This window comes from Amblyomma americanum, chromosome 6 (genome assembly GCF_052857255.1).
Source record: "Amblyomma americanum isolate KBUSLIRL-KWMA chromosome 6, ASM5285725v1, whole genome shotgun sequence".
In the NCBI taxonomy this organism is placed as follows: Eukaryota; Metazoa; Arthropoda; class Arachnida; order Ixodida; family Ixodidae; genus Amblyomma; species Amblyomma americanum.
The window spans coordinates 95,098,777-95,242,955 of NC_135502.1; the positions used below are offsets into that span (position 1 = coordinate 95,098,777).

General features: G+C 47.5%; 2 protein-coding genes, 1 long non-coding RNA gene and 1 pseudogene across 4 annotated transcripts; 1 reads left to right on the forward strand and 3 right to left on the reverse strand.

Moving 5' to 3' along the window:
* The first annotated feature begins 18,462 nt into the window (after positions 1–18,462).
* Positions 18,463–35,135, forward strand: LOC144095388 (uncharacterized; annotated as a pseudogene). Its single transcript, XR_013306725.1, has 4 exons — positions 18,463–18,618; positions 18,931–20,479; positions 27,447–27,553; positions 34,760–35,135. The product of XR_013306725.1 is annotated as an uncharacterized LOC144095388 (transcript).
* An 11,825-nt stretch (positions 35,136–46,960) lies between these two features.
* LOC144094842 (nose resistant to fluoxetine protein 6-like) lies at positions 46,961–94,198 on the reverse strand. The gene is made up of 13 exons (XM_077628729.1): positions 94,099–94,198; positions 91,090–91,186; positions 87,784–87,950; positions 83,471–83,650; positions 81,136–81,232; positions 79,304–79,396; positions 74,288–74,453; positions 66,502–66,581; positions 64,669–64,785; positions 61,380–61,506; positions 59,107–59,296; positions 49,180–49,322; positions 46,961–47,268 (listed from the first exon to the last, which is right to left on the reverse strand). Exons 3-13 carry the CDS (start codon positions 87,926–87,928, stop codon positions 47,152–47,154), a joined length of 1,455 nt encoding a protein of 484 aa, XP_077484855.1. The 5' UTR covers positions 87,929–87,950; positions 91,090–91,186; positions 94,099–94,198; the 3' UTR covers positions 46,961–47,151.
* A 10,935-nt stretch (positions 94,199–105,133) lies between these two features.
* On the reverse strand, positions 105,134–108,815 carry LOC144094843 (uncharacterized). The gene is made up of 3 exons (XR_013306597.1): positions 108,578–108,815; positions 107,801–107,941; positions 105,134–105,241 (listed from the first exon to the last, which is right to left on the reverse strand). It is a non-coding gene; the product is annotated as an uncharacterized LOC144094843 (long non-coding RNA).
* Positions 108,816–116,221: 7,406 nt separating this feature from the next.
* Positions 116,222–121,189, reverse strand: LOC144094844 (uncharacterized). Its single transcript, XM_077628730.1, has 2 exons — positions 120,865–121,189; positions 116,222–116,448 (listed from the first exon to the last, which is right to left on the reverse strand). Exons 1-2 carry the CDS (start codon positions 121,067–121,069, stop codon positions 116,270–116,272), a joined length of 384 nt encoding a protein of 127 aa, XP_077484856.1. The 5' UTR covers positions 121,070–121,189; the 3' UTR covers positions 116,222–116,269.
* Between the last annotated feature and the right edge of the window lie 22,990 nt (positions 121,190–144,179).

Below are 144,179 nucleotides of genomic sequence, written 5' to 3' on the forward strand. Positions count from 1 at the left end.
TGAGCCACCGCGGCGACGCTTTGCAGCAAGTCTGAAGATCTAAAGCTACTGACTGTATCTAAACTCGGCGCTGTACTGCCCCCTGCACGAGCGATTTTCGTTTCAAATGAAAAAAAAAACCCCAGACAATAGGATTTTCGTACACGTGTGCTTATAGTACGCAGAACAAGAAAAGAATGAAAAAAGAAAAGCAAGCCTATACCTCGTTCGTGGCTATAGTCTTATTCCTAAATAAGACCGAGTACATAATTTTTGAGACAGGCGAAGCATGCGATCTATGCTTTTTTTTCGCTTTCATGCTACAGGATAGGATTGCGCAGCTGTGTCTGGCTCCCGAGTGACAAAGTGCTTTGGCAACTGTTTCGCTAGTCATGGAAAGGAGGTACGAGCATATGTGGGACATGCCACACGAGTCAAGGTGATACCAGTGGCGCAAAGCTGAACTCCCGCTCCTTCGTGACTGTCAGCACAGGTTGGTCAGAGTATATAACTAGGTACAGCGCAGCGTGCGATTCAGTTTGGTCGCCGACGAAACAGGCTATTGATCCGCCAGCACGATGACGCCTGTCAGGCAAAAAAGTGCTCGCCGCTTCCTTCCCTTCGCTGCCGTCATAGCGCTGCTGATGCTCGTCGCTACAGGGGGAGTGCTAGCAGGGTGTCCCCCAGGGCAGTCCGGTCTGTTCAGCGACTGCTCCTTCACCGTGTGCACCCCTCAGCAGTGCGCAGCCCAGGGCCTCGAGTGCTGCCCCAAGCCATGCGGAGGAAGCTGGTGCGTCAAAGGTACGGAGCCGCGTTGGCATATACTTCAATTTAAACTGCAAATACCGTCACGCAAGGCATCTGGTAACAAACGCGAAGCGGTGACTTTAGGCGTGAAGATAAGCGGACGAAGTGCGCTTCGGCAGTGTAGAACTGTAGACCGCTGGTGCATAGGAGTGTCAGGTGGATGGTAGGGAAAACCCCCTTCAACCTAAATCCGCCCCTGTGCAAAGGCAGTTCTTATCCGTGCACGAGCAAGAAGCCTCGACTATGTAGGTCGTGAAAGAGTTTCATTAGAGCGACAAGCATTCGTAATGTCTACCGTGTCCGTATAGCGGCGCGTAGCGTAAGATAAGCTGAGACATACCGAAGGAAGCTTGGAAACGAATATTTCATGCGCTTTCAGACAAGAGGCGCTCGCAGCTATACGCGCTGCGAAATAAAACCAGAAAATTTTAGACATCGTGAATAAAGTAGCTAAGAACTGCAACTTATTTTACGCCACAGATAATTGACTGCGCTCGAAACACTGAATCAAGCATGTTATCGTCTTTGCCTTGTGATGCCGAATTTTACGAGAACTGATTCCTGAAAAGTGTCTTGATGCTACTACTGCTTGTTCCAAAACAACAAATAAATTTTGTATACTATGATTGGTGCTGTAACCAGTGAACGTTTAGTACTTATCTTTTTCTTATCAAACATCAGTGCTGATTCTATGAATGTCTACAAATTGTTGCCATTACCGCCTGTCGGCAGGCGACAGTGTAATCTTGCCACTTTTGGATTTGTCAAATGCCGTCGGAAAATAATGCAATAGCCGCTTTTCGCTACTTTGCATATTCTTCGAATCTTCATTATCACGCATGATACTCTGGGGAAAGAATGCGCCAACTAATTGGTCATCGAGACATTTGCAAATGTTTTCCCGCTTCCTAAGCATTTTTCTTCAACTTGCAGGAGCCGGTCCTCCATCTGAATACCCAGAGATCTGTCCGACGCCATTTTTTCTAGACCACAGTTGCGCCGTCTCAAGGACCAACGCGACGTGTGAAGAACTCAACTGCACCAAGCTGGGTTTGATTTGTTGCCGCAACCGCTGCAAGGACAACTACTGCTACCAGGTTCCCGGAAGTGATGGCTCTCTCTAATTGTGTTCAGCGCACCCGCGTCGAACCGCGTAATAAAATCATTTTGCAATTCTTTCATGTTTTCAAGTTTATGGGGTGTAACCTCCCAAAGTGACCCAGGCTATGAGGGACGCCGTAGTGGAGGACTCCGGATAATTTCGACCACCTGGGATTTCTTTAATTTGCATTGACATCGCACAGTACACATGCCTCTAGAATTTCGCCTCCATCGAAATTCAACCACCACGGCCGGAATCGAACCCGCGTCTTCGGTGCGAGCAGTCGAGTACCAGAACCACTGAGCCACTGCGGCGGTCATTCATGCTTTCGTTGAGAGAAAAATACGAGTGTCGAAGACTAAATGAAAGCTGGCAATTTGCCGACCGGCAACACAACTAGAATGATTTCATTTGGATCGTTTTAAAAAACAATAATTTCCATTTTCTTTGCTGGACTGTGTACGAGCAAGATATGAACTCGTGAAACAAGTGTAGCTTTTGCAAATGGCCCAGAAGACTGAAAGAGAAAAAGAAAAGGCCTTATTTTCTCGGTTTGTTTTATCGACACGCCGTTCACGCTGCTCGCCACGAAAAAGATTTGATCTAGCTAATATAATACACTGCAGCTACTTGTCATTTCGGCAAAATCAGTTAGGCTGGTTCGGTTCCCGTGCAAATTGGTATCTACAATGCAGATTTCATGCAAGAAAATCTAGCTTATTCGTGACCAAGTCAGGCGAGGCTCATTACCGCGGTATAGTGGTACGGCAGTAACTTCTTTCGTGCGTCGGTATAGTCTTCTGTCCTCGTTATTGGTGCCGAACGGAAATCGTCTGCCACTAATCCGGGCCGTGGCGTTCACGAGAGAAAAAGTAGATGCGTACTAACAGAAAACGTAAACACCGCTGTCTTTTTTCGTTCAAATAAACGGTGTCAACAGCCATCGTACTCAGTACGTTAGGATCAGAGGCAATAGAAATCGTTGACATAATTAAAACATTGGGAGCATACTTACACAAAAACATGTCATGGGACAACCATGCTATTTATAACAAAAGTATCGAAATCTGTATGAATTTTCGCGAAATTCCGCTTGTTCCTACCACAAGCAGTCAAACTGCACATATGCAATGCTTTAATTTTTTTCTCTTATCAGAAACTGCTTTACTGTATAATAATAATATTCTTTATTTCCAAGGAGATGATGCAGGAAGCTGTGGGTAAAAGCTGCTCGGAAACGGTCGCTTGGCAAGCTGAGAAGTATATAGGAGAACACCCATCAATAACCTAAATCGCATACATATACTACAAAAAAATTCCATTCGTCATATCGTAGGGGTTGACTCACAAGCTCCCACTGGCGAATATTTTGTTCGGCTTAAAATAACAAGGACGCATATTTTATATTTATACACATTGGCAAAAAGATACAAACAACAACTTCTCAACAGCCATCACGAGCATAACGCAAATGGCATAATTACAGAAGTTAGGAAGCCTTCGTGACTCGCGTTTTTCAAAACATTGGAAAATTATTTTTAAGGACAAAGCTAGGCCAACAAATGCTACGTCGTTGTTTTTTAACATTATAAAACAATGTTCTCTGCTATCGAATTTGCATTAACCGCACTAACATCTCCAAGCTTAAGGCTTTCTTTGGAGAGCAAGGATGAGGCCATTGAATCTACGAACACTTTGAAAACACTATTTGCTTTTTCAGTGACATTATTAACCTCAGGAACTTGTGCATGTGCTCTGCTGTAAAAAAATAAAAAATGCTTTATCCATACTATTTTTTTCTGTCATATTGCACTACAAGTGTGTAGCTGGAAAAATGGCACTATAAACTATAAACTTATTTTACTAGACTCTCTCTGTACAAAATATACCTTTTGCTTCGTTCTCTAGAATGTAAATTACATATCGTTAGTATAGAACTCTGTCGTCACTGTGTTCCATGAAACGAGGGGCTCGAACGCAATCAAGATAACTTGCTTCACTTTTTGTTTGAGCCCCTCCGTTTATTTTGTTAGAGATAAACTGAATTTGAATTAGACAGAGGACATATTTGCTGGCATTTATTATTCCGCCCACCTGTCTTGCGGGGGCTTTTAACTCACGCACCGACTGAATATATCAGCAGCGCACGTTTTATATTTTTTTTGAGGGGAGAGGGAAGCGCGCCTTGAAAAATGGTCTTGGAGGGAAAATATCGTAGACTACACCCCTATCAGAAATATTTATCTTCGTTATCTCGACGCTCTAGCCGATAACGGGCCGCTGTGAAAGACGGTGTGTAGCGGCGATTCCGTTGCGAGTGCCCGTTTTAGTTCTCTTCCCAGCGTGACCAATGAGTACACTGCCTAGCACACTGCGCCATACTGTCTAGTGGTAAATACATACTCGGGAACGAAGGCGACCGAAGAGCCGTTTGCTGATTTCATAAACGTTCCCTCAATTGCTTCGATGGCAAATGGTTTATTGTTTATGGAGGTTTAACGTACCAAAGCGACTCAGGCCATGCGGACGCCGTATAGTGAAGGGCTCCGGGGATTTGGACCATCTGGGGTTTTTTAACACGCACCGATATCGCATAGTACACGGGCCTCGAGAATTTCGCCTCCATCGAAATCCGACCACAGCGGGCGGGATCGAACTCGCATCTTTCGGTTCAGCAGCCGAGCGCCATAAACGCTGAGCCACCGCGGCGGCTGGATGGCAAATGGTTTCAGCTTATTTCTTGAATTTTCATGCAGCCGGTGACGTAGTTAGTGACTGCTTATTTGTTGCGTATTATTATAAACAGTGCCTCGGGCTGCTTCCAATCTCTTCTCTACACGACACTTCTTCGTACCCGATGTAACCGCTTCGGTCAACTACTGATTAGCGGAAGTCGGCTTGCACTTTTCTTTGCCTCAGCTGCCTGTAACACTGACCTTGCGAGACAAGCAGCGCTTCCATGCCGCCATGCACGCCAGATACACTGCCCCACGCCAGTGCGCCGAGAAAACGGAAACTAAACTGCAGACGCCCCTTGTACCCCTCTGGAATGATGTTTTAAAGGTCTAGAGAGCTGCCCAAAGCCGTGCGGTTGACCCTGGTGCATCCAGGGCAGGCTTATATGGCAGATGATGAGATTGCACTCGCCTGACAACTTGCCAGGCCCCGACTGGAAGGCATACGAGTGCCAGGCAATGGCTTAACAATGGCGCTATTCTCACTTGCGAACCTATAGCATAGCCCGGAAGTCGGCGCCTGCTCTCCACTGCAAGTATAGTCGTAGGACGGATGGTGGTGGAAAACATTTCTTGTCAAAGCCGCTAGTCCGGGGCAGCAGAACAGAGGGTGTTGATCGAACAAGGTCGCGTCGGTCAGACCCAGCGGGTTAGCCATGCGCACCAGCGCTCGCACGGCATTTGGGGAGGCCGAGGAGTCCGTCAGCCACTGCTCTAGCGTGGTGTACTGTGCGTGGTGTACTGTAGACTCTCGAAGTGAGACGCTATGAGGACAATGCCACAAGATATGGGGAGTATCTGAGTACGGTTGTACCAGGACCGCTCTCAATGTAATTGAAAATGTGCAGACCTAAACGGAAGTGGATCTGGACTGCCCGCCATATGCAGCTTACGTGCAAAGCATCACTCGCCCCCAATGGGACTCTTCGAAATGGGATATATAAAGTTCGAGAAACTATGCACGTTATGGGTAAGTTTTGCGCGCACCAATGTTGTCTTCTGTGTCGAACTGTCACCTCAGTACATTTGCACAACTCATTACAGGGAAGCTTATGTCTGTTGATGTTCTCTGACAAAATACGTAGCACATGCTAGCGTTGCGTTATTGTGAGAGAGGGTTTGCTGAAGGTTGACCTCCTCTAGCAAAGTTTTTTTTTCTTTCTTCAAAATTTTAGAAAAAATCACGCCATGAACAGCACGGTCTATGCATACATCATTAGTGCGATTGCGCAGAAAATAGGTTCAGACACGCTGTGCAAAAGACATATTGGTATCATAATTATGGTTGGGAATGCCGTAAATCGAGTGAGAATTTGGAGAGGCCGTCGGCAGCTTTTCGTAGAGAATTGTAGGAGCGAGTTAGTAGGTTCCAGTTATAGACATGGAAGTACACCCTTAAGGATGCATTTGTTTTTAGTGCCTGTATTCTCGTGCTTACCTTTTTGCTCTTTGACCATTTTTCTTCAGAGCTAGAGCAGGTGCAAACCTAGTTTTTTTTTCTATGATGTAAAAGAAAACAGTCGAAGTTCCTCATCATTTTCTTGTTTCTGCAGTGCTAAAAGTCTTAGGCCGTTTGCGATTCACGCACGTCACAGATATTGGCTAATATGGGTTCGTGGTCTTTATGCATAATGGACACGTGCCTAAATACGCGAGTGGAAGAAGGCGAAAAGGGCTCGTAAGTGCGGTATGTTACCTGCAAGCGCGTGCCATAGCCAGAGGAAGAAGACGAGAAGGCATGGAAGTTCCTCGGGTTCTGCTCGCCGTACTGTGTTTTTCTTCCCTCGCTGTTCCGGCTCTCCAGGAGTGCAAGGAAGAATATCGTAAGCGACGGCCGACGCACACGGCCTGCAAGCCTCCAAACAAGAAATGTATCATCAAGAAAAGAAGGATCAGCCCGGAGGAGCGCCTTCTCATACTGAAGACCCACAACGACTACCGGAGCATGGTGGCCCTAGGAAAACTGCAGGGCTTCCCTCCGGCCGCTAATATGGCTCGGCTTGTCTGGGACGAAGAGCTGGCTTCCGTGGCGCAAGCGAAAGCCGAGCAGTGTACATCCGCCAAGGGAGAGTACAACCACGACAACCGGCGCGACCGCTTCACGACCAAGTTCAAAGCGACGGGACAGAACCTTGCCTTCCGTGGGAGAAACTTCCCTTTCACGAGCACCGACTGGCCTGGTCGCATCAAGGAGTGGTTTATAGAGTACCAAGACTACCCGTCGCAGCAGCGCCTCGAGTTCCGACCTCTGCCCGCCTCGGAGCCTATGATAGGGCACTTCACCCAACTTGTGTGGGCCAAGACCAGCTACGTCGGCTGCGGCTTCGTGGAGTACAGCATCATCGGAGCCGTCAAACTGACGCACATGCAGTTCTACGCGTGCAACTACGCGGTCACCGGAAACGTCTTCAGGAAGCCGCTGTACCAGGAAGGCCCCGCCTGTTCTGCCTGCCCGAAGGGAACCGTGTGTGACAAGGCTTTCGGCCTGTGTGGTATTACTGCCGCGGATAAAGAATCGGGAACGACCAAAAAGACTTCGGATTCCACTGAAGAGGCACCAAACACCACCTATACGATATCTAGCACAATCAAAACGGCATCGATTGCCGCTGAAAGCAATTCGAGCAGTAGTAAGATTGAAACGATTTCCGAAGGAGAAGGATCGGGCACCACCAGCAAGGAACACAGCATCAATAGTATGGAATCGAGCACCACCAAAATGAGATCCACTGCTGGTAAAACCGATTCGAGCAGTGCTATAAAGGAAACGTCTTCTGAAGAGAAAGGATCCAGCACCACCAACAAGGAAGACAGCATCAATAGAATGGAATCGATCACCACCAAAATGAGAACCACTGCTGGTAAAACCGATTCGAGCAGTGCTATAAAGGAAACGTCTTCCGGAGAGAACGTATCCAGCACCACCAACAAGGAACACAGGATCAATAGAATTGAATCGAGCACCACCGGAATGAGATCCACAACTGATAAAACCGATTCGAGCAGTGCTATAAAGGAAACGTCTTCTGAAGAGAAAGGATCCAGCACCACCAACAAGGAAGACAGCATCAATAGAATGGAATCGAGCACCACCGAAATGAGATCCACTGCTGGTAAAACCGACTCGAGAAGTGCTAAAACGGAAACGTCGTCCGAAGAGAAAGGATCAAGCACCAATGAACCTAGCATCAATAGAATGGAACCGAGAATCACCAAAATGAGATCGACGGCTGGTAAGACCGATTCGAGCAGTGCTAACAAGGAAACGTTTTCCAAAGAAAAGGTATCCAGCACAATAAAAGGGGAATCGAGCATCAGTAGAATGGAATCGAGCACCACCAAAACGACATCGACTGCTGGTAAGACCGATTCGAGCCGTGTTATAAAGGAAAAGTCTTCCGAAGGAAAAGGATCCCGCACCAGCAACAAGGAACCATCGAGCACCACCAAAATGGCACCGACTGCCAGTAAAAGCGATTCCGAAGAAAAAGGATCCAGCACCACCAAAGAGGAATCGAGCACCAATAGAATGGAATCGAGCACGATCGAAATGAGGTCGACTACAGGTAAAAACCATTTGAGAACCACAACAGAGGAAGAGCTTTCCGAAGAAAAGGGATTGAGCACTGCCCAGAAGGAATCGATTGTTGGCAAACATGAATCGAGTGCCACGAATAAGGTATCAGCGCCCGGTGAAACCAGGTCAGACACCAACACAACGAAATCCCTTTCTGAAAAAATGACATCAAGCAAAATTAACGAAGACTCGAACACCAAGAAAACTGAATCTAGCACTGAGAAAACGGGACCGACCGTCGGCAAAAACGACCTAAGGACCACCAGACAGAAATCGGATTCTAGCAAAAAGAATGCAATCGCCACTAAAAGGGAATTGAGCCCCACTAAAATGGAATCCACTACCAGTATTAACAATTCAGGGACCACAAAAAGGGAACCACACTTCGGGAAAAGCGAACCAGGTCCCACTACAGGGCAGCATACTACTGAACCAAAGGAAGAGCAGCAAGGCGCTCATCCTAAAGACAGCAGTTCGTGGACTGCTTCCAACGCTTCCTGGCGCGTTGCCGTTGGAGCGGCTACTGTGGCTCTTGTGGCTATTTTGAATAGATACGCGGTTGTAGTTTAAATAATGTTTTGGCGGCTCGTTTTAGAATGAGTTGCAGTTACGTCAGTGTTTACCCTATTTACAATTTTTGTCATTAATCGTTGACATTTCGCTTACTATAGGTAGTCACTTGATTTCACAGATGCGCCGAACTTGTTCTTTTATAGATTATTGCTATCGTGTACTATTTTTCGTTTCAGACCGTACAGATACGGTTACAGTAATTATGTTGGTGATAATATAGAGGTAGAGCGTATCATAACCATGCCTGCCAAACATTTTCCCGGAATTTTTAGTGGCGTTCCCATAATGTTCTAGGAATCGCTACTATCTACTAAATGCCTGAATTACGTGCTCTATAATTGAAATTGGTTGCTCAGGGATAAGCATGTTTGTCGCTGTCTATCGCTTGAATCTGGGGCATGTGTTGTATTATGTTGGATGCCTTATTTGTTCACAGTAGCTGGCCTGTGATAGATAAACTCTGAACTCTGTGGGTGGCAATCTGTATCCGCGCACAGGCGAGAAGCCTGGATTACGGTTGTCGTGAGGCATGCAGTGTTTCATTAGAGCTACAAGCATTCGCTACGTCGTAACATTGAACAAGCCGCTGCGCACCACGTGATACTTGTCATGGACTTCAGTGCATACAGTGTGTCTCAGGCATGTTATTTAAGTTAAAGTAACGGACCTGATGTAAGAACCCGTATTCTTTCTGATATCTTATACATGTATCTCACAGCCATTTCGAATGCACCGCGAACAGCCTATTCAACAGCCAGTTCAGCTCTGCTATAGATGAGCGACTGCAATGACAATTGAGTCAGTAGTCTATCGAGTTAACACAGGAGTGCGGAACTCTAAACTAGATTTCGAGGAGCTTCGATGGGAGCAGAAGCAGCATGCACTCTCCGACAGAGGTCACTCACAGTCACGTTGTGAGAATGAATACCAGATAGGTATAATCACCGGGAAATAAATTAACTTTGGCAGTGTGTAAGTTTTTTTCAAAAGCAGAAGATTGACCTTCCATATTATACTGATTCAAGCATAATATCATTGTTTCCTCTAATGCTAAAGCATCCGACAGTGCTTGCTAAAAAATTATCGGGCAGCTTAAGTTCGCTGAAGAGGACAATACGATATCCGCCATGTGCTGTCTTTAAACGGTACATAGCAGAACATGTGCTGTTTTTAAACACAGATATGAAATAATCATTAAAGACATTGATAAGCTGAGTTTTCGTTACTGGACTATTATTTCTAAGCGCATTTGTCGGCAGAATATTATGCTTCTTTCTGCTTAGCAAACTTAACGATTTTTCAAGTGCGATCCATCTCACCATTAGAAGAAAAAAAGAAGTTTTCGTAGTATGCCTCCTTTGTCGTCCTCAATTCCCGCTGAAGCTTGTTTCGGAATTTGTTAAATTGTGACACAGTAGCCAAGTCTTCAGCTTCAATAAAACACTTAAAAACGCCGTTTTTGCCAGCAATTCATTTTAAAGGTTCAGCTGTTATGCAAGGCTTTGGGTTGCTGCGTTTTTTCATCTTTCTTTTAACGATAAAGAGCCTATCATGAGCTGTCTGAAATAGCTTCATAAAACAGTCGTAATCGCTTTCTACATCACTAAGTTCGCAGACATTGCTCCAGTCTATATCAGAAATTATATCAGCAAAGCAAGATAAGGTAGATGGACTTCTGTTCTGTACGAAACATTCCTCTCACCTGTTAACTTTGGCTGATGAGATACGTATATCTAGAAACACAAGCTTGGCGAAGTGGGCACTTATTGCAGTTAGTATAGTACCCGATAGTTTCGGGGTCCGTCAAGTGCTGACAACGAAGAGGTCTAGAAAAGTTTATGTGTGCAGAGTTACGTGTTTTTGTTCATGTATGACGTCACTGTACCCATAGCACGTGATAACTGTTTGGAGTTCTCGTGAGCATGCCGTGTCCTTACAGACGTCAATGTTAAAAATCAGCTCCTGTAATTTTTACTAGCCGGTTGGTGGTCGCATATTCAAAAGTTTTCTAGTAATGAAAAGAAAGCTAATAAATTCCCTTCTGGTGGCCGATATATGGCGGAGAAAATGAATTTAATTACCTGAACTGAATTCTACGTGAATTTGCCTATGATCTATTCGACATCGTGTCGCCTTCACTCAGAGACGCTCATTCCTCCTGTGCCTTTGCCTGTTGTACAAATGATGAGGAACTGCCTCTGTTCTCTCCTCTAAGGTATTCAAGACATATTTTGCAGTACACTGGTTTCCGTTTAGAAACAGGCCTTGTAGGAGCTGCCGTCCTTTATATTGGTAATGACATGGGGTTGAAAGCCAAATAAAAGAGGTATGGGCATCACTTTCATACGCGACGCGCGGACGTTTGTGAATTTGTCGCTCAGAGCAAAGGCGTAGCAGGACGTCCGCCCCGCCGTGTACTGTAGCCATGGAGTGGCACCACATACAGACGCGAACGAGGAACAGCGGCCGGGTGAGGTGTGTCGCCGTCGGGACACTGATCCCGCCGTCTTGAACTACGCGAGGAAAAGGCGAAGACGCTGAAACACGCCGGTGCTGGAGTATGTTCTTTAGGAACACGCACCATGCATTCTTTGGAATTACGGAGCTTAAGCGCTAGCGGCTTGGTTAAAATGGTTTGGGCGAGTTAATGATTCAGTGTTTAGATAAAAATGTGTAGGGGTACAGGTGGAGTAGCAATACACGAACCCTTGTTTCTGTTCTGTGTGCATCTCTTACTAATGTGTGCAGCAGGGGTCTGAAACACGGTGACCGCAGGCCGCACATGGCCCGCAAACCCTTGCTGTGGCGCGCGCCAGTTCTAATGATTTCAGACTTTGCTCTAAGAACAGTTTGCTACTTCATGCTTTTTTCGGTCTCTACAATCTACAACACTGTAGCGCAAACTGTTTTAGACGCGCGAAGAATAAAAGACTCGAACGCGAGTCATCTGTTTCAGCGCCTTGCGACACTGCCTTCGTCCAAGGCCGGGCATCCGCAGCAGTGAATGAAATGGGGCGTCGCCTTCATCCCTGGCCGCTGCAGGCCAGAATGGCAAGTAACAAAATCTCAACGTACGGCGAGTTCAAGGAAAGGGCCTGAAATCTTGATACGAGTGGAAACACAAATCAAAAGAAAAAAGACTTTTTTTCTCGGAAGTGATCATTTTCGTTGAAGTTTTTTTCGTTTGCTCTGCGTTTTGTACTTCAGGTCACTTTCGCGTACTTTTGCTTCGCATTGTTGTTCCAAATATAAGGAATTCTTTTTACTTTGCAGCCTCTCGGCGTCGACGGTGTTTGTGATGGGATACCGAGTGCTGCTACTTCCTGCTGTTGATCGTTACTCGTCGTGGTAGAAGGTGGGGCCTCTGACGTCGTTGGCGTCATTGGCGGCCACTTTCAAGGACGTCATCACTGCTAGCGACACAGAGCCGGTGGTATTTGTGCGGCCGCTAAAATGCCGCTGCTATCCCAACCTTGTACTGTCGTTCGCAGGGGTCAGCCGAGTACCTCCTATACGAAGGTTAATTTGAAAAGATTGTTTATATGTGGCTTAAACTCTTGGTCAGCCCTTCTCGAAAAAACATTCGTTCGTAGAAACGCTACGCGTGGTCACTGATGGTACTTTTGGGTTTACGCAATTGCTGTGGTGTTCAATACGAAAGCGTCGAAAAGCGAGCGAGAAGTTTCTGAAGAAAAACAAGAGGGGAAGTGCACAATGCAGCATGTGCGCTTTCCCACTTACCTACGTTGCCCAAGACAAGATGGCTGACTTCTCTATATATAAAAAAAACTGTGAGTGGAACAGGACACGGGCTAAGGGTGTTGATAGAATGTAAGAAACGTATTTTGGAAGAATCAAACAAAAATCTATTCCATCTTGCATAGTTTCAGCTGGAAACGTATCGTCAGCCATCTTGACACGGGGCAGTAATGTTATGCGGAAAAGCCCACTTGCAAAATTTCGAATATCACCTGTTGTTTAGCCGATCATTGGTAAAGCAAATCGAAAGTCCGGCTTTCCAATCCTTTCCAGTTGGATAGAGGACCCTATCCAGGCTGCTCCGACAAAACAACGGCATGCTGCAGACTTGGGATGCAAGGGTTTGCTTCTTGAAGGTGCAGCTATCAACTCTGCGCCTGACGGCCGCAACTCTTCCACGCATCGATTAACATTTATCTATTAACATTTATTAACACGCACGAAGTGCCGACGTGCCTCTCCACCGACGGAAGCAAGCGGGGCATTTCCTGCCCCTCGCAAATGGGCGTCGACACGTGCGTTTGGTCGTCTAGCTTTGAGACGAGACAAGAGAGGGAAAGGGCTACGAGAACTAATCAGAATCGCCTCAAGGAAGAAAACGGGCGATGCCTACAGAACAGTACATGCAGGCGCATGAATGTTGAAAGAATACAGCAACAGCTATGGGACGTACAAAAAAGTGCAAGGCCGGACGGAATGCAGGAAAAAATAACCCGTGGAAAGATGTAGCGAGGTGACGGCGAGCGCGTTTGCAACCGGAGAGTACGCGTGATAAGAAATTGGATGAACTCGGTACATCCTCCTTTTCTTTTTCCTTACCCTTCGCACCTTCAAAGTAAGGGTAGTACTTAGCTGCGTTATATACAAGTGCGCTGCTTCTCAAGTCAGCGTGCGTGTTTGCGCTCTACGCCGCGCCTTCCAGTGTCGCGCGCCTGAATCAAAGCTAGGAGGACTTGGACTTCGGCTCGCAGCGCCTCTTTGTTAGGATAGACACGCTGTGTGCAGACATGAAGTGGTCCTTCTCCGCACCATGTCCCGCTCTCGCTGTCCTCACACTGATCCTGTGCGCGGTGTTCTTGTCTGAGGCGGCGTGCCCGAGGAACCGAGGAGTGTACAGCGACTGCGCATACACCACCTGCACTCCGGAAAGCTGCGCGGCCCGTGGTCTCGAGTGCTGCCCCAAGCCCTGCGGAGGGTCTTGGTGCGTCAAAGGTACGGATACTGAATGCCTCTTAGAAGCTGTGTGCCGTACGAAAGAGCAATTTTTCACACCAATGATCAACTTTGATCACACCGCATCTGGATTTAATCTATAATTTAGCAACGAATACGGTAAATTTTGATCAGAGAAACTTGAAAGCAGAAAAAAAATTGTACGATTTCTTTTCTTTTCCTTTTGAATATCTTATCTATGCCTTTTCAAACTGCTTTACTTGCTACAATGGGCATTCTTGAAGCGAGCTTTTCGCCTTCTAGCCAAGGTCTTGGCGAATCTCCGACAGTATTTTCCCGCGTCGCCAACTATGCTTTCTGCATTTTTTTCTCCACTGATAGCTCTACACTTTAGACTACTTTGTAAACAAGATCTGTATACTTGCGGCCAACAAACCAGAGCTCTAAAGTCAGGACAAGGAAGCCAACTATATGCACATAGCGCGCGCCAGCAGTGTCGCTGCAGGCTCGCTCTGCGCGGATGAAAACAAGTACTGCGTGCAGTGACCTACCGCTGATAGTTTAAGAAATACCCGCTTTTCTCTAGTTCTGAGTGATGCCAAAGCGCGAAATTTTATGCAGTTGGTCTTATTCGCTCCTATCTTGCTGTTTTCATGAGAGCCGTGTGTGTACCATTTTCCAAGTAACAAACATAGCAACGCAATGCGGATTGGCGGTATATAAGTATTCCATGAAACAGTATTTATTACAGCAAAGAGTAAACGATTTTTCGCTGATTCTTAAAGTGAAGACCTCATATACGTGCGAAGTTTGCTGGCCTGCCCAAGGGCCTGCAAGTTGGGTATCTTGCTGGGTTCATTTGCATGAGGTTTCAGTCGAGCTATTTCGTTCAGCTCGTACTCTAGCCCCGCACGCTTTTGTGGCATGTACACTACTTTATGTTGTGCCCAGTTACTTCGGTTACATTAATGCGATAACTTTAAAAGCCTAATCGAAAGAAAAATGTGGCACTAGTCTCATAAAGTTCGCCCATTGGATGAAGGAAAATGGAGTCATCAGACCGGAAGCCACAAAAGCAGGCCAGCAGTGACGTCACCATGCAGGAAATGACGTCTCTTGTCGTAAACACATCAACAACCTTTAATGCTATCGTATTGCCGACGCATAAGGTAATAAGGTGTCCCTGTCAATGTCTGCTTCTTCCTCCTTTGTTCCGTCTTTTGCGTTGTAGTTTTTTCAATCATATTATTTGGCATTGAAGCGTGACTTCTCCACGGTTGCAATTTCAGAAGATGAGAGCTTTAATTTTCTTCAGATGCGACCCTGCGAGTGTGAAATGTTGAAAGAGTAATGTTTACTGCACAACTGGCGACTTCACCAGTGACTGCACCACTTTCTTCGTACATGAAATTCAGCCAAGAACGTATGGATGGTCATATTACGCGCTCGTGAACAGCTAGACACGTCTACGGCCTTCTATGCTATGCAAAGAGCTGAGCGCGTTGTCTGCTTCCATTTACAGTTTATACAATTATAACTGTGCCTCTTATTATGGTGCCAGTCCCCGACTCATATTCATAAGCCCCTCGTTCCAAGAGTCAGCGTTCACACTGTTGCAGACAAATGATGTCCCCGTGCCGCAGTCACTGTGATGATTAATGGCAATGGTTAACCCACGTTTTTATTTCATTTTTCAACATAAAAGTAAAAATTATTTAATGTAATCGGGTGGTTAAAATCTCAGCTTTTATTGCTAGCTAAAATAGAGTTGAGAATAACGCGACACAAATTTGCAAATCATCGCATGCTTTCATTATTCTGTTATCAACCAGCAAATATCTCGGGATGATGATGTTGGCAACTTTTATTCAGCATAGATTTTAGTGGTGGTAGGTCTTACTTCGTTAGTTGCTGCCACTGCTTTTGCCCTTTCCACTAGCCTGGGCTGGATTCCAGGGTCTTTGATCGACAGCGTCTCCCCCCACCGCTGAACCGTAGGATCAGCTATAACCTCTAGATCTGTGTTGTGCTGTGAAGCCCATACCATTATTTATAAGTCAACCGCTTGTTCATGCTTCTTATTATTCTCGGGTATGAACAAACAAATATTGCTGAATTATTCGCTACCGTCCTGTCATCACGCTCGTTAGGTATGACAAGTCGTGCTGGAGGCGAGCCCAGTAAAGTGCTATGATATCCAATAATTCAAAATGTCGGTTTTTGATCGAGCCGGCGGAGCAGAATGAGACAGTGCACTGGCAAAAGGAAACGCTGTTCATAAAATCAAAATATTTCTCGTTCTTGCAATGACTGCGCATGAAATTGGCTGCATGACCACCAACACAAACATTGCGGGCCTCTCCGCATGACAAACACTGCATCCGGAGAAAATCCGGCACTTTTTTATAACCTGCTAAACAATTTTCTTTGTATAACCAAGCTTTGCGTGCCCTGTTTACGCAATTCTTTTTAGTTTCCTCGCTTGGTTGCAACTTTTTCTGTCATATACAACAATTCTGGACAAAAGCATTTTTGAGCCGGAAACTTTATGTGAACGCAACTTTTGCATATAATGGAAGACTTCACTATAACAATTAATATATCAGCAGATCACCCGACGGCAGTCCCGTATTTTTTTTCTATTAACGTTTTTGCTATGGTGAAAAGCATTCCCTATCGGTCTTCTATGGCAGCGATGAAATTGACGGAAACATTTCAAAAGAAAGATTTGTCTACATATCAGAAAGATGGACCAATACCTTCAATACTACCATAAGAGTATCCTACAATTTTCGAATTTTCAAAATTTTTGGCCGAGAATGTTGGACATGTGTTCCTTCTTCGCTTTTAGCCTGTTAACTGGGTCCGATTCAATGCACGAGAACGCGGGGTTTGCGAATGCGCTTATAGAAGCGACGGGACAAAGCTTGCTCTCTATCCTCAGATTGTGTTGTGAAGGTTCTTGCCTTCAACACTCGGAAGGCTTTTTAAGCAGCTCCTGACTGCCGTATTCTCTGATTAAATAAGCTGTTTTCTGGTCTGCGTCTTAGGAAGCATCGACACGCTTGACCGGTGGTGCTTTCTTCCTTCTAGGCTCTAGAGCTCTCTTCGCGTCTTCTACGCGCTAGTCGGCAATCATTCTTCTCCTTTTTGTGCGTTCAGAATATCCCAGAGAACTGCGATAAAACAAGGGTAGAGCTTTGGAACGACAGAGATAAATGGATATAATTACTTTCTGGACTGCAAAAAACTACAGTGTCTTGTTTTGCCCCACGTGTATAGCCCCCCCCCCCCCCCCCCCACTGCTAAAATATATCTCTCTCAAGAACGCGAGCCACAAAAGGTATGTAACTTTGCATTTGAGTAGGATAAGAAGAGTAGCCAACTGTAATAACTAAACGCTTGCGTTAATCAAGGACGTTTTTAGGTTGAGCTTTACACTACCGAATATTGCGGCCTAAAGAAATTCGTTCTTTATTGACCATTTTTCCGTTCACATGGCCTCCGTTCGCTCCCGCCGCTGTCGCTCAGTACTCATGGCGCTCGGCCGGAGATCCCAGGTTCCGAACCCGGCCGCGGCAGCCGCGTTTCGATGGAGGCGAAACGCTGAGAGTGCCCGTGTGCTGTGCGATGTCAGTGCACGTTAAAGGTCCCCAGGTAGTCGAAAATATTCCGGAGCCCTCCATTACGGCACCTCTTTCTTCTTTTCTTATTGCACTCCCTCCTTTATCCAGACCTCTACGGCGCTTGGTTCAGGTGTTCGCCAAGATGTGAGACAGATACTGCGCTACTTCCTTTCATCAAAAACCTTTTTAGTTTTGCAATCTCTCCGTTCGCATTTTTTATTCTGCATGTTAAAACTAATCTCGTAAGCGGTATCACTACGGCAGCGCGTCTAATGCATATTAGGCTGCGTTTGCGCGAGCAATCTGCGCGTCATTATTGTTCGAACAGAGGATTGTAGGAATACATAGTTGGAACGCTTAATGCGCATGCTTTGCCGAAAGTAACTAAACAACGGGGAGTGCTTTTCAGCCGTTTAGAGAAGCCTTCTCGGCCCCACTCAAAACCAAAAGGTCTCGAAATGGGAGGTCAAGGGTTCTGTTTCATTTTTCAGAGAGGAGATGGAAAAAGGAAGGAGTGATGAAATTCACCATAGAATAGGAGTTATGGGGTGGGGGTGTCCGGGCTGAGGTCTTACTGAGGAGTCGACACTACTGTTGTTTTCTACTGCTAAACTTTAAAAGAAGGTGCGTTCGAGTGATGGAGCGAAATAATGATCTTTTCCACTCTAATCCAGGTGCAGGAGGTCTCCCGCGATTCCGGCGCGCCACCTTTCGGTGTCCGACGTTCGCTTCCCTGATCGACGGCTGCGAGGGTCACCGCAACAACCTCACCTGCCTGCAGCTCAACTGCAAGTCCAAGGCGTCCACGTGCTGCCACGGGCCCTGCGGCAACCCTTTCTGCCTGAAGATGTGACGACGATGTGCTGGACGTGGACGTGCTGTACCAGAACCACCTAGACTTGGAGAAGGCCTCCGCACTCGCCCGCACCTATCCTCTGACGTCACCACACTCTGCCCTAGCCGTTCCACTGCGCGTGGTGTCGCTCTTGAGCACCAGATGGCGTTAGGTGCTACGCGACGCACGAGACTCACATAGCGTGCGCTGTCGAGACGCCGCAGGAGAACGTCGCTGCACGTGGTTCGGTTTTTTGCATTTATTCCTCTGTGTACACTTGCGGTCTGTTCGATGTGATGGGGCGATGCTGTGTGCCAAACTGTAGAGGAAATTACGACAAAGGGCCAAAGGTCAGGCTGTTTGGTTTCCCAAGTGATCCCGTGCGAAGAAAAAAATGGCAGCGGGCAGTGCGACGGGACGATGTCGACGTTGGAAAATTGAAAGATCCGCTGGTAAGTGTTGTCTCGCTTTTCAATTCGTGCAGTGATGATTTATATGAACAATGTACAATAAAAGTGTATTAGTGCAAACTGCGATATTCCATTGTTATATAAATACGTTTCCAAGTGACCATTTATTTACACGTGTAATCAACGTGGGCTCGCACGCGTTTGCGATGGCGTGCGTACACTCATTCGTTGAACGGCTCATGGGTCAGTAAAATGCGCTTTTCACAGATCTCGCGCTTAGATTTGTAAGCGTATGACACAATTTTGCAGGCGTCAAAGTGTGTTCATAATATGATGACGCTGGTTGTTTCGCAGGTTTGTGAACGGCATTTCAAGCCCGAGCACCTACGTATAACATCGAAATACACGGATTGCGACGGACGGACCATCGAGGTTCAAATGAAGCTCACCCGGCTTACGCATGATGCCATTCCAACGATCTTTCCCGACTGCCCGCAATGTATTTCGGATTCTCGCCAGCCGAGAGAAGACCCTGATGTCAAGCGAACACGTGTGGAGAGCGAACAGCTTCAAAGGGCCTTAAAGCAGTCAGCTTTAACGCACGAGAACGAGGAACGAGAGAACCAAGTTAACAGCCTCCAAGACATCAATTCACGCCTGCACAAGCTGGGAGAGAGAATGTTTTGGACAGCGGTACCTTGTGACAGCTGCATGATCTTTGCTCACGTCAAAGTGACAACAGATGCTCCCGAGATTTTTGTGTCAGTGACTGTGTCGTCTGATATGTCTGTGCGTGTGTTTTGTAGAGGTGCTCGTCTTACATCTGAGAAGTGTTTTGAGATCCCGGATTATATCCACGATTTCCGCGTGCTTGTTCAGCTCTTGGATAATGTCGAGGACCACTGCACTAAAGGAGGACCACAACAAGTGGACAAAGAAAAGGCTGCACTAAAATTGGTCATCTCACTTCTTGACGATATTTCAAGTGGGGACCTTCTGGAGGACGAAAAGGTGGGCGCTGTGACGTTTTCAAAGAGCAGTGTCACCTCCTCATGAAGAGGAATAATGCTGTTCGCTACTTTGCGGAACTTTTCGTCTTGTGTAGCATTTTTTACACTATTTCACCGCATGGCTACAAGTTTTTGAGGAGCAGTGGAAAGTTGGTGTGGCCTCATACTGCTACAATCAAGCGTGTCTGTGGTGCACTTGATGTTAGTCATTTAAAGGAGCAATATGAAAAGGGCTTCCTAGGATATATGAAAAGGAGGGTAAGTCTGCTGAAAGCTCATGAAAGAAACGCAACATTAATGGTAGATGAAATACACTTACAGCAGTTCTTTGAATTCAAGGGTGGCAGCATAACAGGTGCTGCTGCGAACTGTTCTGAACCTGCTAAGACAGCGCATGTACTTATGGTGCAGTCTCTCCTGTCACCGTTCAAAGATGTTGCACACATCCTTCCAGTGTCAAAAATTACTGCGGAGGAACTGCATGAAACTGTAAAAAAAGTAGTCTTGAGACTTGAAGAAGCGAACCTTCATATTGTTGCAGTCATCACAGACAATAATTACATTAACCGGAAAGTAATGGCTATGTTCAGTGAAGCCCAGAAGCTCGAAATTGTTTACCCCCATCCAGCTAATCCGCAGCAGCCACTCTTTCATATTGTTGACTCTGTGCATTGCTGAAATGTATCAGAAACAATTGGCTAAACCAAAAAAATCCTGACAAATGTCTATATTACCTACCTTTTCGCTGTGAAACCACAGAAAGTAAGAAAATGGAGGGTGCTTCATTCACAACACTCAGAAAGCTCCATGAGGCTGAACAAACTAATATTGCGAAAGTGGCTTTTGGGCCAACGTATAAAGCACTAAATCCTACAAATATTGAGAGGCAGAACGTGAAACTTGCTCTCCGAATTTTTAACTCTTTTGTTTCATCTGCTTTGAGGATAAGAGGCGAAACACTGCATCTGACGCTTGCAGATGGTACTGCAGATTTCATTGGCCTAATTGTGCGATGGTGGAGCATCGTCAATGTCAAGACTCCCCATAAGGGACACCGAGTGAGAGATGTGTGGCAAGAGCCAGTACGAGAAATCAATGGCGAGCAGCTGCAGTTCCTCGACACATTTGTTACCTGGCTCAACGACTGGAAAAGTAGGTGCGTGCATACAGGGGCGTTGACAAAGGAGACCCACTCAGCTCTCCGGCTTTCCGCATACGCCTTGATCGAAGTGTCAAGATATTGTTTGGAGGAGCTCGGTTGTACATACGTTCTCCTTGGAAAATTTCAAACCGACCCCCTCGAAGCTCGGTTGGGAAAGTACCGTAGGCTCTGTTGGTCCTATTACAATGTGTCGATCACACAGGTATTTGAAGCTGAGGCAAAGATCCGCCTCCAGAACACACTGATCTTGTCAGATATGCCAGCATCCACTGACACTTGCAAAGAGCCGTGTGCTAAAATCCTGATTGAGAAATATAACATTAAGCTAAGAGGCTGTGAACTAAAGAAGCCCCGGGAAGACATGCCGGCATTGGTGTACATCGCTGGCTACTGTGCCTATGCTGCTTTGAAGCACCAGCCTTGCAATAACTGCTGTGATTTATTCACAATTACTGAGAGAGAGCTTGAACGCAGTGAGCATGTGCTTATTGATAATATGAGCAGAGGTGGCTTGAAATTTCCGCAGCCATGTGTCGTTCATGTGGTGCTGTGCACCAAGATTGTGCTAGAACATATTACAGGCAAGGAATATGAGAATATGTTTCATGCAGAGAGTAATCAGAGAGCTGCACTTCTAAGTGTGATGAAGTATTTGCTCTGTGACAGTGAAGACTTTGACACTTGTGCAATTGGTCACAGTCAAGAGTCAATGTTAAAGAACATCCTTAATCCAGCAGTAAACACCCTGCTGAAGAATTACGCAGCCTTCAAGAACGACAAGATGAACACAGAAAAGAATAATGTGAAAAGGAGAAAGTTGATTACCCTGAAGTGGAAATGATGTGTGTTGTTTTCACGAATGTTTATGCTACAATACATACAATATATGAACTGTGTGTTATTTTTATGTCGTCTTGATTTCTATGAAATTTTTAAAAATTATCCAGCATTGTGAAGTTCAGCAGATTTTTCATATTAAACTAGTAAGATTGATGTATGTCATGATTTTTTTATGTGACTGTTGTGTGTTCGAATGTCATTCTGTGATAGTGGAAACCAATGCCAAATAAAATTTGCGATATGAATTGTACAGCTGTCTGTGACAGACTGAAAAAAGAAAGACGTTTCTCCGGCGCATCGTCTTTCTAGTCTCAAATCAGCCCTGCTCCAAATGCCGAAGTTGACGTGGAAAGAACTTGTCTTTGTTCCTTTAATCACGCCAGTGCACAATTTATACTGGATGCAAATATATTCCGGACGTATACCCTAGAACATGCTGCAGTATTGTGTTTTTTTATTTTTTTCGATGGCGCCTCAAGCGGAGGCGGACGGGCTTAGTGTGGTGACGTCACGGGGGAGTGCCGAGGCCTTCTCCTAGTCTAGGTGGTTCTGGCTGTACGTGCTGTCTACCAAGCATTGAATGAATGAATGAATGAATGAATGAATGAATGAATGAATGAATGAACAAAGAAATTTATTCTGATGTTTTTTGAAACTTCTAGCACGTACAACACAACTTCTCAGCCTATACACAACATACTTTTTTTTTATTTCGCACACTTGCCTTGAAGACATAATTTTGGGTTCGCTGTTTACTGTAGGAAATCATGTAAGGTATTTTCGTGCAGGAACCAGAGAAGGTACGAAGTACTTCCATTTCCCAGATAAGTGATGAAACTAATCAGCCGAGGTGGTGGTCGTTACTGCCCTAACTGATCTATAACTTGGACTTCTTGTTTTTCCTTCCCTGCTTTTCGGAATGACCTGCCCACGAAAGCTCTACTTCTCCCATGCCGAACCTGAAGGTCAACTGATTCCGAGAGTTCATCTTTAAACTGCGGTTCGCCGGGGGTGTGGCTCTGATGTCATTCCACGTGACGACTCCCCATAGCTGCACCACTCACTTCGCCTCGCTGCGCCGACCGTACGTCCGCCTCGCAAACTGTACCACACCACTAACCACGTGACTCGCTCTCTCCTAAACAGACAGTAGTCGCCTACCGGCAGGTATCTGATTTATTATCTGATACGGGTCCCATTTGGCCCCAGCATATCAAACTAATTTTGGAAATCTGGCGAGGTGCTTCAAGCTTGCTTCAACTCCGCCACAGATTCACCCGGTATTGCACTGCCTCCGGGGCTCGGCCTGGGACATTATAGCGCGCGTCTTTTCTTTCACTCTTTGCTCTCCTCTCTTTCAACTCTCCTACATTCTGCACGTGGCAGCGCTTGTGACTCGGCTTGAGCCAGTAGGCAGGCATGTGCTCTTTCCTTTTCATCATTCCTGTCAGCAACAGCAGCAGCAGCAGTGGCCGTCGCAGCCATGGAGACGGAGCCGGTCGCCGGGCCAGGTTCGCCGACAAACAACGAAGACGCAAAGATGCTTTCGGCGATCCATGCGCCAGTCTCACGAAGCCGCGTTTGCCAGGAATAGGGAGATCAAGAGGGCTCGGAAATGGAATGAAACGGATGAAGAACGCGACGCTCGCCTTGAGAAACATCTGCTCTGAGAGCAAGAGTATCGCAAGCGGAAAATGGCCGCGATGTTTTCGCTCAGCATATCTATAGGCTCTGCCGGGATGAAACCCAGCGAATTTTATTTCACAAGTTAGAAAACGGCATTTTTTGTAATTCAGGACAAGTAATTCAGGGCATAGGGGATGGCTGGGCGCTTCTTTTGTGTTCTTCTAGCTTCGCCTGGATGGGCTTAAGCGCGTCGTTCTTGTGCGTATGCCCATGGTTTCAATAATAATAATAATATTAATAATAATAATTAGTTTTGGGGGAAAGGAAATGGCGCAGTATCTGTCTCATATATCGTTGGACACCTGAAGCACGCCGTAAGAGAAGGGATAAAGGAGGGAGTGAAAGAAGAAAGGAAGATAGAGGTGCCGTAGTGGATGGGCTCCGGAATAATTTCGACCACCCATGGTTTCAATAAAACATTATCCAGAATATTAGCTGACTCCTACGTTCAGGTATCCCACGTTCCTTCTAGCAAGCTCAAAAACCACTTGGCACGTGTGAAAGACTGGCTAGAGAAGACAACCTACCCTGGCGTCATCTGCAGAACTCCTTGAAAGCAATGCAAGAAAACCTATACAGGCGAGACAGGGGATTTCAGAAAGCGGCTCAGAGAACCTCAGCGTCATGTCAAGAACGGAAAGGTCGCCTCCAACGCCCTAGCAAAACACCACCGAATGACGGGCCACTTGATTGGCTGGGATTCCGCGCGCACACTTGAAGAAGAAAAAATCTTATCTGTACGCGACTGCTCAACGAATGCCTTCACATTCAAATGACAAACGAAGCGATAAACATGATGCCGGCAATCTACCGGAGATATACAGGCGCTCTATTCGCCCCGTTTTGCCTTCATAAGCAACGGTCCATTTGATTCTGGCTCATTGTGAACAAGGCCCCCGTAGCAGTACCGAAACGTCAATGTTTTAGGTTTTTACTCCTTTCACCTTGGCGAGTGTTTGTTTCTTGAGATGCGCAATAATTCCTCACCACGCAGGCTTCTCTCGAACCCTGAACTATATCTGGCCACTATTTGAGAAATCGGATTTGAATTTGTCTGGGTTGATGTGGTGCGTTCTGAACGGGTTTCGGAGAGTATCGGCTTTGAGTTTCCTCTGTCTAACCTCTTGAGATTTGATGAGACATTTATGACATGGTGGTAACCTTTGTCTAGCTAGTTTAAAATATTGGGAGATTTCCTGGTAGGTGATGACATTGTCCTCTGTGCGTTCCGCGCTCGAGGCGTTGTTCGCGGCTCAGCCGACAGACCCTCGAGACATATTATGAGCTGCCTCGCTCCCAGTGTTGCCACAGTGAGCAGGCACTCAGGTCGGTTCCCCGTCCACCTTTGTTCCAGGGCAGTTTCGGAGAATTTTGAGATAGGCTTATGAGATTATTCCCCTCGAGTAGTTATTAATGGCAGTTTTGGAGTCGCTTTCAATTTTGGGGTTAGTTAAAGCAACGTCTAAACGTTTCACTCTGACTGTAGCTACCGATATTGGTTCTCCCTGTATGTGGAGACCGCTACTGCGTACACTTTCATATTGCCGGGGTATGCCACCGCATCAGCACAAGCCATATCCTCGTTTCCCTCGTATTTGTTCGCTAGTGTCTTGGCTCTATAAATTCTCCCACCTATTTCCTATTTGCCTCGAAATTTCGACCTGGGCTTCGTCGGAGACATCCAGCTGGATTTTCATCCTGACGCTCTCATGAACTGACGGATGAGTCAGGCAAACGGCGTTCGCGTGCCTCCGAGTTCCGGCATAGTCACAACGGGGACGCCGATATGGATATCTTCCCACTGCAGCAAGAAGGAAGAGAACCAACCCCAATCTTGCCTGCAAGCCATTTCAGTGGGATTCCCACGCATGCCTCGGGGTTGCGCAAGCCGGACAACGCGTGGGAAAAACAAAGGCCCCATATTGCCTGTACTGGCAGTGGCGACGGAGGCGGCGACCTTCATAAAAATGCTGCTCCCAGTTGACCAGGGTCAACGGCCGGTTCCAGTGGAGCCTGCTTGACTTGGTTGAGAATGTCCGCCATAGCGAGAAGTTCTGCGTGATGGTGGTCGCATCCACCATCCCTACCAGACACCGGTCAGGCCTTCCGCCGCGGGCGGCTCGGAAAGACTTCACAGTGACCACCTGAGTGGCCACCAATCATATAGCAGCATTCTCCAGATTTGGAGCTGGGTATAACATACCTTATAAAACCAGCGGCATCGGAGGTTGTCATATGCTTTTTGGAACAGCTGTATATATATGTGAAAAAAAAAATCGAGATACGCCCAGCACCCGGCCCACCACAGAATGTGACAGCACAGAATGCACGCCACTGATAACTTAACTGGTTGGTGAAAATCTCCCACCCTTACGTTTGATTTCCTGCATGATTTTCCCGCTGGAAGATTTTTGGCCCTGCCTGAAAATTTCCCTTCGGCCGGGCTAATCATGATGATGATGAGATTTCTCAGCCTCAAACTTCGACTCAGCAGCCCCTTTACGCATCACGCCGCGAAGCGCAAAATGTGCAAGTGTGCTGTCGGATGTAAGTGCACGTCAGATATCCCCATGTGGTCGAAATTATTCCGCAGCCCTCTACAATGACACTGCATTCTCCCTTTACTCCCTCCTATATTCCTTCTCAGGAGGCATGCTTGATGTGTGCACTGAGATGAGGCAATTACTGCCCCTTTTCCTTTTTCCAAAAACCAATCACTGCTTTTTTGGCCGATGAGCTCTTTACGCTTCACAAAATAAACTGTACGTCTCCTTCAGCCCCCTCCGATACTCGTCACTCCGTCTCCGGCAGCCTCGTTCCTGATTCGAGCCCGTCCACGTGACACAACAGCCTGCTTTTCAGAACGTCCCATGCGTGTGCGCACTCGCCACATGTTGTTGTTGTTGTTAGCCAATCAAAAGATGGCACATATCCACACTGAGGGATCGGCCAAGAATCGGGTGGCTATTCACCTGTGCGCAGTTAATGAAAAAGAAAAGCACGCGGGAAGGCAACACCGTTGGAGTCTTCCTCATGAACAGAAAAGGAATAAGAGATTTGATTTCGAAGTAATAATAATAAAGAGAGGGATTAAAAAAGAATGATTAAGTCAAAATGTAATAATTGATAGAAAAGAAAATTTTGTGACCCTTATCAGGGCAGTCGGTGAGATTCTATCAGCAAATTTAGAACAGCGGTACAAACAGATCTGTGACTGAACCCAAATGTGGTGGCGCCCATTGATAGCAGGAGCAAGCAGGCTGCTCAAACTAAGGCCGAGATGCTGCAAGGGCTCCTCCAGCAACCTTCTTCTCAAAGATTTGAATCGGCGACAATAGAGCCAAAAATGTCCAATAAATTTAGGCTCACGGCAAAATGCACAAAGGGGAGAGAACGCCTAACCCGACTTGTGTAAACAGATATTTAGAGCGGGATACGTCAGAGTTACTTCAAGCTGCCGAGATCGACAAACTTTTCTGTTCCAAGAATATCTGAGGTGCGCATAGCCCGCCGATGTTAAAAGTGTTGTGTCTTGCATGCTTAAAAACGCACGTCACCGAAACCTAGATGCTGTAATATAGGCTGTAGCCGGGATGATAGGCAACACGGTACCGCTTAGGGAATCCTTTCCGAGATTGTGAGCAATCTCATTACTGTCACACTGCTGTGACCGGGAACCCATACTATATGAACAAGGCTCAAATTGGGAGGAAGCGGGGATAAGAAAGGTTTTAAAATTGGACCATCAACATGCGCGGAGACGGACGAACACAAAGATAAAGAATCAGTAATTACTGCTGCTGCGGTAATAGAGGGGTCTAGCTTGCGTACGATTGCCAGAAACTCTGCTTAAAAAATAGGGGTGAAATCTGGAAGGCGCAGTGAAAAGGACCAGTCTAAATGCCAACAGCATATTCCCACACCTGCTTTTTCGTTTGTGGGGACCTGCCCTGTAGACCCCTGCGTTTGCTTTCACGCGAGGCACCGTGTAGCGGCAGTCTCGCCTCGAGGAGGACCACATTCCCTTGTCAGTTACATCAACTAGCAAGAGAGGGTGCCAGCGTCGCAGCGCGAGACACTGCTTGCAGCCCACGCGCGGGAGAGGGCATAGACTGTTGGGCTCTGATCGTTGGCGCGAGCGGACGTGTCGCTCGCGGCTCCGTTCTTCGCAGGCGGGGCGAGGAAGCGACGGGGTGACTCGCTCCCGTATCTCGTCCCGTCCGGCCTTCGGAGTATCACTTGCCCTAGCGTGGGCGAACATTCGCTCGGAACCTTGCTGGTGAGTCGGACGACCTCGAATCATTAGCATATCTTGTTGCTAGCCGGCGTTATTTTTGCTGTACCAACAAATGCCTGTTTGTGTCAGCCGATGTGTCGTTCCTTTGTTCCCTCAGACAAAGGCCCGCTGTGGTCGGCTAGCGCTTGGTAGCGTACACAATCACGGGGTGGGGTCTGGCGGTTTTGAACTGTGTCACCCGCGATTAAGCGGGGAGAAACTATTTGTCTCCCCAATTAAACCCCACACGTTGCATTGCGATGCGTCACTGGCTGTTGATATATTTGTAGGCAGGGTTGTTAGATGATCTTCTAGTAGACAAATTAGAATACTCGGTTGCAAAAGTTTTGCATTATGGGGGAAAATGTCGTCGAAAATAATGTGGACAGCGGGCCCACTGCATAGCGCAGGAAGATTGTCATAAATTTATACATTTAAGGCTCAAGTAATCTTTGCGCAAACACTTCCTGTGGGCTATTGAAACGAGACCATCGGACACCAAAAAAGGAGGTCAGCTGGCAACAGAAAATGCTTTGCGACTGTTGAGCATGAGATTCCTAGATTCGGAGGCAAGTCTCCCCAGTTAAAAATTGAAGTAGTGATAAGAGAGGGAAAATGCGGGCTTCAAGATACAGCACATTGGTAGCCACAAATATTGGAAGGCGGAGGCACATCCGGAGTGCTTCCCTCTCCAAAAGGGGAGAGGACAAAGCTTGTATGTAGCCGAGCCTGAAAACAACACAGATCCGAATTCTAAAATTGGCCTGACATACATAATGTAGTTCATTATTAGCGAATCTCTGCGCGTGCCGTACCGGTGACTACATAATCTATGTAACATGTCCACGGCACGAGTCCCTTTCACCACGACGAGGTCAATGTGGGGTCGCCAGGTGACTGTTGTCATAAATGACCTCTAGGTATTTTAAGGATTGAACCTGCGGTATCGGTTGTAACTGGCAAGTGAGAGAGACCACTACAAGGTTGTGTAGAGGGAAAACAAGGACGGCGCACTTGCTAACGTTTAACATCAGGAGTAATCTGCTCAACCAGAACTCAAGTGTACTCAAATATGACTGCAACTGACCATACAGGGAATGTATCTCTGGCGCAGCCGCAAAAAAAAAAAACGCAATGTCGTCCGCATAGACGTAAGTGCATACATGGCGGTGGAGAGAAACTGAGCTCAACAGAATATTAAAGATCACAGGAGAAAGAACAGCTCCTTGCAGTACACCTCTCGTTTGTTTGTACCTCTCTAAATGAACACCGTTATGGACACAAAAAAATTCCCTGTTATAAAGAAATGCAGATATGCAAGCATCTATATAATGTGGAAACTGAAGCGACTGTAGCATATGTATTAGGATGGCGTGTTCTACACTATCGTTAGCTTTGGCGACGTCTACCGCAACCAAAGCCGCGACCAGGCGTTGACGACGAGCAAGGAGAATCCTGCTCTCAAGATCAGCATGTGCATTCCATATCGAACACTGTGGCCGGAAACCGAGTTGACACGGGCTGAGTATAGTTTTGCGGTCCACGAAGGCTGGCACCTGAATTAGTAACACCTTTTATATTAATTTTGCCACGTTTGATGTTAAAGAAATTGGCCTAACATTATCTCATTCATAGCCTCCACCTTGAATTTTAAGTAAAGGGATCACCTTGGCCAGCTTCCACTGAGGAGGTATCAAAGCGTGTTTGAGAGAGTAGTTTATTAGGTGCAATGAGGAGTCGGGAGACTCCTCAAAGAGAATCTTGAGCATCTTTGTAGTGGCACCATCAGGACCAGGAGCAGCAACTGGCAATCTCTGGACAACTTGCGAAAACTCTGGTACATTAACTTGTGAGGTGTTGTCATTTCGCTGCACTGGCGCAAACAACACTGGGCACAAAGCTAGTAAAGACGAGAACCGCTTTCGCAGGCTCGAGGCCATAAATTCAACCGCCTGGATAGCTCCTTTAGGTGACATAACTAATGTCTTGAAATTATGAGAGGAAATGAGCTGTTTTCTAGACCGTAGAAAGCCGAATAGTGCACGTCGTTTTTCCGACTTTGAAAGATAATCGAAATGTTCTAAGTCATATTTTTCCTTCGCAAGAGAAACTGTGCGTTTAAAGGTGCCTGCAATAACTTTATAATCACTCCATTTATGCGGGCATTGGTTATGAAGAAGCTTTTTTCATTCTGTCTACCTCCGCCTGTAATCTCTTGTACAGTCCGCATTCCACCAGTTAGAAGAATTGCCTTTTGTTTTCCGCACCAGGGACTCCGACTTTTTACGGCATTCATCTATTGCCAGACATATGCTTCTTGACTGGTGGGCCTCGGCGATGTTAGACACTGACGCAAATGCAGAGGGGAACGCCGTCTGAAATCTGTCATAATGTAAATGTGACCGCAGCTGAAAACACGCTGAAGTTACACGACATATGATATCAAAATGAATAGTTATATGGTCACATGAGGGGACGCAATCAACAGTCGACCAATTCGTTACGCTAATGCCAGGACTAATGAAAGTGATATCTAGAACAGATTAAGTCTGTGCGCAAAGATTAGTGGCGGATCCTGAATTTAAGCACATAAAGCGGTGATCAGAATCCCAGTCCCAAAGGCACTTGCCGCATGGATTGGTGCAAAAACCCTACGGCACATGGTGAGAATTGAAGTCGCCAGCCACGAGACCTGGATTTTTACAGTTAGCGAGTAACAAGTCCAAAGGTCTAATATCCTGTACTCCATAGGGGCAATAACAATTTACTATGGAAAATGGAGAGCACCCAGGAAGTATCAAGTCTAATGCCAAAATCTCACAGTCCGGAGACATTTGTTGAAAAGATACCATAGCCCTGTGCAAAATTTTGAAGGGACTAAAGTTAGTAAACCCCCTCCTCTTGACTGGCGATCTAGGCGAAATGAAGGGTAATTTTTAAAAATGAAAATGTTTGTCGGTTGAAAGCCAAGTTTCTTGCAGAATTATGGCATCCGGATTAAGCTGGGTAGAAATACAGTGTAAATCTGTGGAAGCTGAAAGAATAGAGCGCCAGTTCCACTGTAGAACTCGTAACGACGCTATGGTTGCGAAGGCCTAGCAGCAGCAACTGCCTGCTCCGAAATGGTATCCTTGGGCTTGGTGGCAAGCTGCTGCCTCTTTGATTTGGGCTGGGTACGCTGAGAAGAAGACGAATGAGACATGGGGGACCCGCTGGGCTTGAGAACCAGCGCATCAGGCTTCATCGTCTCGGAATCATAGATGATACCAACATCACTCGAAGTACCCGAGGTAAGTACAGCGGAAGGGGCAGATGTTTGTTTCTGGGGCTGTGATGCTTCAGGAACTGTAGACCAGATAAGAGGAGAGTGAATTGCTGTCGAGAGAGGTGCCAAACCGGCCTTCACGGCATGTGTAAGCTGAGTCGCTAGAACGTTTGTAAGGCACTCCGATGCACTTGCGACAATTCTTTCCACCATTTTAGACATGGAAGCCTCCACAGCAGCCGCAATTGCTTGGGACAGCGTCGAGTCTCACATGACACCTTGACGAGCGGTAACACCGGCATAACCGTGGGCACGTTCTTTTAGCTCTTCAGTAGCGCCACGGCGCGAGCAGCGTTTTCTGTCAATTTTCTCAAGAATTTGGATTTCCTGCGCTCGAGAGGGACAATTTGAGTAGTTTGCAGAGTGGGCCTCACCGCAAGGGCAACAATTCTCATTCTCCTCAGTGCAGGTGCTTGTTGCATGACCAGATTCACACAGTTGCAACACCGCAATTCCGATTTGCAACCGCCGGCGCTATGGCCATAGGCCAGCAGTTGGTGCACTGCAGAGGCCTAGATGATAATGGGTCTACCCGAAAATTTACAGGCCGTGCCTTGATTTCAGAGGGGCAGGAAGTGCCGGCAAAGGTGACAATCACAGATTCAGTAGGCACCCGCAAGTTGTTTACGTTCTGGCTACAGCGGTGCACAGCAACAACACCTGCATCAGACAGAAGATCAAGAGTGTCTGCTGGAGACAGGGAAGAGTACGCCTCGTACAATACATTTCGTGCAAGCCAGGTGTGAAGGGATAAAGGAACTTACCCGAAGTGAGGCAAAGGAGAAGGAGTTTAGTAACTCTCTTACACAAGCGGGGTCTGGACATCTGCATAGAATCCCACCGCATACAGACTGGCGTGCCTCTGAGATTGACTTATAATGAGAAGTGGCTGACTAAAGAGCAGCCCGAACAGCTCTAGGGCTGGTCATCTTGACTGCGCCACCATCCTTAGGCACCAAGGCAACAGGGATACTGCCGACGCTGCTGCGCAAAAAACCTTCCAAAGGCAGGAGATCAGGGGATCGATAAGCCCACAAGGGGGAGCTTCCCTGGCCGGGAGACTGGGTAGACATAGCCCGGGCTTACTGCCTTAACGCGCAAAGACGCAGAGAGAAAAGGCCACAACCAGCCACCCGAAACTTAGCCGATCGTTCCAAGTAGAGCAGAGCAGACACAAGCCGAGCTACCAAGAAGAACAGAAGTTTCATCAAGAAGAAGAAGCGGACCAGAGCAGGTTAGAGGTCTCTTTCATGCGCTTGCGTTGCCGGGTTCCCCTTCTAAATTTCTACCTTCACAGATCTGACCTGGCGGCTTCCCCATTGTGCCCTTTCTGTGCCGAACCTGAGACAATAGATTATTTCCTGCTGTTCTGCCGCCACTTCTCTCATTTGAGGAAGCGTCTTGTGCAAATTCCATTTCATCAACTGGGTTTGCCTGTGTCCTCGCGGTTGTTCTTTCCACTGGCGCTTCTTTGCTTGGACGAAGCGACAGGAATGTGGCTCTGCTGTGCAAAATTTTCTTCATGAAACGCAGCGACTTCCATTCTAATTTTTTTTCCCGCTCTCAGTCAGTACGACATTGAAACATTACAGGCATTGGTTGCTATTATGCACATTAAGCCATGGTCCCGTCTTCGATCTCCAAGTTAACACCACTGCCCTTCCGTCTTCCAATCTATCAGCCTACATACTAGTATTACCACTTCTTTTCCCGTCAAAACTTTCCTGTATCCAGCAGCTAACCGCCTGTGTCTTGGCCACTCCCCTGTAGTGGGTATGTGCCAGCAACGTCTGAGGCCTTCCTTCCTTCCTTGCTTGCTTGCTTGCTTTCTTGCTTGCTTGCTTTCTTGCTTGCTTCCTTCCTTCCTTCCTTCCTTCCTTCCTTCCTTCCTTCCTTCCTTCCTTCCTTCCTTCCTTCCTTCCTTCCTTCCTTCCTTCCTTCCTTCCTTCCTGCTACGATGAGCCCCGTAATGAAAGGGACATCCTCTTTAATCACGGGGACCTCAAAGAACTTGTCGTCGCCCGAACCAAAGAATCTGTCTGTGGGTCGAGAGCCGCCGTCGGGGCTCGCGGGCACCACCGATCCCGCCGAGCAGTTCATCTACGTGGGCGAGGGCCGCTTCCAGCTGATCTTGCTGGCCAGCGTGGTCGTGTCTGCCACCACCTACCTATGCCAGATCCTCAGCCTCCGTCTCACCACACGCGTCATGGACCACTGGTACCGGCAGCCCAAGAGCTTTGGCAACCTCGGCGCCGCAGAGTGGAAGGAGCTGGCCATTCCGGGCGACGGCACCTTCAGCCGCTGCACCATGCGCGATCCGCCCGACGGTGGCTCCGACGCACGCATAGTCTGCTGCTCTGCCTGGAACTTCGACCTGGGGGCGTACGGCAACACCATCGTGCGCGAGTTCACCCTTGTCTGCGACCGTCAGTGGTTGATACAACTCATGCTGGTGGCCTCCTCGGCCGCCTCGATTGTCTCGCTGCCGATTGTCATAGGATTGTCGATTGTCATAGGAGCTGCGGCGGACCGCGTGGGCCGCAAGACGGTCGCGCACACATCGCTCCTGGCGCTCCTGCTGGCCGGAGTGACGTGCAGCGCGAGCAATTCGTTCTAGTTCTTCGTCACCTTGCGTCTCGTCGTCTCGGTCACAGCGGGCAGCATGCTGATCGTTCTCTTCGTGCTCCTTTTCGAGGTGGCGACGCGAAGCCGCCGCGACCTGCATTGTACGGTGGCCATGGCAATAACCTCTACCGTCGTGCCGGCGCTCTTCTACGCGACGGATTCACTGTGGCTGAGCTGGAAGGGCGTCCAACTGCTGCTGATGATGCCCGCCATGCTCATGCTTGCCAATCTCTGCATGAACGAGGAGACGCACAAATGGCTCCTGGTCGTGTGGAACACGTGTGAGGCCGAGCGCGTGGCCATGCGAGCGGCGGCCGCCAACGGGGTGTCGCCGGACGAGTTCCTGGACGGCTTCAACCGCGTCATGGCTGAGCATGAGCAACGGGTGGGTGCAGTGGACGTCTGCTCGCCGCGCGCCGTCATATCGCCACGGTTTCGCGCCACATCGGCCACGCTGGCGTTTGTTAGGACGGCCGAGAACATCTCGTACAACCTGATCAACCTCAACAACATCCTGGCCTCGCACTGGTGAGCTATTTTCGAGTGCCACAAAGGGCCGGTGACATGGGGTAGTTTCAGTGTGTAGCGAAAGAGAGACGGCCATGTGTTGCGCGAAGCATACTTACGGCTGTAGGTTCCTGTGTACCTGCTACCTTTGGCGTTATTGTCAGTAGTGAGTTTCGAGAGTTTTAAAGGCACTCTCTATGTGCAAGTAGAGAAAGCAAAGCAACGAAAATATACACGCAGTGAAAAACAGAGAAGGTCACAAGATAAAGCTGGTCTTGAAGCGGTGAACCTCACATTCCTCCTGACCCTGTGTTGTCGCTGGTTGCTAACGCGTGCCATTTTCAAGCTCACGTTGGCTTCCTGATGTGCACCGATACACAAACGGCAGTGATTGAGACAACGAAGCTTTAAGCTGCGGAACAATCCTCACTGTATTTCTCCTGGAGCGTGGCTGCAATATCGGCGCATATAAACGGAATATAAAAGGTCGAAGCAGGTGTGACAGTTAGGCTAGTTTGCTAACCTTGATGAATTAAAGAATAAAACAATCTGCCTGAAAACAACGAAGGATATATAAAAAGGCCCGCAACTCATTCTTCATCCTTCGGTGCTTATCGAGCAGGCTGTTTTCTCTAGAACATGACATGTCGAACCGGGATATAGCGGTTCGTTGTTGGAAGAAGAGTCGACGGATACAGCGCCTTCTCGCGGCTGCATTTCTCGTAAGTTGTTTGTCCTCAAACGGTGCGCAGGTGGTCCCAGTTGCTGAACGCGGTGATCGCGGGGCCAGCGTCCTTGGCCGTGTATCCGTGCATGCAGCGTGTGGACATGCGCTGGATAGGCGTGCTTTCCTGCGTGGTGTTCAGCCTAACGGCGGCGGTGCTCTCGGCCCTGTACACCGAGGAGAGCACCAGCGTGGCCGTCAGTCTTCTGGTGGGCGCCGCTGGACTGGCCAGCAACGCCACTCTGGTGGCCAGTTTCGTCATCACCGCAGCCCTCTATCCGACTGGGTGTCGCTGCTTCGGCTTCTCGGCGGCGTTCGCTTGGGGCAGTTTGGGTTCCTTGCTGGGCCATGCCAATTGGCACCCTATATCCCGGGCCGGATCGTCAGGCTGTCGCTGGCGCTAACTGCCTCGCTCATCACGCTCACGTGCGCCGCCATCGAGCGGCTGCCAGACATCGCCGCAGGCCCGCAGTTGGGCTCGCGCTCGAGTTCGTCTAGCGTGGCCCAACAGGGAGGTGAGTCGCGGCAATTCATGGGCGACTCGCTGGTGCCGCTGCCCTAGAAACCAACCCTAGAAAAGCCGCCGGAAGAGGACGCGCGTTGTCAGCAGGGCGACGAGCGACCCCGTACAGTACAGTGTGCCGGCTGCGGCTAAGGCCAGGGGCTCTGTCGTCGAGATCGCCAGCAGAGGCCAGTGACGGCGTCAGAGGTGCGCTGACATGTTTCGCAGTGCCCGCTGGTCCCCGAGTTGCTTGCCCGTGCTTATGGGACCAGTGGACCTACACGTACTGTGGGGAAGCCAAGTGTGCGAAAGAGTGTATAGGTCACTGACCTTGTTACCCTTTCCACACGCGTTCCACTTGACGCTTATCATTCAGTGCAGTGCAGACCGACTTATTATTGCCATGTTGCATGGAGGCAAACAGACGGGTCCATGATTTCTTATGAGCGCCTGTACTGTCGCCAGCACGCCTTCTGTTGGACGTGACAAGCGTTGACTGCCCATTTCTCCAAGAGGGTTCGACAAGCATGTTTTGGGAACGGGGAATGGATCGTCAAAGTGACGGACTTAAGAACACTGTTTACCAAACGAGTCATATGTCCTACTGCCGTCTGTTTTTTTTTTTTGTCAGGTTTGAAAGATTCTAACAACATTCTTTTTTATTCCTAGGTCAAACGTATATAGCGCGCTTCATTAGACAATCAGATCAGTGTTTTGCACCTCAATGGGAAATCTACACTCGCCAGGGATTTGGGCTCTTCCTGAACTAGCTGTACCCTGCAGAGTTATGGTTCCAACTGTTGCACCCCAGTGTATGCAAAGCGCGCTTCGCTAATTGGTATTCTGTTCGGACAATGCAGTAGTGAAGATATGTCCATTGTGCTCCGTTTAACTAAGTTTTAAATAATATGAAATTGTTCTTGTGACGTAGCAGTAATTGCTTATTAGTTGTAGGAAACAAAACTACGCAAACAAAAAGAGCTGATCTCTTCACCAAACGAAGAGAAAACACCATCTACATAGTGACGCATGTTTCCCCGTCACCGTTAAGACGAATAAGCCTATATCGGTGTAAAACTGGTTAAGCTGTTTTCTCCAGCTCACTCCATTTTAGGGGCATGCTGCCCGAGGCCCCGGGAGTAGATTTCGATGACTAAATTTGAGGAAGGCTTACCGCTGGTAACGGAGGTATATTCCCACTGCAAACCAACTAATGCTGTTAGCAATGGAAGGGTGATATTATTCTTGGCACTATAGGTCTTGAGTTTAGCAATTAAGGAAGATCGAAGCCTTGGTGCAGACATTTTCCGACGCATTGATTAATGGGGCCATGACCCTCTTAATCATGACCCCCATTTTCGCGCATACCCGTCTTATCGCACTTAATTCTCAACTTGTTAAATTAAAATTCCCCCAAGTTTCTGTTAATTTCGTGCGTTAAAAATTTATAAAACGAATTTTTTCCTTTTCTTCTGCGAACTTCTTGCTAGTCTGGCAACCTCTGATAGCTGACGTCAGAGGGGCATACCCGCCCCGCGTCGTCTGCGGCGCGCTGTTGAGGTGGTTGCATGCACACCGTAGACGCCGGTCGCTCGAAAAGTTTTCTTTTCTTTAGCTTATCGAAAGAAAATGCATTTTCAGTATTTTCTTTTCGGAAGCCGCTAGCTTAGCACGCGACGTGAGTGATCCTTAAGAAAGCGGACTTGCTCGTGGTATCCCTTTTTTTGTTGTTGAGGAAACAGAAATCGGTGAACCCGTGCTTCATTATTTACGCTCATAAACATGTCATTTTTAGGTTATGAGTGTGGTTTCTTTTGAGCAGTCAAGTGCTCCCGTATGTGAAAAGCGGCACGTGCCGTGCATGCCTCCGCCGATATGCGCCGTGAAAGCCGCGGCATTTTGTAGCTGGCTACCAATTTCTTGTTCGCTATTCATCGGCTCGATAATAAAACTCAAATCATCACAAGGTGGCACTACAGTAACCTTGAGGCACGAAAGGAGCAGAGAAATGTGCCGAATGAGGCGACTTCCCCGCTGCATATGTGCATTTGTAAGTAAAACATACATTCCCTTCGGTTCCTAGAACCCTTGTCCAGGAACCAAGACGCTTGCAAAGCCCTACGCGACTCGACTGCTTTCACTGCCCGCGCCGATGAATAGTGGCCGCCGTCTAAATGAGTGCTTGAAAATGATAATACATCAATTAGCGTTTATTGTGTGTGCGCATTGTGGCCTAGGAATGCGACCATCACGACAACTGCAGCCCCGTGCTGGGGTTGTTTACATAGCTGTGCGCAAACAGTACTGCTCGTTTGCTTGGCATAAAACGCAAGGTGGGTTCTCCTTATCTTAAACATTACGTAGTCATCATCATCAGCATCATCATCATCAGCCTTACTACACCCACTGCAGGGCAAAGGCCTTTCCCATGTCTCTCCAATTAACCCTATCCTTTGCCAGCTGCATCCACCCTTTTCTTGCAAACTTCTTAATCTCATCCGCCCACCTAACCTTCTGCCGCCCCCTGCTACGCTTACTTTCTCGTGGAATCCACTCCGTTACCCTTAAGGACCAGCGGTTATCTTGCCTTCGCATTACATGCCCTGCCCAAGCCCATTTCTTTCTCTTGGTTTCGACTAGGATGTCATTAACCCGTGTTTGTTCCCTCACCCACTCTGCCCGCTTCCGATCTCTTAACGTTACACCTATCATTTTTCTTTCCATGGCTCGCTGCGTTGTCCTTAACTTAAGCTGAACTCTTTTCGTTAGCCTCCACGTTTCTGCCCCGTAGGTGAGTACCGGTAAGATTATGCTGTTGTACACTTTCCTCTTGAGGGAAATTGGTAAACTGCCACTCATGATCTGCGAGAATTTGCCATATGCTCTCCACCCCATTCTTATCCTTCTAGTTATCTCCCTCTCATGATCCGGATCAGCTGTCACTACCTGCCCTAAGTAGACGTATTCCGTCACAATTTCTAGGCTCTCGCTGCCAATTGTGAACTGTTGTTCCCTTGCTAGGCTGTTGAATATTACCTTGGTTTTCTGCATGTTAATTTTTAGACCCATCGATCTGCTCTGCCTGTCTAACTCATTGATCTTGATTTGCAGTTCACCTCCTGAGTGACTCAGCAAGGCAATGTCATCAGCAAATCGCAGATTATTTAGGTATTCTCCATTTATTCTTATTCCCAACTGTTCCCAATTCAGGCCTCGATATACCTCCTGTAAACATTCGGTGAACAGCATTGGCGAGATCGTGTCTCCTTGCCTGACGCCCTTCCTTATTGGAATTTTACTGCTGACTTTATGGAGGACTATAGTAGCTGTGCAGCTGCTATATATATCTTCCAGTATTTTGACATAAGGCTCTTCTACCCCCTGATTACGCAACGCCTGTATGACTGCTGAGGTTTCCACTGAGTCGAATGCTTTCTCGTAATCAATGAAAGCTATATATAGAGGTTGGTTATATTCTGCGCATTTCTCTATCACCTGATTGATAGTGTGAATATGATCTATTGTGGAATATCCTTTACGAAAGCCTGCCTGATCATTTGGTTGATTAAAGTCTAACGTTGCCCTGACTCTATTAGTGATTACCTTAGTAAATACTTTGTAGGCAACGGATAGTAAGCTGGTCGGCCTGTAATTTTTCAAGTCCTTGGCGTCTCCCTTCTTATGAATTAAGATAATGTTCGCATTCTTCCAAGCTTCTGGCACAGTCGAGGTCATAAGGCATTGCGTATACAGGGTGGCTAGTTTTTCTAGCACGATGTCCCCTCCATCCTTCAACAGATCTGCTGTCACCTGATCCTCCCCAGCTGCTTTTCCCCTTTTAATTGCTTCTAAGGCTTTCTTTACTTCATCTTTCGTTACTGGCGGGATGACGCATTGCTGTGCACTGCTGTCTTTCTCATTAGCGCTCTGATTACTTTGGCTACTGTACAGGTCTGTGTAGAACTCTTCGGCTACGTTAACTATTTTATCCATATTGCTAATGACATTGCCCTGTTTGTCTCTTAATGCATACACCTGGTTTTTACCTATGCCTAGTTTCCTCTTCACTGTTTTTAGGCTACCTCCGTTCTTTATAGCATGCTCGATTCTCTCCATATTAAACTTCCTTATGTCGGCTACCTTGCGCTTATATATTAACTTTGATAGTTCCGTTAGTTCTATTCTATCGGTAGGGTAAGATGCCCTCATGTTTTAGTGCTTCTTAATCAGATCTTTCGTCACCTGAGATAGCTTCCCGGTATCCTTTCGAACTGTCCTACCGCCTACTTCTACTGCGCACTCCGTAATTATTGATGTCAGATTATCGCGCATTGAATGAACATTAAGATCATCTTCCTCAGTTAAAGCGGAATATCTGTTTTGCAGCGCTATCCTAAACTCCTGTACTTTCCCTCTTACGGCTAACTCATTAATGGTCTTCTTCTTCACTAGCTTCTTCCGTTCCCTCTTCAAGTCTAAACTAATTCTAGACCTTACCATTCTGTGGTCGCTACAACGAACCTTTCCGAGGACGGCCACATTCTGAATGATGCCAGATTTAGCGCATAGTATGAAGTCGATTTCATTTTTAATCTCACCATTGGGGCTCTTCCAGGTCCCCTTCCTGTTTTCTCGTTTGCGGAAGAAGGTATTCATGATCCGTAAATTATTTCTATCCGCGAATTCGACTAATAACTCTCCCCTGCTATTTCTAGAGCCTATCCCATAGTCACCTACCGCGTGGTCGTCAGTCTGCTTCTTGCCCACCTTCGCATTGAAGTCGCCCATCAGTACAGTGTACTGCGATTTTACTTTATTCATTGCCGATTCTACATCCTCATAGAAACTTTAAACGGACTGGTCATCATGGCTGGATGTGGGTGCGTAGGCCTGCACCACTTTCAGCTTGTTCCTCCTATTCAGCCTAATTACTATATCTGCTACCCTCTCGTTAATACTGTAGAACTCCTCTACGTTGCCAGCTATATCCTTATTAATGAGGAATCCCACACCTAGTTCTCGTCTATCCTCTAACCCGCGATAGCACAGTATGTGTCCGTCCTTTAGTACTGTATACGCCTCACCTGTCCTCCTAACTTCGCTAAGCCCTATCACATCCCATTTAATTCCCACTAGTTCCTCAAACAGCACTGCTAGGCTAGCCTCACTAGCTAAAGTTCTAGCGTTAAACGTTGCCAGGTTCAGATTCCAATGGCGGCCTGTCCGGAGCCAGAGATTCTTAGCACCCTCCGCTGCGTCACAGGTCTGACCGCCGCCGTGGTCAGTTGCTCTGCAGCCGCTGGGGACTGAGGGCCGAGGGTTAATTGGTTTGATCATAGAAGGTTGTGGCCAAGTACTACACCAGGGTGGCCAAATCCTGCTCTGGTGAGAGAGTGCGTTGTCGGTTCTGGTCACCGAGATCAGGCCGCACTACAGGCCTGGTTATGCAATTCCATCGACACGCGGATTTTTTTTTTTAAACCCGGTGGAGAATTGCGTGGCACCAGGATTTGAACCCCGGTCCTCTTGCACGCGAGGCGGATGTTCTACCTCTACGCCATCGCCCCCATCGCCCCCATCTGAATTAGGTAGTATGGCTCGAAAATTGTAGTTTTACTCATTTACACACTCTGATAACACTGCAATAAGCGCCACTGATGCTATAACGGCTGCTTGCGAAACGCTTCGCGTAGGACCGGCGCTTGCCGCTAATGGTATCTGCTTCCTCTTATGTGATCAGTATTTAATTTTAAAGCACTCTAGCTAAAAATACGTTTGGACATTACTTGCATTAATGAAAACAACCCGGTTTGTTGCACACAGTCGACGCCGACCGCTGCTGCCGGCTGCCTTAAGCACATGCTGTGCAGACCGGGTCACTTATCGGCATTTCCCCCTTATTGTACTCGCGTCCTGCGATGTAAGCAGTCATCGCTTTGAGGGAAGTGTTGTCAAAACTACACTCGACAGCTATTTGCAGTCGCTAAAACTTGTGAATTCGTTCTCCACAATCACCGAAATCGCACACACGAATTCTGCGTACTCGCTAGGCCTCGTCACGAAAACGGCCGGGCATAGCCTCCTCTAATAGATGAGGCTATGGGCCAGCGGTCGACCGTCGGCCGAAATTCAAGCATCTGGCTAGAGTTCCCCGCTGATTAGTAAGAAAGTGTGAAGATATGAAATGCAGGCGCTCGTTTCGCTTTTTTCGATAAGGATAAGGTACACAAGCGCAGTTTTTCGGCCTGTCTATTCATTGGGCGTGAAGCTTTCACTCGGCTGCACAAGCCCAGGCGACGGCGACGAGCGGCACTGTGGAGCGGCGTTTTCTGCCCGTGTCGCTCAATTGCCTCGCCGATAGGTTCTATGCGCAGGCACCGAATGAAAGCACATCTTCGCTGGTGCACGCACATCGCGAATGTCACCGTGGCTAACATAAGGTACAATGAGTTTTAAAGTTCTTACGTTTATAGAATGTCATACCAACTAGTCCCCCACCGCACTCTGCCAGTTCCCACTAAGTTCACTCTTTACGCTACTGCGATACGGGGTCGTTGATCGTGCTGCGTCGTCGTCGGTCTAGCTTGACAGACCAGTGCGTCAGCGATGGCATTTGCATACCGACCAGCCAACCGGCCACAGATCGCCGTACCATCGGCCTATAGTGTGACCGGACCCTACCTATACCGAAGAAAAACTGCGTTACTATTATTGACGCTTTTGCGGCACCAGTCACTCATATAGGGGGGAGGACTGCTATTTTGATCGCCCGCGGAAGTACAGGGAACAGGAGACCTCGCTGTGCACATTGAAGCAACAAGAGCAGACGACGTTGCTCCGTGTATGCCCTGGTGACGTCACGATACCATTCAATATGGCGGTCGCGGCCGATGGGAGGAGTTTCCCGTTCTCAATTTTGATCGCATTTTTTGGAATATGCAGCGCGTCCAGGGCGGCATAATTTCGGAAACTGGGTCATATACTATTGTATTAGTTACTGAAGCTCAAAAGTGCAATATGAAGAACGACCATGTTATGGCCCCTTTAAGTCTGTGCTCGATAGCGTTCAGGCCGGATTTTATTCTGGCCAGGGACTCTTCTGGCCACCTGAGTGCTCCAATTTACCTTGCTGCAAATGCCATCAGTGACACTCGCGTTAAAAAGGCTTTGGTTTTCTTAGAATTGCGCAGTGGAATCTGCAGTATCCATTATCATGAAGTAACCATGAAACCCGTCGCAATGGCTGCGTGCATTGGCGCTCGGACGCTTATCCCAAGGTCGCGGGTTAATCAATGCCGGCCGCGGCGGCCGTATGTCAATACGATAGAAATACAAGAGCGCCCGTGTGCTGTGCGAAGTCAGCATATCTTAAAGAACCCCTGGTAGTGCAATTTAACCCGGCAACTTCAGCGTCTGCTGTGGACTGCAGTGACGACAGTTCCTGTCCGAACAGCAGCGAAACATACGCTAAACATGGTGCTCGTTCAACAGGTTTTGCCGGTAACGCTGACGAATGACAAAGCGAACCCATTGCGACCGAAGACAGTAGGTTTTTATCAACGTTGTTGATAAGGACAGTCGGATAACTTGCCCCCGGGATGCGGCCCCACTTTCGTTGCCGCTTTCATGTCAGAGACGCGAGCGCCATCTCTCTAGGTTTTGACAGTACCAAGTTAGTTTTCTTGGTTTTCTCTTCGCCACCGCTACGGCCATTGGCTGCGCTTGATGACGAGGGCAGTTTGCTGCATAACTGGTCTACGCAGGCTCGCGCCTCGCATCGTCTGCGCCGGGCGCGGTTGCTTCGAACCGCGCTCGTCTACGAATGGAAAAGTTCGCTCTACGCCTGCGGCTCGAGAGGCCAGGATGCTCGGGGTTGAGTTTTTGTCTGTAGATCTCGGCCGAAGCTTAAAGCCCTTCTTTCCGCGGCCCCACGCGGCTAAAATCATAGAAACACGCGACGGGCCGCTTACCCCCTCGTACTTTGGGTTCATCGCATGTGTAATATAAGGCTGTGCAAAGTATACTGTAAACTTTGTTGATTAGATGACTAAAAGTTGAGTCTCTGTAAATGAAACCAGGCAAGAGTTTACAAAGACACTAAATGCTTTTTCTTTTTGCGGCATATATACGCACTTTCAATTTTTTCTTCAGCCACTTTGTTTTAATGCGTCGAGATGAAAATATAATCGTCAGGTGATGGAGGCATTTTTTATAAGTAAAGTGACCGATACTGGGAGCCCGGTAGCTTTAATTCATGAATGCGTATCTTATACGCATGTGATAAGATGTTTTCCAACCCGTATTCAGCGTTCCCGGCTAAGGTTATGGTTATAAATGCTACTAAGCCGTCTTGTTTCATTAATACAAAAGAGACGAAGGCGTAACTTACGTTTGTATTCATTATCAATACGTTTCTGTACGCACGCGAGTCACCGTCTGCTGACGCTCCTCATGCTGGAAGTAGCAGACGACGCGCTCCTCCCAAAGCGACCGCAGCGCCACCGCCTAGGCGGCAACCGTTTTGGGCGCGCTCTTTTCCAACTGTCCTTACCTAAAAACGTTGAACTTTGTTTGTAGATAACCTTGGACAAAACAAAGAAAACTAACGTGGCACTGTAAAACCCCTAGAGATGGCGCTCGCGTCTCTTTGAGATGAAAGCGGCAACGGAAGTGGGGCCTATTCCTGGGGGCAAGTTATAAGCAAGTTTTCCAGCTGCCCTTATCTAAGAACGTTGGTTTTAATCTTGGCAGCAATTGGAAAGTATGAGAGAAGCGTCAGGCGACCGGATCGGTACCTCAGTGGGTATATTTCTACAGATTGCTTAACTGCATGAAATTTTGTGGCATATAAAAGAGAGCTACGCAAATCTATACAGTAGGCAATGTAATCAGGACGCAAATGAGATAGGCAGTAAAACACAGCAATGTGTCATCCCGGCAGTAACGAAAGAGGAAGTATAGACAGCCTTAGGAGCAATGCCAAGGGGAAAGCAGCTGGTGAGGATCAGGTCTGTTGAAAGACGGAGGGGAGATTGTGCTAGAAAAACTAGCCACCCTGTATACGCCATGCCTTATGACCTCGACCGTAATAGAAGCTTGGAAGAACGCAAATATAATCCTAATTCATAAGAAGGGAGACGACAAGGACTTGAAAAATTACAGACCGATCAGCCTAGTGTCCGTTGCCTACAAGGTATTAACTAAGGAAATCGAAAATAGAATCAACACATCCTTAGACTTCAATCAACTAACTGATTAGTTAGGCTTTCATAAAGCATACCCCCCAAAACAAACAAACAAATAAAACTTATTCACACTATCAATCAGGTGATAGAGATATGCGCAGAATATAACCAACTCCTATACCTATATAGCAATCATAGACTGCGAGAAAGTATTTGACTCAGTCGAAATTTCACCAGTCATGCAAGCATTGAGGAATCAGTGTGTAGAAGAGCTTTGTGTAAAAATACTGTAAGATATTTATAACGGGTGCACAGATACCATAGTCCTCCATAAAGTCAGAAGTAAAATTCCAATAATGAAGGGCGTAAGGCAAAAAGACAGGATCTCGCTAATGGCATTCACCGCCTGTTTGCAGGAGGTATTCAGAGGCCTGGATTGGGAATATAGTTGGGGATAAGAGTTAACGGAGAACACCTTGCTAGGAAAGAGAAATGATAGGTGTAACGTTACGAGACCGGAAGCGGGCAGAGTGGGTGAGGGAACAAACGCGGGTTAATGACATTTAAGTTGAAATCAAGAGGAAGAAATGGGCTTGGACAGGTCATGTAATGCGAAGGCAAGATAACCGCTGGTCCTTGAGGGTAACGGAGTCGCAAGCGCAGCAGGGGCTGACAGTAGGTTAGGTGGGCGGATGAGATTAGGAGTTTTGCGGGGATATGGTGGCCGCAGCTGACAAAAGACAGAGTTAATTGGAGAGACATGGAAGCGGCAGGCCTTTACACTGCAGTGGTCAGGCTGAGGACGATGACGATATAGGACATATAAAACCACATCTTCGTTTTTTCACACTGGCGAAAATCTACCCGCGCAGAAACAAAGCTTTTTTATGCAGTCGTCCTCAATTTGTTTATCTTGGCCCCGTTTTGTTTGGTTGTATTTGTGGATATCACAATGAATCAAAGCTAATTAACTCTTTGCTGTCACCTTTAGAGTGTGCAGTTACATTGTGCTAACTATAAACACAGATAAAAAAAGCCGTACGCCACAGCGGCTTCACACTTGGGAGCAATTTCGTGTCGATCGCTGCCACGTTGCATGCGTAATTAGGTGAACTGAATAAATCATTAGAGCCGAAAAGACCGGCACATGTGCGTGCTAAGGAAATCCTTGCAAATTGAGCAGTCCGAATACTATACCACACCAAATTTCCCAATATAAGTGTGCGCGCTGACAGCAGCGGCAAAAAAGTTATTGTTTTTAATTATTTTGGCGGTTAAAGAAAGCCGTTCCCTGCACTCTTTGTGCCGGCGATGTAACATGATTAACGTGCAAAATTGGCTTTCTTGTACATCTCCTACTGTATTTTGTAAAATAAAGGAAGTCTAGTTTTGAAAACCCTGTACAACAGAGATGTTTTCATAGGAGCAGAATTATTGGTCCACATTGCCAAAAGCAGTTAGGCGAAACTTAATTTCTATGAATATCCTTCGTGATTTGTAGCTGTGAACTGGAAATACCATTGGAGTTTGGAGAAATGCATCATGTTCTTCTCACACATATGCATGTCCACCAGAAAAGCATAATTAACCTTTATTTCAAAGGTATAAAAATAAATTAGTCAACAAATATTTCGTAGCAATATATTCAACAGAAGTTTTGCTGCGATGTTGTTGAGTAAATTCAAGGAGTGTTGACTTTTCATTCAAAGACCATTGAGCTAGTAAATGCTCAACAAGAACTAAGCGAAAACTCAAGGCACATTTTTGTAGGTCAACCCTTATGTGCTGGAGGGGTGAGTGACGATGCACAAGAGCCCTTGTGGCCCACTGCACCCCGTCACCTGAATTCTCCGAACCGCAAGGAGGGGGTTTCTACGCACGGCGCATGCTAGTCCTTTACACCTTGTTTGGCGACCGTCGTTTCAATGAGGAGACCGTCTACCAATGTACACTGTCTACCAATATGACTACCAGCATACAGCGGCATCGCAGGAAATCAGCGTGCGGATGATGCCGCACTAAATACCCACCACGACGCTGATTTTCAGTCCAGTGGATTGCCCAAACGTTGATCGGCTTAACTAAAAACAATTTTCAGCCCAATTTTCCGGCAAGTGAACTCCGATAGTGTGCTGGGGTAAACTGGTACCTCTTGCCTTGCGTGGAGAATCTCGAGAATCATGCAAATACAGGGCTTAGTTTCGCAACCACGTACAAGTGCGCCCCAAAAGGTTGAGCAAGAACTGCTACCAAAATTCTATCAGAAGTACTTTCGACGATTTATCAAACACGCAGGTCACATGCCCGAGTTCATGTCTGATATTTCGCTTCGGAACTCGCCAAAGCTTACCTCTGGAGACCACATGAGCGCTGGGAGCTTGGAGGCATATTAGCACCAATATGGAATAAAAAGCTGCACCCCACGCTACATCCATGATCGGAAACGAGCAAAAGTTGGTTATGTAGATAGGTTACACAAGAGAACAAACCTGAAGTCAGAGGTTATTCTGATGGCTGATATTCCTGCTTCCGGCATAAGAATTTCATTTATTCACAAACGACAAGATGAACGCAAGAGCATATTGGTCGCGTATGTAGCGCTGTCAGTGTGTATACGCCAACCAAAACCTCGCGTAGATAACAGAAGAGCCGCGATGACATCTGTCGTGCAAACTCCCCACCTCTGTCTCTCGGCGCTGCAAAGGCGAGCAGTTGCGGAGCCCCTCCAGCGGTTCACATCTTTCCGGCGAGCAGAAATTTCTCGAGGCCGAGGATGGGTGCTTCAAACAGCAGGCACATGCCAAGGGCCATTACGTACGAGAGTGTCAGGTACCCCACGTAGAAGAAATACTGCGTGTAGCCGAAACAAAACACCAATTTTAATTAAACTGCCCTGTATATCATCCAGAATATCAGTGGCGTGATTAGAAAGCTGGCGTATTATGTCACCTGTAGTGCCCAATCGCAAAAAGCATTCAAATTTTTTTTACGCACACAACTTTCGAACTGCGAAGAGCCATCGCCTCCAGAGCGCTTCACAGCACGGCACGACACATTCCACAGTTACTGAAGTTATTTCCTTCGTGCACCATATTTTCAGGTCCCAGTCGTGGACCGCTATATATGGCGTGCCAAAGCCATTAGAGACTTTCAGCATTAGCGGAGACGTACTTGTGTGGACATAAATGGGAATGCCACACGCCGCCTGCGCACGCGCAATGTGTCCGCCCATGCCAGTGCGAGTGCGCAGGAGGCGTCCGATAATCAGGCATGCATCAACGCTAGTACACCTCGTCTATGCTAATACTCCGTATTAGAGACTTTTCGCGTAGCGGAGACGTGCAGACGAATGCGCGGCCAGGCAGGGCCAGTGTGCGTGTGCAGCCGACATCCGGTAAATTGGCATTCGTTTTCCCTATAGTTCGTCTCCACTACGCGAAAGTCTCTAGTATAAGTGACTTTTAGAAAAGCGTGAAGCTCTAGGTTAGGGGTATAGGGGAATAGCGGGGGGCCAGTGCACAGCCGCAGGACAATAACGCCCCTTCCTCCGGTTATTGTCCTGCGGCTCTGCACTGCCCCCCCCCCTCCCCCGATTCCCTACGGCCCCTAAAGTATAGCTTCACGCTTTTCTAAAGTCCCTGCTACTGGCGGCCACCTATAGGCAACCTGCGATGCTTGTCGCCGCTGCCCGCGCCGTCACCTAGTGGCTACGAGTATCAACGCTGAGTGGGCCGAGAAGTGCTCGGGCTATTAGTGGCTTCCCCCGTTTAGCTTACAAAGTGAGCGTCTGCATCTGAGTGGACTTAGCTCTCTAGTATTAATTGCTCTCGTTGGACTTCTGCGATTCCTCAACTGTCCCCGGTCCTAAAAGCGAAATAACGAGCGTCGGTACTACTGCTGTTGTGACCGTATATTACAAGCAACGCGGGCTAGAGCACGCAGAACCAGTGAATGGGCAACAAGGCCGTCATCCGCGCGACGGCTAGGTGCCGGTTCCCGACAAGCCGCAGTGAGGGCGCCTTCCCTTTGCCTCGGAAAACCCGCCTTCATCTCGCCTGCAGCCTATTCGGAAGCGGTGAACGAGGGATAGTCTACATGGTCGTCTACACCGTCTTCGATGGGCGCTTGTGAGAGGAATAGCTTGCCCTTTCTGATTTACGTTTTTTCGGCATACGGCTTTCGACCATAATATTGAGCTCTTGCTTCAATCTCGCTCGTAATTTATCTGAAAGTCTTCTCACGGGCAGTGCGAGGCATTTAGGTACGTATCGTTGCTGCTGCCACGCGCTTTGGAGAACAGCGCCGCTAGTCAAGCGCCCACACGGAACCTAGCTGAGGCGGGCTAAAAAAAAAAAAAGAGGGAGGGGAGGGGGTGCAGTGTTCATTGAAGCAAAGCATACCTCGTTTCGTAAAGCTCGAAAGACATGGGGACATCAAGCAATGATGTACATGTAGTGACACGCGTCTGAGTGTTGTCGCAATCTCGCACGCTTACGACGTGGCACTGCCTGCGAATCCCATGCTAAATCGGTGCGTACAGTCTGATCGCAGCTTCTTCGGTGCCCATCTCAGGCCTCACGCAATAAGAGGCGTGGGGCAGAGGTAACTTGGTAAACAAGGTCGCCTCCAACGAAGTTGCCGAGTCATGTCTGCGCCACGAATCACATCGGCCAGAATTTTCGAGACAAGAAATGCGCTCGGCGGCCGCCAAACCAAGGTTCGGGCGAAAGCCTGCATCTTCTGGCGCTGCTGCGTGCTCACCAAGAGGCCGGGGGAGAAGTCGAAGCTCTGCTGGCGCGTGTCCGCGAAGAGGACCATGGGCAGCAGGTGCACGATGTAGGCGGCGAATGTGAGCCGGCTCAGAGGCACCAGCGCCTTGCACGACAGGAGGTAGGTGACGGGGCCTGCGTAGCACAAGCACCGCAGCACTGATCCCGTCCGAAGAAGAAACGGGAAGGAGCGGTAAGGCCATCACACGGAAAGAGCAAGCGCCATTAAGGAGTTCTCGCATGCATTGTTATTGTAACTTATTTCAAGGAAACTGTGACAGCCCTGCTGTAATCGAATAATGAGAAGAATAAGTGCAGCTAGCCTACTTCAGCCCAGTGTCATCATTTTGGTTGAGTATCTTACAAATAAAGGGTGGTGCGCAGGCAACGGGCGGGGGGGGGGGGGGGCTCCCTGACACAAATGTCTTAAGCAATAATCGTGAAATCCTGCAGCCCCGACTCGCAATATTGTGCTCAGTGAGTACTCGCCCGCACCGCTTAATCACTTTCAAATCATTAATCACGCAGTCTTAAAACCAAAATTCATTTCACAAACGTCGCTTTCGACTTTTCAGATGTCACCAGTCACTCTAGTTACTTAGCTCAATGTGAAATTGAAGTGAGTCGAAAACTTGGGCGTCCATTTATTTCTGCGGTCGCGCATAGGGAGAGCAGAATAAAGAAGTCAGGGAGAATTTATCTAATTTTATACCCAAATGTATAACCGACTTTCAGATTGACTTTTGCATCTAGTAGACCTATCGCTCTAAAAGCGTTCCGTGTGCAGCACTGTCTGCTGGCTGGCGAGGAGAATTGGGAAAGAAAGCGCTGCACGGAGGAGATCGTCGCTACTTTGCAACGTCGAGGAAAGCTTCCTGCAATCTCTGTGGCGCGGTCCACTCTGGCGGTACCCCACTTTACGAACCTGAGCCGGGATCGACAGAAAAGCTAGCGAGAGGGGTAGGGCTGAAGAGAGGGACAAGAAAGGAAGCGATTCCCCATTTTGGTTGACCGAAGTGGCGTTGAAAAAAAAAAAAACTATGCGGATTCTTAAGTCACTTTAAAAAGGCTCTGAAACACCTTCTGAGGAGACTACATAAACTCGCTCAGTCACTACATGCCGTCGTGATGAAAAGGTGAGCTAAATAATACGCACCTAAACGCAACAGAGAACCCACAATCGCGCGCCAAATTTGGCTATGTTATGATCGGGAAGCCTTCCAACGTTTTAAACTAGGGGCTCAACGCGGCTACGACAGAGTGAAAGGTCCACGCAGTGATGAGCTATCTATTTCATGGTGTGCGCCATAGACACGCGCCTTGCGAGAGGGCAGGAGGGAGAGCGCAACAATTGTGCCTCCCATGTCAACCATCGCCGATTCCGCCAAATATGAGTTATCTCGAGCTTAAACAACCAGCGCATCCACGCTGCCCTTGAAACTTTCTGAGGATCGATCGCCACGCTTCCTGGGAATTCCAGTGGTGCTACGTGCGTACTACAGCCGAGCTAGGAGGACCACGACAGGCCCTTTGCCGGCAGCCGTGCTGGTGGGCTGATGATAAACCTTTGTTAATCCTGGCACTCTTATCTCTCTCTCTCTAAATGCACTACGATCCCTGGCACTAGAATTCACTTCTAAAATACACAGAGATGGTTTGATAAAAACTGCCTCTATGTCCTCGAGACTCGAAAAGCACACGGAAGGCCCAGCCCCCTGCACCTCCTGTCGAAAATCCCCGCACGGGCACTATAGCGATCTTTCCGGAAACGTTTAGAGCGAAAGCGCTACTTAACGAGGTCAAACCGGCTCCCTGGTTTGTGTGATGCTTGACCCTAAAGGTGACTTTGAGAAAACCATAAATAGATGATTATTGTCGCGAATCGGATTTGAACAAGCCGCGACGTGTGAATCATCTTCGCTGGCCGTTGCACTATCGGCACTATAGGCTATCGCTGCAGCCGATCACTTCTCGTGTTCAACTTCAACACACTCTCCTGCTGTGCATTACGCATCGTCTTCTCCTTGAACTAATACAGGTATCAAATTAAGAATCGCGCTTTGAGTTATATGGCTGCAGTGACAGAGAGATGTGCGCTGCATGCATTGACATCGACAACGTTGCTGCAGATACGCGGCAGTGGAATGGGCCACCGGCGCACATCGGGTAAATGAGCATTGGTGACGAAAAAGTTGAAGACGCGCATAAATAGCTCCCTGGGGCAGTGGACACCTCAACTGTGCTTTCAGGTACGTGGCGGTAGTGTCCACAAGCAAAAAACTGCGCTTTCTCACAATATTTGGTGCTTAGCAATGCCAGACCGCCAGCCAATTTTTTTCATCCTCGCGCCCTCCTCCATCTCACGCTCCTGAGTATTTATATTCAGAGATGGCTGTTCATTGCATTCTTTCAGACCCCACGCAGACCCCAGGGAGTTCCCATGCTCGTCGGCAGCTGGCGGTGGGGCCGAGTGGGTGGGGAGGCGGAGGCGCGTCGACCCTGGTGTGGAAAATAGGAGACGGCCCCGAAGGGACGGAACGGGAAGACGCGCAACGTGGGGCAACGCGACACCCGCCCTCGCGCCGGGTCTGACCAAGGTCACAAGTGGCTCTCTATCTCTCTTTCTCCCGACTGCCCGAGGCCAACCGCTCGAGATGCCTTCTTTTCTCCCCTTCCCACTGTTCCCTTTTGTATCCATGTGTTTTGTGTCAAACTTCGACCCGTGTAAATAAAGTCAGTGTGAAAGTGAAAGCCACCGAGAGAGCGTCGTTTTTGTGAGGCTCCCGCGCGCGCGGCCCCGCCGCCCGAACGAGTCTTACGCGCAGTTTGGCTTTAATTAGTGCGGCTCAGTCGTTACTTGCCGGGGTGTCACGGTCGCAGTTACTAACGTTCAGAAGAAATAACATTTTGGTGCCGAAACCCGGGAAACTTAGTTAACAGTGATCGAGAACGCCATGGAACGACTCCAGAAGAAGCAAGCCGCACTACGACAAGCGATCGACAGGATCATCACAGCAGCCACCACACTCCTACAAGAGCCTGCAGTCCAGAGCGGTGAGCTGGAAGAACAATTTGACCTCCTTGTCGAGCAATCAGAAGAGCTTAAAGCAGTTAATGAGAGCATCGAGAAGAGGGTAGACCTGCAGGAACTCAACTCCGAATTGGCAGCCGTATCTGTCTTCAGTGAGAAAATCAGCGTCACGAAAACACGCATCAAAAGAGCCCTACGTAACCAAACCTCGAGCGAAGATAGATCGACAACTCCGTCAGTAACGGGGGCTCTTCCCGAGCCTAATTCGCAGTCTTCAGTGAACACCGGCATCACCACGAGCCAGCTACCGTCAGCAACTACCAAACTTCCGAAGCTGGAAATCGCCAAGTTCAGCGGAGACTTGCGATCATGGCAGAGATTTTGGAATCAGTTCGAATCAACAATTCACAAGAATGAAGTTCTTTCAGCAATCGCTAAATTCCAGTACTTGACGAGTTACCTCACAGGAAAGGCGGCCGCGGCTATCGAAGGGCTATCCCTAAGCAATGAAAACTACGCAGTAGCGATCAAGACCCTGACGGAAAGATTCGGGAAAGAAGACGTCATAATCGAAGAACACATGTCACGGTTGCTCGGTGTTCGCCCGGTACACAACCTCCACGACACGGAAAGGCTTAGGACCCTTTATGATGAAATCCAGTCGGGAGTCCGAAGCCTCGAGGCACTGGGAGTGACATCGAGTACGTACGGCGTGCTGTTGCTGACTGTCTTAAGGAAAAGCATTCCTGATCAGCTGTGCCTTGAATACTGCCGGAAGAAAGCTACCGCTAAAGCCAGTCCCCAAGACGAACTCCAAGATTTCCTAGATTTCTTAAGAATGGAAGTGGAGAGCAGAGAACGAGCACAGTACAGCAGCCGCCAGTCGCAGAGCACTGTTCTCAAACCGAGGGATTCAAGTCTAAAGGGAAAGACACCTTCCGCAGCAGTCTTCGCTGTAAAAGGCAGAGAGTCGCAGTGCTCATTTTGTGGTGCAGAAGATCACCTTCCGCAGGACTGTGTGGTCAGCGTTCCGCTAGAAATGAAGAAGGAAATCATGGCCAAAGAGAGAAGGTGCTTCAAATGCGCGAAAAGGAACCATCGGGCAACCGAATGCCGATCAGCCAAGTGGCTTAAGTGCGCGAAATGTTCCGCCCGGCACGCTACAGGCGTCTGCGAGTTAAACAGGCCGACACCATCTCATGAAAGAAACGTCCCTGCACCTCTTGAGACTACCGTGCAGTCATCGTTACAGATGGCGCAGACTAACTCCACTCCGAGCGTTCTCCTGCAGACAGCACAAGCCTGGGCAGAAGCGAAACAGAATCGCGCCTTGGTTAGAATACTGCTCGATGGTGGCAGCCAACGAACTTTCGTAAAAGAAGACGTTTCCCGGCGTCTTAAGCTTCGAGTGGTGGGCAAAGAACGTCTCGCCATTCACACCTTTGGGACCACGAAGCCAAGCATCAAAACGTGCAACAGAGTCGAGTTATGGCTACGAAGCCGGCATAACGACAACATAATTCGAGTCGAGGCCCTCGAGGTTCCTGAGATTTCCGGGGACTTTCTACAACCACCGGACGCCTCCGCTACCAGCCTGGCTGCAGGCCAAGGGCTCTAGCTCGCTGATCTGGCTCCTGGCGACCATCGACAGAACACCGGCGTCTGTATCTTGATTGGCGCTGACCGATACTGGGACGTCACCACCGGAAAAGTCAAGCGTGTCAGCGACAAGCTCGTTGCCGTGGAGACCATCTTTGGGTGGACATTACAAGGTACAGTTTCTAAAACAACGGCGACGGCGTGTTTGACGACAACCACCGGAGTCATGCGCATCTTGGTGACCACCCAACAGGACAACGACGTCCTATCCAGACAGCTGAAATCATTTTGGGAGCTGGAACACCTTGGGATAGTCGACAGAGAAGCCACAAACAAGAAAGACGAAGTTCTTAAAAACTTCCAAGACACCGTCACTTACAGAGATGGTCGTTATCAGGTGGCCCTGCCCTGGAAGCACAATGCGTCAGATTTAGCTGACAATAAAGGGGTAGCTGCGCAGAGGCTTCGGTCATTAACGGCCAAGCTGCTGAGAAGTGACGACATCATGCAAGCTTACGACCAAGCGCTGCGAGAATACCTGGTTTCCGGACACGCCGAGGAGGTCAACAGAAATGGTGAGTCCCCAAAGGGACCTATTTATTACCTCCCGCATCGAGGCGTTGTCAGACCGACAAGTGAGACAACCAGGCTGAGAGTTGTTTTCGACGCGTCCTCGAGCGCACAAGGTCAGCTCTCGCTCAATGATGTTCTGTTTGCGGGACCAAATTTGAATCCAAATCTCTCAGACATCCTAATCAGGTTCCGAACCCACAGAATCGCTATCATGGCAGACATAGAAAAGGCATTCCTCCAGGTGCAGCTCGCCGAAAGTGACCGCGACGCCCTGCGTTTTCTGTGGTATGAACGAGCGCCCAAGCAGTCGGAACCTCTGCCCCCTGTCAAAGCGTATCGTATGACGAGAGTGCCGTTCGGAGCAACATCGAGTCCCTTTTTGCTTGCGGCAACTCTCAAACACCATATAGGGTCCATGCAGGATATTTATCCGAGCACTGCGAATGTACTCAAAAATGACCTGTATGTGGACGATCTAGTGACGGGCGCTGACACCAAAGAGGAGGCGGAGCGGATCTGTGAAGAATCGCAGTGCATTATCAACAAGGCCGGCATGCATCTGCGCAAGTGGAGATCGAATGCGGCAGAGCTTGCAACGATGATATTCGAAAGTGATAACGCACGAGGCAGCTTGCCGGAGCTCACGACGACAAAGATCCTCGGTGTCGAATGGAGGCCTCACGCTGACGACTTCGTGTTTGAGATGAACACCCTAATAGATTTCTTGAGAACGCGGCAGGATACGAAGAGGTCTTTGCTACAAGCGTCAGCGCGTATTTTCGACCCTTTCGGTTTCCTCGCCCCGATCTCCACTACAGCGAAGATTTTGTTTCAAACCCTTTGGGAGCGCGGTAGAGACTGGGATGAGAAGCTGCCAACAGACGTATTAGAGAAATGGAACAGTTGGTGCCAGCAGCTTACTGAGCTTCGCTGCATTTCAGTGCCTCGCAAAATCGCCTTGAAGGGAGAACATGCCGAGCCGGAGCTACATGTTTTCTGTGATGCCAGCCCCAAAGCTTACGGTGCCGTAGCTTACGTGAAGACAAAAAATGAAGACGAGAGCTTCACTGTATCCCTTTTGATGGCGAAGTCAAGGGTGGCTCCGTTAAAGCGCTTGTCATTGCCGCGGTTGGAGCTAATGGGGGCTCTAATTGGAGCTCGGTTGGCCAAAACGCTTATTCAGCAGATGAATGTGGCAGCTCTTTCAGTCCATTGCTGGAGTGACTCGACTGTTTCACTGAGCTGGATAAAGAGCTCTGCTCTGAGGTGGAAACCTTTCATTGCCAACCGAGTGCAAGAGATTCAATCTCTGACGGATCCTTTAGTCTGGAGGCATTGCCCTGGAAAGGAAAACCCCGCGGACTTGTTGACAAGGGGCATAATGCCATCCAGCTTGATTGACAGTAAAACCTGGTGGACCGGACCTGATTGGCTGAAGACTTCAACAGTGTACCCCACTGTTCTGCCACAGATCGATAACAAGATTTGCGCAGAGGAGGAAAGAGTCGTGCAAGTGCTCAATACAGTGAGCTGCAGTGCATCGGAGCCTTTGCTAGATATTGAAAACAGCAGCTCCTTGACCAGAGTCCTTCGCGTAACAGCCTGGATTCAGCGCTTTCTGCATAACTCTCGGAACCCCTCACTGAAACGAGAAGGAGAGTTAACAGCACCAGAACTGGCGGAGGCCGAGAACTACTGGCTTCGACTGTCACAAATGACAAGCTTCTCGAAGGAAATAGGCGCACTTCCGTCGTCAACTCCACTCGACAAGAGATCGCCCATCCTAGCTCTCAACCCCTACCTCGATGCTGATGGTTTACTCAGGGTAGGCGGTAGACTCCAATATAGCGCCGAAGAGGAAGCAACAAAACATCCAGTAGTAATCTCTTGCGCACACCGGTTCGCATTATTGCTCATCGCTCGCGAGCACATGCGCTTGCTGCATGCTGGAGTGCGAGACACCCTATGCCACCTCCGTGAGCGCTACTGGGTGCTGAGAGGAAGACAAGCAATAAAGTCGGTGATTAGGCGCTGCGTTCCATGCCAGAGACAAAGTTGCCGTCCCGCAGCTGAACCCGTAGCCCCTCTTCCACCTGAACGCGTCACCAAGGCTGACCCATTCCAGATCGCAGGTGTCGACTTTGCGGGGCCTCTATTCTGCAGTGAAAATGGAGTGACTCGCAAGGCGTACATCGCTCTCTTTACATGCGCGACAACCAGAGCAGTCCATCTCGAGCTCGTGAGAGACCTCACATCCAACTCTTTCCTGAAGGCTCTCAGAAGGTTTGTTTCCAGACGCGGGATGTGCAAAATAATCTATTCCGATAACGCTCTGACCTTTAAAAAAGCGTCAAAAGACATTGCAGCGATGTTTCGGGCATCGAGGGAAACAGAGGTCGAGGCGGTCGTAAATTCCCGTCCCCTCACAAATGCCCGCTCGGATGCGGGGGAGCCAGCTCCTCTAATACCCGCTCATTTCCTTGTTGGACGACGGCTAACAGCTTTGCCGTCCACGACTGCGGCCACTTCTGCGAAGTCGACGCGTGGAACGTTGCAAAGAAAATGGAAGTACCGCGTTGCACTTGTGGATTTGTTTTGGAAACGGTGGAGGCGGGAGTATCTCTTAGAACTGAGGTCCGCTCATTTCACCCGGCCTACACAGCAGCGAAGCATACAGGAAGGCGCTATTGTGCTGCTCGGCGACGAACGGACGCCCCGCCAGATGTGGCCGATGGCGAGAGTGAAGGAGACCTTCCCAGGAAGGGACGGTAATGTGCGCGCTTGCAAGATTGTGCTCCCAAACAGAGGGGAGATGCGTCGGCCAGTGCAAGCCCTTTTCCCTCTCGAACTTCAAGGTTGGGACGTGTCACGCAGTGCACAATGAGCCGAAATAGCTCATTGCGGGGGAGGATGTGGAAAATAGGAGACGGCCCCGAAGGGACGGAACGGGAAGACGCGCAACGTGGGGCAACGCGACACCCGCCCTCGCGCCGGGTCTGACCAAGGTCACAAGTGGCTCTCTATCTCTCTTTCTCCCGACTGCCCGAGGCCAACCGCTCGAGATGCCTTCTTTTCTCCCCTTCCCACTGTTCCCTTTTGTATCCATGTGTTTTGTGTCAAACTTCGACCCGTGTAAATAAAGTCAGTGTGAAAGTGAAAGCCACCGAGAGAGCGTCGTTTTTGTGAGGCTCCCGCGCGCGCGGCCCCGCCGCCCGAACGAGTCTTACGCGCAGTTTGGCTTTAATTAGTGCGGCTCAGTCGTTACTTGCCGGGGTGTCACGGTCGCAGTTACTAACGTTCAGAAGAAATAACACCTGGAGCGTGCTAAAAGTGACGAAAAGAGAAGGAAAAGCGCGAAGGACGTTAAGTTTTATACGCCGGAACCTTCATAACAAGCCTAGCTCCGTTCGAAACCTTGGGCACGTTACATTTGTTCTCCCACAGCTGAAATTCGTCTCATCTATATGGTCTTCCCGATCACAAATATCTCATAGAAATGCTTGAGTCGATTCAAAGCAGAGCTGCCCGGTACATTTTTAGCAATTGTAATCCCCTTACAGTGTCTGTCAGTTTAAAAACCTTAATGACATACAGATGCTTGAAATTCATCGGTCCATTTGACTTCTGCGTTTATTTCATAAATATGTTTGTACCCGTCCCTAGTTGTTGCTCTAGAATTACCTTTCCGCTCTTCACAATGGTTATATAATCAACCCAACTTCAACCGGATATATGGTAAAACCCAGTAATTTAATTGTTCTGCATTACCTAGAACAATTAAGCTCTGAACGATCTTCTTGACAACATAATCTCTTTCACTGACCGCGTGAAGTTTAAGAAACACCTATGCACACATGTATCGCCCTAGCATTGTTCGAAATGTTGCACCACGGTTTCAGTTGTTCTTAACGTTGTTTTCTGATGTACCGCTGCTTCTTTTGGCCCTGGTCACCTCTTTTTCGCATACTCGGGTTTCGCTCTTTGTCTTTATTTGCTATTTTCGTGTTTAATGCTATTTTACCTCCGTTCGGTGTGACCTTCGTGTTCCTTTCGTGTACTTTCCTTGTACTGCGCCTGCCTCCACCGCTATTTGCTCTGCCGCGGTTATACCCGAGAGCATACACCTCCTATACCCAATGCACCCCCCCCCCCCCCCCACCTCCTGGCCCCGCTGGCGAGGGTTTGCCGGTTTTTTTCTCATTGAAAGCCCGGCAAACCCTCCCCAACGGGGCCTGGAGCTCCTCACCACTTGGGAGGAATGGGAGGCCCTATTGCGCGCGACGGACCCGGTCAAGCAGAAGGTTGCTACTGACCGGGCCGCCCACGTCTTTTAACTCCATCAACTCATGAACGGGTAGTGAAGTGTGGTCATGCGGGGACCCAGGGACCAGCGCGTGTTCAAATCCCTCGGTCAAATAAAGTTGCTTTTCTCTCTCAATTACGAGCGTGCCTTTCAAAATAAGCGATCCGTGTTACGCCCTTTGCTTGTCTTAGCATATTCGCTCGGCTAAAGAAATAAATCTGCTTACATATACAGCTTTGCCGGGCGCGTGTGTATATGTCTTGGCAAGGAGCATGAGCGGGGGTGGGTTGGAAGGTTGTAAAAAGGGAGAGAGAGGGGAACGAACTGCCCCCCCCCCCCCCCCCCCGGCATGTTGAAAACTCTGCGCCCATGAGATGAAGCACACTCACGGCCAGAGATTTGGCAGCGCTTACCTCCGTAACCTTCGAGGCAGCTGATGAGGATCCAGGCAATGCAAGCCGCCCAGACGGAACGCGATAAGCTACCGTACAGAGCTGCCATGTACGGTGGAAGCTGCCGGTAGCGGGCGTCCGTGGGCCACACGGCGAAGAGCAGCGCCAACGTCAGCAAAGTGCTCGCGGTCCAGCCGGCGTACACGCAGCGCTGAAACAGAGCAGTGAACGAGGTGTACGAATACCGGTTTGCTTCTTGAATACCAAACCACGGCCAACGCCAAAGACGTACACCTCTTGGAAGTTTTGTTTTGTAGTCATGCTGTCAACTGTGAGAAATTTTATTTGATAATCACGTTTCCTTATAAGTGCTGAATTATATTCACAGACCTTTGGTTATTTGAAAAATTATCTCAAAGTGATGTTGGCAATGAATTTCGCTATAATTGTCTTAGACTGCGCAATTTCTAAGCCGCCATCTTTTTTTTTTTTTTGCTCAGGTCGGAATTGAGGATGCTACAAACCCTTTGCATTTCATGATGCTCGCTATCGCATATTTCCTCCGCCTGCGCATGTGGGCCGCTCGTCCGTTCCACTTGCTCTTTGTTTTTGTTTCGTGTCATGCATGAAAGCAGCTTTTTTTCTGGTAGGATCTTTTTTTTTGTCGTCTCTTAGTGGCGCCTCTGTAGAAGAACCTCATATGAATTTCCAGCATCTGTGGTTCCATCCAGCTGCCATGTAGACTCAATGTAAAAGGTTGCTCTCCGTTTTATCGACGTGGCAGGAAAGTTGCTGCACGGCAGTAGGACTGGGTGCTTGCAAGGTGAAGCTGTCCATACTTGGGTATGAAATAAAACCTTCTATTTGAGCGTGCAGTGCAGAAAAAAGAGAAGGAAGGGATGCTGCGACGAGAACAGGTATTCGTTGCTCTGCGTTACGCTGCAAACTTACATGGAGAGTAATTTTTGTGTCGTGCACTCATTCGATTTGGCGTGAACGAATGAACCCTCTAAAAACCTAGCCCGGATTGTGCAAACCTTTTCCCACCGTCATTTACAGCCATGCTGAATTCTTTCGACTCAACAGAAACGCCGCAGTGGTTCGTTCCCAACCATGTGCTCAGCCAACTAAACACTCAACGTGCTCAACCTAATGCCACGTGCCAAAGGCTCCATGTGATAGGCAAGAGTCAAAAGATAACGGTTAAAAAATGACAGCTTTTAGGCAAAGCAACATTACACTAACCGGGATTCTGCGCTCAGTGCAGTTAACCGTTGCGTTGGCGGTTCAGTGGTTCGTTCTGCCATCAAACAACTAAAATCTGCCTCGTGCGGCAAAGCCGACATTTGGCGCTTACTTAATGTGAGGTGTTGGTCAATTCGAAATTAACAGTGTACTCATTTTATGACAGAAAGATAATTGATTAGAAAGTAGCTGAAAAACAACAACATGCCGCCGATGAGATCCGAAATGACGACCTCCGAATTTTGCATACGGGACTCTATTAACTGAGCTACGGCGGCGGCTGTCCTATCTTCTACTTTCGGGGATATTTATGTCGGGTGCAAGCTAACCTTGTGGGTGTTCACAAGCGCCACCTCGTTTCTAGCGGCGGATGTAGCACATCCAGGAGTAACGCGATTGTCACGCGGAACGTCATCGAACGGTATCTACACACGGCATCAAGACTGCCAGAACCAATTCTCTCTTTAAGCTATTGAGCAGACGAGAGTATGGAACTTTGGGCCACGTTATGACATGCATATAAGCGAGCAGTCACCGAATCCAAGGACAGCTATATTTGGGTACGCATGCGCGGCTAATATTTATCTCGAATTAAAAAAAAATATATACATCAAGGCCAAAGTTGCTGCGTTGACGTTTGATCAATCTTTATTTACCTTTTATATTTTGCTTGTTGTCCAGGAGAGAAGCTACGAGGCCATAGACAAACTTAGCGAACAAATTGCTCCCACTCTGGCTACCAGGAAAAAAAAAATGGCTGTTTGCAAAGGCGGCCGGGGGATTTCTGTAATCCTGCTGGTGGCAGGAAAGGAAGAAAAGCTGCCAGAATAGAATTTGTTTTTTTTTTCACAGAGGTTTTTCCGTAAATCCGCAACCCGCGAACTTTTGTCCATGACTGCACACTGTTATATCCAGCTGCATTAGTGCATCCGGAGACTGCGCCTCGGTGGCCAGGTGCGGCCGCACCTGTCCGGCGCCTGACTTCTCGTGCTTGTCCAATCAGGCCACGTGAACGGCCTATTGGAGCTCTGCAAGTGCACTTTACGCACCTTATTAATAATGATGTGTCCACGTCTAGTGTGCAAAACGTATCCACAAATCATGCCGATCAGGAAGGGGCCAATGCGGCAGTGTGGCATCTTGTACACGTTTTCCATGTAATCCACCTCTTTGGCGCTGAAAAAAGAAATAGAAGAAGCACTCATAAATTGTGACCGTGACAATCATTAAGCCAAATTCGAGCAAGCTGTGATAGCAAATGGAGTTGCTCTCGATAATAAGTTTTGATGCTTTTTACTCACTCTTAACTGCTTTCACAATAAGCGTTGCTCTAGTCCGAGGCTACGCACACGCAGCAGTAATTTCCTCGAGAGTGAAGATGTGCCGAGATGCTGAGTGGTGGTAGACGCTTTAGGAAGGTGATGCTGGGGTGGGTAGTGGGTCAAGGGTAGTTGACGGTAGATGGGAAGCTCCCTAAGGAACGCTCCACTTTTTAGTCCCGTTTTGTCGGGAGGCCTTCTGGGGGGTTGAGTCCTTGTGGAGGGTGCAGGTAGATGGGTTAGTGCTGGGTGGGCGCTTATGGAGGGGGGGGGGGGGGGTGGGGGGGGGGGTTGGGTGAAGGTGGAGAGCGGAGGTTGGCTGGTGTGGGGGCGGGTCGACAGCCCCCATTATAAGGGAGTTGCAGCGGTGAGGTGGCTGGCGTAAGGGGCTTCTGGAGGTTGGGGGCTTCATGCACCGTGGATTCACACAGACAACGCCAACATTTTCGCCAACATTCCAATACTACTACTGTCACAGTAAAATGAATCGAACTGGCTGCGTCACCCGGAGCCCCCATCACATCCTAGCAGCAAGCGGGAATTCCATTGGCCAAGCTACTGCCTTTACACTGCACACGTGTCTAGAACCATCATATTGCAACCCAATCCTGCATGCAACAGCCTTGAAAGAGGCTAGCAGTATGTTTAAAATAAAAATAAAATCAAAATAAAGTCCTAGAAGGAATGCGCGAAGTGCGATTAAAAAATTGGGTCTATGTTTAAAATTACAACGAATTTTCCCTAAATTTTATAAACGTGCGAAAGCAGAATTGCATTAACGTTGGCTTGTCTTGTTACTTTAGTGCTGACTTATCACGTAGTTTTTCATGCCGTAAATGGCAGGGTTCTAACGTATATAAGCAGAGTAGGACGTGCCAAAGCACTTCAGGCAGCACTGCCTCAAAGGCAACCGTATGAAAAGACACGGCACGCGCAACGTGCGTCCATCGCCGCCGCTCCTTTCCTCGCGTGATTCCGACTCCGATGGCTTTCACACGCGGGGAGCGGGGACTGCGGAGCGCGCCGGCGACGCTATGGGCGGGAGTATCGGCCAGGCGGGGACGCTCGGAGTGTAAACGATGTGGAGTCACTGGATACTATAGAAATATGTTGTGGCATGGCGGAACCGCCGGTAGTTATAACACAAACCTAAAAACATCGCAATATCTTGCTTGCGATTTCGCACTAATAATCATTTGCTTGCCGAGCAACAGGAAAGTTACTGCCCCCCCCCTCCCAACTTTTGTTTACTGCGAAAACATTACTAGTCCCCATTAATAGGAAAGCCTACTAGCCTACTTGGAAATCCATTACTGGGAAAATGGGCTTCAGCATGATTTTTCTGTGTAAATTTTATCGCTTGGGGCGCAAGGAGGGAGGGGGGGGGGGAGGGGGACAGATGATCCGGGATGAATTTATGGGAGAGGGACGTGGCTCCTGTATACACTAGGATCTGAAGAGAAGAAAAGCTGACGATAAAAGGGGTAGGGTTTTCACCCAGTTATACCGAGCAGACGTGCGAAAGCATGTGTTTAGCCTGGTTGGCTCATTGTTTTGCTTAGGTGGGTCATCGGCACGTCTGGCGACTATATTAGACTCAGGTTAAGCTCTGATAGAAGTCAAGCTGATCTCATCTGTTCACACCGCATATGGAAGTTAATGAAGACGACGATGTGCACTGCACAGAGCGAGAGGTGTGTTGCAGTTTAACATGAGGCGTGATCGGCTGCGGGGATATCCTACTCGTGCAGTAGCCCCCCCAGCGAAGCTGATGTGTTCGCACCGCTGCGGGTTCGAAACGCAGTCACGGCAATATTTATTAGACTGATAGCTCTTATCACGTCGGATCTTGAGTTTCAGTTCGGTATTCATCTCACATTGAAATAACTTTCGCACTTAGCGATTTCATAGCCAACAGCCTTAAGTCAGATGCCGAAGCAAACTTTGACATTGGACACTGCGATGGTTTCTCTAAATTTGGTCTTCGTCATTATCAACATTGGTATACCCCCACTCCTAAAATTTGGCCGATGCCAACCTCCAGAATTTGACCTTCATCAATTTTCACCAAAGTCGATATCAAGGCTAATTTGATTATGGCCAGTAGGATGCTGACCTCCAAATTTGGCGTTAGTCATTTCCAAGTTAGGCCCACCCCCGCCCTCAAAATTTGACCTCGGATTTGGACCAAAATCGATATCCAGGCTAGTTTGACCGGATCCCTAGCTAAATCGCTCAGTTTCTTCAAAATGGCAGCACACGCATGAAAATGGCATACAGGGAGGCGTTTCAGGTGAAGTATGCAAAAAGCGACAGCTCCCTGTTTACCGCTAAACAGTGAAGTCACTTGGGCCTTTATTAGAAGTTGATCTCTGCGATACGGTGTGAGGAACAAACCGAGTGTCCTTTTTTAGAGGTTTCTGATTTTAAAGCATTTAAAGTTTCAAAGCGACCCAGGTTGATAAGGGCCCCGTACTAGAGGGCTCCGGAAAACTTAGATCACCTGAGGTTTTTTAACATGAACTGACATCGCACAGTACATGTGCCTGTAGCCGTTCGCCGCCAGCAAAATGCGACTGCCGAGGCCGAGATCGAACCTGCGCCTTTCGAGTCAGCAGCTGAGCATTATAACCACGCGGCTTTAGATGGTTAGATGGTTTTAATGTCAGCTAAGCCTGGCGGGTAAGTCGGGCGACAGGCAACAATGAAGTCCGTCATTGTTTTGGGTGTTTGGAATGCGAACAGCTGCTAATGACGTCATGTCGCGGCTGAAATATTCGTCCAGTTAAGGTTGCGTGTGGGAGGCTTTGTACTGGCGTGCCAGTACGGGATGTTCTGATACACTAGTTTGCAGCAGCAGTAAGTTACTCGGCATTCACTTACGCCGTTTCTTCTAGGTGTCTTTTAGGCGGTACGGTGCAATTAACCTCTGCTCTTGCGTTATGCATGACAGTAGGGCGCCTTCCTTCTGCAGAAACGCTTGCCTTCTGAATTGTTTGCGGCGTAAATGGTGACGTACCTTTCGAACGCCGTATGCGGAAAGATGGGCAGGTCCCTCAGGCCTATGTAGGCAGCAGTGTATGTTGTGCTCAGGAGGAAAAGGAGCCCAATGACGACGAAACCAATACGTGGTTTTCTGGAAAGAAAATACAGAAGCTCTCGTCATCTTCACAGCCTACTTGCAGATCAGATGCACTCATGGCATAATAGGTGCATGATCAGCTTCACGTTTTTAACCTTTGTGTGGCCAACTTTTCAAACGCGACCCCCCCCCCCCCCCCCCCCGCAGTCTTCGTTCCAATTATATATAGCCCTTGCAATTGTCCAAGTTAGCCAAAACATGTATAGCTTGTGGCTTCTGTTTATTATATTCCTTATGGTTCGAAGATACTGCGCTAAGAATAGCACGACTTGGTTGTGACACTGACGGAGCAACACGATGCCTGCTGTCTCGACTGGCCCCACCATTGTGTCATCGTCTAAGATTCTGGTTAGAGGCTCGGTTGACAAAGAAAGGGGAGTTGAGTTGTCAGCTACTGGTGGCGTTAGCCTTGCAATTACTCTGGCAGAAATCGCTCCACTGCAGCGACATTTAAATATCAATTGCAAGCATTTTTGGCAAAGACCTGTGACATAGTAAAATTACATCGCCACGCACACAAACACACACAATACTCATCAATTGCTGCTTTAACTTTCTTCAGTCCACATTACTGTCTAAAAGAATTTTAGAAGGGCCAGAAAGGCAACCCAGAGAAGTAATAAAGAATACGCATAGCGTAAAACCGACATCTGAGCTAGTTGCTGTAGCATCTTTGAAAAAAAAAACTGCGAAAAAATAATTAGAGGTAGCATTTAAGCTTCATCCTTAAGGGTATGACGTGATAGCGTTAAAGGACAATTGGCAATATATGCCGAACTGCTCATTCACTACTTTACATTTGTACATCGCTGGGAGTCCTCATACCGCTCCTGGTGCAGTGGTGCAGCGGTTGAGCAATGCGTCACTGCCCTGTGATGGCAGGTGCTGCCACCGGTGGGGCTTGCGCGACACAGGCTGCTCTTCCGGAGTAACCTCGCACGAGTATTAAAAAAAAAACGTTTCAGGTCACTGCGGTAACCCGCATTGGAGGGATGCGAAAACATTGACGCCTACTCGTTTCTCTTTGTCCCCATTTGCCTCTCTTTGCCTCTCCTTGCTTCACTCGTCACCTCTCTTTGCTTCAGTTGTTCCTTCTCCTCACATTTATTCGATAAAGCACTGATGTAAATTAATCCAATTTTCCAATTACCGCAATTAATTGTCTTATTTTATCAAGCTTCATAAATTGCCCATTTTGAGTTTTCAAACTTGGCGCCACGCTTTGTTTTCAAATTTGGCGCCACGCTTCGCTCTGCCCACACTTCCGGTTTTTCAAATTTGGTGCCACTTTTGCTTCGGCCCCACCCAGTTTATGGACGTTTCTGGCCCTACTTAACTAGCTAATTACCCCACATGCACCTAGTGGTTTCCCCTGCGAGATTTTTTGATACCCTATCTAATGCATCCATTATTTTTCTTATAACTCAGTTCGTTCGAACGTTATCGTTATACAAGCTCGTGATGACACGAAACCGCAAACGTAGCCATACAATGCATACGCATTAATAATACGCAGCCTTAACTGATAGGTGCGTTGTAGCGATGACTGCCAAACCACACGCGCTAAAAAAACTAGACCTCACCTGCTTAAATCCGTGCAGTGTTGTGCTCACAACATCTGATGTTTTTGGCAATAGTGCGAAGCCTTAACTGACGGCTTCGTTGTAGCGATGACTGCCGAACCGCACGCGTGAAAAAACTAGACCTTACCTGTACAAAGCGTAGATGATGGGCGGGCTGATGAGAAAGAGCTGAAAGTCTACTGCAGCGTACCACGTATAACCAAGGCACTGCAAAATGTTGGACAAGGTTAGGTGAAGGTTAGGCCGTGCAGCAATGGTGACGTCAGATCGTTGTACCAAACCCACTTTTCTTACTGCCTTAACATACATGCAGAAGCCGGTTGGAGCAGCCGCTGAAATTTCACGGCTTTAAAAGTCCTTCCAGTGTAAAAGAAAAGAGATACACAAAATTACGGACGGCACTAATACTATTTACGTGCTGTGAATGCGAAAACATCCACACGGGGTGTTCGGCTGCGGCGATGGCGTACTACTGTAATGCAGTGGCCAGAGAAACTTATCTGCTTGTGCCATCCGAATGAAAGCTGATGAAGACGATGGCACCTAAACCCAGCGCGCTGCCAACTACACCAGAACCTGACCTGGGCCATGAGCTCATCTACAAGGAGGCAATACGCGTGTGCCCCCCCCCCCCCCCTTCGACCTCAATCGCCCAAAAAAGGTCTGAGCCCCCTTCTTCGACGCCGGTGGTGGTCTCTTACGTACACCAACTCACGCACAACCTAAAAAAAGTGGCTGGCAGGCACCGTGTGCCTTTCGTGTTCTCAGCACCCAATAAGCTATCTAAGCTATGCCCCCGCATCATGGGTTGTGCCGGAAGGGGCTGCAACAAAAAACATGGGATCGCTTACACCAAATGTGCAATAGGAGTGGTTTACTGCATTCCCCTCTCATGTGGGGCTTCATACGTTGGCCAAACTGGCCGCTGTATTAATGACCGGCTACGGGAGCATGCCAAAAACAGAAAACAAAGACACTAGTGCTAATATCGTGCGTCACATTGCTTCGTACACGTGTAGGGCAAGGTTGGAGAAAACCACGGTTCTAGGCAAGAGCGGCAATGATAAGGCTAGGCTCGTTCTAGAGGCTTATTATATCCGAAAGCTGGCCGATCGTTGTGTCAGTGACACGTCTGTACACGTTTATTTATCGGAATGTGCCTTTTTAGATTCTTTTTTTGATTAACTTGTGCGCTTGTCTGATGTGCGGTTTGTGTGATTGTGCGGTTTGTGTGCCTTTTCCACGCGCATGCTTGACAATTCTGTTCCTATATAACTTCTGTACCTCAGCATGAATAAACAGTTGGTAGTAGCGCTCGTGAACCTGTTTTTCGTGTTCCCTTACTCTGTCCGTCGTCCGGTTTTTTGCGCTTCCAAGTTTACAACATGCATCACCAACTAGCCCGGCAGCTTGCTCTCCTGGACCTCAATCGAGCGCAAGCCACCATGCTTCGCATACTGCAGACCAATTCATTCTGTGTCATTCTAGACTATACCTCATCACTGACGGAGACCCCGTCTGTCCTAATTGCGACCACGGAGTGTTTGCTACTCAGGCACACATCCTCTGGGGATGCGAGGGTAACCCGCCCCCACAAATGTTACTGCCAGCTTCCTCCGCGGAGGGTTGGATCCAACTTCTTGCGAGACCAGACTAGAAGTCACAACTGGCACTCGTCTCGTGGGCTCATGACGTCGCCCCCCCCCCCACCCCCCCCCCCCCCCCCTCTGAGGCCACACTCGGCCCACGTTCCCTAACTCCCAACCCCCGGGCGGCTAATAAAGTTGTTCTCTCTCTCTCTCTCTCTCTCTCTCTCTCTCTCTCTCTCTCTCTCTCTCCATGAGCCCATCATTGCTACAGCGGATTTCGAACACTTAATAATTCCCATGGAACATACGCTCATGCGCATCAAGGCAATGTGAGGTATCCATGACGCTGTTGCGCTGCAGGGTTCCTCGCCTAAATCTTTATGCCGTTCTGGGTTCACGTCGTCGAACCTATGTGCGTTGTGCGGGGACGTTGAAACGATAGATCATTCCACCCTTTACTTCCGGCGGTTTGCATGACAGAGAGCTCAATTTTTGCAAATTCCTCTAGCTCAATTAGGGCTGCCGTTTTTTACTCTTCCCGCCCTCCTCTCCTTCGCTGCGACCGTCAAAGGGCATGCCCTTAAACAGATGTGTGCGCTTCTTCACAGGTATATTATCAAAACCGACAGATTTCTGCGTTAACTTCTCGTTGCCTTTACTTTTCTCTCAAAATTAATTTATTTCTGATTATTGCTTCCAAATTTAGTTACTAAACCCTCACCGCTTTGTTTCCTCGATTTTCATTCCGATTTCCTCAAGGTCTCTCAAAATTCGTGATATTTTTTCACAGATTCCTCTAATTATATTAATGAGCCGCTTGAGAAACCTGGATGAGTTTTCTCTTGCTTGGATCTCCACCAAACACTGGTCAATCCCCCCACCGTGGGTATGTGCCATCGCTTTTTAGGCAACAACAACAACGACGACGACTGGCCAAGCGAGACGAAAGCCACTGCAGGCGCAGCGAACTCTTTCGTTAGCACTAGTTGTCTGTGCTTCCCGATTGATCGACATCAACCTCGCGATCGGAGAGCTCTGGCCCCGTTGCCCTCGAGTTGGTTAAGCCTGCCGGTTCCTGCCGTTGTTCCTGTCTTCGATCTTGTTGCCTCCTCTTGACTCCCTCTTCACTCTCCTACAGTGAGGCCGTTCCACGTGTTGGGGTTCTGGCCAGGTGTTGTTTTTTTATTGTTGAAGCGATAGTTAGGTTTAACGTTCCCTTAGGCTTCGAGCTATGTCTTTAGCTTCCCCGGGTTGGGGTCCGGCTCCCTGGTTCGCCAGCCTGTTTTGCCCCTGGATTCAATCGGACGGAATGGCGTCAGTGATATCCCAGTGGCGCTTGTACCCATTGGAGACGGAGTCCTAAAATTGAAAAAAATCTAAAATGATCCAGAAGCAGCTGGAGGTTGTTACCAACCAGCCCCTGGAGATCTCCGAGGTGCGCCCTTTCGGCCGTAAGGGCATTCTGTCCCGATCCTCGGATACGCAGTGTGTGTCGGGGTTGCTGCATTGCACATCCTTGGCGTCGTTTCCAGTTAAGCCCTTCATACCTGAGTAACTCGCATGATCAAAAGACATCCGCGACTAGGAGCCATCGGCTTCTCCTCAGGAATTACTTGAGGACTTTCAGGACGGTGGTGTTGGCGTTTTATCAGTATACCACTGTACCAGAGATGCTAATGGCTCACGTAAGTGTGCCGACAGAGTCCGTGATTGCAACTTTCGCAGGGTCAACTTGCCCGTCTGAGCTTAAGGTTTGGTCCAGAGTGTACCGCATAGGTCCGCTACAACCTTGCCGATTGCAATGCAGAAATTGCTGGCGCTTTGGTTACAGCAGCAAAACTTGCAAATCTGCGACGCGTTGCCGATTATGCGGGGACAACAATTCCGCAGACCTTTGCACTTCTGAGGGGCTCAGTTGCAGACTCTGTGGCGGCCTTCATCCGGCTGATGGTGCTGGCTGTCCTAAACATTCTGATGAGCAGAATGTTCTGGACATCATCCAGCAGAGAGGATGATTCAGAGCTGATTGGAAAGGAAAATACATCCTTACGTGGGCCTTGCTAGGTCACCTGTGTGTAAGGTAGAGGCGGTGCTGACTAAGTCTGTGGTCTCAGCTGTTGAGAAGGCGCTCGTAGGCGTTGTGGATCGTATGTTGTTTACCTTCAGTGAACCTCTCTCCCAGGTCATTTCCCGTCAGCTTTCTGCTTCAGCTGTTGGTGTTCCCGCTCCATAAACTAGTCGTTCCCATAGCGTCTCTGGCGTCTCTCTCCGGACTCCTATTCCTGATGCGTCCTCATTTGTGCCTGTACATGGTGCCGGGGATACCAGCCTTTCTACCGTTTGCACTACGGACGTCGAGATGGGGAATCCTTCCCAGAAGCGTCGAGCTGCTTCCTCTCCTTCGAAGTCTGCCCTCCCAAGCAACAAAAGCAAGAAAGGTTCCCGCAGTAATCCGCATAAAACCGACGTGTTAAAGGAGGCTGTCACAGCCTCTCTGCTTTTACAATAACCATAGCGGTGTTAAAAGTACTATAGTGGAATTGCCGTTCATTCACATCTTCTCTTCACGATTTACAGATCTTTGTCTCACAATTGAGCCCAGGAATAATTTTACTTCAAGAAACTTTGCTTACTCCGATTAGGACAACCTCCCTAAAAAAAATTCGGGTATTCCGAGCCTATCGCAATTGCGGCCTGGGCGGTGGCTTGTTAACATTAATTTCTTCTAGATTATTTCATTAGGCAGACGTGTCACTCCATATTCAAAGTCCTGACGGCGAACTATTCTGTGTATATCGCAATTCCACTGCGTGCTCCCCTTACCGTTGCTAATGCCTACTTTCCTTCAGGTGTCCATAGTACAGATTATTTAAATGACTTTTTGCGTTCTAACAACTGAGTGGTGATAGCCGGTGATTTCAATTCTCATCACGTAATTTAGGGTTTCCGTACAGATGCATGTGGGCAGCTACTTTGGTCACGATGTCGGCAAGGAACGTGCATGGCTGCAACAGTTCAGGAGTTACATGCGTGCCGATGCTCGGTCTGTCATTCACTTAACATTGGCAGCGAACGGAGTTGCAGGTTTCTTCGTGGTCAATAGCGGATCGTGGTACTTTCAGTGATCACTTTCGGATAACTTTCACCTTAGTAGCTTCTCCCCTAAGGGCGACTGCTTATCCACAAAGGTTCGTCAGCCACAAGCTTTTAAAAAAACTTGTGCATTCCTCTTTCTCCTCCATTGCATCATCTTATAACCCGGATCGCACTCAGTTCTCTGTTCCGTGTTAGGTACGTGCCTCTGAGCAGTCCGTGTTCACGGCGCAATCTACGGTCGAAAACAAACAGCTCTTACTGTGGTGGAATGATGAGTGCGAGAGAGCATATCGACTTAGAAAAGCTTACTGGAAGAGCCTCTCTCATAACCACTGCCCGCGGAATTGGATAAATTACAAATTTTTGTGGCTTCTTTTAATAGGACCATTGGTAACGTGAAGGAGCAGTGAAATGCGAATTCGAACAGTTAGCTATCGAGCGCCAATAATCGCAAAGTTTTGTAGCGGTTCACGGAACACAACCATAATTCGCCGCCCTATCATGCTATAGTCAGTAGTGTTACAAGCCTAGGAAGCAAAAAATCAACTTGACCTGATAGCGCAAAGGTCTTGCTCTGCCCTTTCAAGCGCGGTTGGTGGTTACGTTCGTCCTACTCCCACCGCAGAGACTTACATTGCTGTTACACCCTCTTAATTATTTTCAATAGTTTCTGGCCTCAAGCCTGCCGCTCCTGGATGCGACGGGGTCACTATCGGTATGTTGAAGTCTCTTCTGCAAGGTTTTACCTCTGATGTATTGCATATTGTTAACGTGTTCCTTGAGACAGCTTGACTTCCTCCTGAATGAAAAAGTGCGAAAATAATCTTACTTCTCAGAGAACCCAAGAAGCGTTTTGTAATTGATAACATTCGGCCGATTTCCTTCTTGTCTAATTTCGCAAAACTTATTGAGCGCATTGTTCACAACCATCTTACAGATCACTTTATTGAATTAAAAGACTTCTGTGCTTCTCAGATAGGATTTCATCGTGGGTTCTCGATCTGGACTGCTCATTTGGATTTGGAAAGCAGAATTTGGAAAGCAGTTGCAATGGAGAAGCAAGAGGTCGCTGCTTTAGTCAATTTCGATATCGCCAAAACACATGACAGCGTAGCGCATTCAACACACTTGAAGAAGCTTGACGAAGTTCGGCCGCCTTTTTACATTTCTGCGTGGGTTCAAGAATTTCTAAAAGATAGACGTTTCTTCCGTTCCGATGGTTCTTTTACTTCCGAAATCTTTTCTCAGGCTAGAGGTGCGCCCCAGGGATCAGTCCTGTCACATTTACTTTTTTAACATACTCATGCGGGACGTAAGTATTCAGGGCGGCATCAAAGTGTTTGTGTATGCGGGGTGGCATAGCCTTTTTCGCTTCTGCTAGGATCATTCATTCCCTATACCAGCTATTGCACGCCTACCTCAATGTCCTGGATGTATGGGTGTGTGAGTTACATTTAATTCTCAACTGAACAAATCTTCTGTTCTCGCTTTTACTCCGGCGTCCCCTCTTTACATCTGTCTACTGTATCGTTGCTCCAAAATCCCTCAAGTTGAGTCCTTAAAATACCTAGGTGTAATATACAGCCCTCATCTAGACTGGCGACCTCATATCAAAAGTACAGTCCTCAAAGGAGAGCGAGCTCTTGGTCGTCTGACGCGAATCAGGAATAAGAAATTTGGTATGCGCACAGATACTCTCTTATTTCTCTATAAGACTTACGTAAGACCAATTTTGGAGTTCGGTTGTGTTCTGTTCTCCGGTTGTCCCAGATACAAAATTCAACCTCTGGTGCTGTGTTCTGGTGCATTTTCAATCAGCTGTTTCAATGAAATCTAATATCTGCCAACTGGTTGTTCATCTCTGGGAAGTGCATGAATAGAGAGACTTTAAACTGCAGCGCCACTCCGTATTGTCTATGTGTTCAGCATTACCTCCTGTATAGTGCTCTGTTGCTCTCTTCTTTTAAGTGTCTTTAGTGCAGTTTTTAAAAAAAATTGTAAATAGTTCACGTAAATAGAACCCACTTGAGCCATGCGCACATGCGCCTCTGCCCTCAGGGCTGTGCCGCTTCGCTTAACTGCTGCACTACAGCACCAGGAGTCGTACGAGGACTGCCAAGAATCTATGAATGTGATGCAGAAAACGACGAATTCCGCATATATGGCCGTTAACCCATTATCATTATCCGAACAACTTCCGTCCGTGAACAATGGATGCGAACATCGGAACCGCAGTGAAAGGTGAAGTGCTAGCGAACCTAATTCGCCTTTGGCCTAATTACACAAACATGCCATCATTTTTTTATTTTTACCGTTTGCTAGAACTCCAACGTGCTCTCTCCAGAAGCGCAGGGAAACAAGCTTGCTGGTAACGAAACCAAGGCGCTTCCTGTCACGCTCACTGTCCTCTGCTACTAACGTTTCAAAAGGGTTGTGGGTGCCACAGCTGCTCACTGGGGAATCAGGGACCGAAGCATGATGCAGGTTAAAGCGGAGCTTAAAGCCGAGTTCGCTCAGGAGCTTACAGCGCCTGTGCAAGAGCGCTCTTTACCATGCAGCTATAGTCGGTTAGTACAGCTTGTCTGCGAAGGATTTGTACGTAACCCCTGTGCACCCATGCCGAAGCTCAGAACACTTCGAAGCAAGTGTGCTACAATCACCATGAAGCAGAGTGTGAAAGCAGACCACGGAAAATGTGACAACTCAGCTCGATGCCATGACTCGAATTTCCGCCTAGTCATGCTCCCGGGGGCCGGAACCAGCAGAGCTGACTACTTTTGAACATCTAATGTGGAGGTGGCCAGGTTAGAATGCTCTTCGGTAGCTGGTTCTCTATGACCTCCCGAAGGAAATGCGCCGGTGTTCTTTCCACGCATGAACGCATCCCACGGAAAGACATCCGCGGAGCGCGAGGTGATGTTGGACACCCTTTTGGATTTATTCCAATTATTCCGGCGTCCTATTTAGCCGCGTCGACCTACAGCAAAGGTGCGGGATACAAGGAGCGAGGTCCACGTTAGTGCATTGGTTCGCCAAATTAATTCTAACGACACCCACAATGTCCTTCTATGGAGTTGGAGCTTAACACCCAAACAGTTCTGAAAGGTCGGCCTCGATCTGAAGAGGCCTGCAGGTGTGACTTCGAGACCACAGCGAGTAAAAACAGGTTATGCGACTCGCTAAATGAAAGAGGTAATCTCTGTTACTTCGCGATCATAAGGTACTCACCATTTCTTCGAAGGGAATGAAGTTCTGCACGTAGAGAAAGTTGGCCCACCAATTTAACTTGCAGGCGCGCCCCGCTGAGATGGCGTCGAACCAAAGCGGGCCGTCGCCGCAGTAGGGCAGGTAGACAGCGACGAAAAGCGAGAAAAGTCCAATGAGCGGCGTTAGCCTAGGAGCCGTGGAAAAGACGAGAGACTGGGCTCCAGACTCCACGCTTGGCAGAAAGACAATATAGGGTGAGGCTAAAAAGGAAGGAAGCCTTTTCCCGCACCACTACAACAAGCTTTCGGTTCCTAACAGCTCGAAGCTTCACTACTTACAAGAAACTTATTTACTACTTACAAGAAAGTAAGAAAAAAATCCACCTTTCATTTGTGACTTTTCGATTCAAGCATTTCCTGATGTGCACCCCTCCGACGCTCATGTTCACGTCGTGAAAATGAGACGTAACTTGATGTCAGTTTCGCTGAGTACAATTCTAGATTGCGATAGTATTATATTTAATACCTGAAATGAATGCTTCTGAGTTCTCCCTTCCTCGCCTTCGTCTGAGCACGATGCTTATCTCGCAGGAACGCTCTCAGTGGTAAGCATTTCCAATGCGAAACTCGTCGAAGTTCATACGGTTGCATGACATGTTGGCCTTGAACAATTTTCGCGACAAATCGAACAGTGCAGCAGAAACAGCTTACAACGATTTGGCATCAGCAAATATAAATGGCGGTGTTAATTTGTTGTGGTCGTCATAGATATTCTATTTAGAATGCTTGCATGAAAATTGGTGTGTGTCCTGATACCGCCTGTCCACGACAGAAGCCGTGCACTGTGAAACAGGCGCATGGAAAAAATTACTCCTGAGCACTGCTCCCCCTGTTTCGAATTAGAATTTCTGTAGCACTGAAGGAAACACTACACGGCTCTTGTTTTTCTGGTTTTAGGCCCTTCGAGAAGAAACGAAAAAGGGAAAAATAAAAGTGGAGGGAGTCCTCACCCGACAGAGTTATCGCGGGCTTAAGCGAATCAAATATAGAAGAATCAAGACCCGAAACGTTGCCTGATTCTTTAACTATATGTCCCCTTTACTTATGGCACCATTAATCTTTCTTTAAAGGGGTCATGGAGCCTTTTTTCACACTCAAGCTGTTTATTGTTTGTTGTTCGCTATCCACCTCGGGACTACTGGGCAAAATATCGGCTCATTTGGTGCAGCGAGTAATTTGTAATTGAATTTTCAAAACTTTTCGTGAACCGTCTGACAGTCAGGCATTACTGTGACGACATAATACGAAGGTCGCGTGCTTGCTCGCGACTGAACAACTGAGCTGCGCACTGCGTGCAGTGAGCATACGGGAGTTCGGAGAGATGATGGGAGAAGTCACGATAGGGCGACAAAAGCAACAGAGGTAATAATGGCCTGTGTCCTGTTTTCTGTCTGGCGTCTGGCCAAATTTTGCAGCAGACGATGGCACTGTCGGATCAAGGCGTTACTCAGGCTGCTTCAATATGGCCGTCGCTGCCAGGGGGAGGGGAGTTATAAGTTATAGCCGACAACTTCCGATTGTAATTTCTAGCTCAAAGGCTCGCGAAAGTCCTGATTATTTTTTAAGTACGAATAATAACGTTGCGGCTAGTGGCTGCAACTGAAAGCCACGATTTCTTGGTAGACCATATCCTGACACTCTGAGGTGAAGAAACGTTTTTTTTGTCTATTTGCAAGTAAATCGACGACAGACGCAGGCACGGTACCACTATAGGTCAAGACCGACCAGCGTGCCCATGAGATAGGCCTTAGCGATGAATAATCCAAGCTGACTGCAGACACAAGTGATTGTTAGAAAAGCGCGTATTGAAGCACCCAAGCTTATAGGCTGAGCTGTGAAAAAGTTTAGCAGCGATTCTGGAGGGAACGCAAAATACGTTGCCTCAACAACGCAATTTTCTTTGGATACTGAGAGCTTTGTATTGCTTATAACACACTGTGACTTCAGTCTTCGTGCATCAGCTAGTCTTAACACTGCTCTGTATTAAATTCTCCGCCTGAAAGATTTTGGGATGATGAATTTCAAATTTCAAATTTCAAATATTTATTCCAACATTACACCATACAGATATAATGTCGAGGATGGCAGGCAAAAAGCCTCCTGGAGGCTTGACCGGTCCTGCATCCTGGTGTACACTTGGCAGAGCAGCGGCGGCAGTCAGCTCATCAGAACACAAGAAGTGAATAAAGAAAGCCCAAAACAAAACATAGAAACATTCACAAATATGTATGAAGGAGAGACAGAGGTATTAAAGAAATAATAAAGACAAAAATATATTACATTTTATGCAGTATAGGAACGCATGAAGGCTTTAAAGTTTGACGGGTTCATGCTTAGAATGTCGATACCCATTTCAATTAGGGAATTCAACAACCTTGGTAAATTATTCTCAAGCATCTGTTTGCTATAATTAGTTCTGTATCTCGAAACATTCCATATTTCTGTGCGGCGTGTAGTGTAGGCAGGTACATTCTGATGCAGGTTCGTGATTATCACTATCGTAAAATTATGTTTCCTGCTGCTATAGTAAAAATCCCGCAGAAGTCTGTATGTGTAAATGTCGTGAATCTTTCTTATATTATACTTCTCGAAGAGTGGTTCAGTGTGTTCCGTAAAGGATACATTGGCAATAATACGTAGAGCCCTTTTCTGCATGATTAATATATTATTAACATTTGATTGGGTCGTTGTACCCCATACTAAATGACCATAATTAATGTGCGAGGCAAACAAGGCATTATACAAAAGTATTTTAACGAAAGTAGGAAAAATGTGTCGATTGCGACTTAGCATACCAACCGTACTGCTTAGCTTCTTGAGGACTGAATCTGCATGCTCGTCCCATTGTAGGCTGCTGGAGAAGGTTACACCAAGAATTTTAATTGAGTTAACAACCTCAATTTGCATAGACTCGAACATTATATTATGCTACTGTGGGATTTCTTTTCCTTGAGTTCGGAAAATTACTGCTTTTGTTTTACTGCAATTAACCTGTAGGCAATTTTTTTTCGACCAAATCGAAAGTCTCCCGAGAAGTTCATTTGCCATTCTTATTAAGTCTGTGTAATTGCAGGACGATAAAAAAATACTCGTGTCATCTGCGTACATTATAAATTTTGCTTCTTGATAAATCGATACTATATCATTAACATAAATGTTAAAAAGTAGCGGCCCGAGAATACTTCCCTGTGGTACACCTGAGATTATGCCCTTGGTTTGCGATTTGAATTCGCTTAATGAGACACATTGGTGCCTGTTTTTGAGGTAGGAAGATAATAAAGCGAGTGGTGTGCCCCTTACGCCGTACCATTCTAGTTTATTGAGGAGAATATTGTGGTTGATATGATCAAACGCCTGAGTGTAATCAACAAATATACCGAGAGTTAAAAGCTTGTTTTCAAAGTTTCTTAATATGTGCTCTTTCTGATCTAAAAGCGCTAGTTCTGTGGACTTCTTTTTCTGAAATCCATACTGTGCTTCGGTTATAAGCTGGTGTTTACTGCAAAATGAAGACAGCCTATTGAGGATAATTTTCTCAAAACCTTTAGAAAAAATGGGGAGAATCGATATTGGACGGTAATTTTTTATATTCTGTTTGTCGCCTTTTTTAAAAATAGGAATTACTCTTGCGGTTTTCATTCTGTCGGGAAAAACCCCGCAAGAGATACACATGTTATAAATGTACACCAGTATAGGGGCGAGTTCATGTATGGCATATTTAACAGGCCGTATCTGTAGGTCGTCTATGTCGCAGCTGCGTGAATTTTTAAGGTTGAGATAAATGGAGCACACCTCATCACTGTCAGTTGGCGCGAAAAAAATGGAATTATTGTTTCTAGGTGCAGTGAGGTCATTGCTAGGACGAGCATTCTGATCAGTATCTTTTGTTACAAAGTACCGATTAAATGCATCAGCAAGCTCCCGGTCTCTCACTAAGCGTCCATTTAACGAAATCTCTTGTGGTTGTTCTCCCTTCTGTTTCCGTCCTGTAAGAGCATTTACCTTGTTCCACAGTTTATTCGTCTGTCCGGCACAGGATACAAATTCCTGAATATAATACGCGTCTCTTGCTATTCTTAACTCTTTAGTTAACTTATTTCTGAAGGTCTTAAACAATTTGAGATGTGAGGGTTCTCGAGTTTTTAGAAATTTCGCATACAACCTGTCTCGTTTTCTAATTTTCCTTAAAAGCTCATTGGTTACCCAAGGCTTCCGAATCTTTTTATTTATTTTTTGCTCTTTAGAGACAAAGTGTTTCTTGTATACTGTCACAAAGTGACTTATGAAGGTATCATAAGCCTCCTGTGCTGTATGTTGTAAAAACACGGTATCCCAGCAAGTACCTTGTATGTCGATGCGGAAAGCCTCTAGAGAGTTTTCAGTGATGCTTTGCAAGTTTATACATGCTTTCTTCGTATTTGGTGCTCTTTCGGGTGCTTTAACGGACATACATATTGGCATATGATCACCTATACAGCAGCTTAGTACGGCACTGGACACACAGCTAAGTGCGTTAATAACCTTACAAATTGGTCTTCTTAGGACATCTTTGTCGTGAGCCGTTTTGCCGCGCGCCATGTTAAATCATACATTTTATGCATACATACCCAGCAATTCTGGTCAAAAGCATTTTTGTGCGAAAAACCATTTAGGAACGCAATTTATTCCTATAATGTAAGATTTCACTATAACAATCGATATATCCGCAGATCACCCGACGCCAGTCTTATATTTTTGTTCTATTCACGTTTTGGCTATTGTCAAAACTGTTCCCCATTGGTTTTTTATGGGAGTCTTAACTGTTTGATGCGATCGCTGGAAACACTTTAAAAGAAAGATTTTGCTACAATCATATATATTTCCATAACAGTGTCTTACAATTTTTCAATTTTCAAAATTTTTGCCCGAGAGAGCTGGACTTGTTGCGTGCAATATTGAATAGGTCGTGCGGTACGAGGCAGGCCTGGCTACAGCTCACCTCCAATACCGATGCAAGTAGAAAATCCACCAGTTCATTTTGCCTCCTGATTCCTTCATACGGTTCAGGGTCAAGTAGACCACCAGCAAGCCTCTGGAAGTAGAGGGAGAGGCGAATGAACCACTATGGAATTCAAACGAATAATGCTCGCCAGCTAAGTAGCTCACTTTCGTCTCTGGAAAAAAAATCAATTTCTTCGTTTTACAGCGAAAGCCTTAACTGTGACCCCACCCCGAGTGGTCGTGTAATTAGGCCCGTGATAGTAGTTGTAGTAATCTGCAAGCCAAGGCAACCAAAGACGACAGGATTAAGAAGGAGAAAAAAAGAAAAGAAGGGCGAAGAACAAGACAAAAGCCTAGCCAGGCCAAGAGAAAGAAGAGTAATAGCAGAACGGATAATAATAGAAAGAATAATAAAGACCCTAGAGAGAGAGGAAAATCTATTGTCACTAAGAGGACGGCGATATTGGGTTTCTTCAGCCCCTCCAGGTGGCCGGCTGTTTAAGTCTGTAGGCGACATTCTGCGCTCTTACCGTGGCCCGGGACTGAACGTCCGGGTACCGGCTGGCGAGAACAGCTTCCCATTTTTCAAGCGTAGGAGATGTTACTAGATCTGCCGCAGGCCGATCCTCCGTCCAGTCCCAGATTATGGGGTCTAAGCTGGCAGGTTCGCCGCACAGCTGACAATACGGATTTACCAAATCGGGAAAGATACTGGAACACGTCCACGGATTTGGCTGCGACCGCGTTTGCAGCCACCTCCACGTGGTAGCCTGTTGGCGGTTGAGCGAAACGTGCGGAGGAGGCAGGCTCGCAAAGCACACGGGCGCCTTTTGCGTTTCGATGGAGGCGAAACGCAAAAGACGCCCGTGTGCTGTGCGATGTCAGCGCACGTTAAGGAACCCCAGGTGGTCGAAATTATTTCGGAGCCCTCCACTACGGCACGTCGTTCTTCTTTCGCTCCCACCTTTCCATAAAACAATTTTTTTTTATGGGCGCGCGCCCACCCGTGATCACGTGAGCACCACACGCACGCAGCTTGAGCAGCTTTCCTTGTAGTCTGGGGGGACGCCCGGTGTAAGACACCGCCAAAGGCTTGAAAACAACCCTATGTCACTGCACAGGGGCGGGAGGCCAAATTGGCAACGTTTACGCAAGTTGGCGCTCAATTCCGCGATTTAATGATCCGGTATAAGCGTTGTCAATTTTTCCTTTCATGCGATGGCATAAATAGCTTGTCGGCCCGTTTGGCAGTGACTAATGTCACGCTCGGTCGGAACGCGGTATATGCCGTATTTGATTTTCGATGTCAATTATGACATGTATGACTAGAGATGACATGTGATATGTGGTCGTCTATCATCATGACGAAGACTAATCATGAATAATTAAATTGATTAGCGTAACTAATGCTACTGTGTCATGTCCATGGCGACTGCGTGTGTGTGATACGTGGTATGACTAAGCATAATATGTGCTCTGTGGTCACGTCATGACTTGTGATAAATGAGCGAGCGTGACGCCACATACCACGTGATCTTACCAGACTGGGAGACGACCGGATGTGAGGTAACCGAACCAAATATGATCCGGCAACGCCTCAACGGGCTCCTAGTGCTATCGCAACTCAGGCTGAGCATCGTATAGGCGTCCGCTAATCACAGCAGATCGTGCACGAGGTTAGTTTTTCTTTTAGCTACTTACGAACTCGGCGCGCCGAAGATGCTAAAGAGGCACGGAACAGTGTAGCAAAGGGATTCCTCATATACCTGTTGTTAGCGAAAATTCGGAGCGTGAAAAGCCGTCAGCACGAGCTGTGGCGAAATTTCGTACGTTAAAAAGAAGAAAGTGTCCACGACGAGTACCAAGCTGGACACAATCTGTGCTGCTGCATTACTGGCAAGCTCCTCTGCGAAAGTGTCTGCATTTCCTGCAAAAAAAAAAAAGCAACTTGACAAGTGCATTTATTGCTTCCATCAGTTTTCACCAATCACGGAAGCCAATTCTGAATTTCTATTTGAGTAAAAATGAGTTAAATGTATATCTAAATATCGTAGTCTATGTGAGTGCACGTGGGGTTTGAAACATTCTAGAAGAGTAAATTAGAGGGCATATGATAGAAGTGAACAAAGCATAATGATTTTAATCACATATGCAGGCCATGCATTACACGAACGGTAAGATAGTTTTATTAACAAGCCATAATATGTAGATACAGAAGCGAGGAACTGCAATTTATCCTCAGTATTTGATGACAAGAAATGCATCTCAAAGGTCTCTGATTGAACTGTAAATGTTAGCTCCTTTCGCTTCGCCCCCATCTAACAAATGTAAAGAGAACACGTGGAATGCGCCTTTTTGAGTTGAAATCATTGGATTTGTCTCATACGCATGGCAGCGTATACACAATGACGCCGCAGAAGTACCTAATCAACGGGCGCTGCGCATTGTCTGGGTCAGTTTGTCTCGCAAGTTTACTTTCATTGGCCATTCGGGAAGAGCATATACATAGGTGCTCTTCGCGGACAGGCATTCCTATAGAGGCAATGGCGGCATGCCCCAATTATCACAATGTTTAGATCCGTTGACAATATAATGCACAATGGTTTCGTTTAAAACTTTCAACCACTGGTTTTTCTTTGTTATCCCTATGCTGCTTCTTAGTTATATTTTATAGCTTTCTCTTCTTCATAAATATATTGAAAATGAGATGTTAGGTTCCTTTGGTGGTATTGCCTACGTGCTTTCTCACTACTGCGCAAAAATAGTAGCAATAAAGAGAACTAAGGGACGCCCCGAGAGACGCCCAAAATAACAACTGAGGTTTGAGACTCGATTCTGAGGAGCGGATAGCGTTCATCATTGGCATCACAAGGGCTGCAATCGCCGTTTGATTTTTTGCATCTCCCGTGAGATTGGTGACGCATGCCAATGACGAGTGACCGAAGCCGCTCCCTGGTATCTTCCGCTTTGGATAACCAAACGGGTGGCACAAGGAATTGTGAAGTGAGTTTCACAAAGCCCACGCGAACAGTTTGTTCGCGCTGATCGAAAAATTAACAGGACACCTACTGGCCACCAGCTCTTACAATCTGATAGCATGAGAACCTCGTCGTGAGCGCGCCAACCCCCATCAGGTAGTGCATGCCTCCGGCCGCGTCAGAACTTCCTCCTTCCACTGTAGTCACCCTCTGGGTTCTTAACGTGCCAGCCATCTTCCGGTTTCATCCTCCTGTCTTCTGGAAGAGGAGAGGGGGTTTCCTTCGCTATACTTTGTCACCTGCCACCCCTTGGCTGGTTTGTCCGTGTAGTACCCGTGGCAGGCGGTACACTCGGCTACCACTCCTCTAAGTGGCAAGGTGTGGCACCACCGGTGGGTATGGGGACACTAATGCTATCGCGTGTAAACGCAGAAGAGCGGCCGACTGCCGGATTCGTTGTTCCGTGAAGCAGGCCAGTTTGCTGTCCCTACGAAAGAAATCTAGGCCCGTGACTAGGGCGCATAGATGTTACTGCTGGCACGCCATCAACACGCTGCGGGGCACTGTGAGCAGAAAAATTCAGAAGTCCCCCCCCCCCCCCTTTTTTTACTCTTTAACTCATTTTTCCCGGAAAAACTTCGTAAGACCGGGTATGGTAGTCAAGATTGTTTCGTTATTTTGGGTTTATGATAACAATGAATTCAATGGGTACTGACTGGGGGTTCCTTATTGGTTCGTTGGGTCTGGAACTTCGTAAAATCGAGTTTTGTTAAATTCAGTTTTATCTAGTATTCTCAGAACGGCCAGAGGTGCCGACACCCCTATTAATTATTCATATAATGCTACACTTTTGTGCAGCTATAGTCGGATACAAATCAAGAACCAAGCAGCTTTTCCTCGTAGAAGTACCGACTTCCAGCCAATGGCGAAGACCGATTCTCATGAGCGTGCTAGCGTGACTATGCATGGAGCGGCGTGACTATGCAGGGAGGGGTTATATCCCCGACCATGGAAGGAGGGGCTATCCTCCTTCGTCGGCCACTCCTGCATTGCCGCGCTAGCACACTCATGAGAGTCGGCCTAATCTATTGTCTGGAAGTTGGTCCTTCAACGAGGAAAAGCCGCTTCGATCTGGAGTTGCATCAGACTATAGCGCGACCCGTACGCTCAACGACAGCTTTACTTACGAAACACCATCTTATGTTGCGTATGTTCAGTCATGTGGCCGAGTATGATGAGTGCCATGGATAAAGCCCGAATGCCGTGGATGACGGCTAGGGAATCTTTACTTGAGTTCCCGGTGCTGAACAGTTTCTCGGCGTTCGTGACGACTGAGAATGACAGCAGCACGCGGTTCGTATATTCGTCTGCAACAGTGAAAGCAAAAGCACAGACAGAAAAAGCAGAGGCGATGCAATAAAGGCAGCCACGAAGTTCCTAGAACAACACACTTTGCTCTGCTACGCCGGAGCCGTGATTGCCCTTGAAATTGAAGTTCGACGAACTCATCGACGCCGTGACTTAAGCATACATTGCGTTTTAAAGCACTGCTAGTCGCTTAAGGTTTGCTGAAAGCACATTTTTGAAGACGTTGTATACGTTTCTATTTGCTTATTGCGTCTCTGAGTGCGTGTACATGCATGTGTGTACTCAGAGATGGTACAGAAAATCCCAGCGGTGGTAAGCAAAAAGGGCGACGTCATCAAGCAGCTGTATACGACGCACACAGCAAGCCCAGCACCGCCCGTTCAGACAATCGTATACATTTCGTTCGTCTATACGGGGCCTAAGCCTTTACACAATTTTCAAAAATACGCTCTTTGAGTTAGAAGATCCTTTTGTCGTCATAGCATTTTCAGTGGTGTAATCCATTTCATGGCTGCATTTTATCTTCGTTTTTTTTTCCACCTCTTCCACGCTGCTCTCCTTCAGTCTTTATCTCCCAAATTCCCCTCCCTACGCAAAGTAGCATGCCAGCGATATTGAAACGCTGGCTAAATTCTCTGTTTCTTCATTAAAGAGTCTCTCTCTCTCTCATCCGAATACAGCTAAGACATGCTAACAAGCTGGATAACTAACACTGGGTAATTATTTTTGTAACTATTACAGTTAGGTTCCTTACTTAATGAGAGGCGTGTAGCCCACCGTAAGTAATATCCACATCGGTATTTAGAAGTTCGAAAACGCGGTTACCCTCGGCACTGTGGCCCAACAAATGAGTCACTGCATTGGAGAGGTTGCTTTGCTTGCAAGCTTCTCGAAAGCGCGTGCATTGTGGCGAGATGTAGCCAAATTTGTTGGGCCGCAGCGCCGAGGGTAACCATGTTTTGGAGATTCTAAAAACTGATATGGATATTACTTACGGTGGGCTACACACCTGTCAGTAATTAAATAACTACTAAAAATTACTTTAACAGTTAGCAAATCTTAGCTGTATTCTGGTGTACTACAGCACTGGCAACCTTATTTTAAAAAAAAATTGTGTAAAATATTAGTTGAAACACTCTGTACATGCGTGCCACTGGCCAAACTCTATGTGGCGTCATTCATGTGGTGAAATTCGTGCCAGCATTAGGACGCAACCATTTGTCGTACAGCGTTTCGGGCAGTGTCATACGATTTCTCGTGGCGTGTATCTTACATGTAGTAGTAAAGTTGAAAGCTAGCCTGCGACACCGATTCGAACCGATGGCATACTCATTGGCAATTGCTGTAAGCCTTCCCAGACTTCCGTTTAAAACTGTGATGCAATGGAGTGGTTGAGGTGTCGACTAAGAAGTGAGACAGTTATTGCGCCATTTCCTTTCCTCAGATTCTTTCATTTGCTCGTCGCACAGTGTTCTATGCGGTGTCATACGCATAGAACACATATATAACGGATCGAAACTATAAGTATGAACTGAGGCGTTACGCGCCCACTGTTGCTATGTGATATAGTGTGGTCACGTGGTTACTATTTTGGTAAATTCGATTTTCATTGCAGACAGACGCGTCTTTGACAAGCGTAAGTAGTAAGAGCTAAAGCTCTTAAAAATTCTACGTCCTGATTCTGGATGAACGCCCTGTTCGAGAGAGTCTCAAGGGAATTAAATTATCGTTGACTTGTGGCCCTGATGCCGTCCCTGCAGATCGTCTGTCAACTTTTGTGGACATAATTTTCAATGCCAAAGCACTTCTATTTGCATTCTCGGCGTAAGCTGTGGGATGAGTGAAGCCTCCTGGTTGGTCACATGGCAGAAACGTGGTACTGAAGCAATAGGCTGCCGGCATTCATTGAGTTCATTGGCGTTGACAGCGTTGCAGACTGCGATCAATTTGAGGAAATAAAAGGCGCATAACCGAACCATGTGTCAATGGACCCCTCAATCGCGTTTGGAGGGACCCATGGAGAGGTTCGCGAAAAGGGAGCTTCCAAGCTGTAGTTCAAAGCCCGCAGGATTTTCATCGAGACGTCACGCCAAGTCACAGATAACTTCAGCGTAGATTGCGTTTCCGAAGGCTATATGTGGCCTGTTAACCAACTTAATTATCGACCAGTCACGTTGATTGGTGTATTCGCTTTTCGCAGCGGCATTATACTTTACAGGCAAAACTCGGCCAGCAATAAAGGCAAGCATTGTGGAGTGCGAATATTGAAGAGGAAAATTTAACACAGCTAATAAAGAAAGGTGACTAGTCATATGAACTGAGAACCTGCTCCTAATGTAATGACTGTCTCTTACCTTTTACAGATGGGTGGACGCCAACCAGTGACGTTAGCACAGTGTTCGCCCAAGGATATATAACGGGTTGAGCTGAAGCATTTTACTTGGCATGTCATTAGTAAACTCAATTACTGCTCACATTCATCTTGCCCAGCCACAAGCGTCACGTCCGCGCCAAACTGTTTCAGGTGCTCTGCCGTTGCAGTCTGTTTTGACTCGATGGAGATTGTACAGACAAACTCCGCAATATACTATTCTCGACTCTTCCAAGTGCTTAGCCAGGAAATCAAGGATAACGTTGTGTGTGTGACAAAAGGAAAATGGGTGTTGATAAAATTGAACGTAGAAGGGTACCTGGCAATTAAGAATCAATGCAAGTTTCTCTACATGAATGGAAAAGAGCGCAAATTTCGAAAAGTCTGGAATCTCAATAAATTAGTTGTTGAAGGCAGTTCAAGAAGTAAATGCAGCACTTTAGCGACTGGAAAGGAAGGTCGTTAATGCTGTTACAAAGGGGGATCAAATAGTTGGCATAAAAAATTAGAGACATTGAAAATATATTAACGCGATAGAGATACGGATCGCGTTCAACAGAAATCCCGGCGTCGTAGTTGGCGTGCCCAGAAGATTGGGTCTGTTCGAGAGAGTCGCGACGGCAAAACCGGATGACCTCGGCCGGGTAAGAGAAACCTCACAAAGATCACAAAGTACAACATTGTGGATGTAACTACACAGTTCCTTATTGGTCTACACAGTCCTGATGTCATTCCAGCGCCACTACGTAGTCCCTCTCAAGAAATAAAATGAACTGCGCTGAAAACAAAATGATAAATCCTGGAATCGAACCACTAGATCCAGGAATCGAACCACTGCCCTCATCGTGGTGAGTGGTGCGCGCTAACCCTCTACCACTGGGGAACGTTCGTTCAACTTGTTTGACGACATGCCTTGTTTGCATTGTAGCAAATTCAAAAAAAAATAGAAAATAAAATTAAGAACTGGGTCCGTGTCTGCGCAATGATATGCAAGAAGGACGCCAGGCCACTGAAGGGACTCATTAACACTTTCGCGGGATAACCTTAAGGTGGCACTTGTGACTCCCGAATTTTTCCAAATTAGAACAGCTGTATGCGGAACAAAGGCCTGAGCCCCTGTTACTTTCAAAAAGCTCACTTCACAAGCATCATGCGATGTAAAAAGAAGCTTCTCAAACTATACAGAGCTGTGCTTACTAAAAGCAGAAGGAACTCCAAGTTAGACAACTTGGGAATGTCATTAATTGTGGCGTGTTTCATAGACTTCGCAGGCTACATGCTCGGCTAAGCGATCGTGCTCTGCTCTTTTACGTTAACAGCTTGAAGATGTCGAACTAAGGATTGTTCATTTATCTCATTTGAGTCTGTTGGCAGAAAGCATCTATTATTAAAGATGCTTTTTTTATTTGTTGGTAATAGTGTGTCGCCCAAGACACCTATCTGTGCTCTATAATTGTTTATTTTAACTTTTAGAGCCTAAATGCCTGCCTATTTTGGAGTTCTCTAGTGTCTGTATTTACGGGCAATATTGAATACATTTAACTTTACCGAATTTTGCAACTTTTTTTGTGTTTCTCAGTTTACTAGCACAAGGACTAGGAATTCCTTTCTGAGCATTCAGCATTGCCTAATTTATTGAACAATAACTTGATAATTAGCTATTAGTTATTTACGCTACAGATTGACATTGATTTATTGATAAACATTATTCAACTGATTGACTGCATTATTAATAAATTAATTAATTAATTAATACTTTACCTTCAGTGCGCTCAGAGAGAGGTCCCTTCTCCAGTTGCATTTTAGACATCCCTGGACGATCAAGATCGTTGAAGATACTCGAAGACGGCTTCGAAGTTCGGCATCGCCTTTTTATATCGTAGACCGTGGCACCAGCAATCAGCATGATGTATGCGAGCAACGCAAATCTAAAGGAAAGTGAAAATTTCTCAGTTCATACCAGTGAGCCATCTAATATGTCACTAGCATACCAAATAAATGTAAAACCTTTCTCTTTTCGAATACAACTTATACAACAAAAGCAACATATTGTTACGCGACGGCAAGTCAATCAAAGAGACGAGATGACAGATGGTTACAGCATGACTTAATGGCGGACGGCCTGGCGCGAGCACTCATGCCCGCGCCACTGCACAGTTCGCCGTCATCTAGTCCGTTACACTACTCTGGACCGCAGAGCGATCTTCCAGATCGCGAACGAGATCGGCACTAAAGTGAAACACAGTAGATGACGATAGGCGTGAAAAATGGTTGAATAGAGGAGGAGAAGGGCTTGCCGCCACAGTGGATGAGACGATCGGCTGATGAGCGCTGGCCCACGAAGCTTCTGGCCCACAGTTCGCCTGGACCTCTCGGCCGAAGCACATGGATGCACCGAACGGCACAGGCCGGAGTGGGGGTGGAGGGGTTGTGTTCTTACTTGTAGGCAGCTTCTTTGGTCGGTGAGGTCATACGGTCTTGTATCGGAAGCGTCGTCATTTCGTCGTGTCTTGTGCTCGAGGCGGGGGATGGGGCTTTGGTGAGTGGCGAGGTGAGTTCTGGTCTGGCGGGCTGGGCACAGCCGGGCGGAGCGGACGGACGTGGTGCACAAAGAGGACGACCACGGCAGACGCAGGATGCCGATGCTCCGGGACCAGGATGGTGGTGAAGGTGCCCCGCACCTTACACCAAATGTTACGCGGCGGCAAGCCGATGAATGAAACGAGGGGACAGATGGTTACAGCATGATTTAATGGCGGACGGCCTGGCGCAAGCAGTCATGCCCGCGCCGCTGCACAGTTCGTCGTTGTCTAGCCTGTCACAATATACTCACCAAAAAGACGAACGCGCACAAGCAAACATACACACATAGCATCGCTGTCAAATATGTGGACTGATTCGCGAAGTTAAAGCCAAAGAGCTGTATTTCCACGCCATGTTCGGACGAGGAGAGAGAAAAATGGAATACGAAAATGTCTGACGAAGGCCTGCTCCTTAAACTCAGCACCCAGAGCATAGGTGGGCCCAGCCTAGGGGTCTGTTTGGGTAGGGTGCTCGGCTGCTGAAACGAAGGGCCCGGGTTCAATCTCTGCCACGGTAGCCGCGCTTGACTCTAGCTTGTCAGCTTTCCTCGCTGAAGGACCCGTTGACCAGCGATGTCGTCTTGTGCCTCTATTGTGTCTCCACCGCCCACCCGGGAAATTCTTCCCAGGCTGGAGCGTCTCCATCGCCCTCTTCTCAGCGTCGCCGCCTGCGGCACCCTGGTCATCCCCGGGCCTGCCGCTGGTTTGCAACTAAGCAAGCAAGTAATTTAGGAGTCCTAATCCTTTTTGCTATTCACCGCCTGTTTAAACAGGAGGTATTCCGAGGCCTAAATTGGGAACAGTTGGGGATAAGAGTAAATGGAGAATACCTAAATAATCTGCGATTCGCTGCTGACATTGCGTTGCTGAGTCATTCAGGAGGTGAACTGGAAATCATGATCAATGAGTTAGACAGGCAGAGCAGAACGATGGGTCTAAAAATTAACATGCAGAAAACCGCAGTAATGTTCAACAGTCTAGCAAGGGAACAGCAGTTCACAATTGGCCGCGAGGTGCTGGAAGTGGAAAAAGAATACGTCTACTTAGGGCAGGCAGTGACAGCTGATCCGGATCATGAGAGGGAAATAACTATAAGGATAAGAATGGGGTAGAGCGCATGTGGCAGTTTCTCTCAGGCCACGAATAGCAGGTTACCCTATCCCTCTTTCTCATAGGGCCACTTTGCTTCAAAGAGCCGACCGCCCGTTGCCCTCATCTACTGTTTAATGCATGCCGGCTTGCCATCCCGGGAGAGGGCCAAGCAGTCAGCATTCGTGCTCACTAAGGAGCATCGGCCCTTGACACCCAACGACGTTGGTACAATAAGGTGTTTTGCTCACGTGTTTCCGCGGTCCAGCTAAGGGAAGATGTCGCTAACGCTGAAGATATAGTGGTCCTCCATGAACAGCCCTCGATTCTGCTTCGCAATTCTTCTTACCACTCACTTTCGCGGTTTTATTTCTTCAGACTCGAAATGACGCAAGAAGTTGCCCAGTGTTCCCCCACATATTTTGTCGGATTTGGAAAGAAGGAAGTCGGCGAAAAGCTGTCATGAAAATAATCGATGAGCTATGATGTTGCTGTCACTAGTCGGCACCCGCAACCTGAGAACCTTGACATTTAACCGGATGCTTCCCGTCTTTGTTCGAACCCATTCTGGAAAAATGAGTTGCAAGTGGGAAGAAGATGAAAAGAAACCGGGTTGAGTCATATGGCAGCTCACTTCGGGGACCGGGAAAACCGCGGAACGGTCTTGACAGAGCGACCGCTAACCTCGTTATTTTTCTCTTCTGGTATCTTTGTCTCTGCCAAAATTTGCATTTGAAACGTGAGGCACATCATAAACAGAGTATTTTCTCCCTGTTGCTTTCGTAACTGCACGATTAAGGCTCGCAGTATTTCGAAACGCGACCAGCAGCGGCTGAAATTTCATGGCGAGAGCTGCTGCTTAGCCTTCAAACAGTTTTATACGTTGGCTTCGTTCCATCCTTTGCTAGTGCAGCTGGAGCACTCAGTACTGCTTTTGTTCATGATAAAACGAATTGATTTTAGCTTGGTCATAATTATGTTTATAACATTATGGTAATTCATGGCGACAATGAAACGCTATACACTGATTTTCAGCTGGAGGGAGTAAGTTTACTACTCTTTTGTTCGCATGAACTCATGCAGTGGCATCTATGTGCTGGACATGGCAACGTGTACCAAACGAGGATCGGTAGATCACTGAAAATCAAACTCGCTCAAACTGAGGGGGCGTTCTGTCTGTTTGAAACTTCTTTCATCAGTGAATTTTGCCATAAACCGTAACAGCTACCGGGCGACTGATGCCAACGAGACAATATTTTTCGAATGTTTTTACTAAGATAGGCCCCTTTATTTTACTGCTTTGGTGGTCGATAAACTAGTGCTACGAATGAACTTAATTGAGTGAAGATGGCACATTTCTATCAGACGTTCACACTACTGACGGAACATCACTTACGTTACGACCAAGAGGGTTAGGCTTGAGACGTGTGGTTCTCTGCTGGGCGAGCACTGGGCGTACGTCGTATTCTTAACGCCGCCGAGTCCCTGTAGCACTGGTGGAGTTAAAGAAAAAAAAAGAACATTCTGCAGCGACATCCCCGCCAGCTTTCGTAGATATCACCAGCTGGCGCCATCTGTCGCTAGCGCTGTGTCTAACTCAGTGGGGTTATTTTTTGGTGCGATAGCACTACTCCAGACGTAACAACCCCGAACAAGAATCTTGTCATCTTGTCTTGTTCTTTTCTTGGCTTGTACTTCGAACTAACCTGAGCTTACCAGAGTTACTCTGGTAAGTTCGGGTGAGTTCGGAGGAGGGTCGCGTCTCCGAATGATTGATCGCGAGTGGTTGCTCGGGAAGAGCACCATGGGTCGCAAAACTCCTACACGTGGCTGCCATAGAAACAGCCGCTCCACCGGTGGTGGTGCCCCCGGGGGACTGGCCTCGATCCATGGATGTTTAGTGGAGGATGACCAATTCACCATATGGGGGCATGGAATTAGCACAATAAAGCTAAAATTTGGCAAGTTAAGTGCCATGTGGCTTGTGGTGGCAGCCGCGCCAACTAAAAGCGTTTGTTCAGTTTCTGGGCATGAACGTACGCTGCCAATTGTTCCCAGAAAAAGCCATGGCGTTCGTTTGGAATTCTGTCGAAGCGCAACTGCAATCAGCGTCCAGGCTCCTTGTAGCTTCCCAAGATGTTCGGTTGTTTTCCCAATCACAGGGGACATTATGTTGTGGGGCTGCACTTTGAGAAGGGCTTCACTATTGTTGTAAAGGAACTTGGTTATATCAAACCAGCGCATGGTACAAGCACTAGTTTGTACTGAAAAGGCTATGCTCTTCACGAGTTCTGCTGTGCCTTGTGTTTTGCGCGATTCCTGTCATTTTCTTAGCGCCAGGTGAAACGAAAGTAGTTTTTTTGAGGAAAGAAAATGGTGCGGTAACTGCCTTACATAACTTGGTGGACACCCGAACCGCGCCGCAAGGGAAGGCATGAAGGAGAGAGTGAAAGAAGAAAGGAAGAAAGAGGTGCCTTAGTGGCGGTCTCTGGAATAATTTCGATCACCTGGGAATCTTAAACGTGCACTGACATCACACAGCACACGGGCGCCTTTTGCGTTTCGCCTCCATCGAAACGCGTCGCCGTGGTTGGGTTCGAACCCGGGTACTCCGGCTCAGTAGACAAGCTCCTTAACCAGTGAGCCAGCACGGCGGGTGGTCCAGCCAGGGAACTTTGGTGCATGTGAATGTATCAACAGGTAAGTTTTTTGGTCGGAGAACCGACTAATCTTAGATATATTGTGGAATCGGCTCTCGTTAATGTGTATTCCAAGGGTACCAGAAATTTGCTGGGATTAGGAAAAATTCGAATTCCTATATTATAGCCTTTTTATTATATTTAATATGTAGGGGACCAAAACGCCAGCAGTGAAGCTTAAATGAAGCGAGTTTGAATTAACGAGGTTTCATTATTTATAAAAAAGCAGTATATCACTTCTATCCGCAATCAAAGACAATTTGTGCTCACTGTATAAGGTGAGCAAAAACAGGCAGAAATTATTTTATTTTTAAAACTGAATATCTTCGTATAAAAAACCTGTATCAACACAAATGATCTAAACGAGATTTAATTAGCATGCTTTTTACTTTACCTATGCTGTCCTCTTTTTTATTATCAAGGAAACCTGTAGGACTGCTTCACAACGCTCGACGTAACTGTCCCGCATACAATGAAATTCAAGGCATTCATATTGACATCTAGACAGCATAATTAGACCAAGGTACTAAATTCTGATGACCTTTTTTTACTACATTGAGCTGCAGAGTCGATTGCATGTAGCTTGAAAATATTGAACTTTCAGCTTTTGGCGAGTAATTTACAGACGAAAGTCAATGAAGCTCAAGGAGACGTTTCGTGAAAACCTTTCTTGTAAACGAAAGATATTTCGTCTAAAGTGCGGCAGGTTGTGCCTAATAAGGGTATTTCTGCATTTTACATGCAGTCAAGTAGGAAGGAGTGGGTTGGGCCCTAGAAAAGCGCCCGTTATCTCGTGCAGCAGAAACAATCTTAAATCCGCATGCGAGAAAACCATCTTGGTGGTACGCTCTAGAGTTTTGGTATCTCCACCACCAAGTGGCCTTCATCGTAAACCATCGTCGTGGGTTTGTTAATTATTTCTTTTGTTTACTTCTTGCTTTTTTATCTTATATTTCCGTTTTCCTTTCTCTCCTTTCATTCTGTTCCTTTGGTTCTTTCCTTTTTTAATCATTTCCCTTCTTTCCTTTGCTCCCTTCTTCCTTCTTTTCTTACAGGGTGTGTTTTAGGCGGATGCAGAGGGCATCAGCAGAGCCAGACAAGGGTGAGGAAATCTTATCTGCGCGTTTATAGACTGCTACGCATCGAATGAAGCCGCTCAGTGACTTCGGACTGTCCTAGACCCAAAAGGACGCCCAGGCGCAAGCGACCCATATAGGCACAAATCAAGAAGAGACGCCACAGACTTGCTCTGAAGCTTCTCTCGTAGTGGCCGACTCCCGCACCTTAATACGTCTGCAGTGTAATGATTATAAGAACATGAAAGGCACGCTAACTGTCACTTCTCAGTGGACACCTCAACCGCTTCGTAAGTTAACGAAGGAAGGTGTAAGTGAACAAGGAAAGAGAGAGAGGTGCGTAGTGAAGCTTTACGGAATAATTTCGACCACTTGGTGATCTTTAGAGCGCACTGACATCGTATACAGCACAAGGGTGGATTTTGCGTTTCACCTCCATCGAAACGTGGCCGCAGTGGTCGGTTTAACAGGAAGACGGGGAAACGGAAATTAGTACTGTAAGTCTAGGCAACACCAATCAGCCTATACCAGGAAAGCAGAGCCTTTACTAGTCGTATTTGCTTTTTAAAAGGAGCGAAGTTTTGGTTGATGTTACACTCCCGTCGGTTTCGGCCTAGTCTAAGTACTTACGATGGCTGCCGACCACACAGACGTCGTCTTCGGTGCAAGTTGAGGGGATGCATATTCCAAAGCGCAATGTCTTGCCTCGTATCTTATTCCAGAAGAACTCCGGGATAGGCTGCATTGGAAACGAAGTGTACATACCTGCTAAGCGCAACCAGCGTCGATGGTCAAACGCGACGATATGACCGCTGTTGTGCATGGAAAATTGTTTGGTGCAAGGCCTAAGGTTATCTACAAAGCTAACAATAACCAGGCATTAAAGAACTCGTCAGCATGAGGTCTAGTTTACCTTACCAACATTTAGAACCACTGAGGCATCTTTGTGACACACCAATAGCCGCACTGATTCCTGTCGGATGCAAAAACTACTTCCGTTTTAGTTCTTATCGCTGAACGTTACGACTCGAAGAAATAAATTGTGGATTGGTAGGCACGTTTTTTTGCAGACATTTTGCTTCAGCTATAAGGAGGAAGAGAGAAGGGAAAAAGGCATAACACACACACACGCACAACACTGTCACAATTTGTCACTCAATCCACTTTTCCTCCTCCTCTTTATCTCTCTCTTTGCTTCAGCTGTCACGTTCTTGTAGAATAATAACGGGCTCTTCTTTAAGGATACCTTTATTAACTCGCCAGTGGCGCAGTTAACTCCCTTATGCTGTAGCCAGACCGAAAGCTGCAATGTTAAGGAGCAAACGCTACCGTTTCACGCCATCGACCGCACCACACCACTGTGGGATTGTGTACAGCGCTGTTTGATGCTGATTTCCTCTTGGCGCATCTCTCAGTAAGCGCTGCGAGCAGACAAGTAGACGACGAGGCGAGGAGGGACGCCTTTAAGGGCTCTGCGCTCTCCTGATTATTTTACGTGTTTTGATGTTTCCAGAGTGCTGCAAGTATACGTGTTGAGACGGCATTTATTACCTGCTGCCAGAAAATACTTTTATGTCATACCTAAAGAAAAAGACCTGCTCCCTGGCTTCAACATTGCAGACACGTGTTCCATTCCTGGCTTGTGTGTTGTGTTCCAGATTTTTTTTATGGTCTCGAGCATCGCAGCCCCATCGTCTGACCCTCACACATGTAACGCAACTATAGTCGAAACAAACAAACCAAAATGCTTTTGCACTTACCTGCAGGTATGGGCTAAACGTTACATTTTTACCGTTTTAGAGCTAACTTCATTTCAGGAACGCCAGACGAAGAATCTGCGTCTAGGGAGAAGCACCCGCCTTTTAAAATGCGCACACTATGAAAGAATGAAACTACACGTATTTATTTCATCAATTTTCCACCTTTGAAGCGGTGAAGAAACACTGCGAAGCGAATCCTACCTTTTGAATGGGTAATACTTTCCTAAAAAATGCAGTGTTTTCATGTTGAAAAAAGAGAACAACGGATGAAACGAGGTTCTGCAGAGTGGCCTCTGCACAGGGGAAAGTGAGCATCTGAGTAGTACTACGATCACGTTCGGCTAAAGCATATATATCAGTGCGTTAAATACCACTGCATTACTCCTAGAATGTACTTACACACTGACCGCCCGAATGAGGCACTCTACTGCATAAAGCTGGCAACTATCGCAGAAGGCTGCCTGTCGATTTTTTCGTCGCTGCGAAGGTGCATTTTCGTCCTCCGCAGAACACAGTGACACGCACGTTCATGTACTTGACGTTGAAATGCTGGCAACCACGGTACATCTATAGATAGCCTGGTGAGAAGTTTCAACTGAGCGAACCTGATAGAGCTTCGCTATACTCTGCCGCATAATCTGCCCTCCAATGGCAAGAACCACAAAACGTGCCTACCACCGACCTACAAAAGAACCCTGATACCATGGAAGATTATATGAGGAGGTGATGGAACTAAGACTCTGAAGGCTAAACTGTAGCAAGCATAGATATTAACGCTGCTATAGCACTGTAATTGCAGCGCCTAGTGTACTTTTATTCAGACAATATGTCACTGCACCCGTGAAACACGTCACGCACGCTCGCGCCCAAAGTTTCTAGTCTAAATAATTAAACATAGCGTACTTATGCTTGAATATACGGATGGACGGAGAGTGTTCTTACTTAATCCACGTAGAGATTCAACGCGTCGCACCACGAACATAGCGCCACTTGAGCAGATTATTTTTCCTTTAGGAACGTTCATTCACAGGTCACGCGCTCACCTTCGTTCTCGACGAGGGCGAAGCGTCGCCGGGCAACTCCACGTTGAGCAGGCAGTACTGGCTCGAAAAAGGCACTCTCCGAGCTTCCGGCGCCCGCTGCTCGCGTTTCATGGGCAGGGCTTCGATGCACTCCGAATAGAACCCCAAGAAGGTGAGACCACCGGTCAAGACGCCGCTGTCCAGTTTCGCCGAACCATCAAACACTGCAGAAATGAACGTGGGCGAACTAAGTGGAACATAGGCATAGGCACGGGAAAGGGCCGCGCACAGAATGAAAGGATGGTGTGTTCGCAGGAGGAAACATAGTTGGGCCCATACTGGAAAAAAGTGTAAATTAGCGAAGCTCGGCGTTGAGCTATAGTTGGTAGGCGCCTGAGAACGTATTGGGCGGTATAATAGCAAGACGCACAAAGAAAGAAAATATGTTGTTCTAGTCTGTCTACCTATAGTCGTCGCAAGCCAGTCGTTGTATTGAAGTAGCACCGAGCGGACAACCTAGAACTGTTCATTAAGATAACGCTGCTTTGTCCTCACAGAAGTGGAGGAGTTCTGAATATCTCTCTGTGAAGCGAGAAACGAGTAGTTGCCTCATTTGAAAGCGTCAGTGCTAAACTGCCCTTCCGTTCAACGAGCTGCTGAATTTGGCTGTTAATAAAACCGCATACTTTCTTGAGCAGCTCGAAACGAGCACAAGGATATAGCCATAGCAAAATCAAACGTATTTACGATGACGGTCGGAAAGCAGGAATATGACAGGCATACAAATATGTAGGGATGGCGTCGACGGCAGTCGCTGGAGCTGCGTTATAGCTCTTCGTGTGAGGCTAACTCACCTACGATATGAAACCGCGTGAGTATCCTTGAAATAATCGCCACTGGCCGACCTGATACAGAAATTTCTCTGTAGGTCGTTCTGCTTTGATCCTAATGGCCGGCTGTTGGTATCGAAGCCAACTTAGAGAAATGGAGGATTCAAGAAATCAGCTGCCGCCAATGGTCAGCGTAGGGTTTATATTGGAGTGGTGCATACGGTTAACCCGTGGGAAACTGCGAAATTGAAATTATGTCACGTAAACGAGTTGAAATGCAATGGCACCACTTGGCAAACTGGGGGGAATTTGTGCTTGTGTTCTTCAGTGAAGCCACAAGATGGCAGCAATTTTTTTTTCCCGAATTCTGTGCCTGTCACTAAACTTAACCACGCGAGTAGTTCTACAAGAAATACGGCAAGATGCGTTACTATGTCCGGCCAAGAATTCGAACTGAGTTTCATTATTAAGAGTTGGAGCAGTGTATTTCTTTTGCTGTGGTCCAAATTGGGTAACACACTCAAATTACATAAGCTTTGTGCGTGCGTGCGTGTGCGTGTGCGTGTGTGCGTGTGTATGTGCTTGCGTGTGTACGCGTAGTTGTAGACCAGTGTTTGTGTTTCATTCTCGTGACCAGCTACCAGCTTAATTTACGCCCCTGGCGCAACTTCCGTGGCCCGTGTTTTATACCCAGGGTGCCTTGTATAGCGTGAGTCAACGCCTCGATGTCACCGACAGTATCCTGCGAAAATAAAACTCAAGCAGTATGCTGCGGGTCGCGCTGCAAAAGCAGAAGTGTTTTTAATCATGGTTTTAAAAATTTTGCTTTAAAGAATTAATCACCTGATATCATTGTTAAGGGGAACAAAAGAACCAGCGTCAGTAATACGGTTTCTATTATTGACTGCTCCTTCACTGGGTTCGTAAAAGAAACCACAAATGAACGAAAGGCATGCAGGCGAGATGGACTTGTGTAGAACTAGGATATACCGCTTTCTTTTTCTCCTTGCTGCTCGAACATACAAGAAACTTGTTAGGTTTTTGAAAGATGGACTGGTAATGTTATCACTGCAATTTGTTTCAGAATGAGAACATTCGAGACGTTTTTAAAGGCAGCAAAGCTGAATCCTTTTTGGCGCTGCTTAAGTTATCTTGGCTCTATCTTGACTCATATGCGCTCGGAACGGGAGAGCAAAAAATGGGTGGAAAGAATTCACTTTGTGGTCCAATTACATGCCTCATATTGCGTTGCTCGCAGCCCTACAAACGAAGTAAGTAGTACGAAGAACGAGACTGCGACTCACTCTTCAGGGCCCACGGTGTGCCATTAGTAAACTCTTGCCCATATCGAAGGATGTGGCTCCGGCAAGGGGCGCTGATCTGCACGCCAGCCGACTTTACCGCCTCTTGGAGTCGATGTAGCGAGAGCACTGGATCACAGGTGGTCAGTTTCGGCAAGGCAATGGACAGGAGGGTCACGGTGAACTGGCAAAAGGCCAGAGAACGAGCCATCTCTGTGACGAAAACACTGCTGCCCTTGCGCGAGTGTCTGTCGACCTCGTGGGCAGTGGTCAGTGCTGGTTATCACAGGTCTTGAGCCGTTTCGTCCAGTTCAGAACGTCCGGGTTACCTGCAGTCAATTTTTGACGGGTCGAAGTGGAACGGCTGGAAAAACAAGTTTGAAACTGTCATGTTTTAAACTCCCATTGCTGCTTCTAAAGTCATGAAGAACATCTAGATATTTTTACGGAGAAAATTCATCAAAAGCATTTTAGTCACTGCTTTTTCTTTCGTACACCAGACCGAATGAATATAGCTACTTTGTACCAAATATTTCTGAGATAAAAATGCCCGCTTTTTAGAGCGCAGCTCTTACGCTGTCGTTACTGCGTTCCGCATCGTTGTAGCCGCCAACGTCGGCGAAGTCGGAGTAACACGCCACCTGACAGGTGGCGTTTGTAGGCGTGTGACAGGTGGCGTGTTTGCAGGCAGTAGCAGAGCGTAAAGCCACCTGCCACGGCGAGAGCGAGGGGTTGAAGAACGGGAAGGTGTGTGTGACCGGAAGCTCTCAGAGGGTGGCTATAGCAACGTAACACGCCACCCGCCGCCGTTGGCCGGTGGCATGTGAAGAGCTGCACTCAAATCTCACATTGCCGACTATCGTAATCGTCTGTAATTTTTTGGATGAGATTGTACTGTTTATGGTTAGTTGTAGACTGTAGCATAGATTGTATTTACGGCAATTCGCAGCAAAACATGCGAGAAAACCACGCACGTAGAAAACGTCACATTGTGGGCGGGTAGAATACTTCATGGCCCAAGACATTAAACAAACGATTTCTTGGGTTATATACAATGAAAAGTTACAGCGGCACTAGGAAGATAGACCGCGCGCAATATTCCCTCCCATCCTTTAACCGTAACAATATAAACTGTACAAAGCGTGATTGCCTTGCTTTACAATGCTTCTTTACACAAAGCTGCCATTCAGATTATGAATCGCAGCTTACCAACATCCCTCAAGAGAAAAGTATACAGCACCTGTATCTTAATGGCTCTCACCTGTGGGGCAGAAAGGTGCAAGCTAACAAAAAGGGTTCAGCTTAAGTTAAGGACAACACAGTGAACTGTGAAAAGAAAAATGATAGGTGTAACGATAAGAGTCCGAAATCGGGCAGAGCGGGCGAGGGAACAAATGTGGGTTAATGACATCCTAGTCGAAATCAAGAGGAAGAAATGGCTTGGGCGAGGCGTGTAATGCGAAGGCAAGATACGCGCTGGTCCTTCACGGTAATGGAGTGGATTCCAAGAGAAGGCAAGCGTAGCAGGGGGCGGCGGATAGTTAGGTGGGTGGATGAGATAAAGAACTTTGCAGGCGTAGGGTGGACGCAGCTGGCAAAGGACAGGGTTAATTGGAGAGACATAGGAGAGGCCTTTGCCCTGCAGTTTGCATAATCAGGCTGATGATGATGATGATGATGATGACAAAGGAAAGAGTATTGTAACAAAGAGCACCACCATACCTGTCCTCTATAAATATCTTCGAAAACTATATGTACTGCTCTACCCTGATAAATTATTTAGAAAATCTTTAATGAAGTATAGCACATCCGTATTCCAAAGTATTAAAAACGGGACGAATTACCCTTTCATGCTCCGCCGCACTGCTATACCGAAGCCTGAAGAATTTGCATAAATTTGCACAAACTTCTAAGAACTTCGAGGAAATGCATCGCCCACCTTCGCGCCCGTGCGTCTTGTTGTGCCGAGAGATGCAGCTAAGAGCCACTGCTGGTTGCTCGGCGAACTTCAGTGTCGTCCTGGAGGCTTTTTGCTTTTCGTCTCACCGGCTCAGCTGAACGTAATAGCCTTCCTTTCGGTTTTGTTGAGCAGACAGTAACACCACACACATCGTTAAACTTGTTCGTGTGCCTTGCGATTCAAATTGGTGTTTGTTTATTGCGCGCCACCTTGCACGGTATAAGTCATCAGCAAAATACAGGCATGTCCCGTGAATTTTATTTAGAACAGCAAGCTGCTCCAGCTTCGGCGGTACGCAGTTTTAGGCCGGATGACGCGAATAGAGTGGCATGAATTCCATTGCACTTCCCTGGGAACTCGAAATGCCCCAATGCCACATGTCTCTGCTGGAGGTGGCCCACTTTTTTGCCACTGCCGCTGACCCGCTTCACTGGCACGGTTTCTCTTTGCAGATGCGAACGCCGGCAGGTGCACAATAACCATCAGCAGCCGGTCGCGGCTTGCTGACCCTGATTCCAACTTGTGTTTTGTGTTTTGTAAAGTTTTATGCGTATAAACCTCTAAGGCTACCGTGCGGCACACAGGAGGTTAAGAATTTGTTAGGTTGTTTATTTGACTTTAATGTTTCCATCCTAGCTTCCTTTGAGAATTTCCTTAGTTCAAGAACCTAAAAATACAGGACTAGTCAACCATTTTCACCCAAAAACAATGCTTTATGGAATGATATGTGCGTTATTTTATTTATTTATTCAAAATAGCACTAAAGACCCTCCAAGGAGAGAAAGGAGTGTTTCCAGTTACCAGCACGAAATTAAAACGTGGTTTACTATTAGCTCATCTCCACATGATTCACATAGGGGCTTGCCTTGCTTCGTCAATATGAAGTTATGTGTAAGGTGTATGCGCCCTATACGAAGACGGCAGACAGTCATTTTCTTGAAACGTGCCTGGCATTCGCTACACATCCATTCACCTAAAATTGGCTTTACCAAGTGCAGTTTGCTATTTACTTCATTGTTCTCAGATTTCAGATGTTGTTCCAGCGAAAGCAATTATATCGGCGGAAGATTCCAGCGACAGCGATAAAGATGAACCTTAATGTTATCGTCAACTAGGCGCCATACATGGCGTCAAACTGTGTGGTACATAAAAATTTTCCCCCGGAATTTACTTCGAAAATTCAACTGTTTAATTCGCTTTCGTGTGTGGACCGCAACCCAACAGAATCACGAAAAAGAGAGTGATGACCTTAGTCAAGGGTGTACGGTATGCCTGAACGGCTGTGCTGGATTTCGCATTCCCAAGACCTGTGAGTTTTTTTTTTAATTGGAACACTTGCCATATGACATAAGTTGGGGCTAGCGGTACACTACAGAATAATCTAGTAGGCCATCCGCAAGTTTTGTGGGTTATGGGGGGCCACCGCTAAAAATCTAATCTTAGAGCCACTGATAAGTTTCGTGATCCTACCCTTCCCGTCATCACATTTTGAAACATCATGGCTGGACCAGTTTGACATTCCCGAGCATTGCCATCGAATCTAGCTTCCCTGTGTATCCGCCTCCGCAACGTCGTTACTATATAAGAAACAAATTAAACTTCTGCGTAGTTGGCACCGTTAATTTCAGTTATTTGTTTTTATTTTTGGTTTTTGAGGAAAGGAAATGGCGCAGTATATGTCTCACATATCTCAGTGGACACCCGAACCGCGCCGTAATAATAATAATAATTGATTTTTGGGAGAACGGAAATGGCGCAGTATCTGTCTCATATATCGTTGGACACCTGAACCGCGCCGTAAGGGAAGGGATAAAGGAGGGAGTGAAATAAGGAACGAAGGGAGAGGTGCCGTAGTGGAGGGCTCCGGAATAATTTCGACCACCTGGGGATCTTTAACGCGCACTGACATCGCACAGCACACGGGCGTCTTAGCTTTTTCCTCCATAAAAACGCAGCCGCCAGACAGGCAAGAATTAAGGTGGGGGTGAAAGAAGAAAGATAGGTGCCGTAGTGGAGGGCTCGGAATTAATTTCCACCACCTGGGGATATTTAACATGCACTGACATAGGACAACACACGGGTGCCTTTGCGTTTCGCTTCTATCAAAATGCGACCGCCGTGGCAGGGTTCGAACACAGGAACTCTGGCTCACTAACTGAGCACGCTAACCACTGAGACACTGCGGCGGGTACAGTTACCTTCGGAGGTAACGTAAACGGACGCTCAATGTAAGCGGGAAACAATCATTTGAACGCGACAGCGTTAAAAGCCCCGTTCACGAGAAGATCCGGTGTCTGCGTTGCCGGCGTTGCAAGCCAAAAATCCCGGGGGTGGCAATGGCAGGTGGTCCCCAGAGAGCAACCTAGGAGGCAGGTGAGCCACCTAGCTCACGTGACGTTGCGGCGTCCTGACAACCTGCCCACTGGATAGTGAGAAAACTGCTCACTATGGCGATGGCAGTTAAATTAATCATTGGTCACTCGCAAAGAGTAAACTGGGCAGCCCAAGGTCCACTGCTGGGAGTATCTGCCGTCGCAGGGTAGTGGCGCATCGCTTAACCGCGGAATATGAGGAATAATATGAAGAGGATTATGAGGAGGAATATGAGGAGTCCCAGAGATCTGTGAATCGTTTGGTTTCTTGTGGTTTAACGTCTCAAAGTGACTCAGGCTATGAGGGACACCGTAGTGAAGGGATCCGGGTAATTTCGAGCACTTGTGGTTCTTCAGCGTGCACTAACACCGCACAGTGCACGGGCCTCTAGAATTTCGCCTCCATCAAAATGCGACCGTTGCGGTTCTATGAACGTAAATTAGCGAATGACCTTCTGAATATATGGGAATTGCAAACCATAATGTTCGTTGTTATGAAAGCAGCCATGTTATGAAAGCAGTCGAGGCAGCCATATTTTTTTCAAGCAGGCCGGTCTGAGAAAAAGGAGCGTGACACTCTGAAAACTTATCCAGTGATTCAATCTAATATGGTTGCCCGAAGGATTATCAGGCAGCAGCCACGCTATAGGCTTGTGTTCTCAGCTACGCTGCTTGATGCTTCATTGAAATTTCCGTGCAGTCAATTCGCTCACTAGCATGGAGTTGCACTGTGTCACGCATTGATGATACTGAGACGAGAGCGTGCTATCTTGCTAAAAGGGAACAAAGTTGCGGTGCGGGCCGTGTGGTGGGCTGTGGCGTTGAAACTCGCGTGCTATCTTCCGTCAGCGCAAAAGCCCCTAATGGCAGACATCGCAGGCGCAATCCATAACGCATGAAGTAGGTGTGGCTGATCTGATGCAGAAGCCAAACTGGACACTTTTTCCAGCTAGGGCCCACACCTCGGTGTCTAGTTGTTTGCATACAGGGATGTATCTATCGAGCAAGCATGAGCAAGTCTGCTGCGGGTATTTGTCGCACAGCAAGAGGTAAAGAAAACTGTCCGAAAACCGGCTGCAGCAGGCCCAGAAATTTTGTAGAAAAGCAAGCACATAACGGAGCTAATTTTTAGTTCGCAATACCAGTTTAGTAATCAAACCTTGTTCTCTCTTTTTAATTTTTTACATAGGAAATCCGGAGAGCAAACAACGATGCGAAGAAAATTTTCAACGCTTGTGGAGTTCTTCGGTGCTTGTGGACTCTAGCATTTCACGATGTCACAATTTCGCATTCAAGCATGTGGTACGTGTACGCCGAGGTCATAGTCACTGTCCCCGTTTCCCGCTCTACTACAGCACACAAGCGGACGCACCTGGCGGAAGAAGCAAGCACTATACAAAGAATTGAGGTTTGGGCACAACAACAAGGCACAGAAACAAAATACCAATAAAGCTTTGCAATAGAGCAATGTAGAAATGTAGCAATATAGCAATATAGAAACAAAATACCTTCGAACGCTGTAATTTCCAGTGCAGAGTCCGCACCCGGTGCATAGAGTGGTGCGGCTTATTTCGTTCTCTATACGGAGATATTGGAAACGAAGTTGCTATATAGCCCGCACCTATAGATAGCCTGCCATGCCCAATATTTTAACTTCATTGCATGTTGTTAGAGATGGGGGTCCCTTGCGCGCCCGACCTTATCAGGCCCACAGGTCCCGCATCCTATAGACCGTTTTCAGGCTATGGCAGAACACTTTGCGGGTGCGCAGTGCAGCGGGAAAACAAAAATACGAGGTACAAGGCATCGCGGCAAAAGGCAAGCAGGTAAGCCTTTCGCGTAGATTTAGGTCGAGGAACTAGCGTTTCCGACCTAGTTATCCAAACGGAATTGTTAAACGTACTACCTCGATGGAAAGAAACGCGAACAACCCGGCGCCAACACGCCCCGCTGTTGGAATTTATTTTCATCGCGCTTATGAAAAAGACGTTAGTGTCGTCCTAGAATGTATTATTGACAAGTCTAGTGTCCTTTTGCTATCACCGAAGTAAAAGCGTGGTGAAAATAAATTGAAACAGCGGAGCGTGTTGGCGTCGGGTTGTTCGCGTTTCTTTCCATCAAGGTAGTACTGTATCGAACAAGGCTGTCCGTTTTTAGGCCAAGTAAGTAGTGTTTTCGACCGAGCTACCAAAACGGATCCAGCCTGGCTCCCTGTCGCCGGCATTTGGAAAATGCGTTAAAATTTGTTGTTCCCGATAATAACGCCAGAGGAATGTAAAATAATGAGTGAGCGAGTGAATGTATGTTTATTTAGATTGGGTGGCTCGTATGCTTAAAGGATGAAGAGGGACTAAAACTTAAATAATTCTTGTGGATCTTTGACGAATACCAAGTCGCTCGTAGAAGTGATAAATGAGACACAAATTTCTTCCAGCAGCGGCTTCGCTGATGCTACCCGGTGCGGCTCGCCTGGTGTCTCCTAGCACCGCTGCTGAATGCGTCGCTGGTCCACATTGGTAACCGCAGCGCTGGGCCACTGAAGAGAGAACAGAGTGCATATTTTTTATTTTTTTATGAGCACGTCTTTCCCGTTACTTTCAGTCGAAAAGTGACATTGTTTCTCAAAATACACTTCATGTCTGTGTTAGAGTCATGGTGTTGTTAGAACATGTCGTACCATACAGATATAAAAGTGCGCCGACACACTTGGCAGTTGAGTTCATCTGAAACAGATTCGCGATGCATGCACGATCATTGCGTGCATCCTGAGATCACGCAACACATAAGAGATCACTTCTTGCACAACGTTCACACGCAATTTAATGCATGCACGTTCTACCTTAAAATCGTAGATAAATTTTAAAAAAATGTCTACTATTTATACAAACGCATCAAAACAAACCACTATCCCGTAAGGCCGTCTCTATCCATGTTAATACTCGTAATGCGCCAGCAACAAATTCAGTTAACATACAGTTGGATAATCGGTGCCCACGACGCGACTCTTCTGCAGGGCCAAACACGATGACGGCTTCGTCAACAGATGTGACTAAATCCTAGCTTATGCTCCACAGCGCTGAAATGAGTGACGATGTTTGAGAAGCCACGTGCAGACAGCGCTTCTCGCTGCATCTGTGCGGGTATCACTGCACTCTCCGCCATTTTGGAGGTCACGAGCACAAAACCCAAACACAGTAGCGTTGGATAAACAAAATACATAAGACCGTGGGGAAAGGCAGATGAGCTATTTAAATGCTTATAGACTCCTAATTATTTGTTGCGCGTTTTGTTCTTTGTAATGACGCGTAATACGTTTCAGGTTTGAGGTGATGAATTTTTTTTTATGGCGCAAGGGCATCTGTGGCCAACGAACGCCATGGCACAAAGTGTCAACTACTCAAGGTGGGGTCAAAGACCCATTTCCCAAACTTTGCACCCCTGTAAAGTCCAGGCTAAAAGAAAGCTTGCACCCATTGTACCCCCGGCGGGTACCCGGCGGCACTGGAGATCGAACCCCGCACCTTCATCATTCGAGGCGGATTCTAAGTCACCGCTGCGCTACCGCGGTTTTGATTCCAACTGCCGAGAGATGGCTATGACGTCAAAGGTTAGCATAGGTTAGGTGAGCCATGAAAAATACTCCAATATAGTCGCTGTCTTAGCTCGGTGGGATCCCAACTTCAGGCTCCTGAAGCAGGATAGATTTAGCGTCTTAGTGAACTAAAAAAGGACGAAGCAGTGATTATGTTGCCCTTTTCTTCATGCCTCACGTTTGTTATGCTGACCTTTGACTTAATATCATCGCTCGTTTTTTGAAACCGAAACCGGAACAGATGAGAGAAGAAATTTGATTATATATTATTTACCGCTCGTAGGAGAATGCCACATGGTGATCCATGTGCAATGATATCTTACTCATTATTACAAAGAAAACATGCAACCGAAATTTTGTGCTCATACTTCTTCAGAGGCAAAGAAACTGCGCAAAACAACGAGACACCGGTTAGAATGCAACGAGAAGAGGCGAAAATAAATACTACTGCGCCAGTACCTACGATTAGTTAAGTGTCACTCAAATCTATGTAAAATATCTTGGCTGGAAGGGACATCGCGAATGAAAAAGATAGATGGAAAGAAAGCAGGAAGAATAGGATGTTCCCAAAAACACCACAAACTATTTAATTTTTAAGCTCGCTAGGATGTTCCCAAAAACACCACAAACAGATTACCAGCATATTCTACTTGCCGGCGCGTCTATTCTCTACTTACACTCGGGGCCTGCTAGCGGCTCTTTGCTCCTGAATCTACGCATATGCAGCACCGCTGATAGCTCCTTATCTCACAGAGTGCATTTCTTTTTTTTTTTTGCAAGAGGGAGTCGCTTTCAGTGCCCCGTGTGCGGACACGGAACATAGGAGCCCGCACTATCGGCGAGTTGTAGCGCGCCAGCGTGGCTGAGAAGCGGCAATTTCTAGAACACTGAAACGTTTATTTGAGGACGGCAAGAGCACGATTTTTGTCGCTCTTCGTGCAAATTTTCGTAATAGGAGTGAATAAAAGCGTGAAAATTGTCGGCAAACTATACCGGCTGGCATTATTAACTGTAAATTACATTGTCCTGGAGCGACTACGCCCTTCAAAACGGCCTTAAAGGCACTGGCCCTATAATTGTAGTAATTAAAATAAGAATTTTAGATAATGTCACAATGTCACGGAGACTCACCTTCAAACTCTAGCGATGGTGGAATACTTGTAGCAATTATCCTGTCCGCTTCTTTTCTTCTAAGCATCTGTTTAGCCTAAAACTCCCAGAGCAGAGCAGAGCAGGACTTCAGTAACGCATGCACAGGCGCAGTGATGGCTTCGCACGAGAAGCCAACTGCAGTGCCCTGAATAAAGTTGCGTAGCGGTAGGCCGATCTCTTCCTCACCAGAAGTTCTGATTGAAGTGCATGGCGTGGCACTTGGAAGCAATGCGGTGCTTTATTGCTTGCTGGTTTCTTCTAATCGCTCGTTTCTACTAAGACCGTATTAAAAACCCGAGTACCTGGAGTTAAATCATACTTCCACCAGAAAGATGTTCCATACCGTAGTGGGTCTTTATTTCGCTCTCGCGTTGATGAAAGACAATGGATTTTGGCTGCCGCTGAGCAAAGGTAGACGGGGCATCCGGTCGTGGAAAAGCTATAGTCCGCCGCCATCATGACAGTGCAGGTTACTTTATCATGCCTGAAAATGGAAATGGAGGGATGTTAAGGTTACGGCGTGGGCTTACTGCCAGGGCATCTTTGAGTTGGCACTGAAATACGTATAGAGAAAAAAAAAACGGCGACAGTGAGGGTGACAGAAGATAAGGCCCTTTGAAACCAGAGCACAATCCTAGAGCTGTGTACTGAAGGCAAGATAACAAACACAGACGACGTCTCTTGCAGACAATCAGCAAAAAAGTACACGCGTGCGTATACGTAAGTGGCACCCACTGGGCACAATACGTTTTAAAGAAATGGTTTTAAGAACACCTCGTAGCCTGCCTACTGACAGACCTTGGGGTTAACACATCCCGCAGTTCTAGCTTCAATTAACAGAGCCTTGAAGCTATTTTACTCGGGCGAAACTGAGCAAATATACAAATAATGTCACCGAAATTTCACTCCATACGCTCACACCACCTTTCATACCTTTTCTGCCCTGTGGCAATAAACATCGTATAAAAAAAAGCTAGCAGTTAGCAATTTTTTATGCACCCACTTACTGAAACCTTCCGAAGTTTTTAAACAAAACCTCGCCTCAAATTCGGAGGATACTTTTCTCCGCACGCGCTCCTTCAACTGATCAATAAGGGATGAAAACTGACAGCTGACTCGCCTTTGACACACCAGGAACCCCCGCATGCTTTGGGACAGCACTCGAGACCAACGGCAGCGCACTCCTCCGGAGTGCATTCACTGTACGAGCAATCGCTGCTCATGTTGATGGGACATAGGGCCACGGCCGGAGCAGAGACCGCACACAGAAGAAGCACGGCCATCGGTACGACGGCGGCGGGCTTCATTTCACTGCATAAAACAGGCCGGCTTGCTGCTCCAACGACGGCAGCTCGCACTGTTGTGGCTGAGCACCGTCGACAACATCGCACTGATAACCGCTGCTTCGCTTGCTATTTCTGAGAAGGAGAGTTCCAACAGCATGATGCTAGCGCTGCATTCCAGACACCTTGCACCATGCACTCTAAACACAAATACACCTATATGGGAGTAGAAAGGGAGTAAGCTGTCCTCTAGCACACTGCCTTTTATAAAAAGGACTGCGCTAGAGGAAAACTTACTTCTTTTTTGTACTTCTTTCTGTTTTGGGTGTGCTTTAAGTGCAGTGCGGAGTGCAACACTCCCATGCGTATATGCATGTGCGGGAAAGCAAGCCGCACACCATTGCGGTAAAAAAAAGGAAACACAAACATGGTAAATCTCTAACTTCCGGGCAGATATGGTCCCTGGAAATAAAATTCAGGGGGCACTTTGTTGACCAAAAGTGCGCTGAGTGTTCCTTCAGTGCGATGTTACTGCTTGTGTCACTGATGTGTGGTTAAGATGTTAAGTACACAATTGTTTGTGTATATTAAACGCTGGAGACACTGGAGTGCATTTGGGAGGCATCCGTATGATTCGACGCCTTTCTTCAAACACTCTCCAGCGTCCTAGACAAGGAGAACTACATGTGCGCTGGCTGGAAGTAGCGTGGTCGTTAGCACGCTCAGGAGCGGAGCAGAAGGATGGTGGTTCGAATCTCATCGTGTACAAAATTTTTTTTCTTATCGAGTAGAAGGGTGTCACGGACGGACGGACGAACACCGCGTGTATGAACCATTAAAGGCTATAGCCTTAATATTTAGGGACCATAATGCAACGTGTGGACTTCGTTTAGTCTGTCGTCGGCAACGGTTTCTTTCTCATCAGGTGTTCCGGGAGTTAATATCATTTCCTTCTTACTAATGTGGGCAAGAGTCGCCATAAAAGTGTCGAACGAATCTTACTCCCCTTTGTGGAGAGCGCTGGATGTTTTCAGTAGAAATTTAAGAGACACATATTTTAAGATACAGGCAAAGTTAAGGTCGCCTTCTCAGAGAATAAAATAGTTACACTAAACACAGGCGTGCTATACTGTGGCAAGGGCTACTGTCGGCGTCATTGGCGAACAGCGGAGAGCGTGACAGGCGGTACCATCAGCGCCACCTGTGAGTCAAGCGCTCATTCGCTTTCGGTGTGCGGTGTTCAAGAATACGTGACCCGCTCACATGTGCTCGACGTTCGCTTGGCACATTTTTATTTGCCGAGACGACCCGAATGACACGGTATAGGCGATTTATTCCTCTTGCATCTAGAGTGCAAGGAGTTGTTCCGCGCTCAAGCTCATTTGTGCAAGTGTGCAGTTAGCAGGTCAGTGCTACTCCGCACTCGTTGATACATGCTCAACGCTCTTCCTGGTCAGTGACGATGTGTACGAGTTTCCTGCGTGTGTGGTTCATATTGAGGCCTATTTATGTCTGTGTTTGTTTTCTCCTTTTCTGGACTTTCATTCTGTAAGCATTTGATTTTACTACAGAACCTTATCCTTCAAATACTGGGAAACTGTGGGGGCTGCACCTCATCAGGATACACTCACGCGGATTGCACTATTCCTCCTTAAGGGACAAAATAAGTTTGATCACAGTTAATTTTCTCCTTTCAGGGGGCTTCAGGGAGTGCAGAGAGAAGAACCAACAGGCAGAAAATAAAGTACAAAAAGGTTGTACTATGGCTGGCACCCAAATTCCAGCAGAAAAGTCCTAGAGCCTCTCTGGTGTCAGTGATTTCACAGCCCGAGCTGCCTACAGCTTAATCATACAATTCGCTGTGAAGACCAGGCATAAGAGGTGATCATGATCAGCCTGACTATGCCCACTACAAGGCAAAGGACTTGTCCATTTACCCTGTACTGTGCCAACTGCGGCTTCCTTATTCCGGCAAAATTCTGAATCTCATCAGCCCCCCCCCCCCCCCCCCCCCCCAAATTTTCAATTGGTAAGCCCCAGAGGGATTCTATTTCCACGCTACATTTCTTGAACTTTTTCTGTTGAAACAAAAAGCGGGAATAACAAGGGCGGATCTATGGGCGACTATTGAAGGAGGCTGTCGCGCAATGCATTCTGGGCCGTTCTGCTTCGAAAATTCGGCTTTTTTTCCCGTGGGAAATTCCTCGCCTGGAGTGCAGTTCACTTTTCCTCTGGAATATGTAATGGAAAAAATTGACTTTGCTTGCGCTATTCTGCGTAAGTCGTGAAACTCAGGGAGTGCAAGCGTGAACGTTGCTTTTTTTAGATGTCGGCCAGTTTCCCTACTTCTTTACTCCGTTGCTTCATGGTACAGTCCAGGAGTCCACCCAGTGTCTTGTACGCGGTTGACTCGCCCCTGAGCGCGACGGAGACCGGTAGTAAAACGGAATACCAAGAGCTGTACTTCATTTTGGTATAAACACAGCGCTCAAGACACAGGCAAGCTAGTAGACGAGACAAGCGCTGACTATCAACTTGAGGGTTCAGTCGAGCAGAACACATATTACAGAGTGTTCGCAGATAGGACTGCAAACAATGAAATTCCCCTCAGGCTCGTCAACATATGAAATTTTACTATTATGATGTTCCTCAGCGTTTGCGTTGTTTTGAAAACCTTTGCCCGTCTCACTCTTTCCTTCCATCACGGTACCGTTAATGCGTTCACCTACTTTAAGTCTGCTGCTGCGCCTTTGTTTACTCTTACCTCTATAAACACACGTACAAAGGCTTTGTCCGCGCCTTACAACCACTCGTCCCACTCGACGACAAAGAAGATTGTTTCTTTCACTCCCTCCTTCGTCCCTTCGCTTGTGGCGCGGTTGAGGCGGCCATCAGGAAGGGACAATTAGTATTTCCCACAATTTAGTGCTGTAACCCGTGCTACGCCTAGACTACTACACTGAATGAATGCATTCCTGCTGGCCTGTGTTTTATCCAATATCGTAAGAAGCCCGTTGAGGTGTTTTCCCGGCGCCGTTCCAGAGAGCATAGAGCCACCGGGCCAGTTGGTGCTGTAAAATGAGACAAATTCAGCGCGAAAACCAGGCGAGGGACACAGGAACACGCATAGAAGACAACAAGCACAGCGCTCGAGAATGTCTTAAGTGTCTTCTTGTGTCGCTCGTGAGGTTTTTGCGCGGAATTCGTCCCATTTCCGGCGTAGTTGTGTTGGTTTCCCACACTAACTGAGACGGTGGATTCTGGGACAAAGATTGTGACCCCGAAATTTTCGTACAAGTGCGTCACTAATTGCGTTCGAATCTGCGTGAGACCAAAGACAGAACTGCTAGTCGCAGCTTGCGCCAGCTATGAGCTGGGCGTCGAACGGTGCACTCTAAAAAGGGTAGTCATTGGTACTAAGTTTGAGGGATCTGTAGGTAGGTACTAGAGGCACTAACAATGACTGCCTTTAGGAACATCCTAAAAATGCACCTTAAACGGGATTTCAAGGCTTATTTCAAACTGTACAGCTTGGCACACCACCTATTACACATAAGTACAAGAAAGCGAACAGGAATAAACAAACAATAAAATATCAGGATTCGAAATCACAACCTTCGGATTGGGAACCGAGTGTGCATGTGACAAATCCTGTGTCGGACGGGGCTGTATAAGAAAAGATAGCTGTACATATACGAAGCACACTGAGTGTTCGTGTTTAAAGTCACATTTTATTATAACTAAATTTTTAAAGCCAAAGCATAATTATTTCACTGCCCTGTGCATCAGCAATAGACTGAGGTAAGTCTTGAAGCATATGCATGATAGTTGAAATTGTGTTTCGAGTCACATGAAAATAGTCGACACGTGTGTAGATAACATGCAACACTTCCGAACCGCAAAACATTTATCATATGTTTATTTCTGATAAACAGTATTCAAAGAGATATGGGAGATTATAAAAAAACGGACGGAAATCGATGGTTTCCTTCGCTTTTCAGGAATGTGCTAACAAGATTTACAGTAACTGGCCGCTGTAGATTACTACCTGCGCAGAAAGACACATATGGCAACAGGCAGCAATGTAGCCTGCATTGTTCTAGTGACAAATACTAGAATATTTCGCTCAAAGATGCTATTAGAGATTTTCTATTCAAAATAGCAATGGCTGCTACCTATTCTTGCGAGGCAGTAAAAAGCTAGTAATCGTCAAGAAAACTTAGTAACAATAGTAGATATTACTTTTCGCTACTTCTTTTTAACACTGTAAGGCTGTCATGCATGACCGTCTGGCAATGATTGTGGGTCCCCAAATTAGCAGACAAGTTCGGGACAGATTGCATTCTAATTTCTGTGAGATCTAGAGCAGGACTGCTACTTATAACATGCGCCAGCCTTGGGATGGGAGTCGAGCCGTCAACCAACATATGCAAGGTTGTCTATGGGAGCGGATGCCTAAGGCATGGGTTCTGTGGAAAGTGGTTGCGGTATCTCTTTGTCAAACTCCTTCTTTGTCACACTCCAGCTCCTTCCACTCTCAGGTTGCCAAAGCTCTCGGGCTGCCGGCACCAGTGGTCCATGACGCGTGCGGTGAGCCGGAGGCTGAGGATCTAGCATAGGTAGGTGGTGGCAAACACGACCACGCTGGCCAACAAGATCAGCTGGAAGCGGCCCTCGCCCACGTAGATGAACTCTAGGCGGGATCGGTGGTGCCCGCGAACCCCGTCGGCGGCTCTCGACCCACCGGCAGATTCTTTGGTTCGGGCGCCGAGTTCCCCGAGGTCCGCGAGGTCCCCGTGATAGAAGAGGATGTCCCTTTCCTTACGGGGCTCATCGTAGAACCACACCGAGGAACGATTCTTCTTCTTCTTCTTCTTCTTCTTCTTCTTCTTCTTCTTCTTCTTCTTCTTCTTCTTCTTCTTCTTCTTCTTCTTCTTCTTCTTCTTCTTCTTCTTCTTCTTCTTCTTCTTCTTCTTCTTCTTCTCCTTCTTCTTCTTCTTCCTCCACCTCCTCCTCCACCTCTTCTTCTTCTTCTTCTTCTTCTTCTTCTTCTTCTTACATGAAATGGAAAGTATAAAAGGTTTTTAAAAACAAACACGAATTTCAGTTTTTTAGGCATGTGCAGATGCCAGCTTTTTACACATGTTCCAAATTCAACCGCGGCCTTCTAGGAAAGCCAGCTCACTTTCATAGAGCAATTTTGACGGGTCACTTACGCATTCCAAGCCCTTTCGTTTGATGAAAAATGCCTCTTTTAACTCACGATCTAAGCTGTCTCAACTTCTGTCTAAAACAACAGTATCTTCTAAGCGAGGCATGCACTTACATTTTTTACAATGAATCGGAAGATTAGATCCAATGCCCTTGTCAAGTGATCGGTCATGTTCCCTCAAACGCTCGTTCAGACACCTTCCTGTTTGGCCAATGTAAACCTTGCCACATGTGAGCGGGATCTGGTAAACCACCCCTTCCTTGCATCCGACAAACATTCGAGCATGCTTGGTTCCACAAGTTTGCCTTTTTGGTTTCTGGTTATTAATCCGAGGACACAAGGAAGCCAGCTTACAAGGGGCGGAAAACACTACAGGGACCTTGAACTTATTCGCCACCTTCTTCAAGTTATGTGCTACATGGTGTGAATACGGGACGACTACAGGTTTTACCCTCCTGTAATCCACCGGAATGTGATGCCTTTTTGTGCCTTTTAGTTTATGAAGCAAGGACTCGGTTACTGCCGACAAGACGGTCTGCGGGAATCCTGCCCATTGCAGCCGTTCGATCTGGAGTTGAAAGCTCCTTTTCATACAATTCTAATGCTGATATGGCTATGGCTCGTTTTACTGTTTTTGAGTGGAATGACTTATATGACAACTGGTCTTTTTTAGCCCATGGGTGGTACATCCAGCAAATTCCATGTTGTACCAAGGTGAGTTCCAGGTCCAAAAACTGCAACTTTTTGCCTTCGGGATGTTCACAGGTAAATTCCAATCCATGGCTTTGCTGCCTAAATACTTCCAGAATATCATTCATGGTGTCAGGGTATGTCGATGAGTCCTGTTTGTTTAAGACGACTAGACAATTATCGACATACCTAAATACCTTCAGAACTTTTCCTTTGTCCAGAACAGTGTCCAAAACTTCATCAACGGCTGAGAGAAAAATGTTACTTAAAATAGGCGCCACACAAGAACCTATGCAGATACCTTTCTTTTGAAGGTAGACCCGATTTTCAAATTCGATCACCGTGACACTTAGGTAGAATTCCAACAACGTTAGAAAACTGTCTATTGACATTCCCAATGTATTTTGAAATGACACCGCACCTTTTTTCTCGATACAAGACTGAACGGCTAGGAATAATTCTTTGTGGGGAATAGAATAAAAAAGATCCTTAACATCGACCGAGAAAACGCTGCCTATAGTTCCACAAGTCTGAAGAAAGTCTATTACATAAGTTTACTTCTTCGTTGCAAAGGGATCCTCTACAACAAGTGAATTCAGATGCTTTGAGAGGAATTGGCTAATAAGGCGTTGCCAAGACTCACGCTCGCTCACAATGCAACGGAACGGTACATCTACCTTATGAGTCTTGGCAGTGAAAAACATGCTTAGAGTCTTTTCCTTGCCCTTACTTATAGCATTTGCAATCTTTTCCAAATCCAGGTTCCTACAGAGGGTGACTGCTCGAGATCTCACTTTTCCCGGCTTGAGACTTGTCACAGCGAAATTTGTTTCCACTGCAGCGCAGGTTTTTTCTTTGTAGCATCCAGGTGGTACCACCACAAAACCTCCTTCTTTGTCAGCTTGTAATAACGGCAGACCTCTGTCCTTGAAAAAAGTGACGACGGTGTTGAACTCCTTTTGGCCCCCTGGGGATTTTTCCGAAGCTGTCTTTGACAGAGCGTCTACTCCGTCCAACAAGCATCTCTCACGGTTCTCCGGCGAAGCTTTTCCAGACACACGCCTGTTCAATGACAGAAGCTCGTGAACCACAGTCCTAGGTGCAAGGCTAAACTTCGGCCCCTTCGCCAGAGACCGGCTCACTTCTTCCGTGACATGCGCCTGCCCCAGTACCTTCACTTCAGCACTGCAGTCCTTGTCAGGTGCCTTAGGTGTGTTATTTAGCATATGGCACCACCAGAATTCTACAGCCTGATCTGCGAGCTTAGTGTATGCCAGGAACGTTTTCTCTGCGATCCATTCAGGGTTTCTAGTGTGAAATGCGACACGTAGACAGTCGTAATAGAGCCGCACTTCGTACCTTCTCCGGTTCCTGCACGAAAATACCTTACATGATTTCCTATAGTATACAGCGAACCCGAATGATGCCTTTATGGCAAGTGTGCGAAATAAAAAAGTATGTTGTGTGTAGGCAGAGAATTTGTTGCGTACGTGCTAGAATTTTCAAAAAAATAAGAATAAATTTATTTGTTCATTCATACATTCATTCATTCATTCAATGCTTGGTAGGCAGCACGTACAGCACATGCACGTCCACGTACAGCACGTCCAAGTCCAGCAGATCTCCGTCACAGCTTCAGGCAGAAAGGGTTGCCGCAGGGCCCGTGGCAGCACGTGGACGCCTTGGACTTACAGTTGAGCTGCAGACAGGTGAGGTTGTTGCGGTGGCTCTCGCACCCGTCCGGAGGGGGAACGAACGTCGGGCATCTAAAGGTGGCTCGCCGGAATCGCGGGAGTCCTCCTGCACCTGGATGACAGGCGAACAGATCATTATTTCGCTCCACCGCTCAAACGCACCTTCTTTTAAAGTTTAGCAATAGAAATCAACAATTGTGTCGACTCCTCAGTAAGAAAATGCTCAAGAGACACCTCAGCCCGGACACCACCACCCCATAACTCCTATTCTATGGCGAATTTCATCACTCCTTCCTTCCTCCATTTCCTCTCTGAAAAGTGAAACGGAACCCTTGACCTCCCATTTCGAGACCTTTTGGTTTTTAGTGGTGCCGAGAAGGCTTCACTAAACGGCTGAAAAGCACTCTTCGTTGCCTAGTTACTTTCGGCAAAGCATGCGCATTAAGCCTTACAACTATGTATGCCTACAGTCCTCTGTTCTAACAATAATAACGCGCAGATTGCTCGCGCAAAAACAGCCTGATATTCATTACACGCGCTGCCACAGTGATACCGCTGACGAGATTAGTTTTTTTCAAGCAAAAAAAAAATGCGAACGGAGAGATTGGAAAACTGAAAAACGAGGCTTTTGATGAAAGGAAGTAGGGCAGTATCTGTCTCACATCATGGCAAACATATAAACCAAGCGCCGTAAAGGTCTGGATAAAGGAGGAAGTGAAATAAGAAAAGAAGAAAGAGGTGCCGTAATGGAGGGCTTCAAAATAATTTCGACTACCTGGGGACCTTTAACGTGCACTGACATAGCACAACACACAGGTGCCCCTAGCGTTCCGCCTCCATCGAAACGCGGCTGCCGCGGCCGCCGCGACCGGGTTCGAACCTGGAATCTCCGGCTCAGTAGCCGAGCTCCATGACTACTGAGCCACAACGGCGGGTGCGAACGAAAGCCTGGTGAACAGCAAAATGGTCAATAAAGCACGAATTTCTTTAGGCCGCAATATTCGATAGTGTGAATTAAGCTCGACCTAAAAACGTCCTTGATTAACGCGAGTGTTTAGTTATTACAATTGGCTGCTAGTCTTATCCTATTCAAATGCAAAGTTCCATACCTTTTGCGGCTCGCGTACTTAAGAGAGATGTATTTTAGCAGCGGCCTATACACGTGGAGCAAAACGAGACGCTGTAGTATTCTGCAGTCCCGAAAGTAACTATATTCATTTATCTTTTTCGTTCCAAAGCTGTACCCTTGTTTTATTGTAGTTCTCCGGGATATTCTAAACGCACAAAAACGAAAACAATGATTGCTGACTAGCGCGTAGAAGACGCGAAGAGAGCTCTAGAGCCTAGAAGAAAGAAAGCGGCACCGGTCAAGCGTGTCGATGCTTCCTAAGACGCCCACCAGAAAACAGCTTATTTAATCAGAGAATACAGCAGTCAGGAGCTGCATAAAAAGCCTCCCGAGTGTTGGCGGCAAGAACCTGCACAAAACAATCTGAGGATAGAGAGCAAGCTTTGTTCCGTCGCTTCTGCAAGCACATTCGCAACCCCGCGCTCCCGTGCAGCGAATCGGAGCCAGTGAACTGGCCAAAAGCGAAGAACGAAAACATACATGTCCAACATTCTCGGACAAAAAATTTCCAAAATTGGGAAATTGTAGGATACATTTATGGTAGTATTGAAGGTATTGGTCCATCTTTCTCATATGTAGGCAAATCTTTCTTTCGAAATGTTTCCATCGATTTCATCGCTGCCATAGAAGACCGATAGGGAATGCTTTTGACGATAGCAAAAATGTTAATAGAAAAAAAAATACGGGACTGCCATCGGGTGATCTGCTGATATATTGATTGTTATAGTGAAGTCTTCCATTATATGAAAAAGTTGCGTTCACATAAAGTTTCCGGCTCAAAAATGCTTTTGTCCAGAATTGTTGGATATGACAGAAAAAGCTGCAACGAAGCGAGGAAACTAAAAAGAATTGCGTAAACAGGGCACGCAAAGCTTGGTTGTGCAAAGAAAAATCTCTAGCAGGTCATAAAAAAGAACCGTGCCGGATTCTCTCCTGATGCAGTGTTTGTGATGCGGGGAGGCCCGCAAAGTTTGTGCTGGTGGTCATGCAGCCAACTTCATGCGCAGTCATTGCAAGAACGAGAAATATTTTGATTTTATGAACGGCGTCTCTTCTTGGCAGTGCACTGTCTCATTCCGCTCCGCGGGCTCGGGCAAAAGGCGACATTTTGAACTATTGCATATAATAACCTTTTACTAGGCTCGCCTTCAGCCCGACTTTTCATATCAAACGAGCGTGATGACAGGATGGTAGCGAATTATTCAGCCATATTTGTTTGTTCATACCCGAGAATAATAAGAAGCATGAACAATGGCTGACTTATAGCTAATGGTATGGGCTTCAGACAACAACACAGATCTAGAGGTTATAGCTGATCCTACGGTTCACCGGTGGGGGGAGACGCTATCGATCAAAGACCCTGGAATCCAGCCCAGGCTAGCGGAAGGGGCAACAGTAGTGGCAGCAACTAACGAAGCAAGACCGACCACCACTAAAATCTATGCTCAATAAAGGTTGCCAACATCATCATCCCGAGATATTTGCTGGTTGATAACAGAATAATGAAAGCATGGGATGATTTGCAAATTTGTGTCGCGTTATCTTTTACTCTATTTTAACTAGCAAGAAAAGATGAGATGTTAACCACCTGATTAGACAAAATAATTTTACTTTTATGCTTAAAAATGAAATAAAGATGTGGGTTAATCATTGTCATTAATCATCACAGTGACTACGGAACGGGAACATCATTTGTCTGCAAGAGTGTGAACGCTGACTCTTGGAACGAGGGGCTTATGAATATGAGTCGGGGACTGGCACCATAATAAGAGGCACAGTTATAATTGTATAAACTGTAAATGGAAGCAGACAACTCGCTCAGCGCTGTGCCTAGCATAGAAGGCCGTAGATGTGTCTAGCTGTTCACGAGCGCGTAATATGACCATCCATACGTTCTTTGCTGAATTTCAAGTACGAAGGAAGTGGTGCAGTAACTGTCGAAGTCGCCAGTTGTGCAGTGAACATTACTCTTCCAACATTTCACGCTCGCAGGGGTCGCAACTGAAGAAAATTCAAGCTCTCCTCTGCTGAAATCGCAACCGTGGAGAAGTCACGGTTCAATGCCAAATAATATAATTGAACAAACTACAACCCAAAAGACAGGACAAAGGAGGAAGAAGCAAAAATTGACAGGCACTCATTATTACCTTATGTGTGGGCAATACGATAGCATTAAAGGCTGTTGATGTGTTTACCACAAGTGACGTCCCTTCCTTCATGGTGACGTCACTGCTGGTCTGCTTATGTCGCTTCCGGTCTGATGACTCCATTTTCCTTCATCCAATGGGCGAACTTTATGAGACTAGTGCCACATTTTTCTTTCGATAAAGCTTTTAAAGTTATCGCATTAATGTAACCGAAGTAACTGGGCACAACTTAAAGTAGTGTACATGCCACAAATGCGCGCGGGGCTAGAGTACGAGCTGAACGAATTAGCTCGACTGAAACCTCGTGCAAATGAACGCAAAAACAGAACTAACTTGCAGGCCCTTGAGCAGGCCACCAAACTTCGCGCGTATATGAGGTCATCACTTTAATAATCAGCGAAAAATCGTTTACTCTTTACTGTAATAAATACTCTTTCATGGAATGCATACATACAACCAATCCGCATTGCGTTGCTATGTTTGTTACTTGGCATGAAAATAGCAAGATAGGAGCGAATAGGACCACCTATATAAAATTTCGCGCTTTGGCATCAATCAGGACTACAGAAAAGCGGGTATTTCTTAAACTATCAGCTGAAGATCCGTGCACGCAGTACATGTTTTCATCCTCGCAGAACGAGCCTGCAGCGACACTGCTGGCGCGCGCTATGTGCATATAGCTGGCTTTCTTGTCCTGAATTTAGAGCTCTGATTTGTTGGCCGCAAGTATTCAGATCTTGTTTGCAAAGTAATCTAAACTGTAGAGCTATCACTGAAAAAAAATTCAGAAATTATGGTTGTAAACGCGGGAAAATACTGTCGGAGATTCGCCAGGAGCATGGCTAGAAGAGGAACAGCTCGCTTTAGGAATGCCCATTGTAGCAAGTAAAGCAGTTAGAAAAGACACAGATAAGATATTCAAAAGGGAAAGAAAAGAAATCGTACAATTTTTTTTGCTTTCTAGTTCCTCTGATCAAAAGTTCGCGTATTCGTTGCTCATTTATAGCTTAAATCCAGATGCGCTGATATCAAAGTTGATCTTTGGTGTGAAAAATTGCTCTTTCGCACGACACACAGCTTCACGTTCATAGTATTCCAGCGCAACGGCACTTAGCCAAAGAAAAGAAGACGGAAAAGAAAAAGGACGAACACAGCACTGGAATACTATGAATGTGAATCAAGATTACCAACTAGCCCAAGAACTGACTCTACTGAAGACACACAGCTTCTAAGAGGCATTCAGTATCCGTACCTTCAACGCACCAAGACCCTCCGCAGGGCTTGGGGCAGCACTCGAGACCACGGGCCGCGCAGCTTTCCGGAGTACAGGTGGTGTAGGCGCAGTTGCTGTACACTCTTCGGTTCCTCGGGCACGCCGCCTCAGACAAGGACATCGCGCACAGGACCAGTGTGAGGACAGCGAGAGCGGGACATGGTGCTGAGAAAAACCACTTCATGTCTGCACAGAGCGTGTCTATCCTAACAAAGAGGCGCTGCGAGCTGAAGTCCAAGTCCTCCTAGCTTTGATTCAGGCGCGCGACACTGGAAGGCGCGGCGTAGAGCGCAAACACGCACGCTGACTTGAGAAGCAGCGCACTTGTTGTATATAACGCAGCTAAGTACTACCCTTACTTTGGAGGTGCGAAGGGTAAGGAAAAAGAAAAGGAGGATGGACCCAGTTCATCCCCTTTCTTATCACGCGTACTCTCCGGTTGCAAACGCGCTCGCAGTCGCCTCGCTACTTCTTTCCACTGCTTATTTTTTTCTGCATTCCATCCGGCCTTGCACTTTTGTATACGTCCCACAGCTGTTGCCGTATTCTTTCAGCATTCGTGCGCCTGCATGTACTGTTTTGTCGGCATCGCCTGTTTTCTTCCTTGAGGCGATTCTGATTTTTTCTCGTAGCCCTTTCCCTCTCTTGTCTCGTCTCACGGCGAGGCGACCAAACGCACGTGTCGACGCCCATTGGCGAGGGGCAGGAAATGCCCCGCTTGCTTCCGTCGGTGGAGAGGGGGCGTTCCTATCGGCAGCGAGCCACGCACTTGGGCACTTCGTACGTGTTAATAAATGTTAATAGATAAATGTTAATAGATACTCGGAAGAGTTGCGTCCGTCAGCCGCAGAGCTGGTAACTGCACCTTCAAGAAGCAAACCCTTGCGTCCCAAGTCAGCAGCATGCCGTTGTTTTGTCGAAGCAGCCTGGATAGGCTCCTCTATCCGACTGGAAAGGATTGGAAAGCCTTACTTTCGAATTGCATTACCAATGATCGGCTAAGCAATACGTGATATTCGAAATTCTGCAAGTGGGCTTTTCCCCATAGCAGTACTGCACAGTGTGAAGATGGCTGACGATACGTTTCCAGCTGAAACTATGCAAGAGGGAATATATTTTTGTTTGATTCTTCCAAAATACGTTTCTTACATTCTATCCACACCCTTAGCCCCTGTCCTGCACCACTCACAGTTTTTTTCTTTTATAGAGAAGTCAGCCATCTTGTCTTGGGCAGAGTAGTTATGTGGGAAAGCGCACATGCTGCATTGTGCATTTCCCCTCTTGTTTTCCTTCAGAAACTTCTCGCTCGCTTTTCGACGCTTTCGCTTTGAACACCACAGCAAATGCGTAAACCCAAAAGTACCATCAGTGACCACGCGTAGCCTTTCCACGAACGAATGTTTTTAGAGAAGGGCTGACCAAGATTTTTGGCCACATATAAACAATCTGTTCAAATTACCCTTCGTATAGGAGCTACTCGGCTGACCCCTGCGAACGACAGTACAAGGTGGGGATAGCAGCGGAATTTTAGCGGCCGCACAAATACCAGCGGCTCTGCGTCGCTAGCAGTGATGACGTCCTTGAAAGCGGCTGGCAATGACGCCAACGACGTCAGAGGCCCTACCTTATACCACCGCGAGCAACGATCAACAGGAGGAAGTAACAGCAGTCGGATTCCCATCACAAGCACCGTCGACGCCGAGAGAGGCAACAGAGAAAAAAGAATTCCTCATATTTCGAACGGCAATGCGGAGCAAAAGTGCGCGAAAGTGACTTGAAGTAAAAAACGCAGAGGAAACAAAAAAAAATTCGCCGAAAGTGTTGAGTTCTGAGAAAAGAAAAGTCCTTTTTTCTTTTTGATTTGTTTTTCCACTCGTTTCTAGATTTCAGGCCCTTTCATTGAAATCGCCGTACGTTGAGATTTAGTTACTTGCCAATCTGGCCTGCAGCGGTCAGGGATGATTCACTGCTGTGGATGCCCGGCCTTGGACGAAGGCAGTGTCGCAAGGCGCTGAAACAGATGACTCGCGTTCGAGCCTTTTATTCTTCGCGCGTCTAAAACAGTTTGCGCTACAGTGTTGTAGATCGTAGGGACGGAAAAAAGCATGAAGTAGCAAACTTTTCTTAGAGCAAAGTCTGCAATCATTAGAACTGGCGCACGCCACAACAAGGGTTTGCGGGCCATGTGCGGCCTGCGGTCACCGTGTTTAAGAACCCTGCTGCACACATTAGTAAGAGATGCACATAGAACAGAAACAAGTGTGCGTGCATTGCTATTCCACCTGTGCCCTTACACGTTGTTAACTAAATACTCAATCATCAACAAGCCCAAACCTTTTTAACCAAACCGCTAGCGCCTAAACTCCGTAATTCCAAGCAATGCATAGTTCGTGTTCCCAAACAATATACTCCAGCACCGGCGTGTTTCAGCGTCTTCGCCTTTTCCTCGCGTATATCAAGACGGTAGGATCAGTGTCCCGACGGCGACACACCTCACCCGGCCACTGTTCCTCGTTTGTGTCTCTCTGTGGTCGCCACTCCATGGCTACAGTAGACGTCGGGGCGGATGTCCTGCAGCGCCTCTTCTCTGAGCGACAAATTCACAAACGTCCGCGTGTCGCGTATGAAAGTGATGCCCATACCTCTTTTATTTGGCTTTCAACCCCATGTCATTACCAATATAAATGACGGCAGCTTCTAGAAGGCCTGTTTCTAAAGGGAAACCGTTGTACTGCGAAATATGTCTCAAATACCTTAGAAGAGAGAACAGAGGCAGTTCCTCATCATTTGTACAACAGGGAAAGGTGCGGCATGAATGAGCGCGTATGAATGAAGGCGACATGATAGGCAAATTCATCATAGGCAAATTCACGTAGAATTCAGTTCAGGCAAATATATTCATTTTCTCCGCCATATATCGGCCACTAGAAGGGAATTTATTAGCTTTCTTTTAATTACTAGAAAACTATTTGATTATGCGACCACCAACCGTTTAGTAAAAATTACAGGAGGTGATTTTTAACATTGACGTCGGTAAGGACATGGCGTGCTCACGAGAACTCCAAACAGTTATCACTTGCTATGGCCACAGTAACGTCCTACATGAACCAACGCGCGTAGCTCTGCACACACAAACTTTCCTAGACCTCTTCGTTGTCAGCGCTTGCCGGACCCTGAAACTATAGGTAACTATTCTAACTGCAGTAAGTGACCACTTCGCAAATTTTGTGTTTCTAGATATACGTGTCTCACCAGGCAAAGTTAACAGGGAACAAGAATTTTTCGTACAATAGAGAAGTCCCTCTACCTTACCTTGCTTTGCTGATATAATTTCTGATAGACTGGAGCAATGTCTGTTAACATAGCGATGTACAAAGTGCTTACGCCATTTTTATGAAGCTATTTCAGACAGCTTATGAAAGGGGCTTTATCGTTAAAAAGAAAAATGAAAAACGCAGCAACCGAAAACCTTGCAGAGCAGCTGGACTTTTAAAATGAATTGCTGGTAAAAACAGTTTTTTAAGTGTTTTATTGAAACTAAAGGCCTGGCTACTTTGTCACAATTTAAGAATGTTCGAAACAAGCTTCACCGGGAATTGAGGAAGGCCAAGGAAACAAACTACCAAAACTTGTTTTGTCTTGTAATGGTAAGATGGATCGAATTGAAAAAATCGTTAACAGTTTGCTAAACAGAAAGAAGCATAATATTGTGCCAACAAATGCAGTTAGAAATAAAACTCCAATAACGCAAACTGAGCTTACCAATGCCTTTAATGATTATTTTATATCGCTGTTTAAAAACAGCACAGCAGATATCGCATTGTCCTCTTAAGCTGACTTAATCTGCCCCGGAAGTTTTTAGCAAGCATTCTTGGATGTTTTAGCATGAGAGGAAATAATGATATTGCCACACTACTAACTCCTCTATTGGCGCCATACAGCGGCTAAACTGCGTTCCCTGGCAGTTGGAAAGCCTTGAGTCATCTCGGGGCAAATGCTTCGTCATCATCATCTCTCGTGCTGCCTGCTGCCTTGCGCGTCCCAACGTTTTGCGCGTCTAAGTAAAGAAAGTAACCCAGCCCTGCTTTCGTCAACCGTTTCTCGGTGACATATTTGGTGGAGCAGCTGGGTAACGGCCCATGTACGCTGACCTCGAGGACACCTTTGACGTCAGCTCTCAACACGTGGCTATACAAAACCAGTCCACAAGGCGAGCCGCCACCTGCGAGGCCTACAACCCGAGTTCGGCCAACTGACAGCACCGGTAAGGGCCATGACATCCACCGCGTCCAGCCAGACAAGTCCGCACTCCGGGAATGCCCCGCCATTCGTCCTTCACGCACCTCGGTCGCCGCCACCGTTCCAAGGGGACAGGTTCGAGGACGTCGAGGACTGGTCTTCTAGCTCTGACCGAGTGGCAGGTTTTAACGAGTGGGATGGCGAGCGCAAGCGGCGCCACGTCTACTTTGCGCTGCAGGACTCGGCCAAAACGTGGTTTGAGAACCACGAAGCTTCCTTTACCACCTGGGAGGTTTTTCGTCGAGAGCTGCTAGCGACATTTACCAGCAGAGAAAGAAAAGAGAAGGCTGAAATCGCCCTGCGCTCGAGATCACAGCAGCCGAACGAGGGCATCGCGATGTTCATCGAGGACATGACGCGACTGTTCAATCGGGCCGACCCTGCTATGCCCGAAGCCCAGAAGGTACGCCACTTAATGCGTGGCGTAAAAGAGCAGCTGTTTGCCGGACTGGTCCGTGACCCGTAACGAACCGTGTCCGACTTCACCAAGGAGGCAATGGGTATCGAGCGCTCTCTGCAGAAACGGGGCGCCCGCTACGGACGTCAGGCTACTGTAGCAGCCGCTTCCCAGTCCCAGTACACACCTACGTCGCTGCCCGCCCAGGAGCTTCGGGAGCTTGTAAGAAGCCTTGTGCGCGAGGAACTGGCGAAACTTCGCTTTGAAGCTCCACAGGTCAGCGTCGCTGTCGTAACGGACGTGGTCCGCGAAGAAATCCGACGAGTTGTGCAGCCACCTCCAGCTCTGCAGCCAGCGCCCTCCGTTGTGACGTACAGCGAGGCGCTACGAAGGCCCGAGCCACCAATGCGAGCCTTTTTCCCCATCGCTCCTGTGCCATACCTGCAGGAGCCAATTGCAACAGCACCCTCCGTGCCGCAGGAGTTCAGGCCCCCCGTGAGCAAAGCGCACGTTTGGCGTACGCCAAACAATAGGCCGCTCTGTTCCCACTGCGCAGAGCCCGACCACATCCTCCGCCACTGCCCCTACCGCAGGATGGGTTTAGGGGTTTTTCACCTGACGCACCTCGACCACGCTACGGTGAAAGACCACGGGATATCGAACAGTACTTGGCTGATAACGTGCAATCTTCGACCTCGCAGCGACGCCAGTCCCGGTCGCCATCCCCAAGGCGGTTCTCTTCGCCCGGCCGCCCGTAATCCTCTGGCCAGTTCATAGGTACGTCCCCACGTCGGGAAAACTGAAGACGGCGTCCTCCGGGGGTAGGGATGCCACTACTGGACCGAGTCAAGAGCCTCCACCCGATGATACGCCGCGACGCTCCGACCGACGACGACCTGAACCGACGACCTCGACGACGCGCTGCGACCGACTGGCCTCCGCCGAAATTCCGGTATCCGCCGACAACCACGACGTTACCGCACTCGTGGATACCGGCGCCGATTTATCTCTAATGAGCAGACGATTAGCCACGGCCTTGAGGAAGGTTCTGACCCCTTGGTCTGGGCCGCAGATCCGGACAGCTGGTGGCCACGTGGTAACTCCTATCGGTGTTTGCACTTCGCGAATCCAGATCCGTGGTGTTACTTTGCCTGGTTGCTTGGCTGTGTTACCCGAGTGCTCCAAAGACGACCTCATACTCGGTTTGGATTTCCTTCAGAAGTACGGTGCAGTTATCAACCTCCAGGAGATAATCGTGTCGTATTCCACCCAAGGCCCTGTCGACGACGATACCGAGCCACGCAGGGCTAAGTTATGTGTCTGTGACGACCACGTTTTGATCCAATCAAGATCCAGCATTTTTGTTACTGTAGATTGCGATAACAGCACAAAAATTCGTGGCATCGCTGAAACCAACATGTCACTGCTCCTTGGTCGGCAAGTCTGTGTTGCTCAAGGAATTGTTGAGCTGAACAATGGCCGATCCGAACTCTTGGTGACCAATTTTGGCTGTGAACCTCAGTGCTTGCCTGACAGAACAGCTATTGCGTATTTCGAGGAACCCAGCGAATTCGCGGGACAGAACGCTTTGTCCGGAGCCCTGGCATCAGTGGAGGAACCGACCACTCCCATAAAAACTGACGTGAACCCAAACCTCCCACCTAACCAGAAACGCTGCTTGGAAAGCGTTATCCAGTCTTTCTGCGACTGCTTTGCCTCGACCTCCATCCAAGGTTAGGCAGACACCGCTCACGAAGCACCGAATTATAGTTGACGCCAACCAACGGCCGTTATGTCAGCCGCCTTACCAGATCTCTTCGAAGGAGCGCGATGCCATTCGCCGCCAAGTTCAAGAAATGCTCAAGGACGACGTGATACAGCTGTCGATGAGCCCGTGGGTGTCGCCTGTTGTTTTAGTGGCAAAGAAAGATGGAACCCTACGGTTCTGCGTTGATTACAGACGTTTAAACAAAGTCACAAAAAAGGATGTTTATCCTCTCCCGCGTATTGACGACTCCCTGGACCGGCTGCGCCACGCCAAGTACTTCTCATCGCTACATTTGCGAAGCGGCTATTGCCAAATCGAGGTAGACGAACGCGACCGGGAAAAGACCGCCTTTATTACACCGGACGGTCTGTACGAATTCCGGGTGCTCCCTTTCGGCCTGTGCTCGGCTCCTGCAACCTTCCAGAGGATGATGGACACCGTTCTTGCCGATCTGAAATGGCAGTCCTGTCTCGTGTACTTGGATGACGTTGACATCTTCTCTGACACGTTCGAAGAGCACCTGAGACACCTGCGCGCTTTGTTCGAAGCAATTCGGTCGGCCGGTCTTTCCCTGAAGCCCGAAAAGTGTCACTTCGCTTTCGAAGAGTTGAAGTTTCTGGGTCACATCGTGAGCGCTAAAGGGGTTAGCCCAGACCCCGATAAGACTGCTGTTGGCTGCTTTTCCTGTGCCCACCAATAAGCGCAATGTGCGCCGCTTTCAGGGTCTCTGCGCCTATTATCGGCGTTTTGTGCAGCACTTCTCCCAGATCGCTGAGCCCCTCTCCCGACTCACGAAAAATTCCGAACCATTCTTCTAGGGCCTGGAGCAACAGGAAGCCTTTGAAGACCTCCGCACTCGTCTCCAAAGTACGCCCATCCTTGGACACTTCGACGAGTCAGCCGACAATAAACTACACACAGACGCCAGCAACATCGGCCTGGGTGCGGTCCTTGTGCAGAGGCAGGATGGTCTCGAACGCGTGATCGCATACGCGGGCCGCACCTTGTCACGATCTGAGGCGAACTATTCCACCACCGAAAAAGAATGCCTGGCCATTGTGTGGCAGTAACCAGATTTCGCCCGTACCTATATGGCCGCCCTCTCAGGGTCGTCAGCGACCACCACTCGGTGTGTTGGCTGGCGAACCTCAAGGATTCCTCGGGACGGCTTGCACGCTCGATGTCACCATCGTCTGTAAGTCTGGTAAGAAGCACAGTGATGCCGACTGTCTCGTGCTCCTTGGGGGGGAAATCCGACTGTGCGGCATGCTTGTGCCCCCCCCCCCTGCCACCGGATACGGGCCGGTGTAGTTTCGGCTACTAGGCTTTGTTCCGGTGCAACGCCAGCGGTGGGGATGGGCTGGCCGGGGCCCGTCCTCTGGGGACGCAAAACCCCATGGGAGTGGCAGCGACTCCCAAGCGACTGAGTGGGCCAGTCGCGCACGTGAGGTCCGATGCCTGTGCGGAGGCAGGCCTGGTTTCATAATCAGGTTGGACTCACGGAATTGGGCTCAAAAAGTGCTCGAAAATCAAAAGGCCTCTGCACGCGGGGGCGTGCGTGGCTACCGGCTCTCGCGTCGGTTTCTGGCCACGGAGAGGCCAGGTCCGCGCGGGGGTTTCCAGCAGAAGGGCTCCTTGGGAGCGATGTCCTCGGGGAAGCAGCCAGGGATGGCTGACCGCGGGGCCGTGAGGCTAGAGCGCGGGACGTCGAGGTAAGGGGGACCTTAGTACGACCGATGCGAAAACCGTCGATGTTGTGGAGTAGCGGTGGAGAAGGCCCGGGTTATCTCACCCTCGGCCAGGTTCTTGGCTTGTGGCCCGGTCAGCCCGGCCCTGAACACTTCCTCCTCAGTAGGTGTGGAGCAAGCTAGGGGAGGAAATAAATGCAAGTTTGGTTGGTTGGAAGCACAGGTGGGTCCCCGGGAGTCTAATTCCATTGGCTGGATCCACCACACATACTTCCGGAGTCTGAAAAACCGCGAAAAACACTTGACGGTTAGTAGCTGGGCAGCGATTCGCAAGTCCGAACCGGACCCCTAAATGTCGTGGAGGAGCCCGAGGCAGCTGCCCCGGGTTAGGATTTCCTGTCTCCGATTCGGAGCTATTGCGTCGTTGGGTGGTCGGGTATCCCGTGAGTGGAGCCGCACCATTGGTCAACATCGACGCCCTCCCTGTCCTGGCCAGACAGGAGTCGAGCAATGATAAAATGAGGGTCAATATCTCGCTGTCCCCATTCCCATCACATTGCCCATAACCCTTCCCTCAGTCCCATTCCCACAACCTATATCCCACCCCCTCCGCTACGTCCCAGGGGAGATCAGGGGAGTCAACCCCGGGCCCGCTCCCCCGGCTGTTGGTCGCTTAGTAGCATTACCCCATTTTTTTATTTTCCCACCTACGGGTGGCAAAAGCACAACATTGCCTTCGGGCCTTTTCATTTATATTACGATTGGGTTAAGCCTGAGATACGTTAGTGGTACAGGCAGGAGCTTATTGGTTTACGTTTTTTTATGGCAGCTACACCATACATTTTGTCTCGTTCTCCTAAGCCTGTTATACGTAGTGGCACAGGCAGGAGCTTATTATTTTACGTTTTTTTTTATGGCAGCTCCACCATACTTTTTGTCTCGTGCTCCTATCGAGGACAACCGAGCTGACCCCGACGACGATTCTGTTTTTCTTGGCACCATCTCCACATCCATTCTCATTCAACACCAAAGGGACGACCGCGAACTACGGCCCCTCATTGAGTATCTAGAAGGAAGCGCTCAGTCTCCCCCGCGAATATTTCCGCGCGGGCTGTCGTCGTTCTGTTTACGTGACGGCGTCCTGTATAAGAAAAACTATGGTCCATCAGAAGCTGTCTATCTACTCGTCGTGCCTACGGCCCTTCGTGACGAAGTCCTGCAGGCGAGCCATGATGACCCATTTTTTTTTGTCACCTGGGTTTTTGTCAAACTTTGGCACGAATACGGCAAAAATACTACTGGCCCAGGGTTGCTGCAGTTGTGAAGCGTTACGTAAGAACTTGCCGCGAGTGCCACTGTCGCAAGACGCCGCCGACTAAGCCAGCCGGCCTACTCCAGCCTATTGATCCGCCTCACGTCCCTTTCCATCAAGTTGGCATGGACATACTCAGCCCATTGCCGGAGTCCTCGCTGGGTAACCGCTACATTGTGGTCGCCACCGACTACCGCAGCCGATACTGTAAGACTAAACCTCTTTCCCGTGGTACTGCTGACGAAATTGCGAACTTTTTCATTCAAAACATTGTGCTTCGTCACGGTGCACCCACCATCGTTTTAACTGACAGGGGAACAGCGTTCACCTCGGCCCTTACGCAGGAGGTTATGCACCTAAGCGGCACCAGTCACCGCAAAACAACCGCTTACCACCCTCAAACCAACGGCCTCACCGAACGGCTCAACAAGACGATCGCCGACATGATTTCTATGTATGTCGACGCAGACCACCGGAGCTGGGACTCCATATTCCCTTACGTCACCTTTGCCTATGATACTGCGGTCCAGGAAACGACACGCTTCACTCCATTTCGTTTAGTACATGGTCGCGAAGCCACAACCATGCTGGGTGCAGTGCTGCTTCCAACTAGCGCTACCCCCTCTGTTATGGATGCTGCCCAATTTGTTCGTTATGCTGGGGCCGCCCGCCAACTCGCTCGACAGCGCATCCGGCACCAGCAAGTTTTCGACGCTCGGCGCTACAACCTCCACCACCGAAATGTACGTTACCTTCCCGGCGAACAAGTCTGGGTGTGGAGCCCAATCCGCATGCGAAGACGCTCTGAGAAGCTTCTACGCAGATACTTTGGCCCCTACGAGGTGCTCCGCCAGCACAGTCAAGTTACCTACGAAGTTCTCCCCCAAGGCACAGTTCGCTCTTCTAGACGGCCGACCTCCGAAGTTGTCCACGACGCTCGGATGAAACCGTTCCACGCCCGCTAGCCCCTCGCGCGTGTCTACACCACACGCCAGACACGTGCGACTGCCCTTGTGGTCCTGCCTGCAATTGTTACTACACCGAGTCGGTGTCTTCAAGAGAGGGGGAGCAATGCCACACTACTAACTCCTCTATAGCGCCATACAGCGGCTAAACTGCGTTTCCTGGCAGTTGGCAAGCCTTGAGTCATCTCGGGGCTAGATGCTTCGTCTTCATCATCTCTCGTGCTGCCTGCTGCCTTGCGCGTCCCAACGTCTTGCGCGTCTAAGTAAAGCAAGTAACCCAGCCCTGCTTTTGTCAACCGTTTCTCGGTGACAATATCATGCTTGAATCACTATAATATGGAGGGTCAATCTTCTGCTCTGGAAAAAAAAGTTTCACATTGCTGAAGTTCATTTATTGCCCGGTGATTATACCTCTCTGGTATTAATTCTCAACACGTAACTGTGAGTGACCTCTATCGGAGAGCGCATGCTGTTTCTGCTCCCAGCGAAGCTCCTCGAAATCTTGTTTAGAGCTCCGCGCTCCTCTGTTAACTCGATAGACTACTGACTCCATTGCCATTGAAGCCGCCCATGTATAGCAGAGCTCAAATGGCTGTTGAGTAGGCTGTTCCAGGTGCCTTCGAAATGCCTGTGAGATACAGGTATAAGAAAGAACACGGGTTATCACATAGGGTTCGTTACTTTGGCATGCCTGAGATAAACTGTGTGCCCCAAAGTAAATGACAAGATTCACGTAATGTGCAGCGGCTGGTTCAATGTTACGACGTGGCGAATTCTTCTAGCTCTAATGAAACACGGCATGCCTCACGACAGCCGTAAACCAGGCTTCTCGCCTGTGCGCGGATAAACATTGCCACCCACAGAGTTCAGAGTTTGTCCATCACTGGCCTGCTATTGTGAACAAATAAGGCATCCAACATATTACAACGCATACCCCAGATTTAAGCGATAGATAGCGACAAACAAGCTCATCCCGAAGCAACCGATTTAAATTATAGAGCCCGTAATTCATGCATTCAGTAGATAGTAGCGATTCCTAGAACGTTATGAGAACGCCACTAAAATTCCTGGAAAATATTTGGCAGGCATGGTTAAGATACGCTCTACCTCTATATAATCACCAACATAATTACTGTAACCGTCTCTGTACGCTCTGAAATGAAAAATATTACACGTCAGAAATAATTAATAAAAGAACAAGTTCGGCACATCTGTGAACGCAAGTGACTATCTATAGTAAGCAAAATGTCAACGATTATTGACAAAAAATTGTAAAAACGGTAAAGATTGACGTAACTGAGACTCATTCTCGAGAGAGAAACGCGCCGCCAAAAAAATCATTTAAGCAACAACCGCGTATCTATTCAAAATAACCACAAAAACCACAGTAGCCGCTCCAACGGCAATGCGCCAGCAAACGTTGGAACCAGTCCACGAACTGCTGTCTTTAAGGTGAGCACCTTTCTGTAGTATGTTGCCCTGTAGTGGGACCTGGTTCACTTTTACCTTTTTGTGGTTTCCTTCTTCTGGTTCCTGAATTGTCAATACTGGTAGTGGATTCCATTTCAGTGTCGGTCAATTCCTTTTTGGTGGCGATCGCTTCCTTTTTGCTAGAATCCCATTCCTGTCTGGTGGTCCTTCGATCGTTTTTGCCGACGGTCGGTCCCGTTTTCGCAATGCTAGATTCAGTTTTCTTGGCATTCGAGTCCTCTTTAGTGTTGCTTGAAGTCGTTTTTTCAGAAAGGGGTTTCGTTGTGTTGGTGTCTGACCTGATTTCACCGGGCGTTGATTCCTTATTCGTTGCACTCGATTCATGTTTGCCAACAATAGATTCCTTCTGGGCAGTGCTCAATTCCTTTTCTTCGGAAAGAGCTTCCTTTGTTGTGGTTCTCAAATCGTTTTTACCTGTAGTCGACCTCATTTCGGTCGTGCTCGATTCCATTCTATTGATGCTCGATTCCGCTTTGGTGGTGCTGGGTCCTTTTTTTTTTCGGAAAACGTTTCCTTGTTAGCACTTATCGAATCGCTTTTATTGGCAGTCGATATCATTTTGGTGGTGCTAGATGGTTCCTTGTTGCTGGTGCTGGATCCTCTTTCTTCATAAGACGTTTCCTTTATAACACTGCTTGAATTGGTCTTACCAGCTGTCGACGACGTTTTGGTGGTGATCGATTCCGTTCTATTGATGCTCGATTCCTCTTTGATGGTGCTGGATCCCTTTTCTTTGGAAAACGTTTTCTTGTTAGCACTGCTCGATTTGCTTTTACCGGCGGTTGATGTCATTCTGGTTGAGGTCGATTCTGTTCTTTTGATGCTAGATTCCTTGTTGGTGATGGTGGATCCTTTCTCTTCGGAAGACGTTTTCTTTATAGCAGTGCTTGAATCGGTTTTACCAGCAGTCGATCTCATTTTGGTGGCTCTTGGTTACATTATATTGATACTGTGTTCCTCTTTGGTGGTGTTCGATCCTTCTCCTTCAGAAATCGTTTCATTTTTAATAACGACCGAATTGTTTTTACCTGCAATCGACGTCGTTTCTGTTGTGCTCGATTTTGCATAGGTGGTGTTTGGTCCCTCTTACTGGGGCCGGATTTCTTCTTGGTCGTTCCCGATTCTTCTTCCGAAGCAGTAATACCACACAGGCCGAAAGCGTTGTCACACACGGTTAACTTCGGGCAGGCAGAACAAGCGGGGCCTTCCTGGTACAGCGGCTTCCTGAAGACGTTTCCGGTGACCGTGTAGTTGCACACGTAGAACTGAATGTGCGTCAGGTTGACCGCTCCGATGATGCTGTACTCCACAAAGCCGCAGCCGACGTAGCTGGTCTTGGCCCACACAAGTTCGGTGAAGTGCCCTATCATAGGCTTCGAGGCGGGCAGAGGTCGGAACTCGAGGCGCTGTTCCGGCGGGTAGTCTTCGCATTCTATAAATCACTCCTTAATGCGAGCAGGCCAGTCGGTGCTCGAGAAAGGGAAGTTTCTACCACGGAAGGCAAGGTTCTGTCCCGTCGCTTTGAACTTGGTCGTGAAGCGGTCGCGCCAGTTGTCGTGGTTGTACTCTCCCTTGGCGGATGTACACTGCTCGGCTTTCGCTTGTGCCACGGAAGCGAGCTCTTCGTCCCAGACAAGCCGAACCATATTAGCGGCCTAAGGGAAGCCCTGCAGTTTTCCTAGGGCCACCATGCTCCGGTAGTCGTTGTGAGTCCTCAGTATGAGGAGCCGCTCCTCCGGGCTGATGCTTCTATTCCTGACGAAGCAGTTCCTGTTGGGAGGCTTGCAGGCCGTGTGCGTGGGACGCCGCTTGCGGTACTCTTCCTTGCACTCCTGGTGAGCTGGAACAGCGAGGGAAGAAAAGCACAAGATTGTGAGCAGGGCTCGTTGCGCTTCCATGCCTTCTCGTCTTCTTCCTCTGGCTATGGCACGCGCTTGCAGGTAACATACCGCACTTACGAGCCCTTTTCGCCTTCTTCCACGCGCGTATTTAGAAACGTGTACATTACGCATACAGACCAAAAACATGTATTAGCCGATATCTGTGACGTGCGTGAATCGCAAACGGGTTAAGTCTTTGAGCAGAGCAGAAACGAGGACACAATGAGGAACTTCAAATGTTTCCTTTTACATCATAGAAACAAAAATTATATCTGCACCTGCTCTAACTCTGAAGAAAAATGACCGAAGAACAAAAATGTAAGCCCGCTAAGACAGGCAGTGTAAAAAAATTCTCATTCTTAAAGGTGTACTTCCATGTCTGTAACTCGAAGCTACTAACTGGCACCTATAATTCTCTACGAAAAGCTGCCGACGACCTCTCCAAATTCTCACTCGATTTACGGCATTCTCAATTTTTGAAGAAAGACAAAAACCTTGCTAAAGGAGGCCAACCTTCAGTAACCCCGCCTACACAATAACGCATTGCTAGCATGTGCCACGTATTTTGTCAGAGGAACATAGGCAGCCATAAGAGTCCCTGTAATGAGTCATGCAAATGTACTGAGGTGACATTTCAACACAGAAGACACACAATGGTGCGCGCAATACTTACTTACCCATCACGTGCATACTTCCTCGAAGTTCATATATGCCATTTCAGGGAGCCCCATTTGCGGTGAGGGATGCTTAGCACTTAAGCTGCATATGGCAGGCGGCCCAGCTAAAAGGCTTATAGCGCCCCACATTCTCCATTATATTGAGAACGTTCCTGCTAGAACTGTCCTCAGATACTCCCCACATCTTGTGGCATAGTCCACATAGCGTCTCACTTCGAGAGTCTACTCTAATTGCTCTGCCCGCATAGTACATCACGCTAGAGCAGTGGCTGATGGACTCCTCAGCCTCCCCAAATGCGGTGCGAGCTCTGGTGCGCATGGCTAACCAGCTGGGTCTGACCGACGTGACCTCGTTCGATCAACACCCTCTCTTCTGCTGCCCGGGACTAGGGGCTTTGACGAGAAATGTTTTCCACCACCATCCGTCCTAGGACTTACTTGCAGCGGAGAGCAGGCGCTGCCTTCCGGGCTATGCTAAAGGTTCGCAAGTGAGAATAGCTCCATTGTTGAAGCCATTGCCTGGCATTCGTATGCATTCCGGTCTGGGCTGGGCAAGTTGTCAGGCGGGTGTCATCTCAGCAGCCGCAATATAAGCCTGCCCTTGATGCACCAGGGTCAACCGCATGGCTTTGGGCAGCTCTCTAGACATTTAAAACATCATTCCAGAGGTGTACAAGGAGCCGCGGTGGCTCAGTGGTTAGGGCGCTCAACTACTGATCCGGAGTTCCCGGGTTCGAACCCGACCACGGCGGCTGCGTTTTTATGGAGGAAAAACGTTTAGGCACCCGTGTGCTGTACGATGTCAGTGCACGTTAAAGATCCCCAGGTGGTCGAAATTATTCCGGAGCCCTCCATACGGCACCTTTTCTCCCTTTCTTCTTTCTCTCCCTCCTTTATTCCTTCCCTTACGGCGTGGTTCAGGTGTCCAACGATATATGAGACAGATACTGCGCCATTTTCTTTCCCCCAAAACCAATTATTATTAATTATTACAAGAAGCGTCAGCAGTTTAGTTTCCATTTTCTCGGCGCACTGGTGTGGGGTAGTGTATCTGGTGTACATGACGGCATGGAAGCGCTGCTTGTCTCGCAAGGTCAGTACCAGAGGCAGCCGTGGTAATTAAAAGTGCAAGCCGACTTCCGCTAATCAGTGGTTTACTGAAGCGGTTACATCGGGTACGAAGAAGTGTCTTGTAGAGAAGAGATTGGAAGCAGCCCCAGGCATTGTTTATAATAATACGCAACAAAAAAGCAGTCACTACCTCCGTCGCCGGCTGTATCAAAATTCAAGAAAGAAGCTGAAACCATTTGCCATCCAGCCACCGCAATGACTTGGTATTTATGGCGCTCGACTTCTGAACCGAAAGACGCGGGTTCGATCCCGCCCGCTGTAGTCGAATTTCGATGGAAGCAAAATTCAGGAGGCCCGTGTACTGTGTGATGTCAGTGCGTGTTAAACAACCCCAGATGGTCGAAATCCCCGGAGCCTTCACTATACGGCGTCCGCATAGCCTGAGTCGCTTTGGGACGCTAAACCTCCATAAATAAAAAACCATTTGCCATCGAAGCAGTTGAGGGAACGTTTATAAAATTAGCAAACGGCTCTTCGGTCGCGTTCGTTTCGGATCATGCAATTAGCACTAGACAGTATGGCGAAGTGTGCTAGGCAGTGTACTCATTGGTCAGGCTGGGAAGAGAACTAAAGCGGGCACTCGCAACGGAATCGCCGCTACGCACCATCTTTCACAGCGGCCCGTTATCGGCTAGAGCGTCGAGATAACGAAGATAAGTATTTTTGATAGGCCTGTAGTGAGGATATTTTCCCTCCAAAATCAGTTTTCAAGGTGCGCTCCCCTCTCCCCTCAAAAAAAAAAAACGTGCGCTGCTGATATATTCAGTTGGTGCGTGAGTTAAAAGTCCACGCAACACAGATGGGCGGAAGAATAAATGCCAGCAAGGTGGTTTCACTCTGTCTATTTCAAATTCAGTTTATCTCCAACAAGATAAACGGAGCGGGCTCAAACAAGAAGTGAAGCAAGTTCTCTTGATTGCGTTCCAGCCCCTCGTTTCATGGTACACAGTGACGACAGAGTTCTATACTAACGATATGTAATTTACATTCTACAGAAGGAAGCAAAAAGTATATTTTGTACAGAGAGAACCAATTAAAATAAGTTATATAGTGCCACTTTTCCAGCTACACAATTCTAGTGCAATATGACAGTAAAAAAATTGTATAGCTAAAGTATTACTATTTCTTTTACAGCAAAGCACGTGAGATTCAGTGGCCTCATCCTTGCTCACCAATGAGAGCCTTAAGCTTGAAGATGTTAGTGCGGTTAATGCCAATTCGATTGCAGCGAAGAATGTTTATTAATGTTGGATAATAATGAGGCAGCATTTGTTGGCCTAGCTTTGTCCTTAAAAAAGAAATTTTCTAAGGTTTTGAAAAACGCGAGTCACGAATGCTTCTTAACTTCTTTATGTATGCCATTTGCATTAAGCTCTTGCTGGTTGTTGCGAAGTTGTTTTTGTATCTTTTTGCCAATGTATATAATTATAAAATATGCGCTCTAGTTACTTTAAGGCGATCAAAATATTCGTCAGTCGGATTATGTGAGTCAGCCGCTACGATATGACGAATGGAATTTTTTTGTAGAATATGTATGCGGTTTAGGTTATAGTTGGTTGTTCTCTCCTATACTTGTCAGCTTGCCAAGCTACGTACAGTTTTGGAGCGGCTTCTACCCACGGCCTCCTCCATCCTCTGCTTGGAAATAAAGAATAATATTATTATAAGATAAAGCAGTTGCTAGTAAGAGAAAAATTTAATGCATTGTATATGTGTAGTTTAAAAGTAGTGGTAGGAACTAGCGGAATTTAGCCAAAATTAAGACAAATTTCAACACTTTTGTTATAATTAGCATGGTTGTGCCATGACATGCTTTTGTGTAAGTATACGCCAGTGTTTTAATTATGTCGACGAAATCTATTGCCTCTGATCCTAATGTGATATTGAAAGCATACTGTATCTGGGATTGCCAGGGAGTAAAAATGAAAGCCTTTCTTTTCTTAGCGTTAATTTCTAAGGAATTTACGGTACTTCACTCATGTAGACCGTGGTAGGAATGGTGGTAGGAAGCCCGTTGACATGCGACAGATGCGGCCATGGTCAGCTACAGCGGCGATTACGAAGGAACCGCCGCTATGTCTTAGCTATAAAGTGGCTCAACTGTACTTACTTGGTTGGTTGGTTGGTTTATGGGGGTTTAACGTCCCAAAGCGACTCAGGCTATGAGAGACGCCGTAGTGAAGGGCTCCGGAAATTTCGACCACCTGGGGTTCTTTAACGTGCACTGACATCGCACAGTACACGGGCCTCTAGAATTTCGCCTCCATCGAAATTCGACCGCCGCGGCCGGGATCGAACCCGTGTACTTACTTTACAACTGTAAACGTATCACAAATGACTAGTAGATTACAGAACGTCCTACACGACGCAGAATTCCACCGCAGAACACAGAAGAACGTTTAACTTCTGAAGAAACTTTGTAAACGTTCCACCACTTGAAGAGTCCGATGGCTTTTGCCGCCGTTTGTTTGGACGAAGAAGGACAGCGATGTTTACGTTTCCTGTTAGTAAGCATTTAACCTTTCTTCTCGTGAACGCCACGGCACGGTTTAGTGGCAGACGATTTCTGTTCGGCATCAATAAGGAGGACAGAAGCAGATACCGAAGCAGGAAAGAATTAACTTCCGCACCACTATACCGCGGTAATGAGCCTCGTCTGACTTCTCCACGAATAAGCTACATCGTTCTGGAATAAATGTGCTTTGTAGAGACCAATTTGCACGGGAACCACACCATTCTAGCTGATTTTGCCGGAATGACAAGTGTATAGCTATGCGTTAGTATGTATTATATGAGCTAGATCTAATGTATTTCGTGGCGAGGAGCGTGAAAGACGTGTCGATAGAACAAGGACAGAATAGAAGACTTTTTCTTGTTCTTGTTCTGTCTTTTGTGCCATTTTCAAAAACTACACTTGTTTCAGAAGTTCATATTCTGCTTTATACACAATGCAGCAAAGAAAATGCAAATCATTGTTTTAGAAACGATCCAAATCAAATCATTCTAGCTGTGTTGCCAGTCGGCTAATTCTCCGCTTTCGTTTTGCCTTCGACACTCGTATTTTTCTCTCAACGAAAGCATGAATGACCGCTAAGGTGGCTCAGTGGTTCTGGTACTCGACTGCTGTCCGGAAAGACGCGGGCTCAATTCCGGCCGTGGTGGTGGAATTTCGATGGAGACGAAATTTTAGAGACCTGTGTACTGTTCGATGTCAGTGACATTAAAAACATCCCAGGTGGTCGAAATTATTCGGAGTCCTCCACTGCGGCTTCCCTCATAGCCTGAGTCGCTTTTGGACTTTAAACCCCATAAACATGAAAGAATTGCAAAACGATTTTATTACACGGTTCGACGCCGGTGCGCTGACCACAATTACTGAGAGCCTTCACTTCCGGGCACCTGGTAGCAGTAGTTGTCCTTGCAGCTGTTGCGGCAACCAATCAAACCCAGCCTAATCCAGTTGAGTTCTTCGCAGGTTGCGTTGGTCCTTGGGACGGCGCAGCTGTGGTCTAGAAAAAACGGCGTCGGACAGTCCTCCGGGTATTCAGATGGGGGACCGACTCCTGAAAGTTGAAGAAAAATGCTTACGAAGCGTGAAAACATTTGCAAATGTCTGCATGACCAATTAGGTGGCGCATTCTTTCTCAGAAGTCTCATGCGTGTTAATATGCAAAGTAGCAAAAGTGGCTATCGCATTGTTTTTTGACTATATTTCACAAATCCAAAAGTAGTAACATTACGCGGTCGCCTGCCCATAGGCGGTAATGGCTACAATTTGCAGCTATTAAAATCAGCGCTGAAGTTTGATAAGAAAAAGTTAAGTACTAAATGTTCACTGGTTACAGCACCACCAATAGTATAAAAAATTAATTTCGTTGTTTTTGAACAAGCAGTAGTGGCACCTAGAAACTTTTCAGCATAGACTTCTCGGCATCACTAGTCAAATACGATACCATGTTTAATTCAGTGTTTCGAGCGCAGTCAATTATCTGAGGTGTAAAATAAGTTGTACAGTTCTAAGCTAGTTTTTGCCCGATGACTAAAATTTCTGGATTTATGTCTCAGCGCGTAGCTGTGAGTGCCTCTTGTCTGAAAGCGCATGAAATATTCGTTTCCAAGCATCCTTCGGTATGTCTCAGTTTGTCTTACGCCACGCGCCGCTATACGAACACGGTAGCCACTACGAATAATTGTCGCTCTAATTAAACTGTTTCATGACCTACATAATCCAGGCTTCTTGCTCGTGGACGGATAAGAACTGCCTTTGCTCAAGGGAGGATTTAATTTGAAGGGGTTTTTTCCTACCATCCACATGGCACTCCAATGCACCAGCGGTCTACAGTTCTACACAGCCGAAGCGCACTTCGTCCGCTTATCTTCACGCCCAAAGTCACCGCTTCACGTTTGTTACCAGATGCCTTGCGTGACAGTATTTGCAGTTTAAATTGAAGTATATGCCAACGTGGCTGACTACCCTCTGGCACACCAGCTTCCTCCGCATGGCTTGGGACAGCACTCGAGACCCTGGGCTGCGCACTGCGGAGCGGTGCACACGGTGAAATAGCAGTCGCTGAACAGACCGGGCCGCCTTGGGGGACACCTTCCGAGCACTCAACCAATCGCGACGAGCATCAGCAGCGCTATAACGGCGGCGAAGGGAAGGAAGCGGGGATCGCTTTTGTGCCTGACAGGCGTCATCGTGCTGGCGTATCAATAGGCTGTTTCGTCGGCGACCAAACTGAATCGCAAGCTGCGCTGTACCTAGTTATATACTCTGACCAACCTGTGCTGACAGTCACGAAGGAGCGGGAGTTCAGCGTTGCGCTACAGGTATCACCTTGACTCGTGTGGTATGTCCCGCATATGCACCTGCCTCCTTTCCATGACAAGGGTAACAGTTTCTAAAGAACTTTGTCACTCGGGAGCCAGACACAGCTGCACAATCCTATCGTGTTGCATGAAAATGAAAAAGAAAGCATAGATAGCACGCTTCGCTTCTCAAACATTTTGTACTTGGCCCTATTTAGGAATAAGACCATAGCCACGAACGAGCTATAGGCTCGTTTTTCCTTGTTTCTTCTGTTTTTCCTTCTACGTACTCCGAGCACACGTGTACGACAATCCTACTGTTTTTTTTTTCATTTCAAACAAAATTCACTCGTGCAGGGGGCATTACAGCACCGCGTTTAGATACAGTCAGTAGATTTATCTCTTCAGACTTACTGCAAAGCGTTGCCGCGGTGGCTCAGTGGTTATGGCACACGGCTGCTGACTCGAAAGTTGCGGCTTCGAACCCAGCCACGGCGGTTGAATTTCGATGAAGGCGAAGTTCTAGAGGCCCGTGCACTGTGCGATGAATTTGCAAGTTAAAGAACCCCACGTGGTCGAAATTTCAGGAGCGCTTCACTACGGCGTCTCTAATAGCCAGAGTTACTTTGGGACGTTAAACACCGTTAAATCAAATAACGTATTGCAAAGCATAAACCATAACATATATGTTCCTTCGTTCTCGGGCATAACCAGATTTTACTCAATTCTGACACCCCGAAGAGATACCTTAATAACCAAAAAATGCGCCTCCTTCAGAATGGAAGTTCTCCAGTCCACAAAACAAAAGACATCGCACGAAAAATGGTGGATACATTGCGCTTATTACTGTGGGTCGTTTTTGGTTAACTGGTGACTCAAGCCTCTCTTAAGTTTGTTATTCATGACGCCGGTTTATTTTAACATATAAGTGAGAAAACAAACAATGTTTTTTTAGCAGCAAGGGGCCATAGTGCAGGTACTAACCAGGCGTCTCATTGGCATCAAACGTTAATCAGGGGTTCGCTTGGATATACGCGGTTAAGATGCTTGGAGAATCGGTATTGGACAGAAAGATCTTCATCATATGGGTCCCCGCTCACGAGGGGATTCCAAGCAATGAGGCTGCTAACAGTCTTGCCCGAGATATCCACACCCGGGCGGCCATGGAATCACCCTTACCGAGTCGAAGGACCCGCTCATCACGTACTCGGAAATCACGGCTGAATACAGGTATGACAGACTAGACCTCCCACCTCCAGATCGGTCTCTCACGCCTAAAGGGTGCAGAGACTCGAGAACATTACAAGCCAACCGATTCTTCCCTCTTATCCATATGGAGAGGGAGGGGAACCTGCAAAGTTCTGCAGCAAATGCGGGATAACAGCTAATCAGGATCACCTCATTTGGAAATGCCCGGTTCTCCCGGGGCATATTGGTGGAATCACTGAGAAAGAAACCTGGGCACCCTCTGCCGTGGAGTGTCTGACTGAGGGAGGGGAGGGGCCTCTACATCGACGGCAATAAAGTTATCTTGATCTTGAACTGGTTGGACCTCTCGGCTCGGCGAGAAGTGCTGCCTTTTGATTGGACTGTTTTGAGCGACAACTGTTTCTCGGGATTTTTAAGCACCTGCGCTGCCACTTGGAGAAGGATAGACCGACACACCGTGAGTCGAGTGCTGCTTCCGAGTGGAGTCAGATGGTGCGACGCGAAAAGTTTCGCCGGTCATTGCTGCGCGAGAACAACTGAGTTTGCTAGTACCTCTCCGCCCCTGTGCCGATCGTGTTCTGTACAATGCCCTGTAAATAGTGTATAAAATGCCTTTTGTTAATCTTATAACGTCTGACTCAGTCTTCACTAATGCCACGAGAGCTGGCAGCGCTCAGCCACGAAACGGGTGGCGAGCGCTACGAGACCACCTCCATGGCACAACACTGGTGGCAGCGGTGGGATGTCCAGTCCCAACCGCCCTACTTTTGCCTTCCTTAACAACCCAGTTCCCCAACAAACGGCCTTGTGCCTCGCTTTCTAAATAAGCAGCTCATTCATTCATTCATTCATTCATTCATTCATTCATTCATTCATTCATTCATTTATTCATGTTATCCTTGGATATGAAGTGATGTGGAACTGATCTCCCATTAATCTTCCATGATTAATATGTTCCTGAAGACAGCCGGGAGCATATTGCGAGACTTAATAGCCCCTGCTCTTTTGATCCCTCGCGTAAAGGAATGAAGAAAGAGACGTTGTTGTTGTTGTTGTTGTTGTTGTTGTTGTTGTTTGTTTTTTTTTTTTAGCGTATCAAAAGATGGCACATACCCACACTGGAGGATCAGCTAAGAATCGTGTAACTATTCAACTGTACTCGGTTGCCGCCGCGGTGGCCGAGTGGTTATGGCGCTCGGCTGCTGGCCCGAAAGACGCGGGTTCGATCCCGGACGCGGCGGTCGAATTTCTATGGAGGCGAAATTCTAGAGGCCCGTATACTGTGCGATGTCAGTGCACGTTAAAGAACCCCAGGTGATCGAAATTTCTGGAGCCCTTCACGACGGCGTCCCTCATAGCCTGAGTCGCTTTAGGACGTTAAAACCCCATAAACCATAAACCAAACCTGTACTCAGCTAATAAAAAAAGAAAAGCACGCGGGAACACAACACCGGTAGATTCATCCTTATAATAACAATATTAATAATAATATTAATAACAATAATAAGGACAGAGCCCTTCTTCTTCTTCTTCTTCTCCTTCCTGTCCTCATCGTCTCTTTCTTCTTCAATCCCTCTGCGCAAGTTTACTCCTTTAATAGCTGTTATGAACGAACTCGCCCAGACAAAAGTGCTTATTGTTCTGATCCCTGTATTTTGTAACCGATCT

Coding starts and splice junctions, on each gene's coding strand:
- LOC144094842 (XM_077628729.1), bottom strand. CDS start 87,928: ATGCTGATTGCTGGTGCCACGGTCTACGATATAAAAAGGCGATGCCGA. Junction 81,233..83,470: donor GCAACATAAGATGGTGTTTC/GTAAGTAAAGCT, acceptor TTTTTTTTGCAG/GAAATGCAGACACTTTCGCA. Junction 61,507..64,668: donor CCGCATACGGCGTTCGAAAG/GTACGTCACCAT, acceptor TTCTTTTTTCAG/CGCCAAAGAGGTGGATTACA.
- LOC144094844 (XM_077628730.1), bottom strand. CDS start 121,069: ATGAAGTGGTTTTTCTCAGCACCATGTCCCGCTCTCGCTGTCCTCACA. Junction 116,449..120,864: donor AGGGTCTTGGTGCGTTGAAG/GTACGGATACTG, acceptor CCTGTCATCCAG/GTGCAGGAGGACTCCCGCGA.